The sequence below is a fragment of the Nyctereutes procyonoides genome, unplaced genomic scaffold, assembly GCF_905146905.1.
Source record: "Nyctereutes procyonoides isolate TBG_1078 unplaced genomic scaffold, NYPRO_anot_genome, whole genome shotgun sequence".
NCBI lineage: Eukaryota > Metazoa > Chordata > Mammalia > Carnivora > Canidae > Nyctereutes > Nyctereutes procyonoides.
The window spans coordinates 9219152-9363330 of NW_026575121.1; the positions used below are offsets into that span (position 1 = coordinate 9219152).

The 144179-nt window shown below is 39.7% G+C and overlaps 3 protein-coding genes and 1 pseudogene across 6 annotated transcripts; 3 read left to right on the forward strand and 1 right to left on the reverse strand.

Moving 5' to 3' along the window:
* Nucleotides 1–5054: 5054 nt before the first annotated feature.
* Nucleotides 5055–61581, forward strand: MTRF1 (mitochondrial translation release factor 1). 4 transcript variants are annotated; one of them, XM_055335713.1, is made up of 10 exons: nucleotides 5055–5133; nucleotides 7164–7592; nucleotides 12632–12723; nucleotides 14156–14237; nucleotides 14439–14546; nucleotides 25041–25213; nucleotides 32123–32240; nucleotides 47560–47696; nucleotides 50073–50171; nucleotides 54792–55123. In XM_055335713.1, the coding sequence occupies exons 2-10, from the start codon at nucleotides 7172–7174 to the stop codon at nucleotides 54903–54905; spliced, it is 1344 nt and encodes a 447-aa protein (XP_055191688.1). In that variant the 5' UTR covers nucleotides 5055–5133; nucleotides 7164–7171; the 3' UTR covers nucleotides 54906–55123. The 4 variants fall into 4 exon arrangements, 3 of the variants coding, with proteins under 3 accessions (XP_055191688.1, XP_055191687.1, XP_055191689.1); XM_055335712.1 differs by lacking the exon at nucleotides 5055–5133 and adding an exon at nucleotides 5140–5325; XR_008665753.1 differs by lacking the exon at nucleotides 5055–5133 and adding an exon at nucleotides 61509–61581 and having other exon boundaries at nucleotides 54792–54991.
* LOC129516375 (40S ribosomal protein S20-like) lies at nucleotides 61530–61982 on the reverse strand. The gene has a single exon (XM_055335721.1). It carries the CDS (start codon nucleotides 61888–61890, stop codon nucleotides 61531–61533), a length of 360 nt encoding a protein of 119 aa, XP_055191696.1. The 5' UTR covers nucleotides 61891–61982; the 3' UTR covers nucleotide 61530.
* Nucleotides 61983–62200: 218 nt separating this feature from the next.
* On the forward strand, nucleotides 62201–63631 carry LOC129516376 (mortality factor 4-like protein 1; annotated as a pseudogene).
* Nucleotides 63632–71063: 7432 nt separating this feature from the next.
* On the forward strand, nucleotides 71064–76861 carry KBTBD7 (kelch repeat and BTB domain containing 7). Its single transcript, XM_055335709.1, has one exon. It carries the CDS (start codon nucleotides 71362–71364, stop codon nucleotides 73399–73401), a length of 2040 nt encoding a protein of 679 aa, XP_055191684.1. The 5' UTR covers nucleotides 71064–71361; the 3' UTR covers nucleotides 73402–76861.
* The last annotated feature ends 67318 nt before the right edge of the window (nucleotides 76862–144179 follow it).

Sequence of the window (144179 nt, forward strand, 5' to 3'; positions counted from 1 at the left end):
CGGTGCATGAGCCTGCTTCTCCCTCTGCCTGTGTCTCTGCCTCTCTCTCTCTCTCTCTCTCTATCATAAATAAATAAAAATTAAAAAAAAGAAATTATATTTAATTATATTATATTTTCAAAGATTTATTTATTTATTCATGTGTGTGTGAGAGAGAGAGAGAGAGGCAGAGACCTAGGCAAAGGGAGAAGCAGGCTCCATGCAGAGAGCCCGATGTGGGACTTGATCCTGGAACCTGGGATGAGGTCCTGAGCCAATGGCAGACACTCAGCTGCTGAGCCACCCAGGCATCCTGGGAGGTGATTATATTTCTTAAAGTCTTTATCTTCTGGAGCTACATACTAAAATATTTACAGATGAAAAGATACGATGTTTTGTAATGCTTCAAAGTAATCCAGTGAGGATGGGAGTAGGAAGGAGGAGGAGGGCAGGTGAAACCCTGCATCGATAACTTGAGAATTTGTGACTGGTGCATGGAGGCTCTATTATACAGTTCTATTTTCGAACACGTTTGAAAACTGTTGTAATAAAAAGGGAAGGAATGGAAAGATATATATCTACATATATACACACTGTAGTTTTCCTGCATGTAGACTACTTTGGATCTAAGTTGGAAAAGTCAATAGTTATAAAGGTATTTGAATATCACTGTTGGGAGAAAAAGACAGGAAAATAAAACTTTCTGAAACAAGTAATTGAAAGTATACAACTCAAAACCGAAGCAAATGATTTAAGAAAAATGTCTAGCCTAAAATTTAGGATGACACATAGAAGGAATGAAATCACCAAGGCATTTTAGGAGAACTTGTCAAAGCTGACTACAACCCAGGCTCATACCAGTTTAGGGTGGAATAAAGGGAGTTTCCAAGATCATTAGGTCTTTGACCTGCTTTTGCTTTTTTTTCCTTTTCTTTTCTTTTTTTTTTTTTTAGTTAAAGGAAAAGAGTAGGTTGCCTTCTCTTAAACATAGGACTCTGAAAATAATGAGCGATCTAGTTTCCAATAATGCCAGCAGGTGGCGCATTTTTGGCTGCCCCCCCAGCCCCCCCAAACCCCAGCTAAGAAAAATTTGAGAACCAGTGTGAATATATGAAAATCAGAAATGCTGCCTTTTCATCCTTCACATTATGCTGCTTTCCGGGAAAACATTTTACAAGAATACAAGTAGAATAATCTTTGTTTTGCTATTTCTTTTCCACCTTTGCCGGGGCTTGAATTTTGTATTAAATAAAGAATTCTTGCTTTCACTTTTTCTTTAATAAAATATTACTGATTAAAACCCCAAGTGGCTGCCAATCTTCACATTGTGGAATGCCTGAAGATGTGGTCTAGACCCTAAACTCCAGTGAGCCAGAAAGCCAACGTGCGTTTCACAGCGTGGGATGACCCATGGTGTCTTTTGGCTTGTGTCCCGGGATTGTATGTTAATTTCAGCGCCTCTGAAAATTTCCCAGAGGCAACCAAAGGTTTCAACTTAGCCTGGAATGATCTCAACACCCACCCTGGTCCAGCTCCCTAAAGAATATCCAGTGCTGAGGAAGCTGGAATGTCTGCTTCTCTCAGGGAAAGCCCTAAGTGGATGCTTTTTGATGTGAATCCCTGCAGCAGGACACAACTCAACCTTCTGTTAGACACAAGGGTGTCCTCAGAATCTTTAAAACAATTTGGAGGTCTCTGAGAAGAAGCTAAGTGAAAATTCCCATTCTCCACCCCTTTGGAATTTGGGCTAAGTTTGCTGTAAATGAGTCTGAAAAACAGCTGTAGGGGATCCCTGGGTGGCTCAGCGATTTAGCGCCTGCCTTTGGCCCAGGGCATGATCCTGGAGTCTCGGGATCGAGTCCTGTGTCGGGCTCCCTGCATGGAGCCTGCTTCTCCCTCTGCCTGTGTCTCTGCCTTTCTCTCTCTCTCTACGTCTATCATGAATAAATAAATAAAATCTTAAAAAAAAAAAGAAAGAAAAACAGCTGCAAGTATTTTGTTGTTTGCTCCAAGGCAGAGGAAAGGGACATAGGTCATTTAGTTTCTAAAGGAATACCTAATTGTCAATGCCCATTACACATACATTCATAATAGAGACTTTTATGAGATCCACTTTATTGTGAGAAATATCTCAGACATAGTAGTTCTTGTTGCTAATTTAATCGAATGCTATTGTTTTCACTGAATCAACCTTTTCATCACTACTTCTAGGAAAATATTTCCTGTAATATATTAAACCCTTGGGAAGTAGAAGTTAACTTCTTAAGATGATTCAATAATAATTGAATCAATTAAAGAATGTCCTTCTCGGGGCCCCTGGGTGGCTCGGTCATTTGAACATCTGACTAGATCTCAGTTCAGGTTATGATTGCAGGGTCAAGAGATTGAGCCCTGTGTTGGAGGCTCAGCGTGGAGTCTGCTTGTCCTTCTCCCTCTGTACCTCCCCCCACTCATGTGCTTTCTCTCTCTCAAATAAATAAACAAGATCTTTTCTAAAATGTCCTTTTTTCCCCCTTTTACACCTGTCTTGTTTACAATAATACTCCACACAAAATTTTAGGAAATCCAGAATACTACAAAGAAGAAAATAAGGATTACCTATAATTCCACTGGACTTTTAAATATATATATATATATATATATATATATATATATATATATATATATATATATATATAAAATCTCACATATGTTGGTTTATTTTCTTTTAAAGTAGGCTCCCCGCCCAGCACGGAGCCCAACTTGAGGCTTTAATTCACGACCCTGAGATCAAAACCTAAGCTGGGAATAAGAGTCAAATCCTTAGCCAACTGAGCCACCCTGGTGCCCCATGCATCATATGTTTTTAAATGGAACTCAGTTTTCTGAATTGGTTGGGTTTTTTTTGGTACCCTCACCACTTCCCTTTTTATTTTGTTTGTTTGATAAGGGTTTTTTTTTTAACACTGTCTTTCATTTAATGATATATTGTGGACATCATTGCATATTAATAAATATAGATATACCACATTATACTCCTTTTTAAAAATCATGGAGGAGAAAGCAGTATTCATAGTACCAGCATAAATGTCTTTAGGGATTTTTTAAATTGAGAAATAAAATACATAAAGTGTATGTATTTCACGTATATCAAAGTTTCCTGTATATCCCAATAAATTTTTACACATGAAAGTGTGTTTGCTTGGGCTGCCATAACAAAATACTATAGACTGAGTGGCTTAAACAACAGAAATTTATTTCTCATGCTTTAGGAGGTGGGAACGTCCAAGATCAAGGTGGTGGAAGGATAGATTTCATCCTGAGGTCTCTTTGTCTTGGATAAAAAAAGAAGAGAGAGCGCATACTCACAGGCTCTCTTATAAGGGCACAAATGTTACTAGACCAGGCTTTCACCTTTTTGACTCATTTAACCTTAAAGGCCCTGTCTCCAGTACAGTCACACTAGGGGTTAGCTTCAACATATTAAAATGGGGTGTGTGTGTGTGGTATGTGTGTGTGCACACAATTCAGTCCATAGCAGTAGGTTATTTTTTAAGGAGAATAAACCTTTATATACTATATTACTTAAGTTATATATCTGCATACACAAATCAAAATAAAGAAACAATTTCATTGGATAATTTAGGAGAATGATTAATGTGGATCCTTTATTTTTTATTTTTTTTAATGTGGATCCTTTAGAATTTGTTCCCTACTGGAACATAAACTTCATGTGGGCAAAGATTTGTGTCTTTTCTACTCGTTGCCAAATTCTCATGTCCAGAACACAGTGAGTAGCATATAACTGGTGCTCATTATTGAACGGACGATGGAATATTTTATTTTTTCGCCTTGATTGAATCTAAGTTCTATTACTTACCAGTTCTTTTACTTTGGACAAGTTACTGAAGCTCTCTGTGCCTTAGTTTTCTTTTCTGCAAAATGGGTATTTTAGGACTGTTGTAGTAAGGATTAAATTAATTAATAGGTCTAAATTACTAATATAAGATTTAATATATACTAGGTAGAAGTAGATACCTTGCAGTATGTAATGTTAGATATTTATATTTAGGGTTAATTGTCCTTTTTATATGTGGTCACGACCTAAGAAAATATCCTGTGAAGTCGATTATATGGGATGTTTGCCTTGGCTTTTAAGGAGGAAATATTGAGACACAGTGGTTATGTGACTTGTACTATTCAAGGTAAGGCAATATGTTTGTATTTTCCTGGAATTGTTTATTAGTTGGATTTTCATAATTCTTTAATTGGTAGTTCACAAACTATGAACCTAGTTTGAGCCCCTAAATTCTACATGTACATGCAACATCTTTAAAGTCATTAGTTAGTGGATATATATAGTCTCCTATCTTTTGGATCCTGTTATGATTTTTAAAAATGCACATTTATATCCTGTTTTAATCATTAGGTATTTTCTCAAGTAGTGGAAGTTGCAAGAAGAACTATTAACATGCAGAATTGCACAGGGGGGAAAAAAGGAAAGAAAAAGAAATAAGAACAAAACCGAAAAAAAAAACATGCAGAATCCCTATCTGGGGATGATGAAAAGTATCCTCAAAAAAAAAATCAACCACTGCTTTAAGAAAAATAAAAACTAACAAACAGAAACCACTGCTTTAGTGGCTCCATTATATAATTTTCATATATAAGGAAATTCTTGTAATTTCATATTAATATATTAATATATTGTAAACCTTGATTCCCCAAATCAGAATTGTGGAGCATCTCTTCACTGCGTTTGCCTGTCTCTAAGAGACCAGATTTTTGGCTGGGGTCTTGGAAGCCAGCCTGGGCATAAACTACAACTCCCAGCATTCCTGGGTTGGAGCTGCCGGAAGTTGTAGTTCACCCTACATCCCTCCACCGCCCGCCCGACCTGCCCCATCGCCACCCGCGCCCGGCTCCGGATGAGTGCCGCCTGTGGTCATCTCCTGCGATTTTCTTTCTCGCTTTGTTAATTTTCTCTCGTTTCTCCCCGTTAGCCGTTACGCACGCGCCACGACTGCTCCGGAGAAGCCGAGAGCAAAGCGTGACCCCGGAAGGAGTGAACCCGGAAGTGAAACTGACCCAGCGTCTGTCGGGCTGCGATGTAGCCGGTCACAGAAGGTTCCCGCTTCAGAAAGGAAAGCTAGCGTCCTTTCTTCTTTTTCTTAGGTACTCACGATTTTTATTTTCTCTTCTTCGACCTTAAAAAGTATTTTTTCCACCCCCATTTTTTTCCCCCCGCATGTTGCCTCGATGGGATCACTGTGTATACCGAGTTACAAAGTAGGGCTGACACGTGCTGCTCTGGCGCAGGCGCAGTGTCCCTTGTGACCTGCAGGCCCTGGGAGTTGTGCCACTGAGGTGGGTGATGGAGGAGACTTGCGGTTCCCAGGTGGAGGGGACCCAAGCGAGTAGACGTCTTGGTTTGTGGGGGGGGTTTTGGTTTTGGTTTTTGGTTTTTGGTTTTTGGTTTTGGTTTTGGTTTTTTTGGTATTTGTTTTTCTCCTAACATTGAGGTTCATGACCTTAAGAGTCACTCTACTACTGTTCCCTGGGCTGGAAATTTTAGCTAGAAGCGTACTAACAGGAATTTGTCATCCTTTTGTCCATGTTTTCAAATGGACTCACTTCTGATGTGCTTGAGACTGGACGTAAAGACACACACGGGAACTTGTGCAGAGGGTCTGTACCATATGTGCCTGCCGGGCATTGGTGCGTTCTTCCACAGTCCTTTTTCCCAATGCGCTTCAGTGTGTTAAAGTTCAGTAGTAGAATGCTGCAAAATCCTAATGTTTTGGGGGACCGTTCCGAATATTTAATTTTATAGAAGATTGTGATTTTTTTCAAGCTAGCTGACTTCTAATGCTCAAATGAGTTACTATATGCATGCCCCTCCTAGCATGATAGGAATGCTGGAGGCCATAAAACTTTGACCCTTATTTCAACGTTGAACCTCAGAATTTTGGGGGCGAAGTGTTTTTCCTAAAATATGTTTTCCCTTGGTAAAACCATTCTGTGCTTTGGTTAGCTTATGATTATATCTATGAGAAGGGAGAAGAACAGGAAATTAGTGAACACGGCCAATTCCACCTAACTTGTAATTTTTTTTTAAAGATTTTGTTCACACACACACACACACACACACACACAGACCTAGGCAGAGGGAGAAGCAGACTCTCAGCGGGGAGCCTGATACAGGACTCAATCCCAGGGTCATGACCTGAGCCAAAGGCAGAGCTCAACCACTGAACCACCCAGGTGCCCCTAACTTGTAATTTTTTAAAAATGTTTTTTGCTTCTTGTGACAGTAATATGTGCTATGTGTATAGAAAAATCAAAAAACACTGAAAGGTAGAAAAAATGGAAAGCAAGCAAAAGGTATCCACAATCTCACAACTAGAGGTCATCTTAGTAACATTTTGGTATGTTTCTTTTTTAGGTTGTTGCTTTTTTCCCAGAATACTCGTTTTACCTTTTTTATATGGATTACCATATGTCATAGAAAATTTTGAAAACCTCATTGATATTATATTGTTTTGCATTCTGCTTTTTTTCACTTAATGCAAATATTGCCACTGTCCCCTTTTACCAGACCTACTTATTTAATCTGTTAACTATTTGAAGTTTTCTTCCTTTAGGATCTGATCTAAAAGGGAAGCCCTGAGCTCTGAACAGGCAAACTGCATTCTAGTATTAGTTCTGCATCTGTCTGGCTGAGTGAATAATCATGATTAAGTTTCTCGACTCACTTGGGCATCTGGATACCTCAAATTAAAGAAATAGACAAGAAAACAGTTAATATTTCCTTCAAACTTTAGAAATCTATGAATATGTGAACCACCTAAAACTTGCCTGATTGATATCTTTCAAGTATTTGTTCACATATTCAAGTCTAGACCCTGGATACTTTCTAGAATATAGCTGATTTAACCCAGTCTGTTGATAAATTTATTAATTATGCTCCTACTCATTTGCTGTAGTTAATTATAAACATCGAATGAATAAAAAAAGGTGCTGTCTTCATTTATTTTAATGTTATATTCAGAGATTTGAAGAATTATTTTCTTTTTATGGATTACTGAATTTCAGGACTTTGAAGCTGGTTGTGCCCACAAACTGGACAAGATTTCTTGAGGCTACTTCCAGATTTTGTATTTGTAGATTCGATTTTTTTTCAAATTGTGTTTATTATATTTCAGATGCTGAGATGAATCGTCACCTGTGTGCTTGGCTTTTTAGATGTTCATCTCTTAATGGTCACCACCAGCGCCACATCCACCCCCAATTTCATCAATTTACACAGATACATCTTGATACAAGGCTGTGGGTTTTTAGACAAAACGGGAATCCCATTCTCCATCATCGGTTAAATAAGAATTGTCCTAGGAGATACTGTGGACACCAGGACACCAGGGTGCTGTGGAAGCATAAAGCACTACAGAAATATATGGAGGACCTGAATAAGGAGTACCATACACTTGATCAGCGTTTGCAGCATATGTCTGTGAATGAAGGCGACCGAAAGTCTTTGAATCGAAGGCATGCCGAGTTAGCACCACTTGCAGCCATTTACCAAGAAATTCAGGAAGCCGAGCAAGCAATTGAAGAATTAGATTCAATGTGTAAAAGTAGGTGAAAAATATGTGCGTGTAAAGGATGCGATTGATTTTATAGGTTAAAGCTTTATTGAATGCAGTCTTTTAAAAATCCTAGAGTGAATACACTCTATACTCGGAGAAGACAGGATTCTATCCTGGGTGTTTGATGTATTTTGGCTACTAAAAATTAATTACTAAGAGACCAGGCTCCTTGTGGTGCTTCAAGAAGTTTTTAGAATCTAGGAGCCTAAATATTGACCTTTACAGAAAACTTTAATTTATTGAGTGGGATTTTACTGAGCATATAGCGGAGACACAAGAATACAGTCCCTACCCATCAAAGGGCTTATATGGTCAGGTATTATTTCATCATCCCAGAAAGAACCCTGCACCTGGTAGCCACTTGCCCCAATTCCCCCTTCCCTACCAACCCAAGGCAACTGCTAATCAATCTACTTTCTAGATTTACTTATTTCAGGCATTGTATATAAATTCCATTCCATTGTGTGGATCTACTGCATTTTATTTTATCCATTCATCAGTTAATGGATATTGAGTTGTTTCCACTTTTTGGTCATTATGAACAGTGGTACTACAATTGCCTATTATAACTCTACACATTTAACCTTTGGAGGACTTGCCAGACTGTTTTTCCATAGTGGCTACACCATTTCTACTTTGCCCTTTTTATTCTAGCTATCCTGGTGGATGTGAAATGGTATCTCGATTGTGGCTTTGATTTGCATTTCCTTGATTAATGATTTGAGCATCTTGTCATATGCCTGTTGGCCATTTGTATCTTATCTCTGGATAAAGATGAGACCCTTTGCCCATTTTTAAATTAAGTTGTTTGTCTTATTAATGAGTAGTGAGAGTTCTTTATATTCTAGCCCTGAGTTCCTTATGAGATAAGTGATGTGCAAAAATTTTCTCCTATTCTATTTGTAGGTTATGTTTTGAAGCCCCATAATTTTTAAAATTTTGATGATGTCTAATTTATCTTTTTTGCTCTTGTTGCTTGTGTTTTTGGTATTTTATCTAGGAATCTATTGTGTAACCTAGGGTCACAAAGGGTACATCTATGTTTTCTGAGAGAGTTAAATTTTTTAACCTTATGTTGACTTCTTTGATCTATTGGGATTAATTTTATATAGGATGTGAGAGATGTTTACTTTTAGTTTTGGTATTTCTTTTTTAAGATTTTATTGATTTATTCATGAGAGAACGAGAAGCAGAGACACAGGCAGAGGGAGAAGCTGGCTCACAGCAGGGAGCCTGATACAGGACTTGATCCCTGGACCCTGAGCCCAAGGCAGATGCTCAACTGCTGAGCCACCCAAGTGTCCCTAGTTTTGATATTTCTTAATACTGCTATTGCCTTAACATTTTTTCCCATATGAAAAATTTCCAAAATGTACAGAAGTTGAGAGAACTGCACAATGGACTAACCTGAGATTCAACATTTATCCAGCTAGTGCTCAAAGCTTCTGTTTCTAAAATTTCTTTTATGCTCCATCCTGTTCCATTAAATGTTAGCAACGTTAAGCAACGTCAAGGCCAGCCACAGTTATACCTGTAAAAGTCCTGTATTTCCAGAGGCGTATTTTTCTACCTTCTGTTGGTGCTTCTGTGAGTTTCTCACCCATGTTTACTGAGGATTTTTTTGTTTTTATTCTTTTGTATGACACCACTCAAATTGGTAATTAATTAGTTTTGGGAAGGTTCTTTGCATATAATAGGAGCATCCTAAATGCTTTTTAAACTAAATGACATAATCTTTTTCAGCCTTGGTTGTATCACATATAATTGAGATTGAATTGGATTGTTTCTGAAGTCTCTTCTAGGTCCAAAATTCTGCTGTTCTGTAATAACCGTGATAAAATCAACATTTACTGTGCTAATATGTGCCAGGCACTTAGCTCAGTATTTTACAAATAGTATCTCGTTTGAATATTCACAGTGATCTTACAAGGTGGGAATTATCATTAATGAAGAAACTTTGAGCTTAAAATGCCAAAGGTCACTCAGCCAATCAGGTGAGGAGCAAGGATTTGAACCCAATCAGTGAGATTCCACAGCCCCTGTTGTTATCCACTGCACCATGAGTCGAATTCCAGTAGAGTCTGCCTCTGTAGTATACCTTTCATGAGTCCCCTTCTATTCTGCTAATTTATATCTTTATTATATCTCCTCCTGGATAGTTACAATACATTCCTAACTTGTACTGTCACTTCAGGCTTTCCCAGTCCAAGTGCAACCTTACTCATATTACTCCCCTGCTCAAAATTTTCAGTAGCTCCCATTGCCAATAAATACAGATTCTTGATTTGGTATTTAAGAGCCTCTGCAGAGGGGCACCTGGGTGGCTCAGTTGGTTAAACGTCTGCCTTTAGCTCAGATAATGATCCTGGGGTCGTGGGATCTAGCCCCACGTTGGGCTCCCTGCTTGGCCGAAGCCTGCTTCTCCCTCTCCCTCTGCCCCTCCTCTATCCCCCACTTGTGCTCTCTCTGTGATAAATGAAATCTTTTTAAAAAGCCTCGCAGAGTGACACCAGCCTCTCTGCATAGCGTGTTAGTTCCCTTTGCATATGCAACCTTCCAAGAAAAATAGATAACTTGCTGTTCCCTGAATATACCCATGTCATCCCATAGCTATCTGTGCAGACATTGTTACCCACCAATTTTACCTTGCTAAAATTCATTTCACTTACAAAGTTTGGCTTGGTGGGGGATCCCTGGGTAGCTCAGCAGTTTAAGCGCCTGCCTTGGGCTCAGGGCATGATCCTGGAGTCCTGGGATTGAGTCCCACATCAGGCTCCCTGCATGGAGCCTGCTTCTCCCTCTGCCTGTGTCTCTGCTTCTCTCTGCGTCTCTCATGAATACATAAATAAATTCTTAAAAAAAAAACAAAACAAAGTTTGGCTTGGATGTCATACTTTGGCTTCAATTCCCTCTGTAAAACAAAAATGTTACCTTTCTCTGCTTTGAATTTTGATCTTTTATGTAATCGTCTAAACTTCTGTCCCTTCCCTCATTACCTGTTCCTCAACGACAGAGCCTATCTTACTCATTTTTATATTTCCTGCAGCATAGGATATAATAGACTCCCAAATCTTTGGGATATAATGAAATTGAAGTAGATTTCACAATCAGTAAATAGTAAGAGGCCACAAAAATAATTTTATGTGACTGCAGATTAGCTTTTTCTGACACCTTTGACCCAACAGGTACCTATATGGAGTCATGTCAGCCTAGTTTCCTTTTGTGGCAGAACTGCATGATGCAGGGCCACCAGTGATATTACAGTTCTGCCACAGATGATCCATAATTAGAATTTAGTTCAGATGGTGTCTGTCCAGGAAACCTTCCTCCAGTGCTGAAGTCTGGCATAGACCCCCCTCCTTTATGCCTCCATAGCATTGCCCTATCATATATTATAATTGTGTGTACATGTCTCTTTCCCACCAGACTGAGCCAGTTGGGGCCTGGAACCATGTTTTATTCATCCTTGTGTCCCCAACAACTAGCAGAGTATCTGGCACATAGTAAGTGTTAAATGTTGAAAGCTGGAATGATGGGACGCCTGGGTGGCTCAGCGTTTGAGCGTCTGCCTTTGGCTCAGGGCGCGATCCTGGAATGCTGGGATTGAGTCCCACATAGGGCTCCCTGCATGGAGCCTGCTTCTCTCTCTTCCTGGGTCTCTGCCTCTCTCTCTGTGTGTCTCTTGTGAGTATATAAATAAAATCTGAAAGAAAGGAAAGAAAGAAAGAAAGAAAGAAAGAAAGAAAGAAAGAAAGAAAGAAAGAAAGAAAGAGGAAAAAGAAAGAGGAAAAAGAAAGAAAAGAAAGAGAAAGGAAGGAAAGAAAGAAAGAAAAGAAAAGAAAAGAAAAGAAAAGAAAAGAAAAAGAAAAGAGAAAAGAAAAGAAAAGCAACCAAGCTTGAGTGAGGCATGGAATCATACCAGATTCAGATTTTAATGACTTCCATGACTAGGGAAGAAGTTTCAAGAGCCTTCTGTTTTATTTATTTTATTTTTTTTGAGCCTTCTGTTTTATAATTATGATTTTTCATTTCTGTTTTCTTCTTTACTATTAACCAAACATTTCTACATAACATTGCAAGTATCACCATTAACAAATAGAGTCTACGTATCTAGAGCAATGGAGTCAAAGGTTCCAAGATCTGTCTCTCTCATTGTTAGCTTTTCAAATTGGAGTTCCATGATTTAACTTTCTGTTTTTGAAATGATGTGAAAAGGACCACTGTTTTCATAAAGGAAAGGCTACAAAGATGTTTTGTTTGACCTATGGGGTGTTTTTAAAAAGTGTTTACTAGGAAAAAATAAAAAAAATAGAAATAAATAAAAAGTGTTTACTAGGTATAAATATTCAAGAGATTTAAAAATTTTAGGAGGTCTTATTTCTGACTTTGAAAAAAATGGAGGTGCCAGCCATGCTGGATTATGCAGAACATGCTGAGTAATGACTGCTACCTTTTAAGACAAGAAGTGGTCACTCCAGTTTACTCCAAAACTTGCCTTATTTGGGTTTATATTTAATTAACCAGTCCTTTTTCAAACTTGTTTTATTAATCATTGGTTTCTAATCAGCTCTAGACATTCAAATCATAAACTCTTTGGGGCAATGATCATACTTCTTTGCACACTGAGTTCTTTAGACATACTTTACAAGTTCTTATTAATTGATATTCTCTATTAGAACTGTTCTTTTGTATAATCCCTCCTTCACAACTGAAAGAAAACTTAGTAGGTAGAGATTATGTACCTATTTAAGAGTTTCTCTGTATTTATTTTTTTATTTTTAATTTTTTTTAATTTTTATTTATGATAGTCACACACACACAGAGAGAGAGAGAGAGAGAGAGAGAGAGAGGCAGAGACACAGGCAGAGGGAGAAGCAGGCTCCATGCACCGGGAGCCCGATGTGGGATTCGATCCCGGGTCTCCAGGATCGCACCCTGGGCCAAAGGCAGGCGCCAAACCGCTGCGCCACCCAGGGATCCCAGTTTCTCTGTATTTAAAAACGTTCATCAGTTTTGCTGCTTTGTAGGTCTAAGTAAACAAGATGAAAAGCAGTTACAAGATCTCGCATTGGAAGAGAGGCAAACCATTGCTGAAAAAATCAATGTGTTGTACAGTGAGGTACGTTTTAGGAGGTAAACTACTTGATTGTGTTAATATAGAAGAATATTGTTTTGCTAGGCTATACTTTGGTGTTCAAAGTACTTTACAAACACCAGTTTATTAAGTCTTCTTTTATGATAAATGATTACGCTGGGATTAGTTGGTAATTTGCTACAGATCGAGACTGAAGCTATTGGGATGCCAGAGACTAAAACATTGCCTTCCCCTCACCACCCCCGCCCTACCTCCATGAGCAACTCTATTTCAAAGCTATTAACTTGCCAGGCAAGGAGACAGATGCTGGTAAGGAAATTTAGTTCATCAAGAGGAAGAATCCGTGGTTTTTAAGGCTTAGAAAAGGAGAGTAGTTCGTAGTGACTGTGTTCATTACGGATTGAAAATTTGCTTTCTGGATAGAATAGAATGAATCCAAGGCATAGACACAGTTGGTTCACACAAGTCTTTAGCTCCTTGTAGTTCAATGGATGATTTGTCTGAAAGAATGAAAAACTCGGAGCTGTATAGCATCTCCCCTTCCGTCCTATTGGCCATCCTCCTGCCTTCATTCTCCCTACTCGGGGAGTCCATAGAGGGCCTCGTTGAAGGGAATGAAGTAGAGGTATCAGTTATTGTTATCTCTAACCAGCAAGTCAAAGGCAGAAGTAGGGTGTCATTCTTGGTCAGATATTCTCTCCCACAGATGGTCGTTTCTAGCAGAAATGGAGTATTTAAAAGGGCAGTAGGGAGAGTCATGACACGTAGGAACTTTTAGTCTGACTTGAAAGACTTTTTAGTAATAAATCAAAAATAAAATTGCTTCCCTTTTCTCCTTTAGAGGGAAGCTAGTCACTTTCCTTATTAGGAATCCTTTGTTTTCTTGTCACAGTTCAGAAACTATTTGGGCCTTATCCTGGGAGTCCTCAATATACTCTTTAAGCAGAACAGCTCTACTGAGAACACAGGGCATGACCTGGGGGCCACTGTCCTCTGTGGCAGGAGAGAATACACAATCATATGTAAAGAGTCCTCATTTTCTCCAAATGAAGACTTTCAAAGCTTTACTTCATTCATTAGATGAAAGAAGCTACTGTTCAGAACTAATAAGAGGCAAAATCTGAAAAAAAAAAAAAAATTGAATGGAGCACTCTAGACTTTGATCTAAACTTGGGCATTTTAGAAATTAAGATAATCTGATAGCATTGTGGAAAGTACCCTGACAAGTAACTCCATTGTTACCATGAATTGATCACTTATTTTGGGTCTAATGCAGTCTACTTATTATAGCATTTAATGACTAGACCTCATTGGGATGCTAGATGATTTTGTTAATTACTGATTTTTTTTTTTTAATGTTTGCAGGTCTTTTATCTAAAATCAAAAAAAAAACTCAAGCAATAGTATACAATGGAAAATATACACAGAAATGCTGATATTTTTTTTCCTTTTTCAGCTCTTCCAGAGTCTAGTGCCAAAGGAGAAATATGACAAAAATGATGTTATTATAGAGGTGACATCTGGAAGAACTACTGGAGGTCAGTTAAATAATTTTATTGTAAATGACCCAAAAAGTACACACTTAAGTTTTGCCTTGGTTTGACACACTATAACTTCAAAAGTCCATTAAATGTTTTTCACTATGGAAACAGTTACTCCTTATTTCCCAAGGGGCCTATACGTAAGAATGGCTCTCTTAAAAAATCTCTGCTAACTGAATATTTTTTGTATTTTTTTAGGTGATATCTGCCAGCAGTTTACCCGGGAAATATTTGATATGTATCAGAATTATTCAAGCTATAAAAACTGGAAATTTGAACTTCTGAATTATACACCAGCTGATTATGGTAGGTGTATTTGATGATTTTGTCCATAAATGATACTGAAAATTATTTTACCTCTGATCTTGATTAGAGAACCCTGTTGTCCCATTTGTAAAAAACGTTTTATCTGTACCTACTAAATGCTGTGATACAGGCCCATCAATCTCAGCAGCTTTTCCATGGTAGAGGTCTTACCTGGGAGAACAGAGTGGGAGATAGTGAAGGAAGGAATGTCTGAATTAGAGAAAATTTCCCTGGGGAGGCTATATGTATTAAGGTTTTTATTCTAAAGAATTTTATCATTTATGTGATGCAATCTGAAAGTATTATCAATTAGACTGAGTGGCTAAGATATATTAGATTTTTTTTTTAACTTCTTAAATTTTTTTTTAGAGAAAGGAAGTGGGGTGGGGAGGGGCAGAGGGAAAGGGAGAGAAAATCTCTAGCAGACTCCACGCTCAACACAGAGCCCAATGCAGGGCTCAGTCTCACGACCCTGAGATCACGATCTGAGCTGAAATCAAGTAGTGGACATTTAATTGACTGAGCCACCCAGGTACCCCTAACTTCTTAAATTTTTATAATCTCAACAGCTAAGTGCTCATAACAGAATAATCTTTCCAAGGACCTGGTCTGCCAGTGTTTTTGCCTTAATGCCTCTCCTCATCACTCTGCCAAATCCATTGAAATTATTCTTTGTAAAGGATTTTAAGTGTCTGAACTTTCTAAAAGCTCTCTTTTGAATATATTTCATCTATCTTATATTCTTATTATTGTAATGTTGAAGTTAAAAATATCTTCCCCCAGGGCTCCCAAGTGGTTCAGTCTGTTAAGCAACCGACTCTTGATTTCGGCTCAGGTCATGATCCCAGGGTCTTGAGATCAAACTCTGCCTCAGGCTCTGTACTCAGTAGGGAGTCTGCTTCTCTTCCTTTCCGTCTGGCCTTCCCCCTGGACACTCTTGTGCTTAAGCTCTCTCTCTCTCTTTCTCTTTCTAAAATAAATAAATAGGGATACCTGGGTGGCTCAGCAGTTGAGTATCTGCCTTCAGCCCAGGTCGTGATCCTGGAGTCCCAGGATCCAGTCCCACATCGGGCTCCCTTCATGGAGCCTGCTTCTCCTTCTTCTTGTGTCTCTGCCTCTCCCTCTCTCTCTGTGTGTCTCTCATGAATAAGTAAATAAAATCTTATTAAAAATAAATAAATAAATAAATAAATCTTTAAAAAAATCTCCCTATTTCATATTATCTAATAAAAATTTTTCTCACATTTTTATTCTCTTGACTTCTTTATTTCATTGCCCTTATTAGCATTTTTTCTACTTTTCCTTTTAGCATCATGTTTGAGTTCTCTGACTTTGCATCTATTGTCCTTTTTTTTTTGATGTGTTCAATTTTTATGGAAATGCAGAAAAAGCTAATCATTTGTCTTTATTTTTAAGACACCACTCTAGTTGGGATGATAAAAACGTACACAATATAAATAGCAGCAAACAGTACAAGTCCTTAAACTTTTTTTTTAAATATTTATTTATTTGGGAGAGGGGGAGAGAACAGGCAGGGTGAGGGACAGAGGGAGAGGGAGAGGGAGAATCCCAAGCAGACTCCCTGCTGAGTGTGGAGCCTGACACAGGGCTTGATCCCAGGACCCTGAGATCATGACCTGGGCTGAAATCAATAGTCGGATGCTCTACTGACTGAGCCACTCAGGTGCCCCTAGTCATTAAACTTTTAAATACTCAATTATGTTAAATCATAACATCTGATAGGAATTCTCCCCCCCACCCCCCATTCTTTCAAGCCATATGAAAGTTCTTATTGTCTTGGCTATGTATTGATACCCAATCATAACATGATAAAAGTGGGGAAGGAGGATTAAAGTAAGTTAAATAATAGAGGAAAATAAAAACCAGTAGCTAGAAATAAGTAAGTTATGCTTGGTACAGATTTTAAATATAGCCAGTGGTCAGGAAAGGTGAATTGAGAGCAGAGGGAACAACCAGAGCAAGCATGTGGTGGTGGGAAAGTATATGTATGTGTGTGCATGTGTGTAGAACAGTGAGGAAACCAGTTTACCCGGAGCATATTTGTAATGGGGAGATAGTAAAAGGTGAAAGATTGGGTGCCTGAGTGGCTCAGTCATCTTAGCGTCTGCCTTCAGTTCAGGTCATGATCCCAGGGTCCTGGGATGGAGTCCCCCCATCTGGCTCCCTACTCAGTGTGGAGGCTGCTTCTCCTTCTCCCTCTGCTGCACTCCCCTGCTCATGCTGTCTCTCTCAAATAAATAAATAAAATCTTTGGAAAGACTGATACAATCTGGAGAGAAGCTAGAGTATGTGATGGGAAGACATAGGAAATGAGTGCGAGGGGGTAGAATCTGAACAGCCTTGAAAGCTGAACAGACCTTGATTGTTGGGGCTAGAGAGCTGTTGAAGATTCTATCAGTAAGCATATGATTTGGAGGCACCTAGGTAGTGTAGTTGGTTAAGCATCCAACTCTTTATTTTAGCTCAGGTCATGATCTCAAGGTTGTAAAATTGAGACCTACATTAGGCTTGCACTCAGTGCAGTCTGCTTAAGACTCTCTCCCTCTAGCCCCCTCCCCCTGCTCTCACTCTCAAATGAATAAATAAGTAAATAAATAAATAGATGTGGATTTTTTTTTTTTTAATTTTTATTTGTTTATGATAGTCACAGAGAGAGAGAGAGAGGCAGAGACACAGGCAGAGGGAGAAGCAGGCTCCATGCACCGGGAGCCTGACGTGGGATTCGATCCCGGGTCTCCAGGATCGTGCCCTGGGCCAAAGGCAGGCGCCAAACCGCTGCGCTACCCAGGGATCCCTAAATGTGGATTTTAAGGGAAAAGAGGGGAACTGAAAAACTGGGAAAAACTAGAGAGGGAGACAAACCATGAAAGACTCCTAACTCGGAAACAAACAAAGGGTTGGCGGAAGGGGAGGTGGGTGGTAGGATGGGGTAACTGGGTGACGGTGATGAGCCCTGAGGAGGGTACTTGTTGGGGTGAAGACTGGGTATTACACTATATGTTGGCAAATTGAATTTAAGGTTTTAAAATGAAAAAAAATTAAAAATAAAAATAAGCACGTGGTTTGATAAATATATATCTTAAGGAAATTATTTATACAGCAGTGTGCAGGAAGGATCAAGAGGCTAGATTTAAGGCAAACTGTACAAGGTTATTAGGGCAACTCAGGTGTAACTAAGGCTTAGACCTGGCAGTAGACATGTGACAGACCTTCAAAGGAAGAACAGACAATAGAGGGGCTAGTGCTTGCCACTGTGTCCCTGCGTGCAGTATAGATGATTTGATCTTCCCAGCCATCTGAGATGGGTAATATGAATTGCATTTTAAAGATCAAGAGCGAGGCTCAGACCAGTAAGTAACCAATCCAAGATCACACGGTAAGTAATGGCAAACTTAAGTTTGCCAAATCCAGAGCCGCACTACATCCCGGTAATCTATTCTGACACAAACGAGATGAGCCACAGAGATTCTAATCTTCTGAGTCATAAAAACCGCAATATTCATTCAAGTTTGAAACCTGAACCTATTTGGGAAAAATAATGATAAGTTGGTTTTGAATTATTATTAAGTCCGTGGTCATTGTGAACACCCATCTAGAAATATCCAGTAAATGCTGAAGTTGTATAGGCAGAGCTTTGGTGAGAGCACAGAATCAAGGAGAGAGATTCGATAGCTGTTGGCACAGAGGTAATGTTTGACGCTGAGAGAATATGTAAGGAAGAGTCTTTGGAGAGGGAACATCCAGGGCACCAAACCTTTGGGAATGGCCACATTTAGACAGATTGACTAGTTGGCAAAAGAAATAGAGGGATCAGATAAGCAGAAATAGGATCAGGACAGTGTAATGTTATGGAAGCTAGAGATGAGAGCGTTTCAAGGAGAATATAATCAAGAACGGCAGCATTTTGGGGCATCTGGCTAGCTCAGTTGGTGGAGAACGTGACTCTTGATCTCAGGGTTATAGGTTCGAGCCCCACGTTGGGTATAGAGATTACTTAAAAAATAAAAATAAAATCTTTAGAAACAGCGGCATAATAAAAGAGAATAGTGACAGATGTCAGCAGTGATTTCTCAGATATATATTTTGAATCCAGTTTTCAAGAATGAAAGATGAACTCAGTAATTAACAGGAAGAGAGATTCTGTTCCAGGGATATAGAGCAACTTAAACAATCCCTAGACCATGGTTAGGAAACCTTTTAGATTCACACAGCACTAAAAGCTAAGATTGAAAAGAAACATCCTTTCATGCAAATATTCATGCACCAAGTGACTTAAAGCCTTGTGGTTTTGTGATTGTAGGTACAGATATGGACAGTACTCAACCATTCCACGAATAGTCCAGCTAGGTGATTACGATAGTTTTTGTGGAAGTGGTGGAGGGTGATAGCTCTGGATAAGTAGTGTGGGTCTGACACTGTGTTACTCTGTGTTATTCTGTATATTTGATAAATCGAAACATCTTCCAAGTTAAAAGAATTCTATGAAATACTATAATTATGTTTTGTTATTCTCTGCTTGCCAGTTAAATTCGGGGAAAGGTCACTTAGAGTAATGTGATGGTTAATTTTATGTGTCCAGAAGACATACTTTTTACCACAACTGTGAGGAATAAATGTGTAAGGGGGAGCCCTGGCATCCTCGACGAGCTCTGTAATTGCTCTTCTTTGTAGGCCAGACTTTACAGTAGGAAGTCTGGGAACTGAATTGGAAAACCTAAATGCAATGGGAATAATTGGATTTCAGGGTGGAAGGGGTCAAGTGGTAATACTCACCAGCCAAAGGTGAGGTGCATGTGGGTGCTGTAATGACACCAGAGTCAAAGCAGCAATCAGAGTAGTATGACTTGTGCAGGCCTATGGCATTGGCTAGTTACTCGTGGTATCCCTGGAAGTAAAATAGAGAGAAAGCCTAGAAGAAACTTACTTGATCTGCATGAGCAGAAAAGTTCTAGATCAAGCGAACAGAAATGTAACTTTAATCATAAAAATGAGTCATGGCCCCTCAATCAGCCCTCAGACTTGGGCCAGTTTATAGGCCCAAACCCCTTGAATAAAGGGGAGGTTGGGTCCCCTTGAGGAAGGACCTCAGTATATTGCCAGATATTTATACTGTTAAGCCCTCTCCCAAAAAGGATCTGTGACCTTTTCCCAGGGTAACTGTGCCTTGGAGAAATGGAAATAACCAGATTTTACAGGGACTACTGGACACTGGCTCTGAACTGATACTAATTCCCAGAGACCCAAAACATCTCTGTGACCATCAGTTAGAAAAGGGGCTTGTGGAGGTCAGGTGGTCCAGAGAGTTTTAGCTCAGGTCCCTCTCATAGTGGGCCCAGTGGTGTTTTCCCTAGTTCTGTATACATAATTGGAACAGATGTACTCAGCAGCTGCAAAGTCCCCATGTTATTTTCCTGATCTGTGAAGTGAGGATTGTTATGGTGGGAAAGGCCAAGCAGAAGCTCCTAGAACTGCCTCTACCTAGGAAAATAGTAAACCTGGAGAGATGGCAGAGATAAATGCCACCATCTAGGACTTGAAGGATGCAAGATTAGTGATTCCTACCACATCTCCATTGTTTATTTAGCCTTTAAAAAGGTAGATGGATCTCAGTGAATGACAGTGGGTTATTATTAGCTTAACCAACCAGGGATTCTAATTATAGCTGCTGTACAGATGTGGTTTCATTGCTTGAGCAAATTCACACCCCCTGGTAACTGGTAGGCAGTTGTTGATCTCACAAATGCTTTTTTTTCTCTCCATACCTGTCAATAAACAATTTCATTTTTCGTATCATCTGATCCCTAAATGCTGGTCTGCTTCTTTATCTGGTATTCAAGAGATTAACAGTAATCTGTTCTACTGCTGGAGGAAGACCAGCTGTGTTGGACTTATTAAGAGATAGAAAGTCAATCTCTGATAAGTTACTTTCCTAAGGCATTTTTTAGAGTAATGTAAAACTATCCCAATTTTTGTCCATCATGTTGACTTTATTATTATTTTTTTTTATAGATTGATTTATTTGAGAGAGAGAGAACGAGTACATGTGAGTGGGAGGAAGGGCAGAAGGAGGTGGGGGAGACTCCCCCATGAGCTCAGAGCCTGACACGGGGCTCAGTCTCATGACCCATGAGATCATGACCTGAGCCAAAACCAAGAGTCAGACACTCAACCTACTGAGCCACCCAGGTGCCCCCACCATGCTGACTTTAGGAACATGGTGGGTTAGATCTGACATCATAGCACTGAGTCTTCATTAGAAGCATATGAGGAATATGGCAAGCAACGTGGCGGCATAAATAACTTGAGGAAAGGAAGTTTGAGTTAAGGATTTTATAAGCAGCAAAACTGACTTATGAGTATAAGGGTACAAACTTATCAATATGCAAGAATTCACTTTTTCCCATGATCCCTTTCTGAGGAATCTACTAGAAAACAAACCTTTAGACAGCTAAAATATGAAGTATCACCATAAGGAGTAGAGGTGAGCATGAAGTATGTGGCTACCTGTGGAACTAGGTCTATTTGAAGGCTAAAAAGGAAAGAATACAGTATGTACAAACTCTAAGATCTGATCGTATAGATAGAGTACACCATTTGAAAAATGGAGGAAGAATGTATGCAAAAGGAAGAGCATATGCAAAAAAAGTCTTAATTTTTTCATAATCATGTTGTGGCAGACCTAGTATTATTATTCTGAGACTCTTTAGGTGCACTGTGGGATAAAATAGATGAGTAGTTATGAGATACTCCAATAGTAATGTCTTCTCTGTCATTGAGAACCAAGATTCTTGGTATGGAAGATAAGAGTGACAGAGAAGAGGCTGTCATCTTGAATTTACACTGGAAATATCAATTGTCAAGAACTGCAAATGGTCTGAGATTTTACCCTGCTTTCAGGCTAACAGGTTAGCATGCCATAGTTTCATGGGTCAGATATGGAAGACAGTTTATTACTCATAGCACCAGTAACCAGAATGTCAGCATTTTTGTGTTGGTTTCATGAGCCCCAGGTTCTACAAGGCAACTTGAAGGCCAGATGATACCTGCCTATGCAGTAGGTTTTATTGGAACTCTGAGCTTAGGGATCTCAAATCTTTTTTTTTTTTTTTTTTTTTTAGGAAAAAAATTTTTTAAAAAAATTTATTTTAGGAGAGCATGCACAAGCAGGGAAGGGGCAGAGGGAGAGAAAGAGAGAGAATCCCAAGCAGACTCCGCACTGAGCATGGAGCCCATTGCGGGGCCCGATCTCACAACCCTGAGATCATGACCTGAACTGAAACCAAGAGTTGAACACTTAACCGGCTGAGTCACCCAGGTGCCCCTTGAATCTTTTTAAAGTAAGCATGTTTACCCATTGCTCTAGAAGGAGATGCTCTCTTTATCTTCTAAGGCCGTAAGCAAACAATTCCTTTGCCATGGAGGAAGATGTACTTCCAAAGCTGTTCAATATACAAACTCTCTTTAAAATATATTCTGGAACAAGAAGGCAGACAGAGCCTTATTTGGAAGATGTGCAGAAATGCAAGAAACTGATAGAGTTTTCTCCCAACATCAGTATGAACTCATGAGGTATTTCCTATCTGTCCTCTTCAAAGGCCTGGAAACAATGACCCATCAAGTAGTGATGAGCATCCCTAGTGCCCAAATATTAAAAATTTTGAAGTATTGGGGTGCCTGGATGGCTCAGTCAGTTAAGCATTCCACGTTTGATTCAACTCAGATCATGATCAAGCCCTGCGAAGGGTTCCACATTGAGTGTGGAACCTGCTTAAGATTCTCTCTCTTCCTCGCTCTCTGCCCCTCCCTCTACTCCTCTCCCTCTTTCTCTCCAAAAAAAAAAAAATATATATATATATATATATATATATATATATATATATATGTATATATATATATATAAAATTATTTTTCTCGGAAAGGAATCAAGGCTTCTTGGAGAGCTCACTGATTCCAGGTCTGGGGCAAGAAAAGTTCAGGATAATCCTGGAACATTTCATTATACCATAACAAGTATGTAAAAAAGAACTCAAAAATTAACTTGAAGAGGCTCCTGCTGGCCAAAGATGGACAAGTTGAGCTTCAATAATAATAAATGCAATAGATTTATTTATTTATTTATTTTAAAATATTTTATTTATTTATTCATGAGAGACACAGAGAGAGAGAGGCAGAGACACAGGCAGAGGGAGAAGCAGGCTTCATGCAGGGAGCCCGACGTGGGACTCGATCCCGGGACTCCAGGATCATGCCCTGGGTCAAAGGCAGGCGCCAAACCACTGAGCCACCCAGGGATCCCTAATTGCAATAGATTTAAATGTGTTCAACGTTTTCAAATCCTTGAATTAATAATGATATTTTAAAAATAATTAGTCATCTTCAGATGATTAAAATAACCCTAATTTATTATATTACAAAATACATACATTGGTAGAATTGTAAAGGAACAGAATCATACATTTATCCTGCCTTTCCTATATAACTCTGGCACAGGGTAATCACCTAGTAGACAAGAGGAAATGTGTCTTTATAAGTGTATTTTAGCTAATAATAAGTGACAAAGAAATTACAGAGTTAGACTATCACTATTTTATAACCCCCATGATACATTAAACATCAAAGGCTGCCAAAACCATAAAAAGAAAAAAAACAGGGCAGCCTGGGTGGCTCAGTGGTTTAGCACTGCCTTCAGCCCAGGGCGTGATCCTGGAGACTTGGGATCAAGTCCCACATTGGGCTCCCTGCATGGAGCCTGCTTCTCCCTCTGCCTGTGTCTCTGCCTCTCTCTCTCTCTCTCTGTCTCTCTCTGTCTCTCTCTCTGTCTGTGTGCTCATGAATAAATAAAAAAAATAAAAAAGAAAGAAAGAAAGAAGAAAGAAAACAGTCATTATGTGCCTCCTATAGTCTTGCCAAGGAGCTCAAGCTGGTGTCTGATCTGGTCTCTGGATCCATCTGCCAGATTGTAGCTGGTACAGAGGACAGAAAAAGTTGAATTAATTGTACCAAGAGTTTGCAGTCTGCAAATTCATACTGTGGGAAATTTTACAAGTCCACAGTCCAGGTTTCTCACAAGAGAATTTGTAGGCAACAACAACCAAAAATGGATGGTGAATGTATAGATTAAGGGACACCTGTGTGGCTCAGCAGTTAAGCGTCTGCCTTCGGCCTAGGGCATGATCCCGGGATCGAGTCCCACATCAGGCTCCCTGCATGAAGCCTGCTTCTCCCTCTGCCTGTGTCTCTACCTCTCTCTGTGTCTGTCATAATAAATAAATAGAATCTTTTAAAAAATGTATAGATTAAGAGATTTAAGAGACATTAAACTTTACGGGGCACCTGGTTGATTCAGTTGGAAGTGCATGTGACTCTTGGTTTTGGGGTCATGAGTTCAAGCCCCTCATGGGGTATAGAAATTACTAAAAAATAAATAAACTTTAAAAAAAGGACGTCAAACTTTTTTAAATGGATGAGACTAAACTAGCACGTTTAGGTAATAAAATTATAGTAAAGGAGTAAAAGGATCATAGTTACTAATGAGAAGGGATTGTAACTGCGAAGGGGCACATGGAGAACTTTTGAGTGGCAGAGTTCTTGATCTTGTGGTCATTAAACCACTTAAATCACCATTCATGTGATTTTTTTTTGATGTCCATGTAATATTTTATAATTAAAAGGTTTTTTAAAAAACATACTTGATAAGAAGACACTAACCTAGGGATGCCAGGTGGCTCAGCGGTTGAGCGTCTGCCTTTGGCTTAGGGTGTGATCCTGGGGTCCCAGGATCAAATCCCACATCCAGCTCCCTCCATGAAGCCTGCTTCTCCCTCTGTCTGTGTCTCTGCCTCTCTCTCTGTGTGTGTCTCTCATGAATAAATAAATAAAATCTTTAAAGATAATAATGATAAAGGATCAGATAGCAAATATTAAAAAAGAGAGAGAGAGAGAGACCAGTCTAGGTATTAAGATTTTTTTGTGCTCATCTTCACATTCTACAGATAAGCAAGAACTAAATTTCCATAGATTCTTGAAAACTTGGGAGGACCTATAGAATTACCCATCACTATTAAATTGTCATGTTATTGAGCATTCTGTTATATGTACCTTATAGCCTAAGTTTATGGAGGGTAGTTCAATGCAGAAAATGGCCTACTATATTTTTTTTGGAAGTATTTTTATAAAAGTAAAATTTGTTGATTACAGAAGATTTAGAAACGAAAAAAGTATAAAAAGTAAAATAAAATAACGCTATTGTATTCCCTGGAGATAAGCATAAATAATGTTTGGTTTAATGTTTTAAACCAAAAATATTTCCTTTATATCTAAATACATTGACATTGGAAAAATACAGTTTTGTACCTACTTTATGTTCTCATCTTTGTCTCTCTATTTGCACTCAGGCCTGAGATTAAAGGAATTTAAGATCCAGATCCCTTTCAAAGTAGAATTTATTAACATTTTTGGACTCTATGTTTCTAGGTGGGCTGCATCATGCAGCTGCCCGAATTTCTGGTGACAATGTCTATAAGCATCTGAAGTATGAAGGTGGAGTTCACCGAGTCCAGCGAATCCCTGAGGTGGGCCTGTCAGCACGGATGCAGCGCATTCACACAGGAACCATGTCGGTTATTGTCCTCCCGCAACCAGATGAGGTAACCTCACCCAGAGGCATTAAAAACTTACTCTGACTTAATGGGTTTTGTGCTGAGAAAGCTTAGCTTCTACCAAACTGTGATTTTCGGGGTTACATATTAAACTTTGCAGTCTCTATTGGGAAATCCTTAACTCTTCCCCAGATGAAGTTGTCCTTCTTATGCCTAAGATGTTTTGTTTTATTTAAATAGAAGACAATTTTCTTCAAAAAACAGAATTCGCGAAGGTTTTTAAATGTTGCTTAAGTTTCATTTTAAGAAAAATATGATTTCCACAGATAATATGTTGAGATCAGTGATATGGGGTCTATATCTTATTAGTTGAATACAGCTGTATTGCCTATATTTTTTTCCCCTGACTTTTAAAAATTTTATTTTAAACATACAGAAAATTGAAAGAATACCACAATAAAAACTTTCATAACCTTTACCTATGGTCAACACCTGTTTACATTTTGCCACATTTACAGAATTCCTATATGTATGTGTGTATAGACATTTTTTAAACTATATTATTTATATAATATAGCAGACACTGTGAGACCTTATCCCTCAAATCTTCAACTTAACATCTCCTCTAAGAATAGAACATTCTTCTACCTAAAACAGTACTATTATCTGTCCATTGATTGATGAACGGATAAAGAGGCTGTGTATATACATGTGGAATATTATTGAGCCATCAGAAAGAGTGGAATCTTGCCATTTGCAATGACATGGATGGAGCTGGAGAGTATTAAGCTAAGCAAAATAAGTCAGAGAAAGACCTTGTGATCTCACTCATAAATGGAATTTAAGAAACAAAACAGATAAACATGGGGAGAAAAAAGAAAGAGGCAAACCATAAAAGAAACTCTTAATTGTAGAGAACAAACAGGTTGCTGGAGGGGACATGGTGGGGGTGGTGCTAAATGGGTGATGAGCATTAAGGAAGGCACTTGTTGGGATGAGCACTGGGTGTTGTATATAGGTGATGTAGATTAAATTCTACTACTGAAACTAGTATTGCACTATGTTAACTGGAAATTGAAACTTAAAACATAAATAAGTAAAATGGATATAATACCTCCAACTCCATAATTTTTCTTTTTCTTTTTCTTTTTTTTTTTTTTAGAAGGAGGGAAGGGCAGAGGGAGAGATGGAGAGAGAATCTTAAGCAGGGCCCCACACCCAACACAGAACCCAATGCAGGGCTTGATCTCACGATGCTGAGAGAGATCATGACCTGAGCAGAAATCAACAGTTAGATACTTAACCTACTGAGCCACCCAGGTGCCCCAACCCCATAATTCTTCTATAGGGATTAAATGAGAAACTAAGGGTTATGTACCCTTAGATTGGAGACCAATAGATTGGAGACCTTTGTATAATATCAATAATAATGAAAAATTACTTGAAAAAATACTGTGTGAAAATCAACCATAATTCTGTAAATTGTCTAGGAAAACCTCCTGTGGTCTGTCAACTCACAGAATACTTCTCCACTCTGTGTCAAGTTTTTTCTCCCACCAAGCAATTTCTTCAATTCTCTCTGGACACCAAGTGGGTGTTTTATAATTCAACTCATTTCTGACACTATCTACTAGGGAATAGCATCAGACCTCACAGGCTAAGAGCTTGGTCCCACAAGATTTCCTCCCTTCCCACTTTAGAGGCCAATTGAAGTCCAGGTTGTCACCTGTGCTTCTGACCAAGTGGCCATGAACTGAGAGGTTTCTACCATCCCCTCCTTGAGCTCTGTAATTTACTAAATTGGCTCATAAAACTCAGTTACTACAAAAAATGGTTTATTACAAAAGATACAATTCAGGAATAGCCAGATGGAAGAGATAAATCAAGCAAAATACACAGGAGGTACAGAGCTTCCATACCCTCTCTCGGTGCACCATCTTCCCAGCACCTCCACATGTTCATCAGCCTGAAAGATCTTTGAACCCTGCAGTCTTGGGATTTTCATGAAGGCTTCCATACATAGGCATGATTGAGGAAATCATTGAGCATTCAGGATTAATTTGACATCCAGCCCTTTATCCTTCCCTGGAAGTTGGCGTGGGGAGGGGGATGGAGCTACAACTTTCAATTCTCTCATCCTATGGTTGGTTCCCCTGGCAATCAGCCCCCCTTGTGTAGTTATCTAGGGACTTTCCAAAAATCACTTCTTATTAACATAAACTCAAAAAGGGGTTTGTTATGAATAACAAAATACCTTTATCTCTCTTATCATAGGAAATTCCAAGGGTTTTAGGAGTTCCGTGTAGTGCTTTTGTTTTTTAAATCGGGATCCCATCAAGTTTCACACATTTTTATTCATTGTTATTTATCTTTAAGTCTAGAACAGTCGGGATCCCTGGGTGGCACAGTGGTTTGGCGCCTGCCTTTGGCCCAGGGCGCGATCCTGGAGACTCAGGATCGAATCCCGCATCGGGCTCCCGGTGCATGGAGCCTGCTTCTCCCTCTGCCTGTGTCTCTGCCTCTCTCTCTCTCTCTGTGACTATCATAAATAAATAAATTTGGGGAAAAAAAAAAGTCTAGAACAGTCTCCCAACTTCTTTTTTTCTTTTTAAGATTTTATTTATCTATTTATTTGAGAGAGAGAGCACAGGTGTGCCTGTGGGGAGGAGCAGAGGAAGAGGGATAGCCATACTCGGCATGAGCATGAAGCCCCATGCAGGGCTTGATCCCATGACCCTGAGGTCATGACCTGAGCTGAAATCCAGTGTTGGGCGCTCAGCTGACTAAGCCACCCAGGCACCCTGCAGCCTTTTTAAAAATATATATATATATTTATTTATTTTTAAAGATTGTATTTATTCGTGAGAGACACAGAGGGAGAGGCAGAGACCCAGGCAGAGGGAGCAGCAGGCTCCTCAAGGGGAGCCCGATGTGGGACTCAATCCCAGGACTCTGAGCCAAAGGCAGACATTCATCCCACTGAGCCACCCGGGTGTCCCCCGCCCCCTCCCCCTTTTTTTTTTAATGACACTAGTATTTTGAAGAATCTGGAGCCTTTGTCTTGTAGAGTGTCCCACATTCTGAATTTATTCCCTCTTGGTACTCTTTAACTTGTTCCTTTATCCTATTGCATTCAGGTCATACATTCTGAGCAAGAATACCTTATAGGTGTAACTATATTCCTGTTGCATCTTATCAGAAGGCATATAATATCATCAGATTGACTTCTGGTGAAGATTAGTTTCCATGTGGTGACCACAAAACTATCTCCATTGTAGAAGTGTATTTTTCTCTTGACGGTTATTGAGTAATGTCTAGGTACACATAGCCTATTTCTAACAACTTTTCATCATGATCTTAACATCCATTAGTGATCATTTTTGCCTGAATCAGTTATTTTGTTGGGCATGGAAGATGGCGATTTTTCTGTCATTTCTTCTACATTTATTAACTGGCATTTTTTCTGTCTGGAACTTTCCTCCCTATTACCTTCTCACCTCCTTCCTTCTTGCTTGCTTTTTCTTTTATTTTATCTCATCATAAACTCAATATTGTTCATCTATTGACCTCATAGATACATTTTTTTAAATTATGTGAGTTACAATCACTTGTTTTTGATGTTTAAATTTTTCCCTGATTTGGCCAGTAGTAGCCTTTATAGGGTAGTCCCTTTTGAAATGACCCCATCAGTTTATGAGCATATCCTTGCTTTCTGGTATAATTAGATATCCTAACCCACCTTTTGCCTTTCTGCCTCAGACTTGAAGTCAGATCACATTTCTTTGAGTGAGAAATGTACCCAGAAATCAAGATCTAAGTTCTAGGTGTGCTCATTATTACTAAAGTGTGCTTATATTTAGATTCTTCAGTGGACAGAGCTAGGAGATACATATGATTTTAAATCACTGTTGAAATTATTGTTACTATCAACTCAAATTTAACATTACAGGGAGGGCAGCCCAGGTGGCTCAGCGGTTTAGCACCACCTTCAGCCCAGGGTGTGATCCTGGAGATCCAGGATCGCATCCCACGTCGGGCTCCTTGCATGGAGCCTGCTTCTCCCTCTGCCTGTGTCTGTGCCTCTGTCTCTGTGTCTCTCATGAATAAATAAATAAAATCTTTAAAAAAAAAAATTACAGGGAGTTTTTCTACCCTCCCTATCTTGTATTTTTTATTTATATCTCTGCCCACTTAGAGTAGAAATTTTATTTCTTAATCACATTAATATATTTACTTTTTTTCCTTATTATATAGCATATACAGAATTGTTTTTAAATTACTTAGTAGGGACACCTGGGTGGCTCATAGGTTGAGCATCTGCCTTTGGCCCAGGTTGTGATCCTGGAATCGAGTCCCACATCAGGCTCCCCATAGGGAGCCTACTTCTCCCTCTGCCGATGTCTCTGCCTCTCTGTGTCTCTCATGAATAAATAAATAAATAAATAAATAAATAAATAAATAAATAAATAAATAAATAAATAAAATATTTAAAAAAATAAATTAATAAAATAATAAAATTAAATAAAATAATAAACTTCTGAGTAATGTTTAAGATTTCTGTCCTTAGAATATGGTTCACCAAGAAAGGCATAGTCAGAGCACAATGTTCAAAGACCATCTGAAATAGTGTTTTTCTATGTGGTTATGATAGCATTAGAGTAAATATTTTGATTCATATGTACCTTTTCCTATTGAATATTAGGATTTGATTTTTCTTTCCTATTTTACCTAATTTCATTTTTGGTGTATTAAGCATTTACGTTGTTGGGAAATCAAAACCATAGAGTTGTCTTGCTTCCTTCTTTATACTTCCACCATTCTCACTCATCCCCTTATTTTCTTTATATTCTTGAAAATTAAACTCATATAGTAGAGTTTCATTTTCATAAAAGAGCAAAGTCTTATTCTCTTGACATTTAAAGTTCTCTGTATATTATTAAGATACTGGTTCTTTGTTCAGGATTTCCCAATAGTCATTAGGTAATTTCTGTAACATTTGGGGGAGAATATGACATAGAATATGCATATATTTGCTATATAACTATTTCATATACTGTAACTGCAAAAAATGGGAAATTATTCTTCATCCCTTTAGTGTTTATTGAAATTTTGAGGTAGCCAACACTGGCATATTTTAACAAAAGCTGCATAATCTTTTTCTTCACAGTATAGTAGTCATTTAGAGGAAACAAAAGAATAACCACGTTGTATATTAGATTCAAAAACTGTTATTACTGTGCTTTATAAAGAGTCACACTTGCTGTCATTCATACAAGTGAATGGTAAATGTGAAATAAGATATTAATTCTCCCCTGAAAAACAGTGTATTTTGTAACTATTTTTTTGTGTGTGGGTAACAAATTACCACAAGCATAGGGTTTTAAAACAATAAGAATTTATTCTCTCACAGTTCTAGAGGCCAGGAGTACACTCAAGGAATTGCCAGAGCTGTGCTCCCCCCAAAGCTTCGGGGAGAGAATATTCCCCTATCTCTCCTAGTTTCCAGGTGTTCTTTGGCTTGAAGCTGTATGACTCTGAATGCATGTGTTCCTCTCCTCTTCTTTCTCCTCCAGCTGTCTGAGGACACTTCTCATTGGATTTAGTGCCTCACTGAGTAATCCAGGATGATCTCATCTTTTTTTCTTTTTTTTAAGATTGTATTTACTTATTTATGTAACAGAAAGAGAGTGAGCACAAGCAGGGGGAATAGCAAGCAAAGGTATAGGGAGAAGCAGGCTTCCCACCAAGCAGGGAGCTCAATCCCAGGACCCCGGATCTTGACCCAAGGTGAAGGTAGACGCTTAACTGACTGAGCCACCCAGGCACCCCCAGGATGATCTCACCTTAACTCAATTACAGCTGCAAAAGCTCTTTTTCCAAATGAAATTCTAGTGGTTAGAACATGAAAAGATCTTTTTCCAAATGAGGTTCTAGTGGTTAGAACATGAACATCTCTTTTTGGACGCCTCCATTCGGTCCGTAGATCAGTACGTGCATGTGCGCGCACGCACACACACACACACACACACACACACACACAGTAGATTCTCATTGTTCATGGTGCTTATGTTCTGTAAAGTCTCAGAAAACACTGATTTAGCAAATATTGAACCATCATTTCCCTCAGAGGATATATATGTGTGCATGTATATACATATATTTATATACCTATATATATGTTCCTATATCTATGTATATTACATAAATTATAATCTTAAAAATAATGCATCCAAATAAATAAATAATAAAATTTAAAAACTGCAAAATGTAGTCCATCCTGGTAGATTCTATTTTTCTTTATTTTACAAAAAGACAATGAAGTTCAGAAGTGTTGGGTGACTTACCTGAGGCCACTTCACTAACAGATGCCAGAATTGGGGTTCACACCCCATCCAACTAACATGAGAGCCAGAGTTTCTTGTACTATACTGCTCTACCCCTTCCTGTTTTCATTTTTGTTCACACTGAAAAACGAAAGCAAAGCATCACCTTGTTCAACATCAGCTTGGAAATGCGCACATATAGAGCAACTTGGATTTTGTGCTGCCCTGTGCATGTTTGCTAGTGACTGTGAAAATGCTGCAATGATCGATTTGGGGGATCAAATAAAGTAGGTGAATTTACAGATACAGAATCGGGGAATAAGGAGGATCAACTTTATGTATACACACAAACACACATACAGAGAGATATTTCCTGTGCTGTGACTTTGTGGGATGATGGATAATGAAACTTGTAAGATGACATAACTCAGTGATCTCACAGCATCATAAGTCAATGTCAAAAAAATAGAACCCATTGGAATAGGGAGTTTGTTGTTCTTTCATTGGTATAAGCTATTTCTTAGTCTAATGGCTATGACTTAGAACAAGACAGCACGGGTTATTTGAAAAATCTTGAAATAAATTTAGTATTAAAGTATTGTTGAATTTACTTACTCCATACCTTTCGTTCTAGGTAGATGTGAAGGTGGACCCCAAGTATTTGCGAATAGATACATTTCGGGCCAAAGGAGCAGGAGGACAGCATGTTAATACAACTGATAGTGCTGTCAGACTTGTCCATATCCCTACAGGTAATCAGGTCCCTTTGCTTTTGTACTTTTGACCCGTTTTTACATCATACAAAACTGTTCAACATCGAGAAGAAAACAGTTTTGTATCAGTGTCTCGTTTTTTACAAAGATCTTTTAAAGATGACTCTGGAGTCGTGGGTCTGAGGTCCCCAATATGGTCATATTCCACTTCTGTTTGGAAAAGGCACCTCTCTCAAAGGATACAGTGAGAGGACCTATTCAGAGAAGCCGCCAAAGTATACTGGACAGCAGAGGTGTCCCAGCCTAAAAACAAAACTTGAAAGCAGTACTGGACATGCCACTGCAATGGATCTTTTGTCATCTTATAGACTGACCACTAGCTCCACTGGTCTGTGTTGTATTATTGCTGTTATTTTGAATATTGGTAATTTTGGTGTACTATGAGGTAGTTTTGTAGTCTTTACTGTGATTTTAAAATATTTCTGTCATTTTTTAGATTTTAAACTATATTGTAAGCTTTTACAATTTCTTTCCTTTTTAAAATTAATTTTTGTTATATATTAAATGAGTTTTTTGTTTTTTTTTTAATATTTTATTTATTCATTCATGAGAGACACGGAGAGAGAGGCAGAGACATAAGAAGAGGGAGAAGCAGGCTCCCTGTGGGGAGCCCGATGCAGGACTCAATCCCAGGATCCCGGGATCACAACCTGAGCCAAAGGCATATGCTTAACCACTGAGCCGCCCAGATGCCCCTGTATTAAACGGTTTTAAACACCAGTGGTAAAGTCCTGTACCAAAACCCAGCAGCTTCTTGGACCTCTTTTTACTCCCCTTCCCTCCTTCCTTGACCCTAATTACCTGCAGGCAACCAAATTAAACTCTTGCTATTTTTTTCTGGTAATTACCTCGTGTTTCTAAATGATACGCAAATTGTACTCTGCTGATAACTTAGCTATAAGATCATATATCTATCTATCTATCTATATATATATATATACTGACTTATTAGTCTAGCAGATGAAGCTTATGGCTCTCATAATATCCTCTTTTCCTAAAATATTTATGTATATTTTGGCAAAGCTAATCTTTATCACTTTCATGTAAAGAGTAAGTGAATAGTGTTCACTGCTGAGCCAAGTAGCTTACAGGTATCCTCCTGCTTTTCAGAAATTCACATTAAGCCACTTCACTTTTATGAAAAACCTACGTTATACAAGTTTTCACCAACCAAAAGAAATCTAAAACAGATTTTCATTTAAAAAAAAAAAAGGTAAAAAGCAAAATAGTGTTCAGCATTTATTTTGCAGCTAAGTGTTATAGAGGCTTCGAGCACTCTGTGCAGTGAGAGTAGCCCCATGAAGCTCCTTCCCCGGGAACTACACTCAGCATCTCAGCATTAAGCTACCACAGCTTTGAACTCTGTGAGCATCTGGGCTTTATCTCAGTTTATTTTCTCAATTTATTTTGTATATCCATTAGAAAGATGTGTTTTAATAACAGAGTTTTTTGGGGGGTCTGGGAATGCTCAAAAAATTTTCCGTGTAACTTAGTGATAATTGCTCTTCACTTTACAACATTTTGGCCTATGAAAGATCTCATAGGAATGTTCTGCTTTCTGATAGCGGGGGAGAGACTATACTGTGATTTCATTTCTTAGGGTTAATAATTACTTCATTATTTTTTTTTAATTTTGTTTTTGTTTTTGTTTTTTGTTTTTTTTTTTAATTTATGATAGTCACACAGAATGAGAGAGAGAGAGGCAGAGACACAGGCAGAGGGAGAAGCACGCTCCATCCACTGGGAGCCTGACGTGGGATTCGATCCTGGGTCTCCAGGATCGCGCCCTGGGCCAAAGGCGGGCGCTAAACCGCTGCGCCACCCAGGGATCCCCTACTTCATTATTTTTATATTTGCTTACTTCTCTTTGATTCAGTCTTCCTTGTTCTTCCAGAAGTTCTGTAGAATAGAATTAACTAGATTTTCTATTGGGCTAATGCATTGTGGCAGGATCTCTGATAGAGCCCTCTGTTATCGTGCTCTAGTCTGGAGCAGTTGCTCTCCAGGGCTGCAATGCAGAGGTTGTTCTGGACACTGACAGGGAATTCCTTTCCACCCTATTCTGTGCTGGAGCCTCTTATATCTTAGGTCCCATCTCATCTCTCTTAGTTTACTCCTTCATTTTAGTGAAGTCCTTCAAGTGATTTCCTGAGAAAAGATGCATGAGATGAACATATTCTGAAAATAGCTTTATTCTGATCTCCTGATTCACTGGGGATGAATACTTGGTTGGAAACCATGTCCTCTTAGAACATTTTACACTTTGTCATCCGTTATTTCTAATATTTTTAATTAAAATTTAATTTTCAGAATTTAAATTTTGAATTCACAATCCCGAGCTTAGATCAAGAGTCAGAGGCTTAACCCATTCGTTCTGTTTGTTGCCTTCAATATGGAGACTCCTGCCCTTTAGTTCTGAAATCTTTTCTTCAGTTATTTCTTATTCACTGTTTTCTTTGTTCTTCCTGGAATTTCTGTTAGTCAGATGTTAGACCTCTTGGATTTACTGTTTGTCTTCTTTTATTTTCTCTCAAATTGTCCATCACTTTGGTTTTAGGTTTTTTTCCCCCCAACGCTTTTACTAAATTTTAAAAATTTGTTCTTTTTAAAAATATTCACAAATTCTTTATTTTCAGATTTGTCCCATTTTTATAACATCCTTTTGTTATTATTGATGCATTGTTCTTTTTTTTATTCAAATATATGAATTTTAGTTTCCCTGAAGTTTTCTCCTCCTTCATACAATGTCTCTGTTTCCTTTCAGTTTATTTTTTCCGTTTCACTCTTAATTTCTGGTCAGAAAGGTCAAGGAATTCTTTTTTTTTTTTTTTTTTTAAGGTCAAGGAATTCTTTACCGTCTTTATATATACACAATAACAGTGAGGTTCTAAAAACTCTTAAGTGCTTGGGTGCCACTTACCCACTAGTAAGTTTCACTTTAGGGCAGTTAGATGATTAATTCACTTTTTTATTAGGAACTCCCAAATGTCAAGGTTTGTAGATCTTTTCTAATTCACTTTTTTATTAGGAACTTCCTTTTTTTTTTAACAATTAGTTTTTAATTTTTTTTATTTTATTTATTTATGATAGTCACACACAGAGAGAGAGAGAGAGAGAGGCAGAGACACAGGCAGAGGGAGAAGCAGGCTCCATGCACTGGGAGCCCGACGTGGGATTCAATCCTGGGTCTCCAGGATCGCGCCCTAGGCCAAAGGCAGGCGCTAAACTGCTGCGCCACCCAGGGATCCCTTATTAGGAACTTCCAAATGTCAAAGATTGTAGATCTTTTCACTTGAGTAGTTTGTTTTCTCCTGAATAGGATCCTCTGAGATTACATTTAAGAGTAAGTTCAAGGTCTCACCATTTAGTAAGCAAACTTCCTTAATCCTCTTGTTTTCTTTCCCATGTCTCATATTTAATTTCCTTTGTGCCAAGTGTCAAGTCAAACTTCCCTTGTTTAATTCTCTAAAGACTATACCTTCTGCCTCCTACAGACAGAAGGAAGGGACTTAGAGATCTACTTCAGGACTTTCTGATTTTAGTCCTCAACTTCTAAGTACCTGGTGCCTCAGTTCCTGAGCCTTTCTGCTACTCAGCAGGGCGAAAAGGCTTGTTTCTGGTCAGCTATCCAACTACAAGGAGTAACGTTTCACCTTCCTCCCCACTGCTAAGTCATTTACCCTTCTTCCATAGCCTTTCTGCCTTTATATATTGTGTTTGGGGCTCTGTGCATCACCTGTTTTTATTTTGTATTTACATTTCTTTTTCTTGTTTTAGTGTCATTTTTAAAAGAAAGAGGAGGCCATCTTGAAATCAGATGTCACCTTTAAATTTTAAATTCATTGTCAGGCAATTATTATTGCTTGTACTGTTTGTAATAGCAAAAGTTAATGTAGCCTAAATATCCAGCAACAGGATAATTTTATAATGTCTCTCAAGATTTCTTTAATTTTTACTCCCTAAGAAACTAAAAACTGGGGCATCTGGGTGGCTCAGTGGTTGAGCTTCTGCCATCAGCCCAGGGTGTGATCCTGGGGTCCTGGGATCAAGTCCCCACATCAGGCTCCCTGCTAGGAGCCTGCTTCTCCCTCTGCCTATGTCTCTGCCTCTCTGTGTGTGTGTCTCATGAATAAATAAATAAAACCTTTAAAAAAATAAATTTAAAAAAATCTTAAAAAGAAACTGTAAACAGTGAGAATATATACACAAAAGAACAGAAAACATTTATAACCATTCCCAGTAACCACTGTTGGCATATATCTTTTTTTTTAATTTATTTTTTATTGGTGTTCAGTTTGTGTTGGCATATATCTTTGCTGTATATCTTTTCAAATTTGCTCTTCTATGCATATAGAAATGTATCTTTTTTCGCCAAAAATGAGGTGATACTTTTTGTAGTTTACCATAATTTACCTAAGAAGGGATCCCTGGGTGGCGCAGAGGTTTGGCGCCTGCCTTTGGCTCAGGGCGCGATCCTGGAGACCCGGGATCAAATCCCACGTCGGGCTCCCGGTGCATGGAGCCTGCTTCTCCCTCTGCCTCTCTCTCTCTCTCTCTCTCTCTCTCTCTCTGTCACTATCATAAATAAAAAAGATTAAAAAAAAATAATTTACCTAAGAAATCCACAAATTTGGGATCCCTGGGTGGCGCAGCGGTTTAGTGCCTGCCTTTGGCCCAGGGCGCGATCCTGGAGACCCGGGATCGAATCCCACGTCAGGCTCCTGGTGCATGGAGCCTGCTTCTCCCTCTGCCTGTGTCTCTGCCTCTCTCTCTCATTCTGTGTGACTATCATAAATAAATAAATTTAAAAAAAAAATTAAAATAAAAAAAAAAAGAAATCCACAAATTTTTGGATACTTAGTGTGTTGTGTTTCAACCCTGTATTGTGGGATATTGTTCTATATTATAAACTGTCCAGAATAGTAATAATGAGCTTAAGCTGAATTAAAAATTAAAATGAGAAAAAGTCAGGTAAAAGTGATAAAAATTATGACAAAAATGAACCAAAATATTTTAAAAACATATCCTTGTGCAGCCATAAATTGCTGACTTCACAAAAAGTGACCAATATTTTTATTGCCAAACTCACCTTGGGCTAAATTATTTTTTAGCCACTTAAGATCGATTCTTTGATCTAAAAGAGGCCCTAAGGCTTACCCTCAAACCTTCCCTTAGGCCATGTATTACAAGGCCTACTAGGGTTTATGAATCCATGTTATGAGCAGGTGATTTCTTAAGTCAACTGTGTACTTTGAGGTTTACTGTGTACTTTGAGGTTTACTGTCTATTGCAAAGAAAACTGAGCCTTCTAATCTGTCCATGCCACAACCCTTAGAATGGGAACTATGTCCCTGTTAGACTTGAAAGTGAAAGCAGGTCATTTTTCCATTTCCCTCTTGCACATGGACTCTGAAGACTCACGTTTTTTTCTAACCTAATGCTTCTATAGAACTCCATTTTTCAGCCATTGGAAGAGTGGTACCATGGGGTTACGGTTAAATGTTCAGGGAAAAGTTACCTCTTTTAGTGAAATTTATCAAATTGAGATGAAGACAAATTAGTATTTTCTGCTTTAAAGCAGGCTTTTTAGGGATGCCTGGGTGGCTCAGCATTTGAGCGTCTGCCTTTGGCTCACGGCGAAGATCCCAGGATCCGGGATTGGATCCTCCCTCTACCTGTGTCTCTGCCTCTCTCTCTGTGTCTCTCATGAATAGGTAAAAAAATATTTTAAAAAAATAAATAAATAAACAAATAAAGCAGGCTTTTTAGTTTCTTACTAATTAATGAAAGTGGACCTCTGTAATTCTTACAATGTATTCCTTCATCATCATAGATTATAGATAATCCCTAATTCTTCCAAATCAGATTTAATTTTTGTATCATTTTGTACTTTTAAGATTACAGGATTTTTATTTAATCTTTGATTATGTATAATTTATTTCATCTAATCTAAGAACCCATCAATTGAAAGAGAAATCACTATTTTGTTGCTATGAAGAAATATAAAAAATAGTACCAATTAAGTTATCATATGCCAATAAGGATAAGATGCATCTCAAGTTCAGAGATGTTAATTTTCTTTAATGGGCTATTTAGAATGATACATGGTATATTTGTTCTCATTTATAATTGAAAATCTTTTAAGTAATAATGTAGTTATTTAGCAAATGTATATTAAATACCCTCTTGGTACTATTCCTGCCTAGAATTTTGGAACCTCCTGTAGAGTACAGAAACAACACTGAGAGAAGTTTTTGATTTTTCGAAGTCCTTTTAGTTTTTCACAACTCCAGCATCTTATTTCAATAGCTCTTCTAATATTCAGTCTATCTCCCCCCTGCCCAAATTCTCTATTCTTAAGGGAATACTTATGATTAAATATTCCTCAGCAGAAAGTATATTAAAACATATAATGAAGTGATTCCCTTGGGAATTACTGAGCTGATAAGTAAGTCTTAAGCTAAAAATTCTGACCTCAGGCACTGGATAGGAATAGTACCAATGTATAAGCAAAACTTACTGCCGGTCAGCTGAGAAGAAGAGAAATTTGAAGGAAAGCTTATGAATGTCTAGCCTTCTCGAAATGAATATTTTCATATCTTTTGGGTGGTGCAAAAAGAATACCAGATTCAAGACAGCTCCAGGCAAATGCTTGAAGATGAAAGCAAGTTGGTGCCCCAGCCTAAACACATGACTGCAGTAAAGCAGATAAGAGAAAACTAATAGAGGTGAAACCTAGGTATTCCTACTAAAAATATTAGCAAATATAGATTGTAGCTTACTTAGAGTGAAAACATAATTTGGGGAGTAGAATTTTGTTTTGTTTTGTTTTTGGAGAGTAGAATTTTGTAGGAATTTTTAAAAATTTCCACCAAAATAGTTGCCATTATATCAGTTCAGCTGGCCTAAGCTAATATGGTTTTTGGCTTTTGTGGTTCAGAAAGAAAAGTACTTTTCACCTCTAATGTACCTGAGAGCAGGATGAGAAACAAACCTTCAGGGTGATAGCTGTAAAGTTAAGAATAGCACAACCTGAAATTTGAAGGGTCACTATTTCAAGTCCAGATTTGGGCTAAAAGCCACACAAACCCAGAAGTTGGCTAATGAAAATATGTATGATTAGATGTGGGATTAGCTGAATATAGAGCCAGGACAACTGAGAAACATTCATTCTAAAGTCTCCCTTGTAAAGAGTTTTAAATGATTTATTTTCATTGCTTTCTATACAAAATCGACCCTTGAACAACATGGAAATTAGGGGTGCCAACCCCCCACCTCTTGGCAGTCAAAAATACACACACAACTTTGACTATCTTAAAATTTAATTACTAATAGCCTACTGTTGACCAAAAGCCATGCCAATATCATAGTGATTAACACATATTTTGAGTTGTATACTGTATTCTTATAATAAATTAAGCTAGAAGAAAGGTTATTAAGAAAATCAAAAGGAAGAGAAAATATATTTATAATACTATACTATAAAAAGACTATGTAAGTGAACTTGTGCAGTTCAAACGAGTGTTGTTCAAGGGTCAACTGTTTATTCATTTTTATTTTTCTCTTTTCGTTGTATTTATTTTTAATTGCCATGTAATTAACTTAGTGTTATATTAGTTTCAAATATATAATATAGTGTATATATATATGTAACATATATATATAGTAATTTAACAATTTTATACATTATTCAGTGCTCATCACAGTAAGTGTACTCTTAATCCCCATCACCTACAACCCCTCTGGTAACCACCATTTTGCTCTAAATATTTAAGAGTCTGGTTTTTTGCCTCCATTTTTCTTTGTTTTGTTTCTTAAATTCCATATATGAATGAAATCATATGGTATTTGCCTTTCTCTGACTGACTTATTTTGCTTAGCATCATACACTGTAGCTCTATCCACATCATTGCAAGTGGCAAGATTTCATTCTTTTTGATGGCTGAGTAATAATATTCCATTGTATATATTTGCCACATCTTCATTATCCATTCATCAGTCAGTGGACATTTGGCCTCTTCCAAGTTTGACTATTGTTGATAATGGTGCTATAAACATTGGCTTGCATGTACCCCTTCCAGTCTGTATTTTTGTATCCTTTGGGTAGATACCTAGTAGTGCAATTGCTGGATCAAAGGGTACTTCTATTTTTAACTCTTTGAGGAACTTCCATACTGTTTCCCACTGTGGCTGCACCAGTTTGCGTGCCCAACAACAATGTAAGAGGGTTCCCCTTTCTCCGCATCCTTTCCAACACCTGTTGTTTCTTGTGTTGTTAATTTTAGCCATCCTGATAAGTGTGAGGTGGTATCTCATCATGGTTTTGATTTGTATTTCCCAGATGATGAGTGATGTTAAGCATCTTTTCATGTGTCTGTTAGCCATCTGAATGTCTTCTTTGCAAATACGTCTATTCCTATCTTCTGCCCATTTTTTAACTGGATAATTTGTTTTTCAGGGGGTTGAGTTTGGTAAGTTCTTTATAGATTTTGGGTACTAACCTTTTATCAGATAATGTCATTTGCAAATATCCTCTCTCATTCTGTAGGCTGCCTTTTAGTTTTGTTGATTGTTTCCTTTGCTGTGCAGAAGCTTTTTTTTTATCTTGATGATGTCCCATGATTTCATTTATGCTTTTGTTTTCCTTGCCTCCAGAGACATGTCTAGTGAGAAGTTGCAGCAGCCGAGATCAGAGAGATTGCTGCCTGTGTTCTCCTCTAGGACTTTGATGGGTTTCTGTCTTACATTTAAGTCTTTCATCCATTTTGAATTTATCTTTGTGTACTGGCACAAAAGGAGACACATAGATCAACGGAACAGAATAGGGGTTGCATTAAATATGTAGATGGCTTTGGGTAGTATAGACATTTTAACAATGTTCTTCCAATTCAGGAGCATGGAATGTTTTTCCATTTCTTTGCGTCCTCTTCAATTTCTTTCATAAATGTTCCATAGTTTCCAGAGTATAGCTCTTTTACATCTTGGTTAGGTTTATTCCTAGGTATCCCTATGGATTTTGGTGCAATTGTAAATGGGATCAATTCCATGACTTCTTTTTTTTTAATTTACTTTTTATTGGTGTTCAATTTGTCAGCACATAGAATAACACCCAGAGCTCATCCCGTCAAGTGCCCACCTCAGTGCCCGTCACCCAGTCACCCCCCCCCCCCGCCCACCTCCCCTTCCACCACCCCTAGTTCATTTCCCAGAGTTAGGAGTCTTTCATGTTCTGTCTCCCTTTCTGATATTTCCCACCTATTTTTCTCCTTTCCCCTTTATTCCCTTTCACTATTTTTTATATTCCCCAAATGAATGAGACCATATAATGTTTGTCCTTCTCCGATTGACTTATTTCACTCAGCATAATACCCTCCAGTTCCATCCATGTCGAAGCAAATGGTGGGTATTTGTCATTTCTAATGGCTGAGTAGTATTCCATTGTATACATAAACCACATCTTTATCCATTCATCTTTTGATAATTCCTTGATTTCTTTTTCTGCTACTTCGTTATTGGTGTATACAAATGCAACGAATTTCTGCATATTGATTTTATATCCTGTGACTTTGCTGAATTCCTATATCAGTTCTAGCAATCTTTTGGTGGAGTCCTTTGGGTTTTCTATATAGAGTATAACATCTGCAAATAGTGAGAATTTGATTTCTTCCTTGCCAATTTGGATGCTATTTATTTCTTTCTGTTGTCTGATTGCTAGGATTTATAGTACTATGTTAAACAACAGTGGTGAGAATGGACATCCCTGTCTTGTTCCAGACCTCTCAGTTTTTCCCTGTTGGGGATAATACTAGGTATGGGTCTTTCCTTCTTGGCTTTTATGATGTTGAGGTATGTTTCATCTATGCCTACTTTGTTGAGGGTTTTTTTTATCAAGAATGGATTCTGTATTTTGGCAAATGTTTCTTTTCTGCATCTATTAAGAGAATCATATGGTTCTTATCCTTTCTTTTATTAATGTGGTATATCATGTTAATTGATTTGCAGATGTTGAACCACCTCTGCAGCCCAAGAATAAATCCCCCTTGATTGTGGTGAATAATCCTCTTAATATACTGTTGGATCCAATTTGCTAGTATCTGGTTGAGAATTTTTGCATCATGTTCATCAGGGATATTGGCCTGTAAGTGTCCTTATCAGATGGGGTCTTTGGTTTTGGAATCAAGGTAATGTTGGCCTCATAGAATGAATTTGGAAGTTTTCCTTCTATTTCTGTTTTCAGTTTTTTTGGGGAGAGGGTTAAGATTTTTTTTTATTTATGAGAGACACACACAGGCAGAGAGAGGCAGAGACAGGCAGAGGAAGAAGCAGGCTCCCTGAGGGGAGCCCAATGTGGGACTCGATCCCAGGACCCTAGGATCATGCCCTGAACCGAAGGCAGAAGCTCAACCACTGAGCCACGCAGGTGTCTTCCATTTCTGTTTTTTGGAAGTTTCAGAAGAATGAGTATTAATTCTTCTTTAAATGTTTGGTAGAATTTCCCTGGCCCTGGACTTGGACTTTTGTTTGTTGGGAGACTTTAATTACTGATTTGATTTAGTTACTGGTTATAGGTCTGTTCAAATTTTCTATTCTTGTTTCAGTTTTAGTAGTTTGTACATTTCTAGGAATTTGTCTACTTCTTCCAGATTGCCCAGTTCATTGGCATATAATTGCTCATAATATTGTGTTGTAATTGTTTTCATTTCTGTGGTATTGCTTATGATCTCTTCTCTTTTATCCAAGATTTTGTTTATTTGGGTGCTTTCTCTTTTCTTTTTGATAAGTCTAGCTAAGGGTTTATCAATTTTATTGATTTTTTCAAAGAACCAGCTCTTAATTTTGTTGATCTGTTCTACTGTTTTTTGTTTGTTTGTTTTTATATCATTTATTTCTGTTCTAATATTTATTTCCCTTCTGCTGGCTTTAGGCTTTATTTTCTGTTCCTTTTCTAACTCCTTTATGTGTAAGGTTACGTTGTTTACTTGAGACTTTTCTTGCTTCTTGAAGTAGGCCTGTATTGCAATATACTTCCCTTTGAGGACTGCCTTTGCTGAATTTCAGTGTTTTTTGACTGTCATACTTTCATTTTCATTTGCTTCCATGTATTTTTAAAGATTTTTTCTTACATTCTTGGTTAACCCATTGACTCTTTAGTAGGATGTTTCTTTCACCTACATGCATTTGTGGTCTTTCTAAATTTTTTCTTGTGGTTGACTTCAAGATTCATAGCATTGTGGTCGGAAACTATGTATGGTATGACCTCAGTCTCTTTGTATTTGTTGAGGACTGATTTGTGACCCACTATGTGATCTGTCCTGCAGAATGTTCTGTGTGCACTCGTAAAGAATGTGTATTCTGCTTTAGGATGGAATGTTCTGAATATAACTGTTAAGTCCATCTGGCCCAGTGTGTCATTCAAAGCCCTTGTTTCCTTGTTGATTTTCTACTTAGATGATCTGTCCACTGCTGTGAGTGGGGTATTAAAGTCCCCTACAATTGTTGTATTATTATCGGTTAGTTTGTGTTTGCTGTTTATTGATTTATATATTTGGGTGCTCCCAAGTTGGGGACATAAATATTTATAATTGTTAAATATTCCTGATGGATAGACTACTTATTTATGATAGAGTATCCTTCTTCATCTCTTGGTACAGTCTTTGGTTTAGCTCTAATTTGTCAGATATAAGTATGGCTTTCTTTTGATGTCCATTAGCGTGCCACATATTTCTCCATCCCTTCACTTTTAATTTGTAGATGTCTTTGGGTCTAAAATGAGTCTCTTATAGGCAGCATATAGATGGGTCCTCCTTTTTATCCATTCTAACACCCTATGTCTTTTAATTGGAGCATTTAGTCCATTTACATTCAGAGTAATTCTTGATGAATATGAATTTAGTGTCCATTGTGTTACCTGTAAAGTTGGTGTTTCTGATGGTGTTCTCTCTTCCTTCCTAGTTTTTGTTACTTTTGGTCTTTTTTTTCCCTGCTCAAAGAGTCCTCTTTAGTATTTTTGCAGGGTTAGTTTAGTGGTCACAAACTCCTTTAGTTTTTGCTTGTCTTGGAACTCTTTATCTCTCCTTCTATTCTGAATGACAGCCTTGCTGGATAAAATATTCTCGGCTGCATATTTTTCCCATTCAGCAATTAAATATATCCTGCTAGTCCTGTCTGGCCTGTCATGTTTCTGTGGACAGATCTGTTGGGAATCTGAGATGTCTTCCTTTGTAGGTTAAGGATATTTTTCCCTTGCTTTCAGAATTCGCTCCTTATTTGTGTATTTTGTGAATTTGACTAAGATATGTCTTAGTGATGACTAGCTTTTGTTGAATTTAATGGGAGTTCTCTGTGCTTCTTGGATTTTGATGTCTGTTTCCTTCCCCATATTAGGGACGTTTTTAGCTATAATTTGCTCAACTAAACCTTCTGCCCCCTTTTCTTCTTCTGGGACTCCTATGATACAAGTGTTATAATGCTTTAAAGAGTCACTGAGTTCCCTAACTCTAACTCTACATTCATGATCTAATACCTTTCTTTCCCTCTTTTCAGCTTCATTATTTTCCATAATTTTATCTTCTGTATCTATATCCTTGGTTTCATCCATCTTCATTATCATTGCATCCAGTCGGTTTTGCATCTTGGTTACGGCATTTTTTATTTTAGCTTGACCAGGTTTTTAATTCTTTTATCTCTGCAGTAAGGGATTCTCTGGTGTCTTCTATGCTTTTCTCAGCTCAGTATTCCTTATAAATTGTTTTAAATTTGTGGTTCAGGCATCTTATATCTGTATTGATTAAATCCCTGGCCGTTACGTCTTCCTATTCTTTCTTTTGGGATGAATTCCTCCCATCTTGTCATTTTGTCTAGATCACTGTTTTTTGTTTGTTTGTCTTTGCGTGTGATTGTTAGGAAAGCCTGTTATATTCCTGCCTCTGACAGTAATGGCTATATTAAGAAGAGGTCCAAAAAAAAAAAGAAAAAGAAAAAGGGACCTATGCTGTCTTGGGCCTGGTCCTTCAAGTGTTTCAGAGTGTGCACTCTGCTGTTTTGTTTTAGCTGCTCCTTCCCTCAGGTGAATCCTCTGCAGTTTTTCCTTGCCTGCAGTGAGGGGTGTTTAGGCCTTTCCTGGTGTGTGGCAAGGTTTTAACTAGGTGTGTTTTGGTCTGTTGTTGTTTTGTTTTTTTGTTTTGTTGTTGTTTTTTAATAAGCTAGATCCAGGGCCACCTGGGTGGCTCAGTCACCTAAGCATCTGCCTTTGGCTCAAGTCATGATCCCAGGGTCCTGGGATTGAGCGCTGCTTGGGGCTCCCTGCTCAGTCAGGGAGCCTGTGTCTCCCTCTCCCTCTGCCTTTCCCTCTGCTTGTGTGCATGCGATATCTCTCTCTGCACCTGTCAAATAAGTAAATAAAATGTTAAAAAAGAAAAAAGAAGAAGATAGATACTATTTCCCCTAGAGCTGAATGAAGGTTTGCAGCACTATGTGATCAGTAGCCTTAGTGCCCTTGAGGAGATTGTGCTAGTGTTCTGGGGTGGGGCCTGCTGTACTGAGTCTCAGGTGGACTTGCCCTGCTGGGGACAAACCTGCAGGATGCAGCAGGGCAGGGCTTGGTGTAGGCGTCCACTAGGGGGAACTGTGTTGCTCACCGGAGTCAGGCCGAGCTGACTGGCAGGGGAGAAAATTGCATCGCCCAGCTCTCTCCTGGAGCTCTCCTGGAGCAGGGGGTTCCCACCAGCCCCCTTCTGGAGGTCCTCAGTCACCTCACAACCCCATCACCCCTCTTGTGTCTCCAGCTCCCATCAGATCCCTGCCTTTACCCTGTTTATATCAGAGCTGCCTGCCTGCTAGGGGGCACCCTGCTCCTCTGTGTTTGAGCTCAGGCACTGGGCTGCATTTCAGAACTCCACATCTTAGGGACCCACGCTGCTCCTCTGGGGGAAGGTCTCGCCACATTGTGGCTGGTGCCACTTTGTCCCAGAAATGCAGTCAGTCACACAGCCACACAGTGGTTTATGGGAAAGCGCAGCTAAAAGGTTTGTTGCCCTCAGATGGTGTCTGTTCCCATGTAGGGAACAGGGACCACATCAGCGCTGCTAGTTCTGTCCCCTGAGAGGCCGAGCCAGCACTCCCAGGTGCACTCCAAGAAGGGGAGCTGGTCCCCCCGTGGGATCCAGGGGATCCTCAGACCATGCTGCCCACTTCCAGGTCTCCACCCTCCCTTCCCACCAGAGCACCACAAAGCACAACCCCACCAACAGCACAATCTTCTAAATCTTCCGGCTTTGCACTCAGTTGCTCATAAAAACTAGTTGTAGACAGCCCCTCTCCTTTTCCCAGTCACTGGTTTTGGGAAATAGTTTTTTGTGTGCAGTTCCTGGCCTGCTGCTTCTCTCTCTCTCTCTCTCTCTCTCCCTCTCTCCCTCCCTCCCCCCCCTCTCTCCCCCCTCCTCCATGTTTGGGGCTCCCTCCTGTCCACAGCACCCCCCAGCTCTTCTCTCCCCCAGATCAACTCTCCACAGCTCCTACCTAACACAAGGTGGCCCTTTCCCTACCTGTAGATGTGCAGTTTGTGCTCTCAGTCCTCAGATCAATTTCTTGGGTGTTCAGATGATTAGATATTTATCTAGCTGTGTTTGAGGGATGAGGCAAGCTTAGGGTTCGCCTACCCCTCCACTAACCTAATTCCTAAATACATACATTTATAAATACCTATCTGCACACACACACACACACACACACACACACACACCATGTCTTCTTTATCCATTCATCTGTTGATGGACACATGGGTTGTATAAAGTCATTTTTAAAACATCAGCTCTGTGTGAATTTGTGGTTTAACGGGGAAAAGCTGAGTGCCCCTTGACTAAAACAGAGACTGGAGCAGCACTGCATGGGGGTGGCAGTAGTTCACTCTCTGCAGGGCGGGCTGTCGTCTGAATGAGCTGGGATGGAGAGGCAGAGCTGTGGGACTGAAAGGATGTGTAACCATCTGCAGATGCTACTGCCTTCAGTCTTCTCCTCTGAAATATCTTACTCAGATATCAGAATCTAAATAGCCAAGCTACTGCTTTTACCATCATGATGGTAAAAAGATAGATACAGCTTCTAAAGTATGCTAAGTCTAAAATTGTTGTAATCCCTTGTGATCTTTTCCTGATTAACCTTTCCCCCTTTAAAATGTTCCTGAGGTCTGTCCTTTTTTTTTTTTTTTTCAGTTTTATTGAGGTATAATTGACATCTCTGTTCTGTCTTAATTTGGCTTCTGTAGGCTTACAGTTTACCTCTGATCCTTGTTATTTTTCAGGGCTTGTAGTAGAATGCCAACAAGAACGATCACAGATTAAAAATAAAGAAATAGCTTTGCGAGTGTTGAGAGCTAGACTCTACCAGCAGATTATTGAGAAAGACAAGTGTCAGCAACAAAGTACTAGAAAACTGCAGGTAAGATTTATATAGTATAAATAAATAAGTATAAAGGACTGTGGGGTGCCTGGCTGTTTCAGTCCGAAGAGCATGTGACTCTTGATCTTGGGGTCATGAGTTCGGGTCCCATGTTGACTGTAGAGATTATGTAAAATTAAAAAAGTAATAATAATACATCTGCAAAAAAGTCATTATTTTGTGTAGAAAGTGTAGTCTTTGTTCTGGATCAAATGAGAATATCTTATAGCATAGGGAAACATGCTTATTTGTTAAAAAGCAATAATTTCATTGTTTATGGGCTGACAGATTATGGCTCAATTGGAGTGCCGGTTTGCACATAAATACATCAGGTATGCATAAACTCAGAATTTATTTCCCAGTTGTTTCCCTCCAGTGTTTGTATCATGACTGTCTTGAGGGGAGGTTAGGTTAAAAGATAAAATAACTCTCTGGAAATTAGGAGATTTGCAGGTTTGTTTTTTTTAAAAGATTTTATTTATTTACTCATGAGAGACGCAGGCAGAGGGAGAAGCAGGCTCCATGCAGGGAGCCCGATGTGGGACTCGATCCTGGGTCTCCAGGATCACACCCTGGACTGAAGGCGGCGCCAAACCACTGAGCCACCCGGGCTCCCCAGATTTGCAGATTTTTAATTGAAAAACCTATGCTGTTGTTAAAACTCTGGGATCAAAAGTAAATGGCACTGCAGAAAAACTGGTAATGGTGATTGCTGATTAGATGTGGGGACAAAGGGTAGAAGAGAGATTTCCACTGTAGATATCTTGTACTTTCTGAATTTTGTACTATATTAATATATAATATTATTTATTCAAATATATAGATAAATGCTAAGCAAAATGAATAAATGTCATTGTTTTTAAGTAAACAAATCATAGAATTTTAAATTCTAAAAAATGTAAAGTTGGTCTTAGAGATTGGAAGAGAAAGTGGAATAACTGCTTTTGTGTTGTTTGCGGATGAGTGTGCTACACTAAATTTGGAAAACTTGGTGGCCTTTTAGGATAATGAATTATATCAACTTAAACATTAATTATCCTTTTGGCCTAGATGTCCTGATCATCTCACACTTTTTCCCTTCTAGCTTTCTTTACCCACATTCTAACTTCCGAATATTGAAAGTGACAGGATTAACGGAATACTAATCCTCTGTGGTAATCTTAGATTGTGGTACAGCATCAGTATACACGTATGCAGATAGGAATGCTCATTCACAAACCATCGCTTCTTGGCACATGAATGATAGCAGAAACACTAAGAACTCAGTGACATTTGAACTGATAAAAGATATTGGGACTTACTTGCTATTTGGCATTGCAGTACCAGATGTTTCACATAGTAATTTTTAAAATAAGTAATTCATATTTGGCCTAGTGCAAATCATTGTGTGTGTGTGTGTGTGTGTGTGTGTGTGTGTGTGTGTGTGTGTGTCTTTTCAGAAATTCTTGTTTCGGGCCCCAGAAGAGACCTCCATGCCTCCCCAATTAGCTTGTCCATCCATGTGAAACCCTTTAGTAGCTATTTCTAATGCTTAGAGAAGTTCTTGCTTCAACTAATACATCCAGTAGCTTTTATAAGGAAGGCATTATGTCAGGTTTTCAACCTTGGCTCCATTTATCACCTCCAAACCTTTGTCCATGCTTCAGGCCCCACCCCCCAAGAGTCTGATATAACTGATTTGGGTGGAAGCCTGGGCATTAATTTGATGCTTTGGGTTAGTAGTTCCCATACCTACCTGGTTGCAGAAAGGATGGCCCGGGAATGTTCTAAAAAGCCATAATCCCTGATTTGGTATATCCAAGGTTAGACTTTAAAATCTTTAATTTTTTTTTAAAGATTTTATTTACTTGAGAGAGAAAGAGAGAATGAATGAACAGGGGTAGGGAGAAGCAGAATCCCCATTGAGCAGAGAGCCCAGTACAGGACTCCATCCCAGGACCCTGGGATCATGACCTGAGCCGAAGGCAGATGCTTACCTGACCAGGCACCCCTGCAACTTTTCTTCTTAACCCCTCAAGCAAATGATATGAGACTAAATTAAGTATAGCTGACCATCAGAAGAAGTTTTAAAAGTTAAAGGTTTTAAGGGACACCTGGGTTGGCTCAGTTATTTAAGTGTCTGCCTTTGGCTTCAGGTCATGATCCCAGGGTCCCGGAATCGAGCCCCACGTCGGGCTCCCTGCTCTGCAGGGTGTCTGCTTCTCCATCTCACCTGTCCCCCCTAGCCGATGTTTGCATGCACTCTCTCTAATAAATAAAATCCTTTAAAAAAACCTGAAACTGTTATAATAGAAAGGCCATTTACAAGCACATATTCTATTGTAATAAAGGTAACTACAAAGTTAAAATACGAATTGCCTTTTTGTTATGGCGCAGGTAGGAACAAGAGCCCAGTCAGAGAGAATTCGGACATATAATTTCACCCAGGATAGAGTCACTGACCACAGGATAGCATATGAAGTTCGTGGTATTAAGGTAATATAACTGAATACGCTTTATGTACCTTTGCTTTTCAGGAAAGTATACTCTAATTTTAGGGGGTTATGTCTAAAGTATTAGACAGAACAGGTAATTTAAAATCATTAAACTGGCTTAAGACAGTACCCTCAAATTTGCAAACATTCATATTAGGTTGTGGGTAAGAAATGGGGTCTTAGTGGCAATTTGAAACTGTTCTCTTTGACTTCCAAATTCTTTGCTTTGCAATCACAGTGTATTAAGGTATATTCAATATACATGTATACAGTATATCAATTTTCTATTGCTCTATAACAAATTACCATAAACTTCTTGGCTTAAAATAATATTTATCTTACGATTTCTCCAGGTTAGAAGTCTGAGTACAGCAGAGCTGAGTTCTCTTGCTCTCGGGTCCTAAAGACCACCCACAGCTGTTCGTTAAGTAGCCCCACCATACGCCCTTTCCCACTTTGAATCTCTTGCAGGAATGGCTTAGGCCTTTTTAAGGGCTCACCTATTTAGGTCAGGCCCACCCCAATAATACTCCTTTTGAATGACTCAGCATCAACTGATTAATCACCTAATCACTGGAATGAAATCCCATCATAACACAGCTTCTGCCTCCATGTAAGGGAGAGAATTCTGCAAGGTGTGTACACCAGGGGGCATCTTCGAGGTCTGCCTACCACAATGGATTGTTCTTTAGATTCAGGAGTTATAATTATGCTGTTGGGGAAAGACCCTGCCAACATGGTTTGAACATTAACTTAACTAAATCCCATTTGGCCAGACAACTGCCGTTAATACATTCATAATGAAGCATAGGAAAATTCGCCTTTTGCTTCCCCTGAGGGGAAAAATGAACCGGTTCTCATAAAGAACTGTGTACAAAAGGCAAGATTTTGATTTCTTTTTCCTTGATGCCATCTGATATGTAGGGCTTCTTTCACTTGACTTTGTCCCATTCTGTACTCAAAATTAAAGTCCTAATTTTACAAAGGAAATGTCTGTGTTTTTCAAATGTTTAGAAATTTCTGTGTACCTTATGCCACTTCTCCTGTCTTCTCAGCAATTTAAGACTGTCTCAAATAGGAACATAATAGACTTGTCAAAAAGGAGAAAATATTTGCTAACTTCCCTTTCCTCAGGAAACACACATAATAACCAAACAGATTTGGCCATATTGTTCTGATTACACCATATTCTTTCTGCTGTTTTTCTGGTAGTGGCGACGGTGTTCCCTGAGACGGCTGCATTCTTACAGCCGGTAATATTTTTTAGAATAGCCCTTGGGTCTCCAGTTAGTATTCAGTCTTGAAACAGACGCAGGTTAAGTGGCTCTTACAGTTATAAAATGTCTGGCTTTTGGCTAACATGTTATAATAACTAAACTAGCATGCCAGACTCAGAAATAATAAGGGAAATTATATTTCTGTGCTCTCGTAATGATTAACCAGCCTACTGGGAAGGAAAAATACCATCCCATATTAGTGAAAGGAGAACGTTTGGAAATGTCATGGAAAAAATGTAGTACAACATTTAATCTGTATGCAGGACAGGAAAGAGACGAGTAGGATTGAATAACTTAGGGACAGAATAGCTGTAGATAAGGCAGGAAAAGCAATAAGGGCCTTAACCCCGGGGGTGGGCAACAACCATAGAAGAGAATGGAAGAAGTGGAGAGGAAAGAAAGTGGCTGTCTGTTTGGGGGACTCAGCTCAGCTCAGCCCTGATCCTGTATCTTAGAGCCTGAATTTCTCCCTACTCCATTTATATAGTTCTTGATGAAGCTGCTCTGCTCTGACAGCATCATGATCCTGACCCAAGACAATAATTGGTTTGTTTGGGGAGGAAATCCGAACAAGCCCCCGCCAATGAGTTCCTTCCTTGCGTTTTTAAGCTGGAGACAAAGAGGGCCATTCTGTCGGCTAAAACTGACATGTGTAAAATTTACAAGAGGTTAGAAGCCACATTTCCAAACCATGAGGTGAAAGCAATGTTCAGTAAGAGATGAAGCTGATATTGAAAGGAGCAAAAATAGAACCGGATGGAAAGAATCTTGACGAGAGTAATCCCCGTCTCCATCTATTCCTGTGGCCAGCTTCATTCCCATGGTGGTGGCAGTAGCCTTTCCATTCCTACCCTTGGGTTCAATGAGATCACCTTGTATTCTTAGTATGAGTTATCTTGTAGGTGATTTTATTTCTATTTATACTCATCTAGATCATAGGCACAGACTACCTGTAATATATCATTTTTATGCTGTTTCTCAAAGTCCTTGTGCAAATTCCTTAACATCAGCCTGTCTCCTGCCCTGCATTGGAAATTTCACCTCACCCTCTCCTGGCTCTGTGCTTTGTTTCCATGCCTTTCTTCAGCCTCATTTCTTTTGACTGAAATGCTCTGCTTGTCTCAATTTGGAGAAATACTGTTCTCTTTTTATGACCTAACGCAAACTTTTTTCTTCCTAAATTCTTTCCTGTTGCCACCTTCTTCTTAAAATTAAAGTTACAACCCTCACTTGCTTCTTTTTTAATTTCTTGCCCTGATTGTGGTCCCTAGCTCTGTCCCTAGATGATGAGCTTCCGAAGATTAGGAACCACAAGTCCTTCATCTTTGGTCTTTGTACTCTGGCTAATCCAATCAAACTGTAGTTAATCCAATCAAATTCTGGTTAATCCAATAAACTCTAAATGTGATGAGATTATCAGTTAAGAGTGATAATCTTTTTAACATAATTTCCAAATGATGAAATCACCTTGGCAATACCATGATAATTTGAGCTCCGGGCATGCTGGTTTTATAATAAGCAATTTCTATCTTAATGCTCCAAAATGGTATAAATTTTAATTTTAAAACTTCATCATGGGGCTTTTGCTTTACTTTTAAAGTTAATTTTTTTTTATTATAAATTAATTTTTATTGGTGTTCAATTTACCAACATACAGAATAACACCCAGTGCTCATCCCGTCAAGTGTCCCCCTCCGTGCCCGTCACCCATTCACCCCCACCCCCCGCCCTACTTTTAAAGTTAATTGAGGTTTTAATATATGCTGGTGTTTTGTAGAATACAAAGATAGTAAGGCATCTTTTCCCCTACAATTTAACTTGAGAAGTGAATGTATACACTTAACCTAAAATTCAACTGTAAGACCATTCAAGAAGTACCAAATATAAAATTAGTTAACGCCAGGGAGCCTGGGTGGTATAGTCGGTTGAGGGCCTGGCTCTTGGTTTCAGCTTGGGTCGTGATCCAAGCTCGGTACTTGTATCGAGCCCCAATTTGGGCTCCATGCTGAGTGCAAAGTCTGCTTGAGACTCTTTCTCCCTCTTGCTCTGCCCCTCCTCCCTGCACGCGCGCGCTCTCTTCTCTCTCTCTCTCTCTCTCTGAAATAAAATCTTTCAAAAAAAAATTTAGTTCACTCCTACATCAAAACTTCAAATGTTCTGTGTTCCAGATGCTGACATAGAAATATTTCCATTAAGCCAATGTCTAGATTTTGAACATTTCTAAAATACAAGACTACTAATTCACTGTTCCCAACAACTCTGTTACACAGAATTTCTATAACACAGGAAAGGTACATAAAGTTATTATTTTAGTGATGAACTGTAGGGAAGATTACAGAAAAGTCTAACAACGCTTTTCACCCAATAGACTTATTTGAGGTAAACATAAGCAGAGTATTTTTCTGAACTTTTTATTTAGAAATGTTCAAGTATATACATTTAAAGACTGGTTCAATATACACCCTATACCTAGATGCAACAGTTGTTAATATTTGCCTTCTCTTCCTTCTGCCTCCTATGTTGCTGGTGAGCTATTTGAAAGCAAGTTGCAAACCTCAAGACTCTTGTCCCCTAAATGTTTTGGCATAAATATTTTCTTCATCACACAGGGCTTCTAGATTTTAAAACTGCCGTATTTCCAATTTGAGAAAAAACAAAACTAATAAAAGCCACTTATGGATTAAATGAAATTTAAATTTGAGGGTTGGCATGAGAAGTGTGAGCTGAAATGGTCTGGGGAGGGCCAGAGGGTTTGGGGAGCAGAGGTTAGCAAGGAGCAGATGTGCGTGTTAATGTGGCAGCAAGGTGCCTGGGGCGTTGATTGAGGCATTTCAGTCTTTTTTGCCCTTGGGAAATAATGTGTTATGAATGAAAAGGGTAGGATTTTCAGGACAAGACTAGGAAAGCCTTATCTTTTCTGGGAAACAGAAAGAGAAGGGATTCAGTAAACATCCTCCCAAAGGTAGTTTGAGATCCTAGAACCCTGTTGTCAGGAAAGTCAAGCAAAGGAGAGAAGTGGTCAATTTCAAGTTGATTCAGATCTCCTTTGTTTTGTTGTCTCCAGAGTTGCTGGAAAGAGTCAACTCCCAAAAGACTGATTTTTAAACAAAATGCTAATGTAAACAATGAACGAAAGAATAGAATTCCTTCCATTTACTCGTTTGGATGCACTTTTTATAAGAAGCCAGTATAACTGCAAGTGTTCATTATATTATAGAACCACTTTAGTAACCAATTATTGCTATTAATGACTGTAAAGAAACAAAGTAAATACACATTTAATTCTTTGCTTTGTTTCTCCTTTATTTCTAGTAATCAGGTTTTTATAATCCCTCTTTTCCCAGGAATTTCTTTGTGGGGAGAAGTGTTTGGATCAGCTAATTCAGAGACTGCTTCATTCAGCGGATGAAGAAGCCATTACTGAATTTTTGGATGAAAACCTAAAATTGGGAAAATAAATGCAGATTTATTATTTATTATTATACAAATGAAATGGACCTATATCAAGAAACAGCTGTTCATAAAGTATAGCTAAAATTGCACAGTACGTACAAATATATTTTTTAATGAATTAAGTCACATTTCTTAACCTAAGAGCTTGTAAAGTACAGCCCAACTCTTCAAGCAGAAAACAAGTGTGTATTGTTGAAAAGAGAAATAAAGTATTGAGAATTGATTATATGATACAGGTTTATAGACTTTGTAAACCCCTATTTCAAGAAAAAGTATTGTTAATCATGGTAAAATTAGGCTTTAAACTGCTACTTTTTTTTTTTTTTTTTTTAGATTTTATTTATTTATTCATGAGAGACAGAGAGGGAGGCAGAGGGTGAGGCAGGCTCCCTGAGGAGCAAGGAGCCTGATGCAGAGCTCGATTCCAGGACCCGGGGATCACGACCTGAGCAAAAGGGAGATGCTCAACTGTCTGAGCCACTCAGGTGCCCCTAAACTGCTACTTTTAAATAAAAAAAATACATAAAAGTTGTGAGAAATTGGAGTCAGTAACATTGACATCTCCAGGTTACGGACTGTTGAGCTCTATGAGAATGAAACAAATTCTATAAACTACAAGCCAATATTTAAAATAAACTGTCTGCTTGGCTTTTATTTCTTATTTTTCTTTGGCTTAATTTATGAGCATCAACAGATGTAGTATAAAGTGACTAATTCTCTATGCCTGGTTTTGTGCAGTGATGCACATAGAACCCAGTCCTTACCTTACAAAGCTTCTAGCTGAGTGACAGAGCCAAAAGGGAAACCGCCAACTCTAATACAAAGTGACAGGATATATTTGGTAGTTGTTCTCAGGAAGTTTCTTGAGTAAAAAAGAGAGGGGTTATTATTGTAGATATTCCTGAGAGAGAAATTATATACCAAGGAAAGACTGGGTAGAGTTTTAAGACCAATGGAATTAGGAGGTAAACATAAAGTGAATTTTTCCCCCTCAGTTTTTTATTTTGAAAGTTTTCAAGCACATGGAAAAAGTTTTTTAAATAATTTTTAAGAAATAGTGCAACGAACTACTAGGTATTTCAGATACAGAAATACAGATACAAAGGGGTACATGCATCCAATGTTTATAGCAACATTGTCAACAATAGCCAAACTATGGAAAGAGTTCAAAGAATGGATAAAGGAGATGTAGTAATATATACGATGGAATATTACTCAGCAACCAAAAAGAATGAAATCTTGCCATTCGCAACAATGTGGATGAAGCTAGAGAGTATTATGCTAAGTGAAGTCAGTCAGAGAAAGACAGATACCGTATGAGCTCACCCATATGTGGAATTTAAGAAAGAAAATAGAAGAACATATGTGAAGGGGAAAAAGAAAAAAAGGAGAGAGGGAAACAAGCCATAAGAGATTCTTAATCATAGAGAACAAACTGAGGGTAGATGGAGAGATATGGGTAGGCGATGGGCTATATGTGGGATGGGGATTAAAGAGGGCACTTGTGATGAGCACTGGGTGTTCTATTGAATCACTGAATTCCACTCCTGAAACTACTATGTTAACTAACTAGAATTTAAATAAAAATTTGAAAAGAAAAAAAGGAAATAGAGACAAACCAAAGCAAGCAACAAACAATATATACCCTAGAGTTCTATTACCATTTTGCTACAGTTGTTATTTGCCCACTCTGCACACATACACATACATAGGATGGTTATTCGACCATTTAAAAGTTAGTTGCAGACCTTGTAACACCACACCAAAATATCTCAGCATATCCTGAGAATAAGGACATTTGCCTACAAAATCGTAACTCCATTATTACACTGAATTGTACAATAATGATTATACAATACGATCTACTATCTATCGCATATTAAAATTTCTTCAGTCTTTTTAGTTGTTTTGTTAGTTTTGTGCAATCCAGGATCCAACCAAGATTCACACATTGTATTTGGTTGTATGTCTTTGGTGTTCGAATTACTCCCCCAACCTTTTTTTCCACACAACGTGGACCTTTTGAAGAGTCCCAATAAGGGGATCCCTGGGTGGCTCAGCAGTTTGGTGCCTGCCTTTGTCCCAGGGCGTGATCCTGGAGACCCGGGATCGAGTCCCACATCAGGCTCCCTGCATGGAGCCTGCTTCTCCCTCTGTCTGTGTCTCTGCCTCTCTCTCTCTCTCTCTCTCTCTCTGTCTCCCGTGAACAAATAAAATCTTAAAAAAAAAAAAATGAAGAGTCCCACAAGGTTATTTTATAGAATGACCTACATCCAGGTTTGTCTGGCTGCTTCCTCAAGGTATTGGTAACTTTTATGCACCCCCTCAATGTACTATAAAGTAATATTAAATCTAAAAATCGGGCAGCCCTGGTGGCTCAGTGGTTTAGCACCACCTTCGGCCCAGGGCGTGATCTTGGAGACCTGGGATCGAGTCCCACGTCGGGCTCCCTGCATGGAACCTACTTCTCCCTCTGCCTGTGTCTCTGCCTGTGTCTCTGCCTCTTTCTCTCTCTCTCTCTGTCTCTCATGAATAAATAAATAAAATCTTAAAAAAAAAATTCAATTCAGTTAACACATTTGGCAAGATTACTTCCTAGGTAATGTGAAATTTGTAGTTTATCATGTCAGAAGTGCCACTATTAGTGATGCTAAGTTTGGAAATTCAAACAGCTCCATTATGTTAGATGTTCTTTGTAATAATCAGTATGTAATCTGTGGGGTAATACTTTGGCATTATATGAGCATTTGATTCCTCGTGCTGGCAGCTTCTCAGATGACCCCAGTAATCTAGTTCTTGGCATTCATGCGCCTATGTAATTTGGTCCCTTTGAACAGGAACTGAATTTGTTGACTATCTTCTAATACATAGAATGTGATAGAAGGGGTAGGATTGTCACTTCCAATATTAGGTTATAAAAAGACTTGCTGTCTGGCTCTGGCTCTCCGGCTCTGCCTCTCTTTCTGGCTCCTCACACTGTTGCTGGGTAGACTGTGGAGACCTCAAGGCCTCAAGGCCTCCACCCAGCATGGTCCCCGAGATGTCACCAGAGGCTCCTGGTCTCATCACAAGAAAGAATTCAAGGCCAGACCATTCACAACGGTTGAGCAGTGCAAGTAGGAAAGTTTATTAAAGTGAGTACACCTCAAAATGTGAGAGCAGGTGAGTTCAAAGGAAGCTAGTGGAGTATTTATTACTTGGGGAGGGGACCTTGTGGGGAGCAGGTGTTCGTGCCTTTTCTCCTTACTTGGTCAAGGTTCTGGGCTTTGTCTTGGGCCTGTCTGGTTTGATCCAGCTTCTTGTAGCTTTGTTTTTGGAGTACTGCCCAGGTTTCTAATCCCACCCTCCCCACCCCCCCACCCCCACCCCCATAGCTGGCCTTATCTCCCACTTTGCTGGCCTGCAGGCATCCTGTTAAAACCTAACTAACTTCCTACCCTAACAACACTGGTGGAAGCAAGGTGATGTGAGCAGCTCTGTGGAATGCCCACATTGTGTGACAGAACTAAGGCCCTTGTTCCAGCAGCCCTCAAGCAGCCAACTAGCACGTGTGTGAACTGGGAAGCAGATCATCAGCCCTAGTGGTGTTTTGAAATGACAGTGGTCCTAGTCAGCCGTTTAACTATCATTTCACAAAAGCCCTTGAGCCAGAGGCATACCGCTAAGCTACTCTAGGATACCTAACTCTTAGAAATTGAGTAAATTGGGCAGCGGTTTAGCGCCTGCCTTTGGCCCAGGGCGCGATCCTGGAGACCCGGGATCGAATCCCACGTCGGGCTCCCGGTGCATGGAGCCTGCTTCTCCCTCTGCCTCTCTCTCTCTCTCTCTCTCTCTGTGACTATCATAAATAAATAAAAATTAACAAAAAAGAAATTGAGTAAATTAATGTTTTATGTGGGGTTTTTGTGTTTTGTTTTTTAAGATTTTACTTATGTATTTGACAGAGCACTGGCAGGCAGAGGGAAAGGGAGGAAGCCGGGGAGCCTGACTCAGGGCTGGATCCCCAGGACTCTGAGTTCATGACCTGAGCTGAAGGAAGCCATTCAACCGGCTGAGCCACCCAGGCGCCCCAGAAATTAATGTTTTTAGCTGCTAATTTGAGGGTAATTTGTTACACCAAAGTACGTCATGAATACACCCAGTGGCCTTTCATCTCATTGATTTAACATTAGTGATTCTTGCTTTGCCTGAATCAGTTACAAAATGGTGATGTTCTTGTTCTTCCTACATTAATAGCTGGCATTCTTTAAAGAAACCTTTCCTTTGTTTTTCCTCTCACTTTCACTGAGGTGAAAGATAATTTAATCCTATTTGGATCAATAGCATTATTATTTCCCCAGGGGTAAACATTGCCCTCTAAAATAATTGATGTCTCTGGAGAATCTGATTTAATTTGAAATAACATTCAATTAAATAGGGAGTTTCAGGATAAACGTTAGAAACTGATTTTTATTGTCAAGTATTTTATATAATAGAAGCCTTTATCCTGGGGCATCTGGCTGGCTCTGTCAGCAGATCATGCAACTCTTGATCTAGGGACCCTGAGTTTGAGCCCTACATTGGGTGTAGACATTACTTAAAAAAATAAATATACTTAAAAAAATGGACTTGGCTTCTGGTCTCATCACAAGAAAGAATTCAAGGACAGACCATTCACAATGGTTGAGCAGTGCAAGTAGGAAAGTTTATTAAAGTGAGTACACTTCTGGGATCCCTGGGTGGCACAGCGGTTTGGCGCCTGCCTTTGGCCCAGGGCGCGATCCTGGAGACCCGGGATCGAATCCCACATCGGGCTCCCGGTGCATGGAGCCTGCTTCTCCCTCTGCCTGTGTCTCTGCCTCTCTCTCTCTCTGTGTGACTATCATAAATAAAATAAAAATTTAAAAAAAAAAATAAAGTGAGTACACTTCAAGATGTGAGAGCAGGTGAGTTCAAAGGAAGCTGGTGGTTAAGAAACATTTATCTAAGGATATGTAAATTAAAAGTGTCTGAATCAAGGCAAAATGAAGATCGTTTAATTTGCTATACAATGTCAAGTGTGAGATCACATGTCATTTTTAAAAAAATTTTTAGAAAAAAATCACTAAATACATAAACCCCAAAACATGGTATCTGCAAAAAATTTATCTATTTAAGGAACTGAAAAATTGTAAAAGGAAAAAGGGCATTGATTTGTTCTATTCATTCAATGGTCAGTATTAACATTCTGTACATTCCAAGGAAGGCAGACTCTTAAGAGGGAATGAGGACAAAAAGAAAAGGGCTTCTGCAACCAAAGGGAGGCTCCACCTTCCGGAAAAGAAGTCCAGACCTTCCTCCCACCACCAAGGTCTTTGCCCTTCCCTCATTCTCCAGCTCTGGCTTTTCCTTGAAGCACATGTGTTATTTGGAGGGGAAAAAAATAAAAACAAAAGTTGGAACTATGAACCTATAAAAATCTTGGGTGGTGGGATCCCTGGGTGGCGCAGCGGTTTGGCGCCTGCCTTTGGCCCAGGGCGCGATCCTGGGGACCCGGGATCGAATCCCACGTCGGGCTCTCGGTGCATGGAGCCTGCTTCTCCCTCTGCCTGTGTCTCTGCCTCTCTCTCTCTCTCTCTCACTGTGTGCCTATCATAAAAAAAAAAAAATCTTGGGTGGTGTTTTTTCTCAAACCTCTATATATGTACAGATATACATATATATATGGGAAGATCCCATGATGTAGACTTTAATTCAGAAGGTCTGGGGCCTGTTGTTCTGCATTTCCACAATCCATTTCATTGCCACAAGCTTCCAGATGATGGTGGTTATTCTGACTCACAAACAACACTTGGAGCAGCAAAGATCTAGGATATCTGTTATTCAATGAGTACTCTCAGTTGTTACACATGAGTTTCTGTTGAATTTGTAATCCTGCTTCATTCAGATACACCAATTAGTCTCCCAAACTAGGAAGATACACTTGACATCTTTTAACTGTTAGTAGAAAAATGTTAAGAATCAACTTATAGGCCAATGATAAATCAGGGTTCTTGTAAAAAAAAAAAAAAAAAAGCCTAAGCTTATTACTTCAGATGCACAGCACCTTTAGAGTACCAAAGAATAATAAACTTTATTTTTTCCTTTTTTAAAGATTTTGTTTATTCATGAGAGACAGAGAGAGGCAGAGACACAGGCAGAAAGAGAAGCAAGCTCCCTATAGGAAACCTGATGTGGGACTCGATCCCAGGACCCCAGGGCACAACCTGAGCCAAAGGCAGATGCTCAACCACTTAAGCCACCCAGGTGACTCAACAAATTTTATTTAGAAATAAACTTAGATATTTTTAATTGACTTTGAAATTTAGTCAAAGAATCTAACATCAACAAACTGCTACAGTCAAAAAATCTAAAAGAAACCATTTTTTTTTAAAAAAAGATTTTATTTGGCAGAGAGCGAGCACAAATGGGGAGTGGCAGGCTCAACTGCTCCGAGCAATGCTCAAATGACTGAGCCACCCAGGTGCCCAAGAAACTATCTTTAAAAGCATTTGATTTTTGTGTTAGGGGTCAATAGTGATTAGGAGGATGTGGAAGGGGGGGTTGCCTCGGGGATGCTGGTAATGTCTTTTTTTTTTTTTTAACAACAGATAATTTATTAAAAAGGTTGATTTAAGCATCTGCGATGGTGACTTCAACCTCGACTCCAGGCTCAATACTGATGGAGGTAATCTGCGTAACAACCTCAGAAGGACTGTGCAGATCAATGAGTCGCTTGTGGATCCTCATCTGAAAACGATCCCAAGTCTTAGAACCTTCGCCACAAGGAGTCTTTCTCGTAGTGATTTTCAGAGTCTTGGTAGGCATCCGCACTGGTCCTTTCACTTTGAGATTCTTTTCCTTTGCACCTCTGATCAAGTCAGCACACACCTTTTCCAAAGATTTTACCTTGCGGCTGGTTAGAGTAATTCTAGTTCGGTGAATCGCCACCTCTGGTTCTACGAGTGTCTTCCCAGTGTCTTTAAATGCCATGGCTGCGGTGCGGCTTCCTGACCGACTTGTTCCTCAGGGAACAGCGGTGAGTCAGGAGCAGGGGCGGGGCACCCTGAGCTCCGCTCTAGCTGCGACCGCATCTTCCTCAAAGAGCTGGTAATGTCTTACTTCTTAACCTGAGTTGTGTTCACAGGTGTATTCATTTTGTGACAATTCATTGCATTCACCCAGGCACCTGGGTGGCTCAGTCAGTTGGGCATCTCATCTGCCTTTGGCTCACCTTATGATCCTGGGGTCCTGAGATCGAGTCCTGCATCAGGCTCCCTGCTCAGCTCAAATGAATAAACAAAATCCTAAAAAAAAATTTCATTGCATTTATAATTTTTATTTGTTCACTTTTTATTTGTTCAATTTGAAACAAGTTAGCTGTTACTATATAATGTGGAACACAAGTCATGTCCTAGGCTGCTCACTCACTAGGCCCTCGCCAACTGAACAAGAGTAGACCCATCAAAAGCTCTTATAGTAGCCAGTGACTGATGGCAGTGTTATTTTGGATATAGAAATAAAAGAGCGAACAGTTTGAAGACTATTTAAAAATGAGAGTGAAAAATAATACAGTTGGGGCCCAGAATGACAAGCTAGCAGCCCCTGAGTGCACACAGGACCTGAATTAGAGGTCGTGGAGAGAAAGGGGCCATATTTTCATGTGGGAAGGAGGTGGCAGTGGAGACTTCCGTATAAATGGCACTGAAGCCTAAATTCTGGGGGAGGTGAGTGAATGCTGTGCTTTTATGGGCTTTTTTATGAAACAAAGTGTGTAGAGGTTGTCATAAAGAGCAAACAAGTGAAATACTATATACATTACAGTGGTTGGGATGAAGGGCTTCCAGAAAGCAGAGTACTCAGATGCACAATCTACAGAAAAAGAATTTCGAGAAGTCAGACACACACATAGACAAAGATGTCAATCAGGAGCAACGTTCAGAGGGGAAGAGGGGGTTGCCCCAGGAAAGAGGACGTGTGATCTATAAAGGGAATGTTGAAATCACCCAGAAATGAAAATGGTGGCAGTACCAGGGAGATGCCTCAGCCTCAGAAGAAAAAGGCCAGAGTAGATCTGCTGTTGGAAACATTCATGAACAGAGTTGAAGTTAGAGATTTCTGCAGAACTAAAACCATGGATTGCTAATGACTGAGGCATAATTACCAGGCAAAAACAGTTCTATCTTCTTGTCAAGAATATGGATCCCATTGTAAAGGATTATGCATATTGTAAGAAATCTTGAGGAAACCCAAAAAATAAGGACTATGCTATTAAGGAAGTTGTGGCAGGAATTTAGAAAATACTGGAATATAATGTTGAGTGCTCAGCTACACTACAAATTTGAAAGACCCCAGTATGCGAAATCCTCAAAGATTGCCTGGAGTCAACTTTGTCCGGCATATATGGAGTGCCATATCTACTGAGAAATGGAGCAGTGTTGACCTATACACCTCTAGATGAAGAGATTCTTACTCAGTGACTGAATGATCTTCACAATTTCCTGGCAGAGAATTCTGCAACTTTATTTAGTACCAGCAGCTATGGAGTGGCTCCTCCTAAGAGAAGATATCGTTTATAGTAAATTAAATGCAGAGATCTTAAAGGACAGTTGAGTTGGCAATTCCATACACCCGTGTAACCACCAACCCAAGCAAGAGGAGAACATTTGCATCACCCCCTGAAACTTCCCTTGTGTTGCTTTCCAGTTGATCCAGCAATCTGCCAAAACCCCTTCTCCCAACAGTGGCAGCCTCTAATATGATTTTTTTCTTCTAAAATGATTTATATTCACCATAACTTATTTTCACGATTTTGGAACTTCACCCAAATGGTCATAAGCTGTGTACTCATATTATCTCTGGCTTCTTTAGCTCAACATCAAAGTTTTGAAACCTCATATTATGGTATATATCAAAGGTGGTTTCTTTTTTATTTCTGAGTAGTATTCCACTCTGTGAATAATACCACAATTAATCTTTTTCATTCTCCTATTGATGCACATGTGGATTGTTTCCAATTCTGGCTATGACAGATAAAGGTACTATGAACATCTTGCACAAGTCTTTTGTGGACATATATTTTAATTTCCCTTGGGCAAATAAATGCTTAGGAGAAATTACTGAATGTTTAACATCCAAAGAAACTACCAGTTTTCTAAAATGGGTATACCAAATTATTATTCCTATATTAGTATATGAAGGTTCCAAAGGCTCCCTATCATCACTAACATTTAGTGTTTTTGACCTTTTTAAAATTTAGCCATTGTTGTGGGTATGCAGTGTATTCTCATCAACTTAGTTTGCATTCATCTAAGGATGAATGACATTGAACAGCTTTCTCATGTTTTTATTGAATATTTGGTTTAAGTATTACAAATATCTTTTAGGTTTTATTTATTTATTTAATCTCTACAGCCAAAGTGAGACTCAAACTCACAACTCCAAGATTAATAAGAGTCGCATGCTCTTCCTACTGAACCAGCCGGGCGCCCTTATAAATTAAAAAAAATAATTATGTGTGTGTGTGTGTGTGTGTGTGTGTGTGTGTGTGTATTGCAGACTGTGGCTTGTCTTTTTTTCACTGCCTTTTGAAAGGCAAAAGCTTGTAGTTTTAAGTTCATTTTATAGTTTTTTTTTATGATTAGTGTTTTTTGTATCCTAAGATCCAGAAGAAAGAAGCAGAGATAGTCTACGTTTTCTTTTAGAAACGTTATAGTTTTCACTTCTTTGTTTAATATTGAGATCCGTTTAGAATTAATTTTGTGTGTGTGGTGTAAGCTAAGAGTCAAAGTTATTTTTTTCTTTTTTCTTTTTTTACGTTGTGAACTGATTGTTCGACACCATTTGTCAAACAGAGCTTCCTCTCCACAATGAATTGCAGTGATAACTGCAATGCTGGGTTTCTAAAATTTTAAGTTCAGATCCTCAGCTGAACTAGCCACATTTGAAGTACTCAAGAGCTACCTGTGGCTTCTGGCTACCTCCTCCTCAATCAGCACAGACATAAAATGTTCACAGGATCACAAATTTCTGCGGCAGCACTGCTCAAGACATTAGGGCACTGCGTACTAAATACTTTTGGATTGTGTAAAAGGTAAAAGGTAAACTAAACCAACTAACAAAGGGCAGATATAAGGAAGTTAAAAAATCACTGAAGTGATATGCAGTTCCTAAGGTAGTCAAATTCAAAAAGGCAAAGTAGGACGGTGGTTACTAAGGAGTTGGGGGAAGGGGGGAAAGGAGAGTTACTGTGAATGGGTACAAAGCTTCAGTTCTGCAAGATGAAAAGAGCTCTGGAGATAGGTGGTGGTGATGGTTGCAAAACAAGGTGAATGTACTTAATGCCAGAGAATCTAAACAACTCTCTTAAAGAATTGTTTAAAATAGTAACTGTATATGTTGCCAGTATTAAAAAAAAATCATTGTTTTTTTTTTCTCCCAGCTGTTTTAGTGCAATACTGATTGAAAGCAATCGGTATTACTAATGGTCCAATTCTCTCAAGTATATCTGAAGGATACCCAACAAAGGTACAGAGGAGATACTAGAGCTCAGTGCCCTGCTTAATAATGTTTCTCTATCCTGGAGTATTTCCAGTAGAAGCTCTTCAGTGAATAGGAAAGGAGAGCAGAACAATTTGAGTTACTCTCCTGCCCTGAGTTCTCTACCCACCAACCTACTACTAAAGATTTCAAGAAATTATGCTAACGCATGACAAGCCAGTGGCAAGAGCAACATGATTTTTTGAAGTAAAAGTTCCCTTAACACAAAACCCAATCTCTAAGCACTTGATTTTGATGATTTAATGAAGAATGTAGATCAGTACACATAGAGAACACTTTTGTAAAGCATAGATTGAACTATATTAATTCAAAATACTGGGCAAATAAAATCTTTAAAAAAGGGGAGGGGGTCAGGATCCCTGGGTGGCTCGGTTGTTTAGTGCCTGCCTTTGGCCCAGGGCGCCATACTGGAGTCCCAGGATCGAGTCCTGCATTGGGCTCCCTGCATGGAGCCTGCTTCTCCCTCTGCCTGCTTCTCCCTCTCTCTGTGTCTCTCTCTATGTCTATCATGAATAAATAAATAAAATCTTAAAAAAAAAAATACTGGGCAACCCGGGGGCTCAGCAGTTTAGTGCTGCCTTCGGCCCAGGGCTGGATCCTGGAGACCCAGGATCGAGTCCTACATTGGGCTTCCTGCATGGAGCCTGCTTCTCTCTCTGTGTGTTTCTCTCATGAATAAATAAATAAAATCTTAAAAAAAAAAAAAAAAACTGGGGCATGGATGAATACAGAGCTCTGAGGTCTGTTTCTTTAAATCTTTTAATCTACAACTCCCGTTTTAACTCCTTGATAAAGATAACTACATACTTAGTCTGATTCGTGGAGAGGAAGGGAAACGAGCAGTATTAGACCAAAACACTCCTGCTAAAAGGTTACGAAAGGGCTTCTGAGTGGCTCAGCTGGTTAGGCGCCTGCCCCGGGTCCTGGGATACGGCCCTATCAGCAGGGAGCCTGTATCTCCCTCCCCCTCTGCCTGCCACTCCCCTGCTTGTGCATTCTCTAATAAATAAATAAAAATCTTAATTAAAAAAAAAAAAAGCTTAGGAAAGTAATCTTGCTCCTCCTGCGTAAATATTGATTTGGTGAGAGGTCAGCCCAGCTATGCATGTGCCTGAGCCGCGCGTCTGAGGCCTGAGCCTAGTCTGAGGCCTGAGCCGTAGTCTGAGGCCTGAGCCGCACGACTGAGGCCTGAGCCTAGTCTGAGGCCTGAGCCATAGTCTGAGGCCTGAGCCGCACGTCTGAGGCCTGAGCCGTAATCTGAGGCCTGAGCCTAGTCTGAGACCTGAGCCGTAGTCTGAGGCCTGAGCCGTAATCTGAGGCCTGAGTCGCACGTCTGAGGCCTGAGCCGTAGTCTGAGGCCTGAGCCGTAGTCTGAGGCCTGAGCCTAGTCTGAGGCCTGAGCCGCGCGTCTGAGGCCTGAGCCGTAGTCTGAGGCCTGAGTCACACGTCTGAGGCCTGAGCCGCACGTCTGAGGCCTGAGCCTAGTCTGAGGCCTGAGCCGCACGTCTGAGGCCTGAGCTGCACGTCTGAGGCCTGAGCTGCACGTCTGAGGCCTGAGCTGTGGTCTGAGGCCTGAGCCTAGTCTGAGGCCTGAGCCGCACGTCTGAGGCCTGAGCCGTAGTCTGAGGCCTGAGCCGCACGACTGAGGCCTGAGCCGCACGACTGAGGCCTGAGCCTACTCTGAGGCCTGAGCCGTAGTCTGAGGCCTGAGCCTAGTCTGAGGCCTGAGCCGTAGTCTGAGGCCTGAGCCGTAATCTGAGGCCTGAGTCGCACGTCTGAGGCCTGAGCCGTAATCTGAGGCCTGAGTCGCACGTCTGAGGCCTGAGCCGTAGTCTGAGGCCTGAGCCGTAGTCTGAGGCCTGAGCCTAGTCTGAGGCCTGAGCCGCGCGTCTGAGGCCTGAGCCGTAGTCTGAGGCCTGAGTCACACGTCTGAGGCCTGAGCCGCACGTCTGAGGCCTGAGCTGCACGTCTGAGGCCTGAGCCGCACGTCTGAGGCCTGAGCTGCACGTCTGAGGCCTGAGCTGCACGTCTGAGGCCTGAGCTGTGGTCTGAGGCCTGAGCCTAGTCTGAGGCCTGAGCCGCACGTCTGAGGCCTGAGCCTAGTCTGAGGCCTGAGCCGCACGTCTGAGGCCTGAGCCGCACGACTGAGGCCTGAGCCGCACGACTGAGGCCTGAGCCTACTCTGAGGCCTGAGCCGTAGTCTGAGGCCTGAGCCTAGTCTGAGGCCTGAGCCGCACGTCTGAGGCCTGAGCCGTAGTCTGAGGCCTGAGCCTAGTCTGAGGCCTGAGCCTAGTCTGAGGCCTGAGCCGCACGTCTGAGTCCTGAGCCGTAGTCTGAGGCCTGAGCCTAGTCTGAGGCCTGAGCTGCACGTCTGAGGCCTGAGCCGCACGTCTGAGGCCTGAGCCTAGTCTGAGTCCTGAGCCGCACGTCTGAGGCCTGAGCCTAGTCTGAGGCCTGAGCCGCACGTCTGAGGCCTGAGCCGCACGTCTGAGTCCTGAGCCGCACGTCTGAGGCCTGAGCCGCACGTCTGAGTCCTGAGCCTAGTCTGAGGCCTGAGCCGCACGTCTGAGGCCTGAGCCGCACGTCTGAGGCCTGAGCCGTAGTCTGAGGCCTGAGCCGCACGTCTGAGGCCTGAGCCGTAGTCTGAGGCCTGAGCCGTAGTCTGAGGCCTGAGCTGTAGTCTGAGGCCTGAGCCGCACGTCTGAGGCCTGAGCCGTAGTCTGAGGCCTGAGCCTAGTCTGAGGCCTGAGCCGCACGTCTGAGGCCTGAGCCGTAGTCTGAGGCCTGAGCCGTAGTCTGAGGCCTGAGCCTAGTCTGAGGCCTGAGCCTAGTCTGAGGCCTGAGCCGTAGTCTGAGGCCTGAGCCGCGCGTCTGAGGCCTGAGCCTAGTCTGAGGCCTGAGCCGTAGTCTGAGGCCTGAGCCGCACGACTGAGGCCTGAGCCTAGTCTGAGGCCTGAGCCGTAGTCTGAGGCCTGAGCCGCACGTCTGAGTCCTGAGCCGTAGTCTGAGGCCTGAGCCTAGTCTGAGGCCTGAGCTGCACGTCTGAGGCCTGAGCCGCACGTCTGAGGCCTGAGCCTAGTCTGAGTCCTGAGCCGCACGTCTGAGGCCTGAGCCTAGTCTGAGGCCTGAGCCGCACGTCTGAGGCCTGAGCCGCACGTCTGAGTCCTGAGCCGCACGTCTGAGGCCTGAGCCGCACGTCTGAGTCCTGAGCCTAGTCTGAGGCCTGAGCCGCACGTCTGAGGCCTGAGCCGCACGTCTGAGGCCTGAGCCGTAGTCTGAGGCCTGAGCCGCACGTCTGAGGCCTGAGCCGTAGTCTGAGGCCTGAGCCGTAGTCTGAGGCCTGAGCTGTAGTCTGAGGCCTGAGCCGCACGTCTGAGGCCTGAGCCGTAGTCTGAGGCCTGAGCCTAGTCTGAGGCCTGAGCCGCACGTCTGAGGCCTGAGCCGTAGTCTGAGGCCTGAGCCGTAGTCTGAGGCCTGAGCCTAGTCTGAGGCCTGAGCCTAGTCTGAGGCCTGAGCCGTAGTCTGAGGCCTGAGCCGCACGTCTGAGGCCTGAGCCGTAGTCTGAGGCCTGAGCCGTAGTCTGAGGCCTGAGCCGCACGTCTGAGGCCTGAGCCGTAGTCTGAGGCCTGAGCCGCACGTCTGAGGCCTGAGCCTAGTCTGAGGCCTGAGCCGCACGTCTGAGGCCTGAGCCGTAGTCTGAGGCCTGAGCCGCACGTCTGAGGCCTGAGCCTAGTCTGAGGCCTGAGCCGCACGTCTGAGGCCTGAGCTGTAGTCTGAGGCCTGAGCCGCACGTCTGAGGCCTGAGCCGTAGTCTGAGGCCTGAGCCGTAGTCTGAGGCCTGAGCCGCACGTCTGAGGCCTGAGCCGTAGTCTGAGGCCTGAGCCGTAGTCTGAGGCCTGAGCCGTAGTCTGAGGCCTGAGCCGCACGTCTGAGGCCTGAGCCGTAGTCTGAGGCCTGAGCCGTAGTCTGAGGCCTGAGCCGCACGTCTGAGGCCTGAGCCTAGTCTGAGGCCTGAGCCGCACGTCTGAGGCCTGAGCCGTAGTCTGAGGCCTGAGCCGTAGTCTGAGGCCTGAGCCGCACGTCTGAGGCCTGAGCCTAGTCTGAGGCCTGAGCCGCACGTCTGAGGCCTGAGCCGTAGTCTGAGGCCTGAGTCGCACGTCTGAGGCCTGAGCCGTAGTCTGAGGCCTGAGCCGTAGTCTGAGGCCTGAGCCGTAGTCTGAGGCCTGAGCCGCACGTCTGAGGCCTGAGCCGTAGTCTGAGGCCTGAGCCGTAGTCTGAGGCCTGAGCCGTAGTCTGAGGCCTGAGCCTAGTCTGAGGCCTGAGCCGTAGTCTGAGGCCTGAGCCTAGTCTGAGGCCTGAGCCTAGTCTGAGGCCTGAGCCGTAGTCTGAGGCCTGAGCCGTAGTCTGAGGCCTGAGCTGTAGTCTGAGGCCTGAGCCGCACGTCTGAGGCCTGAGCCTAGTCTGAGGCCTGAGCCGCACGTCTGAGGCCTGAGCCGTAATCTGAGGCCTGAGTCGCACGTCTGAGGCCTGAGCCGCACGTCTGAGGCCTGAGCCGTAGTCTGAGGCCTGAGCCGTAGTCTGAGGCCTGAGCCGTAGTCTGAGGCCTGAGCCTAGTCTGAGGCCTGAGCCGTAGTCTGAGGCCTGAGCCTAGTCTGAGGCCTGAGCCTAGTCTGAGGCCTGAGCCGTAGTCTGAGGCCTGAGCCGTAGTCTGAGGCCTGAGCCTAGTCTGAGGCCTGAGCCTAGTCTGAGGCCTGAGCCGTAGTCTGAGGCCACCTCTCAACGCTGTTCGCCAGGACCTCATCCTTGTCCACGACACCATAACGAACCTGTGGATCTCATTTAGTTTTGAAAAGATGGTGGTAGCCTTCAGAGGAACCCTTCAAAAGAAGCAACAGTAAAATTAAGATTCCTCACACAAATCGCTCACGGCTTCGCACGCGGGCACTTTTTAAAAAACGCACTGGGAGACGCCACCAGTGACTGAATCTGTATATTCCAGGCAGTTGCAAGCATGTGATTAATCAGCCTGTGTATTCGCTGAAGCATCCTGGGACCTGCGCAAACCCACCTCGCTCCCACTCTCACATAATCCTATGAAAACTCGTATCCCCCGCTTTACAAAGAGGGAAAAGTTCTCAGAGAGAAGACCAATACCAAAACGGAGATTTTGGTTTTTTTTTTTTTTTTTTTTTTAATTTTTTTTTTATTTACTTATGATAGTCACAGAGAGAGAGAGAGAGGCAGAGACGCAGGCAGAGGGAGAAGCGGGCTCCATGCACCGGGAGCCCGACGTGGGACTCGATCCCGGGTCTCCAGGATCGCGCCCCGGGCCAAAGGCAAGCGCCAAACCGCTGCGCCACCCAGGGATCCCCGTTTTTTTTTTTTTTTTAAATAAAAAAGAACATCAAAGCCAAAGCTGTAAAACCAACAAACCCAGACTAGCGCTTTTTCGAACTCTGTCAGCCAAAAGTCCGCCCGCCCGGAGAAACCTCGCGATATTCCGCGAACTACCACTCCCAACATGCACAGCGGCTCCGGCCCGCCCGCCGATCCCCTGGAGTCTGGAGGGGCCCCGGCATGCCTCGGGGCGCGAAAGGCAGCCTGGGAGCCGTAGTTCCGCTGGACGCCTACCGGTATTGCCAGCGCGGCAGTGGCGGCTCTCTCGGTTCCGTCCAGCCGGGTTCTGTAAGGCGAGCTGAGGCGGAGAAAAGGGCGCGGAACTGGAAGCGGGTGAGTCAGGCGCTGGCTACGCGATAAAGGGAGGCGGCACCGCGGCGCGGGGCCGAGTTGGGTAAGTGCGGCCCCTGCAGTCTCTTCAGGGAGAAGGCGAGGAGAGGGCGAGGAGGAGCCCGCGCCCGGTCCGTGCACCCGTTCTCGCCCTCGTACCCCGCCGCCATCTCCACCATGCAGTCCCGGGAAGAGGCTCCGCGCCCCCGCCGCCTCGCCAGCCCCCGCGGCGGCAGGCGGCCCAAGAGGATCTCCAAGCCCTCGGTCTCGGCTTTCTTCACGGGCCCGGAGGAGCTGAAGGACGCGGCTCACTCCGCAGCGCTCCTGGCGCAGCTCAAGTCCTTCTACGACGCGCGGCTGCTGTGCGACGTGACCATCGAGGTGGTGACGCCCGGCAGCGGGCCCGGCACCGGCCGCCTCTTCCCCTGCAACCGGAACGTGCTGGCGGCCGCGTGTCCCTACTTCAAGAGCATGTTCACGGGCGGCATGTACGAGAGCCACCAGGCGAACGTGACCATGCACGACGTGGACGCCGAGTCCTTCGAGGTGCTGGTCGACTACTGCTACACGGGCCGCGTGTCGCTGAGCGAGGCCAACGTGCAGCGCCTGTACGCGGCCTCCGACATGCTGCAGCTCGAGTACGTGCGGGAGGCCTGCGCCTCCTTCCTGGCCCGCCGCCTCGACCTGGCCAACTGCACCGCCATCCTCAAGTTCGCCGACGCCTTCGACCATCACAAGCTGCGATCCCAGGCCCAGTCCTTCATAGCCCACAATTTCAAGCAGCTCAGCCGGATGGGCTCAGTAAGGGAGGAGAGCCTGGCGGATCTGAGCTTGGCCCAGCTGCTGTCCATCCTGCGCCTGGATAGTCTAGACATCGAGAGCGAGCGGACCGTGTGTCACGTGGCCGTGCAGTGGCTGGAGGCGGCTCCCAAGGAGCGCGGTCCCAGCGCTGCGGAAGTGTTCAAGTGTGTCCGCTGGACACACTTCAGAGAGGAGGATCAGGATTACCTGGAGGGGCTGCTGACCAAGCCCATTGTGAAAAAGTACTGCCTGGACCTTATCGAGGGGGCCCTGCAGATGCGCTATGGTGACAAGCTGTGCAAGGCTCTGGCGCCCAAGCCAGACAGCAGCAGCAGCTGTGTTGTGCCCACAGCAGAAAACCCACCCCAGAGGCTGGGTATGTGTGCCAAGGAGATGGTGATCTTCTTTGGACATCCCCGAGATCCCTTTCTGTGCTACGACCCATACTCAGGGGACATCTACACCATGCCATCCCCTTTAACCAGCTTGGCTCACACCAAGACTGTCACTTCCTCAGCTGTCTGCGTCTCTCCAGACCACGACATCTACCTGGCCGCGCAGCCCAGGAAGGACCTCTGGGTGTACAAGCCAGCCCAGAATAGTTGGCAGCAGCTGGCCGACCGCCTGCTGTGCCGGGAGGGCATGGATGTGGCCTATCTCAATGGCTACATCTACATTTTGGGTGGGCGAGACCCCATTACCGGTGTTAAACTGAAGGAAGTGGAGTGCTACAGTGTCCAGAGAAACCAGTGGGCACTGGTGGCTCCTGTGCCCCATTCCTTCTATTCGTTTGAACTAATAGTGGTTCAGAACTATCTTTATGCTGTGAACAGTAAGCGCATGCTCTACTATGACCCGGGCCACAATACGTGGCTGAACTGTGCTTCTCTTAAACGTAGTGACTTTCAGGAAGCCTGTGTCTTCAATGATGAGATCTACTGTATCTGCGACATCCCGGTCATGAAGGTCTACAACCCAGCCAGGGGAGAATGGAGGCGGATTAGTAATATCCCCTTGGACTCAGAGACCCACAACTACCAGATTGTCAATCATGGCCAAAAGTTGCTCCTCATTACTTCTACCACCCCTCAGTGGAAAAAAAACCGGGTGACTGTTTATGAATACGATACTAGGGAAGACCAGTGGATTAATATAGGTACCATGTTAGGTCTTTTGCAGTTTGACTCTGGCTTTATTTGCCTCTGTGCTCGTGTTTATCCTTCCTGCCTCGAACCTGGACAGAGTTTTATCACTGAGGAAGATGATGCACGGAGTGAGTCTAGTACTGAATGGGACTTAGATGGATTCAGTGAGCTGGACTCGGAGTCAGGAAGTTCAAGTTCTTTTTCCGATGATGAAGTCTGGGTGCAGGTGGCACCTCAGGGAAATGCACAGGATCATCAGGGTTCTTTGTAAATATTTTGAAGCACTAAGATGTTTCTACTTCTATGGAATGTATCTTTAAAAGATATCCTTTCCTTTTCCTGAAAAAAAAAAAATGTTGATTAGGACTGCAGATTTGGTTTAGAAAGGGTAACATTTCAATTACTAATATAATGTTACAAAGTTAAACAGTCCATGAAATCAACCTATATGATAATTTACTGTGCTAAAAGTCAAGATTAAAATATGCAAAAACAAACTATGTAACTGATTAGAATGCTTGGTGGTTTTTTCGTTATTTTTTGCACCAGTGGATTGTTTTGGTTAGTTTACACTGTTTATATTTTGATTATCTACATTAGTCTTCTGTTAACGTTTTAATTCAACTTAGTGCCACAAGGAATTTAACTTTTTAATTTTTATAGTAGAAAATTGGACTAGAAATTGTTGGTAAGGTTTTGAAGGTTGTATTTTCTTTTAGAATAATGAAAGTAGTAGATTTCCCAAATTTTGAACTAGCCAGTTTCTAGTATTATAAGTTACTATCGTTTCTATCGTTTGTTAAATTTGGTGTGGTTTTCTCCCCTTCTGCAAAGAAAAAAAAAATTGGTTATATATATATAAATATATATATCCATCCAAATAGGGATTTCATTTTGATAATGTGCAGAATGGTCTTAAGAGCTCACAGAAAGTAAAAAAAAAAAAAAAAAAAAAAAAATCAAGACTCCACTGCTTTAAAAGAAATTTCACTTTCAATTTTGGAATATAACATGTATTTCTTGAGTGTGGCCATTTTTCTGTCTTAAAAAACATTCATTCTAGTAGTGTCACCAATTATTTAAACACCGTTCTAAACCAAAAGAAAAAAGGTAACTTGCTTTGCAAGATCATATTTTTCATCTATACCTGATACACGCTTCATTGAATCAAAAGGAACGATCCTTTTTTTCACTGGACATGTGATTGAGTAATGTAAATGTTTATCCATTGGTCATGACTAGTCTTAAACAGTGTATATGCTTTCCTAAAATATTTTTGGCTCTATAGTTTCGGTTTTCATCTTAGAGGATTCTTCAGCAGGAAGTGATATATTCTTTACTGCTTTTGTGAGGTAATACTGGTTTTGAAAATATGTTTAAGCTAAAAAGAGTATTTTATTGAGGTCAGTCACTGTGTCCATCAACTATAAAATTAAATGCCAGCAGAGACCTTTAAAACTTCAGGCTGTGTATGGAACTGTTTTGTGTAGCGTTGAAATGTTTTGTTGAGTTTTGTAAGTCACTGTATATGATTATCATCCCGAAGGTATTTTTGTATTAAAAGTTGACATCTAAAGAACATAACTGGATGATGCCATTTGGGGCCAATAGGGAAAGTTTATTTCCTGTAAAATATTTCCCTAGCAATGGTATACATGGTTATTTTATTAGGGTATTTGTATCTGTTCTGTATTTCTCTGTGAACCATGCTCCGGCCTTTGTGGGTTTTTGTTTTTGTTTTTGTTTGTCTTTTTGTTTGTTTTTGTGTCACTATAAAGTAAGGGAAAGTCCAGAACTAGAGACTGAGTTACACAAAACTGATACCGTTAAATACTGAGAAACAGAGATGCTTACCTTTTTAAGGGTCTGTTAATACATATGATTGTCACAAAACACATCCATGATAAATGGTGTACATATATACATATATAGATAGATACTTACAGGTTATAAATTTTTCTATACTGACTTAGAATCCTCATTTTGCATCTTTGTTCAAAACGTTAATTCCTCTTACATACGTCTATTCTCTAGTGACCGAACACTAACACTAACATTTCTTATACCACGTCAGAGTACTGAGGACTGTGCCCCAGGATCGGGAACTGAATCTTGAATTTAAAAAAGAGAAAATAAATAAATAAACAAGCAAACAAACAAACAATGAAAAAAACAAGTACACAGATGCTGTCATAGCCATTTGATTGGGCATCTGAAGACTCCATTAGACATTCCCGTTTAACATTATTTCTAGTGAAATAAGATTCTTACTCTAGCCATGTGTTCTTAAGAATGTGTTCCCTCAAAACAGCAAACATGCTTTAGTAGCCATAAGACTAACTTTTGTTCCATTCGGTATCAGGGATGTTATAAGCACTGGTCTCAACTTAGAAAGCTGTTTCTTGATAGTGTTATATTTTTGGCCACCTTTTCTTCACCAATAACTTCTTGTTGATAAGTTTTTTGTATTGTAAGGTTGAAATAGGATAGTGCTGACCTCAACCAGATTATCCATCTGCAGAATTAAGGTATGCAACTGATTGACAAAAGACAGATTCTGCAGTTTGTCATTTTCATCCTTTAAGTATAAGCTAATTAACAGTAATGTGGTTTACAAAGAAGTTTCTTGAGGAAGAATTTGGTTTCATGACATATTTGTGAATTAGGGAATAGATGTTAACTATTATTTTATAGAGAAGTGATTTGTATATGGTTAGTTACAAATAAAAATGGCACTAGAACCCAGGCCTTCTGACCTCTTAATTTAGCATTTCTGCTAAATGCATAAAACCCTTGCTTGTGCAGTGAGTGACAAAACTGGCAGTGTTGAAATCCCTTCTTGACAGGAAAGCAGCTTTGTCTCAGTTTTACAATTAGTTGACACACCTTTTAGCAAATGCTCAATATAATATTGTTTGTAGGACTATTTTTTTTAAGATTTATTTTTTTTAATTTTTTTTTAAGATTTTATTTATTTATTCATAGAGACACAGAGAGAGAGAGAGAGGCACAGGGAGAAGCAGGCTCCATGCAGGGAGCCCGATGTGGGACTCGATCCTGAAACTCCAGGATCACGCCCTGGGCCAAAGGCAGGTGCTAAACCGCTGAGCCAACCAGGAATCACCTGTAGAATTATTCTTTGTAAGATCTAGAAAGATCTTAACTGGGTTTGTTTTGTTGTTGTTTTTTGGGTTTTGTTTTTTGTGTCTTTATGCCTGTAATCTGAAAAGCTCAGAGAACCCAAATTATTTTAAATACTTATGCAATTCAAATGATAAGTGTCATTGGCATTTTCAGAAGGATAAAAGACTAATTTAGCAAGCAACTTACTTAATTTGGGTTTAGGATTAAATTTAAATTATGCTTCCCTTCTGTAGTTGCAATGTTTTTTTCTGTTTTGTACCTGGCTCTCTTTGAGAATCTGATGAAAGCTTTTGACTCATTCCCCAGAAAAATGTATATGTTCATGTTTTCATAATTTCAAGGGTGTTGTGACACTTCTGAAGTTCTTCCACACACCCAGGATAAGAGCATTTGTGACAGTCCCAAGAACACTTCTACAAAAAGGAATTCACATTTTTTCGCAAGGCATATTGCTCAAATGTTTGTAAGGGGAAGAGCATTATTATGTCATTCCTAAAATAGAGCTAAAGACATAATATATATTTACCATCTGAAAGGGATGTGAATATTAATGGGTACCTCAGAGACAAAGTTGACATTTCTGCAGTTCAAGTTTCTCCGTGATGATTAACACAAGAAGTAACTAAATGTGATTTGAAGAAATTAATAAAAAAGTTTAATCAAATGGGCTAATCTGTTTGAAAGCTTTGAAACTTGAGGAGTTATGCGTATATGTTATGCATATGATGACTGTCTAGGAAGACTATAATGAGAATTCAAAGCAAAATATAGGTTCCAGATGTTTCAAACTGCCAACATTGCAGTTGTTTATTAGACATATATACACCTAAGTAGCAAGAGTTTTTTATCTTATAATGACCAGGTTAACAGGTGGTTGGAAAAGGGCATTTAACCAATAAGGAACCTATTTAAAATATAATCAATTTGCTACTCACTGCTCATTAAACTAGGAACCAGTGCTTTGCCTGCCATCATTTTTGTCAATTTGTGCTGAGATAAGGAAAATATATGAAATATGACAAATGAGTCATAAACTAAAATTATTTAATTGAATTTGTCTTGATGTTCGTAAGTTGGAAATATAAGAAGTTTGCAGCTCTATATCAGTCCACTAAACTTTAAAAGAAAGTTGGTCTTTGAAATCCCAAAGTGTGGTAACCAGAATGTAGACGTCTCTAGTCTGCTTACATTTGAATTGTTGGAATCATTTTATGATTCCATTTGCATGCTTCTTAGGTGTTTTACTTTGCCTCTTTCCTCTCCTCAGATCTTGTCCACATCTTAACTTCAACACCTTTTATCATTATAACTAACTTTAAGAGAATATTCAGGGGATCCCTGGGTGGCTCAGCGGTTTAGCGCCTGCCTTTGGCCCAGGGCCCGATCCTGGAGACCTGGGATCAAGTCCCACATCGGGCTCCCTGCATGGAGCCTGCTTCTCCCTCTGCCTGTGTTTCTACCTCTCTCCCTCCCTCCCTCTCTCTCTCTCTCTCTCTCTCTGTCTATCATAAGTAAATAAATCTTTAAAAAAATAAGAGAATATTCATTATAGCAAATATGACAAAGCGGGAAAGTATCAGGCAAAATTATTCCTAGAAAATGAGACTAGCGATCCTAAGAGACTTGATAAGCCATTTTTAGAATCTTCAAGATGGTTAAATATGTACAAACCAGTTATGGTTTTTTTGGTTTGGGGTTTTGTTTTGTTTTTGTTTTTTTTTTGTAATGAGAAGATAGTGTTCACAGAAGCTGCCAAGTCTTACAGTACCAGATAGGCAATAGGTTTCACGCCCTTTCCTTATCTCGGCCATTCTGTCACTGATGTCTATTCCATCAGCTGCCAATTCCTTGTTTCTTTAACCTATGGACTAACCATGGTCTAAGATACAGGGAGTGTAAAGAACAGACATTGTTGTATACCATTTCCTCTGTTTTAACATATTTTCTCAGTAACCGTTCCTACTCCGGACAGTCACCTCTTCAATGGAATCAACCATTTACAGTCACCTCCAAAGCAATTTTAGCTGCTTGATACCACCATATCTTGGGAATATAGAAGGGAGGCAGGGGAGAGACCCTAATTCTAGGGTAACCAGCAAATAGCAATGACTCTCACTTCAAGACACAGTCTGGTCAGAGTCTCCATGTCCTTATGGCTTTCTTTGTATAGAGAATATATCATAAGGTGATGTTTTCCTCTCAGTTTGTACATTAATTATGATCTGTGTGTGGTTCTATGTATGTGGAGACCCTACAGTTTCAATAAGATAGAAGATTCTCATATAAGTCCAATCTGTTATGTTGTCCCTCATCTAGAAAGTCACCTGAGAGCAGGCTGTTTTCCCATTCTGCTATCCCTAGAGTTTTGTCCTGGTCCGATGGCCCAGACTGTTTCACGCTCATGTCCATATGCCAGCTATAAGGAAGAGGGGAAGGGAAGGACACACCCCTTCCCTGTTAGGGAAATTGTGTACATCACTTCCAGTCACATGACACTGGCCAGGTCTTCACCACGTAGCCACACCTAACGTCGAGAGTGCCTGGGAGAGGTAGTCTTTACTCTGGGTCTACATGTATTGAGTTACACTTTACATATTCCTTCCTATAGAATGCTGAGGAAAGATACTATATAAATAGCAATCTCTACTATACCATTGGGTCAGGCTAGATTTTATGACATGGCAGCCAAAATGGTTACCAGGATGTTCAAGACCTGCATCCTACCAGACAGGAAACCCCAGTGAAAAAAGGCAATATATTCTGATGTCTCTGGCAGATAATTCCTGGAGGACCTGGGACTCTAGATAGCCTCTTGTAATAGACAATAACTTGTAAACAGATGAAGTTGGGGGATGGGAATGTTAAGGAAGACCAATAAGGAAATAACCTCAATAAAGGGTTACAATTCCTTCAAAGACAATAAGAGTTCCAATGATGGGAATGTACAGGTTACAGCATGTATTTTGTTTTGACTCGATCCTAGACTATGAGGGGAAGTTTGGAATGGGAACAAGCTGGCCATGTTGGTTAGCATCAGACCTTGGAAACTTTGTATGCTGTGCCAAGGAGTTGACTGTTTTTGTGTACAGGGTGAATTCACTGAGAATTTTTAGGCAGGGACTCAACACAATTGAATTTGTCCTCTTGAGACTTATCTTCGGAATTGACAGCACAAGACTGTAGGGATGAGAACGGTTATAAAGGAATGCTGTTGTAGTCCAAGGAGATGATGCGGTCCTCAGTAGGGGCAGTCGTTGTGGGCTTGACGAGGAAGGAGCAGGCATGAGAGTTGAAGAGATTGAGCTGGATATGATAATTGTATGGGGATGAGGAAGATGTAGGGTATGTGAGAAAGGAAGGACTATAGGCTATTTCCCAAGAATCTTGCTTGGGTGGGGTATTGTGTTAGTGTATAAGCCAAACTTCTGTGCCAAGGGGGCCCTAAGATAAAAGATGGAAGCTTGTTTCTGTACCTGCATTGAGTCCAGAAGTGAGCAATCACATGCTCACAGGGTAGTTCTACCCAGTAAGATTCTTCATGAGCTCAGGCTCCTGTAATCATTCTCCCCCCAGCAACTAGTGAGTCATCCTCATCCTCATAGGCAAAGCACACTCACCAGAATTACATCTGTGTTGCAGCCTGCAGGCAAGGGCAAAAGGAGGAAATACAAAAAATTCATTTTTTAATGGACTTTTACACAATTTTGCCATTTTTCCACTGGGGAGAATTTAATTATATCACCATATCCAGCTGCAAGGTGGCCTTGGAAATGTCACTAGACAGGTAGTTCTGTGCCCAGCTACAGCTCGGTATTCTATTGCTAAATAGACTAATAAACTAATATATCTTAATATAGACATGTCCAGGCTTCCTGTATTCGAATGCAGACAATTCACAACACCATGGAAGCTATATTGCCATGGCGATCATTTCAAATCTCTCTACTCCCCCTTCCACAATAAATTCACACCTAAAAGTTAAATTCCACGTAATTCTAAATAATGATTTTTCCACAAACAAACGTGCCCGAGATGCCTTTAACACACACACACACTCACATGCTTCTCACATCTTTGTCATTCAGTTCCATCTCAGCCCAAGTATTCCTAGAAATTGCAGAAATTAAGCCATCAGGGAGTCAGGGTTCTCTCCCTGAATGCCTCAGCTCTTTCCTACTCCCCTCTTCTCTGGGAACCTACTGCTTAGACTCACTCATCCCAAACCCAAAAAGCTCTCACTATTACTAAAAGAAAAAAAGAGAATGAAGAGGGGCGATAAGCTTACTCTGTCACAGTCAACACGTTTGAGAATCTAGGTGACAGATCAGGTTTGGAGACACTAGTGGATGCATATGGTGTCCCATGTCACACCAACTTCTGATTTCATCTCCAGCTATAGCACACACTCCCAGACCATGATAACAGGCCATTTTACTTAGCTTTCCTCGCTTGGGGCTTTCTCTGAAAGATCATTCTCTTGTGCAATGCTCTCGCAACAGCACAGAAGTTCAAGGGGAAGTTAATGGCCCCGAGGCAGTCCTTAAGCAACGGGAGGATGGGAATTGGTAGATGCTTCACAATCCCAACTTTAAGAAAAAGACAGCTCTGAAATGCATTCTAGATGGATCCTCAGAGGGTCCCTTGCTGGATTGAACCCCAGTCTCCCACCACAGTAGTCAATCCAGTAACACATCTTCCCCATGTCACTTTCAGAGTACGGCCAACCGGGTCACATCACAGAACTGATTTGGCCCTTAGAGGGTCATTAGTAGTATTTTGCAAAGAAGTTTCCACCTGCAGATTTACTTGGGGGCAGAAGCCTAGAAAGAATGAATTAGAATGGGTGAGATGAAGCTTTAATTAGCCACACCCGGATGCGGGTTTAGCTAGCCACTAAAGGGCACAGGCAAGTTCAAGCCTCACAGCTCACCCTGTAACAAGACAACAAAAAAATCCATATTTTTGTAAAAAATTTGCTGCCAAAAATATTCAGCCCTAATGTTAATTAAGCCATTAGAACCAACTTCCAGTTTACAGGAGAGACCTGCCAAAAGGACGAAGTAATACCACTATGAAGAAGCAATCAGGGCACCTGGGTGGCTCAGTCCGTTAAGCATCTGCCTTTGGCTCAGGTCATGATCTCAAGGTTCTGGGATCGAGTCCTGCATCAGGCTCTCTGCTCAGAGGGGAGTCAGCTTCTCCCTCTCCCTATGCCCCTCCCTGTGCTTGTGTTCTCTCTCTCTTCTCTCTCTCAAATAAAATCTTTTAAAAAAGAAGAAGAAGCAATCAGCCAAATCCAGCATGTGGGATATCCAGCAGGACAATTAACAAAATGTCCACAGCAATCTATCTTCCCTCACAAGGTCAGACGTGAGGAAGTGGAAGAGCAGACATGGGCTACTCTTTGGAAGAGAAGAGACAGTACTTTGTGAGGGAGAGAATACCTCAGGTTGTGTTTTTGGTTGCTTTGAGTCTTAAACCCTTTACTAGGCTCAGACAAAAATCCATTGAGAGAAAAAGGAGGAGCCTGGGCTGAGAAGCTCAGGGAAGGGAAGGAGATGGACCAAAGCCCAAGGGTCAGGATCATACTGGAACAGGAGACTCCACCCTTCTTCTTCCAAACCTAGAGGAAGAAAGGGAGGCTCCTACAGAGAGAGATGAATTTCTTAATTCTTTCTTTGAATTAGTATGCTGGGTTTTCCACTGCAAGAATGGAAGCAGCTTGGAGGAGAGGGCAGGAGCTCTCTTACCGGGTCACTGGTAAGCTTCATGAGAGCTGGAGATAAGGTCTACTTCATCTTTATATTTCTTGTAACACCAACCAAAGTGCTTTGGAGTTGAAAAAAAAAAAAAAACAACATTTAAGACTAGAGGTGTTACTGTAAAATAGGACAGCATATATGCTAGATCTTAACAATATAAGATGTATTACTAGGAGTACCTGGGTGGCTTAGTTGGTTAAGAGTTTGCCTTTGGCTCAGGTCATGATCCGAGGACCCTGGGATCGAGCCCCCATGTTGGACTCGCTGCTCGGTGGAGAGTCTGCTTCCCCTCTGCCTCTGCCCCTGCTTGTGCTTGCTCTCTCTCTCTCTCTCTCTTGCTCACTCTTTCTCTCAAATGAATGAATAAAATCTTAAATAAGATATATTACTAAACTTCTATTTTAGGGATGCCTGGGTGGCTCAGTGATTGAGCATCTATCTTCGGCTCAGGGTGTGATCCTGGAGACCTGGGATCCAGTCCAGCATTAGGCTCCCTGCAGAGAGCCTACTTCTCCCTCTGCCTATGTCTCTGTCTCTGTGTGTGTGTGTCACATGAATGAATAAAATATTTTTTAAAAACTTCTATTTTAAGAATAATCCTTCAATAACTCGAATTTCTGTATATTGTTCTTAATCACTAACTAGGGGGATTCTTGATTTTTTTGGTCAGAATCATGGAATACTAGAGCCTGCTTTTTTTTTTTTACCATTTTCTGAAAACTTTTGCTATTTTTAAAATATCTGTAATTTTTATTTATTTTAAAGATTTTATTTATTTATGAGAGACAGAGAGAGAGAGAGGCAGAGACATAGGCAGAGGGAGAAGCAGGATCCCTGTGGGGAGCCTGATGTGGGACTCTATCCTGGGACCTGGGGATCATGCTCAACCACTGAGCAACCCAGGTGTCCCTTAAATTTTACTTAAATTCAACTTGTCAACATATAATATAATCCCCAGTGCCCATCACAGCACGTGCCCTCCTTGATGCCTCACCCACTTACCCTATCCGCTCACCTACCTCCCCTTCTACAACTCTTTGTTTCACAGTTAGGAGTCTCTCATGGTTTATCTTCCTCTCTAATTTTTCCCATTCAGTTTCCCTCCTTTCCCTTATGGTCCCTTTCACTATTTCTTATGTTCCACCTATGAATGAAACCATATGATGATAATTGTCTTTCTCCAATTGACTTATTTCACTCAGTATAATACCCTTCAGTTCCATCCATGTCAAAGCAAATGATGAGTCTTCGTCCTTTCTGATGGCTGAGTAATATTCCATCGTATATACAGACCACATCTTCTTTATCCATTCATCTGTCAAAGGACATCGTGGCTCCTTCCACAGTTTGGCTATTGTGGACACTGCTGTTACGAACACTGTAGAGCCCACATTTCTTATTTAGACCTAAAGAACTTTAAATAATATACCATGGATCATACTGCTAGTTATTAGTAATACTGGAATTAGAACTGTGTTTCCTATATTTTAATCAGGACACTTTGTGCACAGGACACCAGTGCACCTCTTGTGTCCCAAAAATCATTTATGGTGAAAACTACATCATTTTTTCAGTGTGTACACCACCTCAAATATAAGATTGGGAAAGTAAAGTCTCAATTGTTCCACATGAGCTGTATTTCATCCTCCCACCTAGTCCTTAGGCACCATAGAGCACTGAATCTATAATTTCTGCACCCCAATCCTAAGAACTCTGAATAAAGAGATGTCCAGACTTAAAGCAAAATTGAGCACAATCTCAGCACAACTGAGGAAGAAAATTAAAATTTGGTCTTAGGGGATGCCTGGGTGGCTGAGCGGTTAAGCATTTGCCTTTGGCTCAGGGTGTGATCCCAGAGTCCCAGGATTGAGTCCCACATCGAGCTCCCTGCAGGGAGCCTGCTTCTCCCTCTGCCTCTCTCTCTCTCTCTCTCTCTCTATGAATAAATAAATAAAATATTTTTTAAAAATTTGGTTTTAGTTCAGAATAAAACCCAAGGAAAAATGGAATGATCCATTTTTCCAGTGATCAAATGGAATGATATATATTAAAACACACAGTATTATTTTTAGTGTTATATTATGTTTTTATTTTTAATATTGCATTTGGTATTTATACTATTCATATTTGTGGTATTATATTTTGACCATTTTGGTTCTGATACACTTCAGTAATCTCAGAGCATTGAGCTAACTTAATAAATTTCAAACTTTTCTTATATTTAAATTCATGGTTATGATATTAAATATGTCAAGGTAATAATAAAGTATACTTTATCAAACAGTATCTCTGTGTACCCACTGAATACCACTTGAATACATGAGTGAGGAGCAATAAAAAACAGTCTTTTTTTTTAAACTTTTTTTTTTAATTTATGATAGTCACAGAGAGAGAGAGAGAGAGAGGCAGAGACACAGGCAGAGGGAGAAGCAGGCTCCATGCATTTTTTTATTTTTTTTTTTTTTAACTTATATTTTAAAAAATAAATAAATGAAAAGCTGGAACTCATTATCATTAAATGCAGTGAGGAAGGCATGTCAAGAGCCAAAAGAGACCAAAAACTAGGCATCTTACACCAAACAGTCAAGTTTTGAATGCAAAAAAAGTTCCTGAAGGAAATTAAAAGTGCTACTCCTGTGAACACACAAATGATAAGAAAGTGAAACAGCCTTATTGCTGAGATGGAGAAAGTCTGAGTGGTTTGGATAAGGATCACACCAGCCACAACATTCCCTTAAGCCAAAGCCTAATCCAGAGTAAGGACCCTAACTCCCTGTAATTCTAGGTAGGCTGAGAGAATGAGGAAGCTGCAGAAAAGTTGGAAGCTAGCAGAAGTTGGTTCATGAGGTTTAAGGAAAGAAGCCATATCCATAACATGAAAGTCCAAGATAAAGCAGCAAGTGCTGATGTAGAAGTTGCAGCAAGTTTTCCAGATCCGGCTAACTTAATAATGAAGGTGGCTACACTAAACAATAGATTTTTCAGTGTAGATTAAAAAGCCTTCAATTGGAAGAAGATGCCATCTAGGACATTCATAAATGCTATGCTTTTATAACCAGTCTTTTCCCTTCTCACTTCCCTAACTTCCTCACTTGCCAAACCTAGTCTGTAATCCATATCTGTATTTTTTTTTAATTTAAAGAATGTTATAGGGATCCCTGGGTGGCTCAGCAGTTTAGTGCCTGCCTTTGGCCCAGGGCGCGATCCTGGGGTCTCGGGATGGAGTCCCGCGTTGGGCCCCCGGCATGGAGCCCACTTCTCCCTCCTCCTGTGTCTCTGCCTCTCTGTGTGTGTGTGTCTATAATCAATCAATCAATCAATCAATCTTAAAAAAAAAGAATGTTATATAAATGGCATCATATGGTATGTAACCTTTGAGATTTTAAAAAAGATTTTATTTATTTATTCATGAGAGAGAGAGAGAGAGAGAGAGAGAGAGGCAGGGACACAGGCAGAGGGAGAAGCAGGCTCCATGCAGGGAGCCGGACGTGGGACTCGATCCCAGGTCTCCAGGATGAGGCCCTGGCATGAAGGTGGCGCTAAACCGCTGAGCCACCCGGGCTGCCCACCTTTGAGATTTTTTTCATTCAGTATATTTCTCTTGAGATTTATCCAAGTTTTCTGTGCATTAGTGATTCACTTCTAGACGTAGACATTCCAAATGGTATAGTAACAATCCTCCTCAAAATCACCCCCTCCATAAAAGCAATTAGAACACTAGCAAAAACTCTTAAAATAAATTTATTAGAACTATGGAAAATAGCTAAAGGCCCACTACATTCTGAGAAGTGTTCATTCAAGAAAAATAAGTGAATCTTGATAAAAGCAGTAAGCCTTGTGACATTTTAACATGCCCTAATCTCATCCTTCTCCCCTTAGCTTTATGGGAGCCTTAAAATTCAACAGCTTCACAACTACAGTGCCTATAAAAAAAATAGCAGTTTAGCAGCCACTGGAGGAGACATAATGGATTTGGAGATCCCTAAAAGCCCTATCCCCAGAGATTGCTTCTCCTGTGGCTCACCTAAAAGCTCCATTATCAGGACTTGTCTTTATTTGACCTATTTCAGAGTACACCTGTGAAAAAAGCTTGACATACAAGGCTTTTGAGAAAGGAAGAAAGGAAGGAAGGAAGGAAGGAAGGAAGGAAGGAAGGAAGGAAGGAAGGAAGGAAGGAAGGAAGGAGAAAAAGAAAGAAAGGAAGGAAGGAAGGAAGGAAGGAAGGAAGGAAGGAAGAAGAAGAAAGAAAGAAAGAAAGAAAGAAAGAAAGAAAGAAAGAAAGAAAGAAAGAAAGAAAGAAAGAAGAAAGAAGGAAGGAAGGAAGAGATCAGTGACACGACAAAAGAAAAAAATAGATAAATTGGCTTTAAAGTTAAACTTTTGTGCTTCATATGATATCATCAATAAAATGCAAAGACAATGGAAAGGGAGAAAATATTGGCAAATTATATATATGATAAGAGACTTGTGTCTACTATATGTAAAGAACTCATAGAATTTAATAATAAAAATACAAACAATCCAGTTAAAAATGGAGAAAGGACTTGTATAGACATTTCTCAAGAGAAGCTATATAAGTGACCAAAAAGCATGTGATGGTCAACGTCAATAGTCATTAAAAGAAATGCAAATCAAAACCACTTCACACCCAAATGGATTGCTAGTGGCTGGCTCAGTGGAGCATGTGACTTGATCTCAGATTGTAGGTTTGAGCCCCACTTTCGGTGTGAAGATTACTTAAAAATAAGATCTTAAAAAAAGAACAAAATGAAATAAACAGCAACAACAAAAAACTGGAAAATAACAAGAGCTGGGAAGGATATGGAAAAAATTAAATCCTCATAAGCTGCTGTTCGGAATCTAATATGGTGCAGTTGCTGGGATACCTGGGTGGCTCAGTCAGTTTAGCATCCAACTCCTGATTCTGGCCGAAGTCATGATCTCAGGATCTTGAGATCAAGCCCCACATCAGGCTCATCATGGAGTCTGCCTTGAGATTCTCTCCTTCTCCCTCTCCCTCTACCTGCTCATGCTCTCTCTCACTCTCTTTCAAAAATAAATAAAATCTTTTTTAAAAAATTAAAATAGTGCAGTTGCTTTGGAAAACCATTTGGAGTTCCTCAAAAAATTAAACACAGTTACCATATGATCAAACAAAATTACTTTCAGGTATATACCCAAGAGAATTGAAAAAATATCCAGAAAAAAACTGGTACACAAATATTCATAGAAGCATTACTCAAAACTGACAAAAAGTAGGAAAAAATGCTCATTAAGTGATAAGTGGATGAAAATAATGCCAGAATCAACACCATGGAATATTATTTGGCCATAAGTAGGAATAGAGTTCTGATCCATGTTATGACGTGGATGAACCTTGAAAACATTACGTTAAGCAAAAGAAGCCAAGCACGGAGGACACATAATGTATGCTTTAAATGAAATATCCAGAATAGACAAAACTATGGAGACATAAAGGAGATTGGTGGTTACTGAGGACTTGGGGGCTGGGCATATGGAGGTCAGGAGGAAAGGAATATTCACTGCTAATAGATATGGAGTTTTGGGGGGACAATGAAAATATTTTGAAATGCATGGTGATTATTGTACAATATCTAAATAGTTTAGATATCTAGTTGTTTTTGTTTTAAGTAGGCCCCATGGCCAGCATAGAGCCCAACGTGGGGATTGAACTCATGACCCTGAGATTAAGACCTGAGCTTAACCAACTAAGCCACCCAGGGACTTCTAGATATCTAGTTTGTATACCATGGATGAATTTTTTTTTTTAAATTTTTATTTATTTATGATAGTCACACAGAATGAGAGAGAGAGGCAGAGACATAGGCAGAGGGAGAAGCAGGCTCCATGCACAGGGAGCCTGACGTGGGATTCGATCCTGGGTCTCCAGGATCGCGCCCTGGGCGAAAGGCAGGCGCCAAACCGCTGCGCCACCCAGGGATCCCTACCATGGATGAATTAGTGAAAATAGTAAAAATGAGTAAATTGTAAACTTTATTTTTTTTTAATTTTTTTTATTTATTTATGATAGTCACAGAGAGAGAGAGAGAGAGAGAGAGAGAGAGGCAGAGACATAGGCAGAGGGAGAAGCAGGTTCCATGCACCGGGAGCCTGACGTGGGATTCGATCCCGGGTCTCCAGGATCACGCCCTGAGCCAAAGGCAAGCGCCAAACCGCTGCGCCACCCAGGGATCCCAAATTGTAAACTTTAAAGGGATGAGTTTCATAGAGACTTCTGAGGAGGATGGTAGAATGGAGGGTCCTAGAACTCACCTCATCATGAATACACCTAGAAAACACCCCCATCAGTATAAAAATAAACCAGAAAATTACCCCCAAACTGTCAGACTGGCAGAGCAGTCTCTCCACAGTAGAGAAAAGACCACACTGAAGAGAGTAGGAAAGGAAGAGATGTGGCCAGGAGCCACAGTCCCTGAGGGGGAGGGATGCCACTGGGTGAAATGAGGGGGAAGGAGCAGACCCCTACTAGGCAGCCCGGGCATGGGGGGCCCATACTAGAAAGACAAATCCCATGCCATTCCTTTTCCTGTTCACTCGTAGTCTAAATACACAGACACCTATGGGAGCCAGCACAGCATCAACTTTCTTCACCGAGCTTTGTAATGGTATGTCCTGCCACTACCCATGTTCTCCTACAGACCCTCACCCTCCATCCTAGTCTTGGCAAGAGGGTGGCTTCAAGGCCACACCCTCAAAATTTCAGCACTGACCGTGCTAATTATATGCCTTGACCCTATGTTCTCCTGCAGACCTGCCCCCTGCAACATGTCCTTGGCAGGAGTTAATCCAAAGCAATGCCACAAGTTTGGCACAGCCCCTTTAGGGGCCATCACCATTACAAAGTGACTCCTACCTCAGGGAAAGGGGAGAAGATAACTACATATACCAGTCTAACTGAGGCCCCACTAGTGGGCTGGGGGCAGATATCTGGTCTGACTGCAGGCCACACACACCAACAAAAGCTTCTCAGAGCACAACACAGGGAGAGTACTCTGCAGTTCAATGCTACTGCAGCTTTGGCAAACATCTTGTCTGACTCAACACAAGGCCAAGGCAACACCAGACTGGCCCACTAACAACACAAGGATGAAATCTTGCCCACAAAAGGCAAATAAAACCATTACAAATGACTAGCCTGAAGGCTGCTCAACCACAACAGTATTATGCATGCAACACACATAGGAGAAATTCCCTGAAGCACCAGGTTCTGGTGAACAGAGGACATTGTACTCAGGTCACTACTGGATCTCTTTTTCATAAAGTCACTACTTGCAAGAGGAGGAGACATAGCTGACATTCCTAACACATAGAAACAGATACAAAGAATTTGACGAAGAGTATGTCCCAAATTAATGAACAGGACAAAATCACAAGAGAGTTAAATGAAACAGATAAATAATATGCCCAGTAGAGAAATATTTTTCCTGATAGAGAATTTAAGTAATGGTCATAAATGTACTTACTGGACTTGAGAAAAGAGTGGAAGACCTCAGTGAGATCCTCCACAAAGACATAGAAAACATAATAAAGAACCAGAGATGAAGAACTCAATAACTAAAGTTTAAAATACATTATGGAAAGCAATCAAACTGAACAGAAGAAAGAAAGAAGTAATAATAAAAGATGAAAATAGATTGAGAGAACTCAGTGACACCATCAAGCATAATAAGATTCACATTATAGGGATCCCAGAAGAAGAAACTAGAGAAGAGGGGGCAGAAAATGTATTTGAAGAAATAATAGCTGAAAACTTGCTGTATCTGGAGAAGGAAAAAAACTTCCAGATCCAGAAGCCATAACACCCAACAAAAATCAACCCAGAGTAGGGGCACCTGGTAGCTTAGTGGCTGAGTGTCTGCCTTTGGCTCAGGGCAAAAAGAGTCCTGGGATTGAGTCCCACATCAGGCTCCTCACAGTGAGCCTGCTTCTCCCTCTGCCTGTGTCTCTGCCTCTCTCTGTGTGTGTCTCTCACGAATAAATAAATAAAATCTTTTTTTAAAAAAAGACACATAGGGCAGCCCCGGTGGCGCAGCGGTTTAGTGCCACCTGCAGCCCGGCGTGTGATCCTGGAGACCCGGGATTGAGTCCCATGTCAGGCTCCCTGCATGGAGCCTGCTTCTCTCTCTGCCTGTGTCTCGGCCTCTCTTTCGCTCTCTCTGAATAAATAAATAAATAAATCTTTTTAAAAAAAGGCACATAATAATTAAAATGGCAAAAAGTAGTGATAGAGAATTTTAAAACTAGCAAGAAAAAAGAAAACAGTTACATACAAGGGAAATCCCATAAAGCTTACAGCTGATTTATCAGTAGAAACATTGCATGCCAGAAAAAATGTAGCATGATATGTTCAAAGTGCTAAGAGAAAACAAACAAAAAACCTGCAACCAAGAATACTCTTATCTAGCAAGGCTATCATTCAGAATAGAGGAGAACTAAAGAGTTTCCCAGACAAACAAAAGTTAATGGAATTCATGACTGCTAAACCAGCCTATAAACATTGTTAAAGGAGGCTCTTTGAGTGGACAAGAAAGATCACAAGCAAGGGTAAGAAAAATAGAAAGCACAAAGCTGTAAAAATAAGTATATCTATAAAAATCAGTCAAAGTTTCACAAAATAAAGATGTAAAGTATGATACCAAGTTCCTAAAATGTGGAGGTTAAGGAATAAAAAGTTAGTGCTTTTATTATAATGGGCTCAAACTTAAGCTACCATCAACTTAACATAGACTGCTATGTTCATAAGATGCTGTATATAAACCTAATGGTAATCAAAAGTCAAAAACCTAGAATAGATTGGCAAAATATAAAGAGAAGGGAATCCAAGTATATGACTAAAGAAAGCCTGCAAACCGTGATAGAAGAAAAAGATCTACAAAACAAATAACAAAATGCCAATAAATACATACCTATCAATAATTACTTTGAATGTAAATGGTCTAAATACTCCAATCAAAAAGACAGAGTGATGGAAGGGATGAAAAATGAAGACCTACATGCTGCCTACAAGAGATTCACTTCAGCCTGGGTGGCTCAGTTAAGCGTCCAACTCTTTTTTTTTTTTTTAAAGAATTTATTTTTTTTTAATTTTTTATTTTATTTATGATAGTCACAGAGAGAAAGAGAGGCAGAGACACAGGCAGAGGGAGAAGCAGGCTTCATGCACCGGAAGCCTGATGTGGGATTCGATCCCGGGTCTCCAGGATCGCGCCCTGGGCCAAAGGCAGGCGCCAAACCGCTGCGCCACCCAGGGATCCCAAGCGTCCAACTCTTGATTTCAGCTCAGGTCATGATCTCAGGGTCATGGGATTGAGCCCCATATCAGGCTCCATGCTCATCAGAGAGTCTCCTTGTCCCTCTTCCTCTGTTCCTCCCTGCTCACGTTCTCACTCACTCTCTCTCTCTCTCATAAATAAATAAATAAATAATCAGTAAGTAAGTAAATAAATAAATAAAATCTTTTTAAAAAGTGAACAGATGGAAATGCATTTATCATGCAAATGGAAGTGAAAAGAAAGCCAGGATAGTAATACATATATCAACAAAACAGATAGTAAGACAAAGCCTGTAACAAGACAAAGAAAAATACTATGTAATTATAAAGGGAACAATCCAACAAGAAGATGTAACAATTGTAAATATTTATGCACCCAAAATGAGAACACCCAAATACTTAAAACAGCTAAAAACAAACATAAAATAGCTTAGAGTAATACCATATTAGTAGGAGACTTTAACACCCCACTTACATCAATGGATAGATAATCCAGACAGAAAATGAAAAACAGTGACTTTGAATGACACATTGGACCACATGGATCTAACAGAGATATTCAGAACATTCCATCCTAAAACAGCAGATCACACATTTTTTTTCAAGTGCACATGGAATATTCTCCAGACCTGATCACATAATAGACCACAAAACAAGTCTCAACAAATGAAAAAAATTGAAGTCATACTATGCATTTTTTCCAATGACACTATGAAACTAGAAATCAAACACGGGAAAAACTCTTGAAGGAACACAAATATATAGAGGTTAAATAACATGCTCCTAAAAGATGAATGAGTCAACAAAAAAATCATAAACAAAATTAAAAATACATAAAAGCAAATGAAAAGGAAAACACAATGGCCCAGAATCTTTGGGATACAGCAAAAGCTGTCCTAAGAAAGAAGTTTATAGCAATACAGGCCAGTCAAGAAGCAAGAAAAATCTAACTGAACAAACCAACCTTACACCTACATGAGCTAGAAAAGGAAGAACAAATAAAACCCAAAATCAGTAGAAGGAAGGAAATAATAAAGATTAGAGAAATGAAATAGAAACTAAAAAAAATAATAAAACAGATCAATGAAACCAGAAGCTGGTTCTCCGGAAAGATTAACAAAATTGATAAATATTTAGCCAGACTCATTAAAAAAAGAGAAGGTGGGAGCACCTGGGTGGCTCAGTAGGTTAAGTACTGACTCTTCATTTTGGCTCAGGTCATGATCTCAGAGTCGTGAGGTTGAGCTTTATGTCAGGCTCTGCATTGGGCATAGAGATTTATTCTTTCCCTCTGTACCCCCCACCCCTGGATTATGCTCTCTCTCTCTCTAAAAAAAAAAATTAAAATTAAATAAATAAAAATTAATTTTTTAATTAGAAGACTCAAAATCAGAAATGAATGAGGAGAAATGACAATGGACACTAAAGAAATATATAGGATTATAAGAGGTATTTATAATAAACTACATGCCAACAAATTGGACAACCTAGATGAAATGGATAAATTCCTAGAAACATGTAACCTCTCAAAATTGTATCAGGAAAAAAATAGAAAATCTGAAAAGACTGATTTCCAGCAATTAAATTGAATCAGTAATCAAAAAATTCCCAATAAACAAAAGTCTAGGGCCAGATGCCTTCACAGGTGAATTCTACCAAACATTAAAGAAGAGTTAATATCTATTCCCAAACTATTCCCAAAATAGAAGGGGAAAGAAAGTTTCCAAATTGATTCTTTGAGGCCAGCATTACCCTCATACCAAAACCAGATAAAGATGTTAGAAAAAGAGAAACAGAGAGACAGAAAGAAAACTATAGGTACCACAGGCCAATATCTCTGATGAACATGAACACAGATGTGAAAATCTTCATCAATATATTAGCAAAATGGGGCACCTGGGTAGCTCTGTCCCACTGAGTATCTGCCTTTGGTTTGGGTCATGATCCCAGGGTGCTGGGATCAGACCCTGCATCAGGCTCCACATTTAGTGCAGAACTTCCTTCTCCCTCTGCTCCTCCCTACTGCTCTTACTTTCTCTTGCTCTCTCTCAAATAAATAAATAAAATCTTTAAAAAGGAGAGAAAAAATGAGTGGGAAATATCAGAAAGGGAGACAGAACATGAAAGACTCCTAACTTTGGGAAACGAACTAGGGGTGGTGGAAGGGGAGGTGGGCGGGGGGTGGGGGTGACTGGGTGGTGGGCACTGAGGTGGGCACTTGACGGGATGAGCACTGGGTGTTATTCTATATGTTGGCAAAATGAACACCAATAAAAAATAAATTTAAAATAAATAAATAAATAAATAAATAAACATTAACAAAATGAATCCAACAGGTCATTTAAAAAAATCATTCACCACAATCATGTGGGATTTATTTCCCAGATTCACCTGTCGTTCAGTATTCACAAATCAGTCAACGTGATGTATCTCATCAAAAAGAGAAATAAAAGCCATATGATCATTTCAATAGATATAGAATACTATCTGACAAAGAACAACATCCATTCATGATAAAAACCCTCAACAAAGTAGGTTTAGAGGGAACATACTGCAACCTAATAAAGACCATGTATGACAAACCCGCAGAAAACATCATAGTCAATGGTGAAAATCTGAGAGTTTTTCCCCTATGATTAGGACTATGACAAACTTTTCCCCTATGATTAGGAATATGACAAGCTTTTCCCCTATGATTAGGAATATGACTATTGGGCAGCCCCAGTGGCCCAGCGGTTTAGCGCTACCTTCAGCCCAGGGTATGGTCCTGGAGTCCCAGGATTGAGTCCTGCCTTGGGCTCCCTGCATGGAGCCTGCTTCTCCCTTTGCCTGTGTCTCTGCCTCTCTTTCTCTCTGTGTCTCTCATGAATAAATAAATAAAATCTTTAAAAAGAAAAAGGAATATGACTACTCTCACCACTTTTATTCAACATAGTACTGGAAGTCCTAGACATAAGTAATCAGACAGCAAATTGGTAAGGAAAAATAAAACTTTCACTATTTGCAGATGAGAAGATACTATATAGAGAAAAACCCTAAAAACTACACCAAAACACCTCTAGACCGATAAATTAATTCAATAAGGCCTCAGGATACAAAATCAATATACAAATCCATTGCATTTGTATACACTAATAATGAAGTAGCAGAAAGAGAAATTAAGAGAACAACCTTATTTACAATTGTACCAAAAATAGTAAGATACATAAGGAATAAACTTAGCCACAGAGTGAAAATCTTGTGCTCTGAAAACTATAAAACACTGATGAAAGAAATTGAAGATGACACTAACAAATGGAAAGATATTCCATGTGCATGGATAAGGAGAAAAAATATCATTAAAATGTCCATTCTAGGGGCACCTGGGTGGCTCAATTGGTTGAGCTTCTGCCCTCAGCTTGGGTCATGATCCCAGAGTCCTGAGATCAAGCCCCACATCAGACTCCCTGCTCAGCAGGGAGCCTGCTTCTCCTTCTTCCTCTGCCATTACCCCTGCATGTGCTCTCTGGCTCTACCTATCTCTCATAAATTAATTAAATAACTAATGAATTAATTAAAATCTTTTAAAGGGGATCCCTGGGTGGCTCAGCGGTTTAGCGCCTGCCTTTGGCCCAGGGCACGGTCCTGGAGTCCCGGGATCAAGTCCCGCGTGGGGCTCCTGGCGTGGAGCCTGCTTCTCCCTCCTTCTGTGTCTCTGCCTCTCTTTCTCTATGTCTAAATAAATAAATAAATCTTTAAAAAAATAAAATCTTTTAAAAAATAAATAAAAACTTTAAAAAAATATAATGTCCATTTTACACAAATCAATCTACATATTTAATCCAATTGCTATCAAAATACCAAGAGCATTTTTTCACAGAACTAGAACAAATAATCTTAAGATTCGTTTCCAACCACAAAAGACCCTGACTAGTCAAAGCAATCTGAAAGAAGAACGAAAATGAAAGTATCACAATCCCATATTTAAGATATACTACAAAGCTGAAGTAATCAAAACAGTATGTACTGGCATACAAATAGACATAGATCAATGGAACAGAATAGAGAACTCAGAAATAAATCTACACATTTATGGTCAATTAATATTTCACTGAAGAGGCAAGAATATTGCAACTGGAAAAAGTCTCTTCAATGAATGGGGTGGAAAAACTGGACAGCTACATGCAAAAGAATGAAACTGAACCATTTTCTTACACTATACACAAAATAAACTCAAAATAGATTAAAGACCTAAATGTGAGACCTGAAACCACAAAAATCTTAGAAAAGAGCACAGGCAGTAATTTCTCTGAGAGTTAAGACAGTGGAGTAGAAGGAGAACACTAGGCTTGCCTTGTCCCTCAAACACCACTAGATAAATATCAAATCATTCTGAACACCCAAGAAATCGATCTGAACTGAGAAAACAAACTGCACAACTAGAGGGAGAAAAGAGGCCACATTGTGGAAGGCAGGAGGTGCAGAGACACAATTTGGGGAAGAAAAGAATCACAGGTGCTGCGGCGGAGAGGGAATCCTGGTCTCAGAGAGATGAGAGAGTGGTGCAGTGTGCCAGGGACTGCACAAGAAAAACACTTCCCCAAAACCGCTGATGGGGAAAACGAGAAGGGCTGATTATCGCCAAGTTTTACAAGCAGTGAAGTCAAAGACTGAAATTTTAAAAGTTCATGTCATCGCCTTGTCATAGCAGTCCTTCTGTGGAGAAGAAGGGGAGAGGCTCAGGCGTGGACAGTGTAGTCTGAGGATCCCCTCAGTCACACTGGGAAAGACAGTTCCCCTTCTTGGAGTGCATTTGGGAGAGGTCCTCTCAAGGGACAAAAGAGGCAGTAGGTGTCATTGCACTGCCTCATTCATTAGCATATGAGCAGAGACACTTGCTGAGGGCCACTAACTTGGATGCCAGCTTTTGGCTGCACTTTACCATAAACTCCAAGCCCCTGTGAGTTCATGCAACTGCCCTCTGGGACAAATCACCACCCACCACAGTGCAGGGGGACCCCCCTCCGGAGGATCAGCACAGGTCTGGGCCAAGCAGGGTGCCTAAAGTTTGGAGTTTTGAAACTCAGCCTGTGTGCCTAAAATTTGGAGTTTTGAAACTCAGCCTGTGCGCCTGAGGTAAAACACAGAAGCACTGCGCCTCCAAGTGGGCAGACAGCTCAGACCCAGACAGGGCGAAGGCAGAGATCCGAGGGATGCATGGGAGATTGTTCATTCTTCTGAGGGCTTCCTATACAGTGGAAGGCACAAACTCCCCTCTCCAGGATGAGATCTCCAGGATGAGAGATGTGGCTGATGCCATTTTCCCCCTGCTCAGCAGCACAGAGGGACTTTAGTGAACAGCACAGGACTCTCAGTGGAGGCTCAAGCCGCTTACACCAAGTTCTGCCCCCTATGCTCTGCAGGTGCTTTTTTTTTTTTTTTTTTTCCTACAGCAAGTGTGTCTGAGAGCCAGAGCAGCAGTGGGCCCCTCCCCAAAATGACAAGCTTAAACTCCTCCCACATGCACCAAGTCTACTAATTAAAGACTGCTGTAAAGCTTCAGCTCTAGTGGAAATAGATCTAGCCTCTTTTGGGGATCCCTGGGTGGCTCAGCGGTTTAGCACCTGCCTTGGGCCCAGGGCATGATCCTGGAGTCCTGGAGTCCTGGAGTCCTGGGGATCGAGTCCCACATCGGGCTCCCTGCCTGGAGCCTGCTTCTCCCTCTGCCTGTGTCTCTGCCTCTCTCTCTCTCTCTCTCTCTCTCTCTCTCTCTCTCTGTCTCTCATGAATAAATAAATAAAATCTTAAAAAAAAAAAAGATCTAGCCTCTTTTAACAAGCAGACCAAAATACCTAGTTAAAATTCACCATGCACTGAACAAGGTGAAACATTCCCCACTGCAGGCCAGGAGAAGCTGTGCAGAGGACTGACCTGAGGAGGAGAGCAGCTAAAACACGACAGAGTATAAACAGCATATACAAAAAACATTTCCTGAAGTGCCAGGTCCTGGACAATATATGACCTCTTCTTAATATACCCATTACTCTCAGGAACAGGAAACATAACAGGCTTTCCTTATGCACAGAAGACAGGGACCTAAACAAAATGCCAAGATGGAGGAATTTATCCCAAAAGAAAGAACAAGAAAAGGTCATGGCCAGGGATCTATTCAAAACAGATATGAGTAATATGCCTGAATCAAAATTTAAAACAACTATCATATATATACAAGCTGGGCTTGAGAAAGGCATAGAAGACACCAGGTAGTCACTTACTGCAGAGATAAAAGACCTAAAACCTAGTCAGGCTGAAATATAAAATGCTATAATCAAGATGTGAAACCAACTGATGTAATGACCATAAGGATGGAAGAAGGAATGGAATGAATAAGCGATAGACAAGATAAAATTGTGGGGGGAAATGAAGCTGAAAGGAAGAGGAAAAGAAAAATATTGGGTCACGAAGGTAGACTTAAGGGACTCAGTGACTTCGTAAAGTACAATAACATTCATATCATAGGTGTCCCCAAAGAAGAAGAGACAGAAAAGGGAAGAAAAGTTTTATTTGAGTGAATTATACTGAAAACTTCCCTAATCTGGAGAAAGAAACAGACACCCAAATCCAGGAGGCATGAAAAACTGCCATTAAATTCAACAAAAGCAGGCCAACACCAAGACATATCACAATAAAATTTCCAAAATACAGAGATAAGGAAAAGATACTGGAAGCAGCAAAGGAAAATAAATCTCTAATTTACAAGGGAGAACAAATAAGGTTAGCAGTAGACCTCTGCACAGAAACTTGGCAGTCCAGAAGAAAGTGGTATGATATATTCAATGTACTGAATAGGAAGATTTTCCAGCCAAAAATAGTTTATCCAGCAAAGTTGTCATTCAAAACAGAAGGAGAGACAAAGAGTTTCCCAGACAAACAAAAACTAAAGGAGTTCACGATCACTAAACCAGCCCTGCAAGAAATATTCAAGGGGAGTCTTTGAGTGGGAAAGAAAGATGAAAAGTCGCAAAGACTAGAAAGGAACAGAAACAATCTACAGGCACAGCAATTTTACAAGTAACACAATGGCACTAAATTCATATTTATCCATAATCACTCTGAATGTAAATGGACTAAATGCTCCAATCAAAAGACATAGGGTATAGGGATAGATTAAAAACAACAACAACAACAACAACAACAAGACCCATCTATATGCTGTCTACAAGAGGCTCATCTTAGACCTAAGAACACCTGTATATTGAAAGTGAGGGGATGGAGAACCACTTATCATGCTATTGGACATCAAAAGAAAGCCAGAGTGCAAACTAAAGTTTGAACCAAAGACTGTAATGAGATAAAGAAGGACACTATATCAATAAAGGGGCCTATCCAACAAAATATCTAACAATTATAAATATTTATGCCCCCAACTTGGGACCACCCAAATATATAAATCAATAAATATCAAACATAAAGAAACTCCTTGATAATAACACAATTATAGTAGGGCACTTTAGCACTCCACTCACAGCAGTGGACATATCATCTAAGTAGAAGATCAACAAGGAAACAAGGGCTTTGAATGACATGCTGGACCAGATGGGCTTAACAGATATATTCAGAACATTCCATCCTAAAGCAGCAGAATACACATTCTTTACGAGTGCACATGTAACATTCTCCAGAATAGGTGGCATACAGGGTCACAAATCAGCCCTCAACAAGTACAAAGAGACTGAGATCATACCATGCATAGTTTCAACCACAATGCTATGAAACTTGAAGTCAACCACAAGAAAAAACTTGGAGACCACAAATACATGTAGGTGAAAGAACATCTTACTAAGGAATGAGTGGGTTAGCCAGGAAATTAAGGAAGAAATAAAAGAATACATGGAAGCAAACAAAAATGAAAACATGACATTCCAAACCATCTAGATGCAGCAAAGGCAGGGAATTGATCCCAATTACAATTGCACCAAAAACCGTAAGATATCTAGGATTAAACCTAACCAAAGAGGTAAAATATGTGTATTCTGAAAACTATAGAACACTCATGAAAGAAACTGAGGAAGACACAAAGAAATGGAAAAACATTCCGTGCTTACGGTTTGGAAGAACAAATATTATTAAAATGTATATATTACCCAAAGCAATCTACACATTCAATGCAATCTCTATCAAAATGACACCAGCATTTTTTTTAATTTTTATTTATTTATTTATGATAGTCATACAGAGAGAGAGAGAGAGGCAAAGACATAGGCAGAGGGAGAAGCAGGCTCCATGCACCGGGAGCCCGACGTGGCATTCGATCCTGGGTCTCCAGGATCGCGCCCTGGGCCAAAGGCAGGGGCCAAACCGCTGCGCCACCCAGGGATCCCCCAACACCATCATTTTTTAAAACAGAGCTGTAATAAACAATTCTAAAATGTGTATGGAACCAGAAAAGACTCCAAATAGCCAAAGTAATGAAAAAAGAAAACTAAAGCTGGAGACTGCACAATTTCAGATTTCAGGCTATATTACAAAGTCGTGATCATCAAGACAGTATGGTCTTGCCACAAAAATAGACACATAGATCAATGAACAGAATAGAGAATCCAGAAATTGACCCTCAATTGTATAGTCAACTTATCTTCGACAAAGCAGGAAAGACTATCCAATGGCAAAAAGTGTCTTTAATAAATGGTGTTGGTAATATTGGACAGCCACGTGAAGAAGAATGAAACTGGACCACTTTCTTACACCATACACAAAAAATAAATTAAAAATGAATGAATGACCTAAATGTGAGACAGGAACCCATCAAAATCCTAGAGGAGAACACAGGCAGCAACCTCTTTGACCTCAGCCACAGCAACTTCTTACTAGACGCCTCTTCAGAGGCAAGGGAAACAAAAGCAAAACTGAAATATTGGGACTTCATCAAGATAAAAAGCTTCTGCACAGTGAAGGAAACAATCAACAAAACTAAAAGGCAACCTAGAGATATTTGCAAATGACATATCGGATAAAGGGCTAGTATCCAACTCGCTAGGTGCTTTCAAATGTCCTTTCACCTAACATTTTACTCAGTGATGACCTGCTCTCCCTCAATTTATCTGCTATATCTTATCTGCATTTAACAGTCTTCCTTCTGAAAAAAAAAAAGGAGCGGGCTAGTATCCAAAAATCTATAAAGAACTTATCAAACAACACCCCCCAAAACAACCTCCAGTCAAGAAATGGGGAGAGGACATGAACAGACATTCCTCCAAAGAAGACATACAAATGGCTAACAGACACATGAAAAATGCTCAACATTACTCAGCATCAGGGAAATACAAATCAAAACCACAATGAGATACCACCTCACACCTGTCAGAATGGCCAAAGTTAACAACTCAGGAAACAACAGACATTGGTGAGGATGTGGAGAAAGAGAAACCTTCTTATACTGTTAGTGGGAATGCAAACTGGTGCAGTCACCCGCAAAACAGTATGGAGGTTCTTCAGAAAGTTAAAATAGAATTATCCTATGACCCAGCAATTGCACTACTAGGTATTTACCCAAAGGATACAAAAATAGTGATTCATGGGGGCAAATGCAGCCAATTGTTTTTAGCAGCAATGTCCGTAATAGCCAAAATATGGAAATAGCCCAGATGTCTTCAACTGATGAATGGATGAAGAAGATGTAGTATGTCTATACAATGGAATACTATGCAGCATCAAAAAGAATGAAATCTTGCCATTTGCAATGACGTGGATGGAACTAGAGTGTATTATCCTAAGCAAAATAAGTCAGAGAAAGAAAAATAGTACATGATTTCACTCATATGTGGAATTCATTTAAATGTGGAATTTAAGAAACAAAACAGATGAACATAGGGGAGAGAAAGGTAAAGTAAGATAAAATCAGAGAGGAAGATAAACCATAAGAGTCTCTTAACTTTAGGGAATGAACTGAGGTTTGCTGGAGGGAAGGTGGGAGGGGGAAGAGAGAAATGTGTGACTGGCGATAGGGAGGATTGTGATGAGCACCAGGTGTTATATGCAAGCAATGAATCACTAAATTCTACCTCTGAAACTAATAATACACTATATGTTAACCTACTTAAATTTAAATAAAATCTAAAAAAAAAGGAAAAAATGAAGTGAATTTCTTATAAACACATACATGATTAGGTCATGGGTTTTTTATCCACTCTGCTTATCCTTCTCTTTAGATTGGTATATTAAGACCATTTGCATTTAAGGTGATTATTGATATGCTAGCATTTTAGCCTCCCATTTTATTATTATTTTTCCTCTTTGTTTTCTCTCATTTTTGTTCCTCTCTTTATCTTTTCTTGCCTTCTTGTGAGTTACCTGAACATTTTTGGGGATTCATCTGTATTTATATGTAGTATTTTTGAGCGCATATATTTATGTTTTTTAGTGGTTGCTTTGGTATTAAAATATACATATGTGACTTATCACAATCTGCTATAATCAACATTTTACCCTTTTGAGCGAAGTGTGAAAACCTTACTTCCACTTAGGTCCCTTTACCTCCCCTACTTTTAATCATCATTATTTTCAATATCAGATGGTAGTATAATTTTTTCAATCATCAAATATGACTTACAAACACTATGGCTTATAAAATATAGCATTGTATAATTAATAACATACTTTTGTATGTATTCATATTTCTGGTCTTTCTGTTGTTCCATCTTACTTCCTAATACTAAAAGACACTTTCTTTTATCATTTCCTTTCTAGTCTTTAAGAATAAATCTGCTAGCAGCAAATTCTTTTATTTTTATTTCATCTGAGAATGTCTTTATTTCCCCTTCATTCCTAAGGGATAGCTTTGCTGTTGATAGTTCTTTTATTTTTATATTTACAAAGTGCTGTGCCACTTCCCTGCATTCTCCATTATTTCAGATGAGAGAGAAATCCACTGATGGATTCATATTGTCCTATAGGCAATCTGTCATTTCTTTCTGGCTTCTTTCAAGAGTTATTGTCTTCAGCTTCAAGAATTTTTTTCTAAAAAAAGATTTATCTATTTTATTTTAGAGAGAGAGAGAGAGAGAGAGAGAGAGAGAGAGTGTGTGTGTGTGTGTGTGTGTGTGTGTGTGTGAATTGGGGGAGAGGCAGAGGTAGAGAATCTTAAGCAGATGCCCTTTTGAGTTTGGAGCCCAAGCTGGGCTCAATCTCATGACCCATGAGATCATGACCTGAGCCAAAATCAAGAGGTGGATGCTCAAATGACTAAACCACCCAGGCACCCTTAGTTTCAAGAATTTTAACTATTGTGTGTCTAGAATGGATTTCTTTAGGTTTATCCCATTGGGGGTTTGGTCAGCTTCTTGAATATGTAAGTTTGTGTATATATATGGGAAATTTTCAGCAATTATTTCTTCAAAAATTTTTTTGGTTCCAGTCTCTTCCTCCCCTCATGGGACTTTCATGATATAAGTATTGGCTATTTTGTTATTGCCTCACAGTTCCCAGAGGCTCTGTTCATTTTTTTTCTCCAGTTATTTTCCTGTTTTGCAGATTGGGTGAATTCTATTGATCTTTCCTGATGGACACTGATTATATCTTCTAGTATAGTATATCCTGATTATATCTTCTAGTTTATTCTAGATTATTCTTCTAGATTATTCTTCTAGATTATATCTTCTAGTATAGTATATCCACTATACTTTTGGGCCCAACCAATAGAATAGTTGTTTTATTTCTGTTATTGTATTTTTCAATTTTATAATCTCCACTTGTTTTTTTTTCTTATAACTTCAATCACTTTTCTAAGATTTGCTATTTTTTTCCCAGTCATTTTAAGAGACTTTATAATGACTTACAGAGCAATTTAATTTCAACTTATGATTCATGTATTTTGACTTGATTATCTTATTCCAGTTGTGATGTTTGGTTCTTGGTATGATTGATACCTGTTTGTCTATAATATTATTAGGCATTGGGATCCCTGGGTGGCGCAGCGGTTTGGCGCCTGCCTTTGGCCCAGGGCGCGATCCTGGAGACCCGGGATCGAATCCCACGTCGGGCTCCCGGTGCATGGAGCCTGCTTCTCCCTCTGCCTGTGTCTCTGCCTCTCTCTCTCTCTCTCTCTCTGTGTGACTATCATAAATAAATAATAAAAAAAATATTATTAGGCATTAATATTCATTGATAATATACTTCATGCTTAAACATTGTATTATACACTACATATATCATTTAATTTAGAAGGTTTTTTTTAAAAGATTTTATTTATTTGATGGGCAGCCCGGGTGCTCAGTGATTTATCGCCGCCTTCGAAACAGGGCGTGATCCTGGAGACCCTGGATCGAGTTCCGCATGGGGCTCCCTGCATGGAGCCTGCTTCTCCCTCTGCTTGTGTCTCTGCCTCTGTGTGTGTGTGTGTGTGTGTGTCTCATGAATAAATAAATAAATAAAATATTTTTAAAAAAAGATTTTATTTATTTGAAAGAGCAGGAGCGGTGTGGGGAAGGGCAGAGGGAGATAGAAGCAGACTCCCCACTGGGCAGGGGCCCCTTGTGGAGCTTGATCCCAGGGTGCTCAGTTGGTTGAGCCACCCAGGTGCCTCCATTATTTCGTTTAATAAGATATGTGAAGATAAATTTTGCCAAAACTTTAACAATTTGGATTGAAAAAAAAAAAAGAAATTCACAGACACTAGTGGAAAGGTGGAGAACTTGGAGGAAATATGAAAAGGTTAGGAATGGAGATGAGGGTCATACTGCCATTTGTTTTTTTCCTAGCATATATTAGATATTTTTTCTTTCTAGTTCTCTGCCATCTCATAAGAGATAAAGAGAAAAACCTCTCAATGCCTCTTTATAGTATGACAAATGTGATTTATAACAGCATCATTATTTCAAAACTGAAAATGCTGTTTGGTCTTCTGGGAAAATAAATATATCAGAATTAACTTGTAGCTTTGGAGGTCAGTGTGTTGCTATAACAACCAGAAAAAATGGTGCAATAATAGCTCTCTCCCTCAAAGATAGGTAATTTACTAAAAGATGAGATCTGTAAATGCAGATGTTTGTTATATAAATGCAAACAAGCACCAAATGCATTCATTTATTTCTTCAATAATGAGCACCTACTCCATGTATGATGCAATGCTAGGAACAAGTGAAAAAAATAGACATGGCTCTGCTTTTGGTGGAGTGCATATTTTGGTGGAAGAGACAAAAATAAAGAATATATATATAGTATATATACTAAATATATATAGTATAGAATATATATAGCATAGAATAAATATATATAGTGTAGAATATATATAGTGTAGAATATATATATATACATACACATATATATATGTAATATTTCCAGCATGTGAGAAAAGCCTTACAGGAAATAAAACAATGGATCCTGATATTGGAGAAAGCAGAGAACTGCTGTTTTCTCTATATTCCTATATAGAATATGGACATATCATAAATAGGGACTTTAAGTGTATATTAGCTTTAGTAAAGTGAAGAAATAGAGAATAGATTCTGACAGTCTATTTATAAAAACTATGTAAGAAACAAAACTGCTAACTGAAGCATTATTATTGTAGCTCAAAATCTCCTCAAATTAGGTGGATTCGACATGAGAATAAGAGTTGTGTATTTCAAAAATAGGTATTTTCTTCATATCAAGCAATCATTCCTTTATTAGTAATAGGCAAAAGCTATCAACAAATCTAAATGTGAACTTAGAACTTAAATGTGTCCTTCAGTGGGTGAACAGTTAAACAAACTGCGGCACATACGTTCTATGAAATACTATTCAGCAACAAGAAGGAAGTGAAGTAGCTTTTAAAAATTATAGCTTTATTGAGAGATAAATTCCAATACCATAAAACTCTTTCTTTCTTTCTTTCTTTCTTTCTTCTTTCTTTCTTTCTTTCTTTCTTTCTTTCTTTCTTTCTTTTTCTTTCTTTCTTTCTTTCTTTCTTTCTTCTTTCTTTCTTTCTTTCTTTCTTTCTTTCTTTCTTTCAATTCTGTATGACCAACACACAGTGTTGTATTAGTTTCAGGTGTACAATATAGTGATTCAATAATGCTTTACATTACTCAGTGTTCATCATATCATGATATATGTACTCTTAATCCCCTTCACCTATTTCACCCATCCTCTATCCACCTCCCTTCTTAGAACCATCTGTTTGTTTTCTATAGGTAAGAGTTTATTTTTTGGTTTGTCTCTTCCCCCACACATGTTCATCTGTTCTGTTTCTTAAATTTTACATATGACTGAAGTCATTTGGTATTCATCTTTCTCTGTCTTATTTCACTTAACACTATACCCTCTAGGCCTATCCAAGTTGTTGCAAATGGCAAGATTTCATTCTTTATGGCTAAGTAATATTCTATTATATATATATATTCCAATATATATTCCAATATATATACACATATATACATACATACATACACACACACACATATATATATGTATATATCCTACCTCTTCTTTACTTCTTTATTTATTTATTTATTGATGGACAATTGAGTTGCTTCTGTAATTTGGCTATTGTAAATAATGCTGCTATAAACGTAGAGATTCATCTATCTTTTCAAATAAAGTTTTCATATTCTTTGGGTAAATATCCAGTAGTGGAACTGCTGGATCATATGGCATATTATTTTTCATTTCCTGAGGAACCTTTATACTATTTTCAAGAGTGGCTGCACCAATTTACATTCTCACTAACAGTGCATGTGGGTTCCTTTTTCTCCACATCCTTGCCAAGACTTGTTATTTCCAGTGTTTTTGATTTTAGCCATTCTGACAGGTGTGAGGTGATATCTTATTTTGGTTTTGATTTGAATTTCCCAATGATGAGTGATGTTGAGTATCTTTTCATGTGTCAGCCATCTTTATGTCTTCTTTGGAGACATGTCTATTCATCTTTATGTCTTCTTTGGAGACATGTCTATTTTTAAAAATGGATTTTATTTATTTATTTGAGAGAGAGAGCAGAGTCACAGAGGGAGCACAAGCTGGGGGGGGCGGGGGGCAGAGCAGAGGGATAGGGAGGATAAGGCTCTCTGCTGAGCAGGGAGCCCATTGCCAGGCTCAATCTCAGCACCCTGGGATCATGACCTGAACTGAAAGCAGATGCTTAACTGATTGAGCCCAATCTTTTGCATTTTAAAGCTGGATTTGTCTTGCTATTGTCATTTATTTCTGCTCTAATCTTTATTATTTCCCTTCTTCTGCTGGCTTTAGGTTTTCTTTGCTGTTCCTTTTCTAGCTTCTTAATGCACAGGGTTAAGTTGTATACTTGAGACTTTCTTGCTTCTTGAGGTAGGCTTGTATTGCTATATACTTCCCTCTTAGAACCACTTTTGCTGCATCTAGAAGGTTTGGAGTGTCATGTTTTCATTTTCATTTGCTTCCATGTATTCTTTTATTTCTTCCTTAATTTCCTGGCTAACCCACTCATTCCTTAGTAAGATGTTCTTTCACCTACATGTATTTGTGGTCTCTCCAAGTTTTTTCTTGTGGTTGACTTCAAGTTTCATAGCATTGTGGTTGAAACTATGCATGGTATGATCTCAGTCTCTTTGTACTTGTTGAGGGCTGATTTGTGACCCTGTATGCCACCTATTCTGGAGAATGTTACATGTGCACTCGTAAAGAATGTGTATTCTGCTGCTTTAGGATGGAATGTTCTGAATATATCTGTTAAGCCCATCTGGTCCAGCATGTCATTCAAAGCCCTTGTTTCCTTGTTGATCTTCTGCTCAGATGATATGTCCACTGCTGTGAGTGGAGTGCTAAAGTGCCCTACTATAATTGTGTTATTATCAAGGAGTTTCTTTATGTTTGATATTTATTGATTTATATATTTGGGTGGTCCCAAGTTGGGGGCATAAATATTTATAATTGTTAGATCTTTTGTTGGGTAGGCCCCTTTATTGATATAGTGTCCTTCTTCATCTCTTATTACAATCTTTGGTTTAAAATCTAGTTTGTTTAGTATTAGTATGGCTACTAGAGCTTTCTTTTGATGTCCATTAGCATGATAAATTGTTCTACAGCATTCTCCTTCACTTGTGAGGGAAAGTGAAGGTTCTTTCTCACCATCAATCTGGAGGTTTCTTTGGGTCTAAAATGAATCTCTTATAAGCATCATATAAACACGTCTTGTTTTTTATCCATTCCTATACCCAGTGTCTTTTGATTGGAGCATTTTGAGTGGAGCATTCCACTTATATTTGGATAGTACATTTACATAGTCAATTTACATTCAGAGTCATTATTGAAAGATATTAATTTAGTGCCATTGTATTACCTATAAAGTCACCGTTCCTATAGATTGTTTCTGTTTCTTTCTAGTATTTGATATTTTTAGTCTTTCTTTCCCACTCAGAATGTCCCCTTGAATATTTCTTGCAGAGCTGATTTAGTGTTCACAAACTCTTGGTTTTGTTTGTCTGAGAAACGCTTTATCTCTCCTGTTCTAAATGACAGACTTCCTGGGTAAAGTATTCTTGGCTGCATATTTTCCCATTTAGTATGTTAAATATTTCCTTCTACTCCTTTCTCGCCTGCCAGGTTTAAATGGACAGGTCTGCTGCCAGCCTTATGTGTCTACCCTTTTGGGTTAAAGGCATTTTGTTCCTAGCTTCTTTCAGAACTCTCTCATTATCTATGTATTTTGCAAGTTTCACTATGATATGTCACAGTAAGAAACTCATTTCAAATTCAAGGACATAGGTTAATATAAAAGCATATAAATACATATACTACATAAATACTAATTTTTAAAAAGGCATAAGTGACTATATTAATATCTGAAATAGTAGATGGTAGTACAAAGAAAATTACTAAGGTAGAATGGAAATGATAAAAGAAAATATTCCATAATAAAAATATCTACGAACTAGGAAGACATAATGATCTTAAATGTGTATAATACACCAAACAACTGAGCTTTAAAATACCATCTTTCCAGTGAAACATAAGCTGACAAAAACTGACAGAATCAACCTCTTTGGAGCTCTGGATCTTAGCAAAATCTTACAACAACCAGGAAAGTACTTAGTGAAGAAAGAGACTGATAAACTTCAGTAAGAAATTATTATGTTCTTGTTTACCCACCTATCATCCCCATTCCTCATCTAACTGGTGACTATGGAAATGACAGCTTGAAATCCAGGTACACCTTGCTGGTGTGATGGGGGCAATATGGACCTTGTTCTGAAAAACTTGTAGTAATGCAGTTTGGTCTGCCTGGTGATCATCATAGAGGCTAACCTTTATTTTACCCCCACTTAACTGGAGCAAATATCCAAGAGACATGACAAAAACATTTAAAGGTAAATGCCACTCAGAGCAACCTGAGCCAAAAGACAGCAGAAGTAGAAAGCTTGGGAAGATACAGAGCTTGAAAAGGAAGAGGCTGTGGAGGAAGATTCTTGAGGGATTAAGGGTTTTGAAGGGCTATTGTATATACCATGGAATACAAAGTTCAACACACATGCCAAGGGACAGCTGTTTAGTCAGAAAAGATTTGAGATGACCATTGGCTTGCACCTCTGGCTGGTTGATTTTGGAGCTCCATACAATAGGAGGTAAAGGCTAAGGCAAGTTAGTGTGGATTGAAGGAGTACACTAGCTTAGATTCAATCTAGAAAGATCAGTTGAGTATTGTTTTTCTTTTCCCTTTGGAATCAGGTATTTAAGGAAATATGTCAGCCTTCCTGGCTGATTGAGACTTCAGAGACCACACATGACACCAAACACAGCCTTTGCAAAGATGGTTTGGAAAAAATCACTAAACAAGAAAGACAACTGCTCACCTCAACAATCAACAACAGAAGACCATGAGGAAAAGGAGATTCTGATTTTGAGAATTACCACATTATAATTTTCAAAATGTTTGGTTTTGAACAAAAAATTACAAGGCACAAAAAGAACAAAACCAGGTCCATTTGCATGAAAAAATCGACATAAACTATCCCTGAGGAAACCAAGACACTGGACAAAGACCTTAAGACAACTATCTTAAGTGTGTTCACAGAAAGAAACTATAGACAAAGATTTAAATGAAACCTGGAACACAGATGTGAATAAAGTGAAAATATCAATAAAGGTATAGAGATTATAAGATAAAAGCAAATAGAAATTCTGGAGCTGACAAGTAAAATAATTCAGATGAAAAAGTCACTATAAGATTTTAACAGCAGATTTGAGAAGGCAGAAAAAAAGAATCAGCAAACTTGAAGAGAGGACTATTGAAATAACATATTCTGAAGAGAAGAAAAAAGAATAAAAATTAACATAACCCAAATGATCTTTGCAACATCATAAAGAATACCAATATTCGGGGGATCTCTGAGTGGCTCATGGGGGATCCCTGGGTGGCTCAGCGGTTTAGCACCTGCCTTCCACCCAGGGCGTGATCCTGGAGTCCTGGGATCGAGTCCCACATCAGGCTCCCTGCATGGAGCCTGCTTCTCCCTCTGCCTATGTCTCTGCCTCTCTCTGTGTGTGTCTCTCATGAATAAATAAATAAAATCTTTTAAAAAAATACCAATATTCTCTGGGAGTCCCAGACAGAGTTGAGAGAGGGAGAGAAAAGGAGACAGAAAAATACTTGAGGAAAAAATGGCCAAAAAATTTCCAACTTTGATTAAAGACCAAATCTACACATCCAAGAAACTTAATGGACTTCACATAGGATTAGCTCAAAGAAATTGACACTGAGATTCACAGTCAAAACTTTGAAAGACAAAGACAAAGAGAATTTTGAAAGTAGCAACAGAGAAGCAACTTGTCACATACAATGGATCCTCAATACAATTAATAGGCAATTTGTTATTAGAAACCATGGAGCCCAGAAGGCAGGAGGATAACATATTTTCAATCTGAAAGGGGAAAATAATTGTCACCTGATAATTCTCTACCTAGAAAAACTTGCTTTCAAAAACGAAAGAGAGGAGCACCTGGGTGAAGCAGTTAAGTGACTGACTCTTGATTTTGCTGGGCTGGGATCTCAGGGTGGTGGGATCAAGCTCCATGTCCAGTTCCACACTCATTGTGGAGTGTTCTTAGCGTTTGTCTCTCCCACTGCCCCATGCTCCCCCACTCTCCCTCTCTCTCTCTTTCAAATAAATCAATAAATCTTTTTAAAAATGTGAGAGAAATTAAGACATTCAGAGATAAACAAAAGCTGAAGGCATTAGTTGCTAGCACACCTACCCTACAAGAGATGCTAAAGGGAATCTTTATGGCTGAACTGAAAGGACACTAGATGGTAACTTGAAGTCATACCAAAAAATAAAGAACTCTGGTAAAGACAGTTACAGAGGTAAATATAAAACCAGTATTATTGTATTCTGTTAATGGTTTGTAACACCTTCTTTCCTCCTATATTATTTAAATCATATGCAAAAACCAATAATTATAAATCTATGCTGATAGACATGCGATATGTAAAGATGCAATTTGGGACTATAACAACACAGAGGACAGAGCAGTATGGGAACAGAGTTTCTGTATGCTTTTGAAACCAAATTGGTATCAATTCAAACTTGATTGTTATAAATTTAGCACAGTAATTGTAATTACCAGAAGGGGTGTATGAGTGACTCAGTCAGTTGAACATCTGCCTCAGCTCAGGTTTGACCCCGGGGTCCTGAGATCCAAAGGCATAGGACTTCCTGCTCAGTGGGGAGCAACCTTTTCCTCTGCCTGCCACTCCCCCTGCTTGTGTTCTCTCTCTCTCTCTTTCTGTGTCAAATAAAAAAATAAAATCTTTTAAAAAATGTAATCACTAGGATAAATAGATGGAAAATAACTACAAAATAAACAAAAAAGAAATTGAGGAAGAAATAAAAATTTTATATTAAAAAACAAACACAAAAGAAGGCTGTATTTAAGGCTCACAAAGTGAACAATAAAAAAAGCTCATAGAAAATAGCAAAATAGCAGAAGGAAATGCTTCCTTATTAGTACTTTAAATGTAAAGAGACTGAACTCACCATTAGAAGACAGATTGACAGAATAGATTTAAAAATTAATAATTAAATTATATAATGTCTACAAGAAACTCATTTTGGATACAAAGACAAATACATTAAAAGTGAAAGAGTGGGAAAAAGTATTCCATGCAAATAGTAACCAAAGTCGAGCAGGAGTGGCAATACTAATAGAAAACAAAATATATTTTAAGTAAAAAATTAATACAGGAGGGGTACCTGGGTGGCTCAACAGTTGAGCGCCTGCCTTTGGCTCAGGTCGTGATCCTAGGGTTCTGGGATCGAGTCCCACATTGGACTCCCTGCATGGAGCCTCCTTCTCCCTCTGCCTATGTCTCTGCCTCTTTCTCTGTGTCTCTCATGAATAAATAAATTAAATCATTTTTTTAAATTAATACAGGAGAAAAAGAAGAATATTATATATTGCAGAAGGGGTTAACTCATTAGGAAGATACAATTTAAAAAATATGCACCAGTAGCAGAGCCTCATAATTTATGAAGCAAACATTAAAAGGGAGATTTAAAGGGAGAAACAGTCAATTCTACAAAATCACTTGAGACTTCAATAATTCAGTTTTAATAATGGATAAAGCATCTAGATAAAAGGTCTAGAAATAAATAAAGGTCTTGGAGCACCTGGGTTGCTCAATTGGTTAAGCATCAGATCCTTGATTTTTGGCGCAAGTCATGATCTCATGGTCGTGGGATCAAGCCCCAGGCTGGGCTCCATGCTCAGCAGGGGGTCTGCTTGAAAATCTCTCTCCTTCTCTCTCTCTTAAGATAAAGAAATCTTTAATAAATAAGTAGAGGTCTCAAACAACACTAAAAATCAATTAAACCTAACATACATATGAAACACTGCACTCACCATAGCAGAATATACATTGTTATCAAATATACATGGAACATTCTCCAGGATAGATATTTTAGGACACAAGTTATACAAAGCATTTTGTCTGAACACCATGGAATGAAGCTAGGCATCAAATACAGAAGTAAAACTGGAAAATTCACAAATGTGTGGAAATTAAACAACACTTTTTAAAATAATCAATGGGCCAGAGAAGAAATTGACAAGGTTAATATGAAGATACTTGCACATGAGTTAAAACTAAAACACATGGGATATGCAAAAGCAGTGCTCAGAGTGACATTTATAGTTATAATTGCCTACATTAAAAAATAAGAAAGATCACAAATCAGAAAACTAACTCTACAATTTAGGGAATTGGAAAGTAAACAGAAAATATTAAGTAATGAAGAAACAAAAAAAGATTAGAGTGAAGATACATGAAATAGAGAGCAGAAAAAACAATAGAGAATATTTAAAAAAAAACAAAAGTTGGTTCTTGAAAACGTCAGGAAAATTGACAACCTTTTAGGTAGACTGACTAAGAAAAAAGGGAAATGACACAAATAACTAAAATTAGAAATAAAAAATGAGAACATCACTACAGGTTTACAGAATTGAAAAGGATTATAAAAGAATAATATGAACAATCACACACCAAGATATTAGATAATCTAGATGAAATGGACAAATGACCAAACTGACCCAAGAAGAAATAGAAAGCTTGAACAGATCTACAACAACTAATGGGATTGAATCTGTAATTTTCAAAAATCATCCAAAAAGAAAAATGTAAAACCAGATGGCTTCACTGGCAAATTCTATCAAACATTTAAGAATTGACACCAATCCTTCTCAAATTCTTTCAAATAATAGAAGAGATGGAAATACTTTCCAATTCATTCCATGAGGCAGGCATTACTCAAATATTGTAGCCAAAGACACCACAAGAAGAGAAAACTAAAGACCATTTCTCTTATGAGTATAGATGGGAAAAGCCTCAGAAAACATACTAATAAATCAAATCAAACAGCATGTTAAAAGGATTATACACCATGACCAACTGGGATTTATCTCAGGAATGCAAGGGTGATTCGTTGTAGGAAAGTCAGTGTAATGCATCACATTATTAGAACAAAGGGGAGAAAAAACCCGCACTATCATTTTAATAGAAACAGGAAAAAAAAAAAAACACAAAAAAAACCAGAGTGAGTGAGCAATGTTAGGACACAGATATGGCCTTGACAAGCAAGAGGGCTCTCTGACTGAGCTGGCACCTTGATCTTGGACTTCCAAGCTTCTAGAACTGTGAGAAATAAATGTCTGCTGTTTAAATCACCCAGTCTATGGTATTTTGCTATAGCAGTCAAGCAAACTAATACAGCTATAATCACAGTCATTGGTGAAAAACCAAAAGCTTTCCCCCTAAAAATCAGGAACAAGGCAAAGATGCCCTCCTTTACCACTAAAATTCAACATTGTACTGGGAGTTGTAGTTAGTGCTGTTAGGCAGGAGGAAAGACATCCAAATTAGAAAGAATAAATAAACTAACTTTTTGCGTGTTAAATGATTGAATATTGAAAAATCCCAAAGAGGAGCACCTGGGCGACTCAGTGGTTGAGCATCTGCCTTTGGCTCAGGGCGTGATCCCAGGGTCCTGGGATGGAATCCAGGAATAGGCTCCTCGCAGGGAGCCTGCTTCTCCCTCTGCCTATGTCTCTGCCTCTTTCTGTGTGTCTCTCATGAATAAATAAATAAAATCTTAAAAAAAAAAAAGAAAGAATCTCCAAGAACTATGGGACAACTACAAAAGGCGTAATGTACACGTAATGGATTTAATCCTTTGTTATGCTTTGTAATCCTTTTCCAGTTAATCGTGTATGGATCCAACTTCATTCTTTTATGTGTGGTTATCCATTTTCCAACACCAATTACTGAAGAGATATGGATTCGGCCCTTATCAAAGATTAGTTGGCCATATATGCAGGGGTTCATGTCTGGGCTCTCGATTCCGTTCCATTAACTTATCTGTCTTTATGCCAGCACCATAGCATTGTGATACACAACTGACCCTTGAATAACATAGGTCTGAGATGCACAGGTCCACTTACACCCAGAATTTTTAAAATAAATACAATATTGTAAATACATTTTCTTATCCTTGTGATTTTTTTAAATAACATTTTCCTTTCTCTAGCTTACTTTATTGTAAGGATACAGTAAATATTATATGTAACATACAAAATGTGTGTTAAGTGCCTGTTTATGTTATGGGTATGGCTTCCAGTCAACAGTAGGCTATTAGTCATTAAGTTTTGGGGGAGGCAAAAGTTATACTTGGATTTTAACTGCACCAGGCGACGGCACCCCTAACCTCTGTGTTGTTCAAGGGCCAACTGTAGTTCAAAATCAGGAAATGTGATGCCTGCGATTGTTTTCTTCTTTTTCAAGATCGCTCTATTTGGGATCTTTTGTGGTTCCATGCAAATTTTATGATTGTTTTTTCTATTTCTGTGAAAAATGTCATTGGAATTTTGATAGATTGCTTTGAATGTATAGATTGCTTTGGGTAGTATAGACATTTTAACAATATTAATGCTTCTTATCCGAATGTAGAATATTTTTCCATTTATTTGTGCCTACTCGAATTTTTTTGATCATGTCTTATACCTTTCCATGTACAGATCTTTTACCTTCCTGTTTAAATCTCTTCCTAAGTATTTTATTGTTTTTGATGCTATTTTGAATGAGACTGTTTCCTTAATTGCATTTTTAAATAGCTTGTTGTTAGTATATAGACATAAAATTGTGACTTTTATTTTTTTTAACTTTTTAAAAAAGATTTTATTTATTTGAGAGCGGGAGAGAGAGAGAGAGAGAGAGAGAGAGAGAGCGTGAGTAGGGAGAGGGAGGAAGGGGAGTAGCAGACTCTCTGCTAAGCAAGGAGCCCAATGCAGGGCCTGACCCCAAACCCTGGGATCATGACCTGAGCCGAAGCAGACACTTAACCAACTGAGCCACCCAGGCACCTCACAACTGTGTTTTTTTACAACTGATTTTTGTATGTTGATTTTGAATCTTGAAACTTAATCGAATTTGGTGGTTAGTTCTAACAGTTTTAGGTAGAGTCTTTAGGGTTTTCTATATGTAGGATCATGTCATCTGGAAACACAAGCAATTTTACATCTTCCCTTCTGATGTGGATGCCTTTTACTAAGCCAATGTGGATGGCTAATTGCTCTGGCTAGAACTTCCAGTATTATGTTGAACAGAAGTGATAAGTGTAGGCACTCTCTTTTGTTCCTGATCTCACATAAAAAGCATTCAGCTTTTCAGCTGTGGGCTCATCATATATGGCTTTTATTATGTTCAGGAACATTCCTTCTATACTAAATCTGTTGAAAAAAAATTTTATCATGAAAGGATATTGGATTCTATTAAAAATTTTTTAATATTTAGATGATCATATAATTTTAATCCTTCATTTTATTAATGTATCACATCATTTTTATTGATAATTCCCAGTTAATTATAATGTATCATCTATTTAATGTGCTTTGAATACAGTGTGCTAGTATTTTTTTAAGTATAGTTGACACAATGTTACATTTGTCTTAGGCATACAACATAGTGCTTTCACAACTCAGTATGTTATGCTGTAGTGTGCCATCATTTTGTTGAGGGTTTTTGAACCTACTACGTTCATCAGAGATATTGGTCTGTAATTTTCCTTTCTTATAGTATCCTTATCTGGCTTTGGTATGAGAGGAAAGATGACCTCATAAAATGAGTTTGGGAATATTCTCTCCTCTTCAATGCTTGAAAGAGTTTACGAAAAATTGGCATCAATTCTTTGAATGTTTTGTAGAATTTACCGATGAAGCCATCTGGATGTGGGTTTTCTTCGTTGGAAGGTTTTTGATTACCACTTCAGTCTCCTTAACTGTTATTATTCTGTTCGGATTTTATTTTTCTTCCTGATTCAGTCATAAGCTCTATGTCATAGGTTCAGTCACAGGTCTTATGTTCTAGGAATGTGTCCATTTCTTCTAGGTTATCTAATTTGCTGACTTGTAACTGTTCACAGTAGTTTCTGATGATCCTTAGTTTTTCTGTATTATTAGCTGCATTATCTCCTTTTTCATTTCTGATTTTATTTACCTGAGTCTTCTCTCTTTTTTATCCTAGTAGTCTAGCTAAAGAGTCATCAATTGTTTCTTTTTTCTTTTTCTTTTTTTAAGGATTTTATTGAGAGAGAGCAAAAGAGAGAAAGAGCACAAGTGGGGTGAGGGGCAGAGAGAGAGAAGCAGACTCCCCATTGAGCAGGGAGCCTAATGTAGATCTCCACCCCAGGACTCAATTCCAGAGCCTAAGGCAGATGTTTAACCGAGCTATCAGACGCCTAGCATTCTGTTTCTTTTAAAAGCCCAGCTCTTAATTCTGTTAATCCTTTCTATTGTTTTTCTCAACTTCATTTCATTTATTTCTGCTCTGATCACTGTTGTTTCCTTACTTGGCTGTCTTGGGGTTAGTTTGGTTTTTACTTAGTTCCTGAGATGTAAATTTAGGTTGTTTATGTGAGATCTTTTTTCTTAATGTAGGCATTTATTTATATAAATTTCCCTGTGAGAATTTCTTGTCCTGTATCCCATAAATTTTGGTGTTGTGTTTTCATTTTTTGTGGGTCTCAAACTATTTTTGGATTCCTCTTTTGATTTGATTCTTTGACCTATTAGCTGTTCAGAAGTGTATTGTTTATATTTGTGAGTTCTCAAATTATCGTTCTATTACTGATTTCTTGTTTTATATTCTTGGGGTCACTAACATCCTACCTATCCTGGAGATATGAAAAGAATGTTCCTTCTGCTGCTACTGGATAGGATGTTTGTACATGTCTGTTACATCTATTTGGTTAATGGTATTGTTCAACTTTGCTGATTCCTTATTTATTTTCTGTCTGGATGATGTATCCATTGTTGACCGTGGAGTATTTTATGACCCATACAGTTACATTATTCTATGCTTTTATTTCTTTGTTTCCTTTAACTGCTCTACAACTTCTAGTATTGTGCTGAATAAAAGCCTCTCAGAGTGGGCATTCTTGTGTTGTTCCTGACCTTAGAGGTAAAGCTTTTGATCTTTCACTGTTGAGTCTGGTGTTAGCTGTGAGTTTGTCATATGTGACATTTATTATGTTGAGATACATTTCTTCTACACCCAATTTGTTAAACATTTTTATCATGAAAGGATGTTATATTTTGTCAAATGCATTTTCTGCATCTGTTGATATGATCATACAATTTGCATCCTTCAATCTATTAAGGTAGTGTATCACATTTACTGATTTGCAAATGTTGAACCATCCCTTGCATTTAGGGATAAATTCCAGTTACTCATGGTGTATGATTCTTTTAATGTGCTGTTGAATTCAGTTTGCTAATATTTTGTTGAGCATCTTTGCATCTTTATTCATTGGGAATATTGGTCTGCAGTTCTCTTTTGTTGTCGTGTTCTTATCTGGCTTTGATATTAGGATAATACTGGTCTCATAAATGAGTTTGGAAGTATTCCTTTTTCTTCAATTTTGTGGAACTTTGAGAAGGAATAGAATTAATTGTTCTTTAAATGTTTGATAGAATTCACCGGTAAAGCCATTTAGTCCTGAGCTTTCTGTATTGGAATGTTTTTGATTACGGACTTGATCTCATTACTTAGTATTGGTCTGTTAAGATTTTGTACTGCTTCCTGATTCAGTCTTGGTGGGTTGTGTTTTTAGGAATTTATCCAATTCTTCTAGATGATTCCATTGTTGACATATAATTGTTCATAGTGGTCTCTTAATAATCCTATGAATTTTTTCCTATGTCTTTCTTAATATCAGTGGTAATGTCTCCTCTTTCCATTTTATTTGTGAGTATTCTGCTTTTTTCTTAATTAAACTAGCTAAAGTTTTGTTATGCTCATTTATCATTTTGAATTATATAAGTTTGAAAAAGCAACTCTTAGTTTCATTGATTTTTTTCTATTGTTTTTCCGATCTCTATTTCATTTGTTTCCACTAATACCATTGTTATTTCCTTCCTTCTTCTAATTTTAGGTTTAGTTTGTTCCTCTTTTTCTAGTTCCTAGAGTCGTGAAGTTAGGTAGTATTTGAGATCTTGCTATTTTCTTAAAATATGCATTTAATGCTGTAAATATCCATGTTAGAACTGTTCTTACAATGTCCCACATGCTGTGTTGTGTTTCTAGGTTCATTTCTTTTGAGAAATGTTTTTATTTATTTATTTATTTATTTTCTTTGACCCATTCATTGTTCAGGAGTGTGTTACCAAGTTTCCACTTGCTTGAAAATATCCAGCTTTCCTTTTGTTGCTGATTTCTAGTTTCATACCATTGTTGTCAAAAAAAAAAAAAAGATATTTGCTGTGATTTCAATCTTCTTAAATTTGCTAATATTATTTTGTGGCCTATTGATGTGATTTGTCCTGGAGAATGTTCCATGTGTACTTGAGAAGAATGTGTCTTCTGCTTCCTGGATGGAATGTTCTATAAACGTGTTGGATCCATTTGGTCTAAAGTGGTTCAAGTCCAACATTCTCTTGTTGATTTTCTGTCTGAATTATCTGTCGATTGCTGAAAGCATAGTATTGTAGTCCTCTACTATTATTGTATTTAGGTTTTCCCCTAGATCTTATAGTATTTAATACATTTAGATGTTCCTATTCTTGGTGTGCATATTTACAATTATTACATGTTCTTGATGAGTAGGCTCCTATATCATTATATAAATATCTCCATTGTCTCTTGTTACCATTTTTGGCTTAAAGTCTATTTTCTCTAAAGTAAGTATAATGATCCCTGATCAGTGTTTTGGGTTCCACTTTTTTCCCGCATCTCTTCATTATGAGCTTATGGATGTTCTTAAATCTGAATTGAGTCTTTGGAGGTGGCAGATAGATGGCTCTTGTTTTTTTTTTTTTTCTTCTTCATTAATCCACCCAATCATTCTATGCCCTTTTTTGCTGTGCAGCTTTTTATCTTGATTAAGTCTCAATAATTCATTTTTTGCTTTTGTTTCCCTTGCCTTCATAGATGTATCTTGCAAGAAGTTGCTGTCGCCAAGTTCAAAAAGGGTGTTGCCTGTGTTCTCCTCTAGGATTTTGATGGATTCTTGTCTCACGTTTAGATCTGTCATCCATTTTGAGTTTATTTTTGTGTAAGGTGTAAGAGAATGGTCTAGTTTCATTCTTCTGCATGTGGCTGTCCAATTTTCCCAGCACCATTTATTGAAGAGACTGTCTTTTCCAGTGGATAGTCTTTCCTGCTTTGTCTAATATTAGTTGACCATAGAGTTGAGGGTCCACTTCTGGATTTTCTATTATGTTCCATTGATCTATGTGTCTGTTTTTGTGCCAGTACCACACTGTCTTGATGAGAACAGCTTTGTAGTACAACCTGAAATCTGGCATTGTGATGCCCCCAGCTCTGGTTCATTCTATGTCTTTTGATTAGTGAACAGTCCATTTAATATTTAATTATTGGTATGTAGGGACTTATTAATACCATCTTTTTAGTTGCTTTCATTCTTTTTTATGACTAAATACTCTTCCATTGTATATACAGATACCACCTCTTTTTTTATCCATTCATCTATTGATGGACACATGAGTTGCTCCCATATCTTGGCTACTATAAATATTGCTACAATAAACATAGGGATTAAATTAGTGCTTTTGTTTTCTTTGGGTAAATACCCAGTACTGGCATTACTGGATCATTTGGTATTTCTATTTTTAACTTTTGATTACCCCACCCCCCCGCCCCGTACTGTTTTCCACAGTTGCTGCACCACTTTGTATTCACACCAACAATGCATGAGGGATCCTTTTTCTCTACATCCTTACCAACACTTGTTTCTTGTGTTTTTTATCTTAGCCATTCTGACAGGTATGAGGTAATATCTCATTATTGTTTTGATTTGCATTTTCTTGATATTAATGATATTGAACATCCTTTCATATGTCTGATCATCTGTTTGTCTTCTCTGGGAAAATATCTATTCAGGTCCTCTGCCCATTTTTTAAACAGGATTGGGTTTTTTGGTGTTGTATTGTGTACGTTCTTTATGTATTTTGGATATTAACCCCTTATCACATATAGGGGTTATGTTTTTTAAAAAAGATTTTATTTATTTATTTAGAGGGAAAAAGGGAGCATGAGCAGGAGGGGGAGCAGAGGAAGAAGCAGGGAGTGAAGCAGAGAGTCCACTGTGGGGCTTGATCCCAGGACCCCCTAGACCATGACCATTCTGGTGCCCCAGATATATCATTTGCAATTATATTCTCCCTTTCAGTAGGTTGGGTTTTTTTGTTTGTTTGTTTGTTTTGTTTTGTTTTATTGATGGTTTCCTTTGCTGTGAAAAAGCTTTGCTTTTTCTTTTTGATGTAGTCCCAATAGTTTAATTTTCCTTTATGTTTCCTTTGGCAGTGGAGACACATTTAGAAAAATGTTTCTACAGGTAATGTCAGAGAAATTATTGCCTATGGATTCTTCTAGGAATTTTGATTTCAGGTCTCACATTTAGGTCTTCAATCTATTTTGAGGTTTTTTGGTTTTGGTTTTGGGTTGTTGTTGTTGTTTTTTTTTTTTTTTTTTTTTTTTGGTATGGTGTAAGAATGGAATATGGTGTGGTGTCCAGTTTCATCTTTTTTTGTATGTACTTGTTCAGTTTTCTCAACATTTGTTGAAGAAACTATATTTTTCCCATTGTATATTCTTGCTTCCTTTGCCATAGATTAATTGGTCATAAAAGTATGGGTTTATTTCTGGACTCTCTACTCAGTTTTCTATTGATCTATGTGTCTATTTTTGTGTCAGTTCCATACTGTTTTGATTACTACAGCTTTTTAGTATACCTTTAAATATGGGATTGTGGTACCTTATGTTTTGTTCTTCTTTTTTCATATTGCTGTGGCTATTCAGGGTGTTTTGTTGTTCCATACAAATTTTAAGATTATTTTTTCTAGGTCTGTGAAAAATGCTGTTGGTATTTTAATAGGAGTTGCATTAAATCTGTAGATTGCTTTGGGTATTATGGATATTTTAACAATATTGGGTCTCACAATCCATGAGCATTAGAATATCTTACTATTTGTGTCATCTTCAATTTCTTTCATCGATATTTTATAGTTTTTGGAGTACAGGTCTTTCACCTCCTTGATTAAATTTATTCCTATGTATTTTATTATTTTTGGTGCAATTGTAAATGGGATTGTTCTCTCAATTTCTCTTTCTGATACTTTATTTTTAGTGTATAGAAATGCAACACATTTCTGCATATTAATTTTGTATCCTCAAACTTTACTGAATTTATTTACTAGTTCTAAGTAGTGTTTTTGTGGAGTCTTTAGGGATTTCTATAAATAGTATCATGTCATCTGCAAATAGTGGCAGTTTTATTTCTTCCTCATAAATTTGGATGCCTTTTATTTCCTTTTATTGTCTGATTGCTGTGGCTAGGACTTCCAGTACTATGTTGAATAAAAGTAGTGAGAGCGACCATCCTTGTTATATTCCTGACCTTAGAAGAGAAACTCTCAGTATTTTTTACCATTGAGCATAATTTTAGCTGTGGGTGTACTTGTAAGTCTTTTATTATGTTGAGATATGTTCCCTCTAAATCTACTTTGTTGAGTTTTCATCATGAATAGATGTTATACTTTGTCAAATGCTTTCTGCAACTCTGTTACTATTGAAATGATCACATGATTTTTATTCTTTCTCTTAGGGTGATGTATCATGTCAATTCATTTATGAATATTGAACCATCTTGCATCACTCGAATAAATCCCATTTTTAAAAAAGATTCATCTATTTATTTGAAAGAGATAGAATGCACAAGTGAAAGGAGGGGTAGAGGGAGAGGAAAGGAGAGAACTTCAAATAGACGCCCCACTGAGTACAGAGCCTGATCCAGGGTTCAATCCTAGACCCCCAGATCATGACCTAAGCCAAAATCAAGAGTTGGATGCTTAACCAACTAAGCCACCCAAGTGCCCCCCTTTTTTTGTAGTATCTTTATCACAGAATAAATGCTTGCCTCACAGAATGAATTTGGAATCTTTCCTTTTTCTTCTATTTTTAGGATAGCTTGAGAAGAATAGGAATCGGTACTCAGTCTTCTTTAAATGTTTGGTAGAATTCACCTGCAAAGCCATCCGGTCCTGGACTTTTGTTGGTTAGGAGTTTTTTGATTACTTATTCAATTTAATTGCTAGTAATCAGTTCATTCAAATTTTCTATTTCTTTCTGATTCAGTTTTGGTAGGTTATATATTTCCAGGAATTTACCCATTTCTTCTAGGTTGTCCAATTTGTTGACAAATAATTTTCCTAATATCCTCTTATAATCCTCTATATTTCTGTAGTTTTGGCTGTTATTTATACTCCTTCATTTCTTTTGTTTTTAAGATTTATTTATTTATTTTAGAGAGAGAGCATGAGCAGGAGGGACAGAGGGAGAGAGAATCTGAAGCAGACTCCATTATAAGCATGGAGCTTCATGTGACCCTAAGATCACAACCTGAGCTGAAACCAAGAGTCAGATACTTAACAGACTGTGCCACTCAGGTGACTCTTCCTCCTTCTTTCTGATTTTGGATTCTCTCTCTCTCTCTCCTCTTCCTCTTCACCCCCTATCCTTTTTGATGATCTAGCTAAAGATTTATCAATTTTGTTGATCTTTCAAAGAACGAGCTTCCATTTCATTGATCTATTCTATTGTCTTTTTAGTTTCATTTCATTTCATTATTTCATTTATTTCCACTCTAATCTTCATTATTTCCTTCTTTCTACAGGCTTTGGGATTTGTTTCTTCCCTTTTTCCAGTTCCTTTAGGTGTAAGATTAGGTTTATTTATTTTTCTTGCATCTTGAGGTTAATCTGTATTGCTATAATCTTCCCTTTTAGAACAGCTTTTGCTGTATCCCAAAGATTTTGGACCATTTTGTTTTTATTTTCATTTGTCTCCTTGTATGTTTTTAAATTTGTTTGATTTCATGGTTGTCTTATTCATTGTTTAGTATCATGGTATTTAACCTGCCTATATTTGTATTCCTTCCAGATTTTTTCTTATGATTGATTTTAAGTTTCATACCATTGTGGTTGGAAAAATGCATGATATGATTTCAATCTTTTTACATTTGTTGAGAATTGTTTTGTGGCATAAACTGTGATCTATTCTGGAGAATGTTCCATGTGCTGTTGAAAAGAATGGGTATTCTACTGTTTTTGGATGGAGTGTTTGAATATATCTGTTAGAACTATCTGGTTCAATGTGTCATTCAAAGCCACTACTTCCTTGTTGATTTTCTGTTTGGATGATCTATTCATTGATGTAAGGGGGATATTAAAGTCCCCCACTATTATTGTTTTGCTATCAGTTACTAACTTTATGTTTGTTATTAGCTGCTTTACATATTCGGGTGCTCCCATTTTGGGTGGTAAATATTTACAGTTGTTATATCTTTTGGTTGATTGTTCCTTTTATTATTAGGCAGTGTCCCTCCTTTGTCACTTGTTACAGTCTTTGTTTAAAAGTCTATTTTTTCTTTTTCCTGCTTCCATTACTTTAAAAATTTAAAATTTAAATTCAATTTAATTAACATATACCATATTATGAGTTTCAGGAATAGAACTTAGTGATTCATCAGCTGCACATAACACCCAGTGCTCATTACATCAAGTGGCTTCCTTAATGCCCATCACCCAGTTACCCCATCCCCCTACCCACCTTCCCTCCAGCAACCTGCAGTTTGTTTCCTATAGTTAAGAGTTACCCCAGCTTTCTTTTCAGTTTCATTTGCATGATAAATATTTTTCCATCCTTTTACTTTCTATCTGGATGTCTTTAGGTCTGAAGTCAGTTTTTTGAAGGCAGTATATGGATGGGTCTTGCTTTTTTTTTTTTTTTAAGATTGTAATTACTTGAGAGAGAGAGAGGCAGAGAGTGCACAAGACAGAGCAAGCACAAACAGGGGTGGGGGGCATTAGGAAGGGCAGAGGGAGAGGGAGAAGCAGGCTCCCCACCAATCCTGAAGCCCTTGATCCCAGGACCCTGGGATCATGACTGGAGCCAAAGGCAGATGCTTACTAACTGAGCCACCCAGGCACCCTGGATCTTTCTTTTTTATCCATTCAGTCACCCTATATCTTTTGATTGAAGCATTTAGTCCAATAATTTGCATTCAAAGTAATTATTGATAACTATGCACTTACTGGCATTTCGTTACTTGTTTTATAGGGTTTTATTTTTTTGTAGTTCTTCTCTGTTCCTTTCTTCTTTTGCTCTCTCCCATTGTTGTTTGATGCCTTTCTTTAGTGATATGCTTAGATTCCTTTTCTTTTATTTTTTGCATATATATCACAGGTTTTTCACTTGTTACCATTAAGCTTATATATAACATCTTACATATATAGGAGTCTATATTAAGTTAATGGTTACTTAAGTTTGAACCCATTCTAAAAGCACTAAATTGCTACTCCTCCCCCTATATTTTATATATATAATATCATACTTTATATTGGTGTGTGTGTGTGAATATCTTGACAGATTTTTTTTTTAACATGGGCTCCATGCCTAGTGTGGAACCCAATGTGGGGTTCGAACTCATGACCCTGAGATCAAGACCTGAGCTGAAATCAAGAGTCAGATGCTGAATCAGCCAGGCACCCCTACCTTGACAGATTTTTATAGATGTAATTGATTTTACTGCTTGTGTGCATGTTAACCTCCATTTTATAAGAGATTATAAGTTTTATAAGTGATTAGCCCACTACTTTTATTATGTTTGTATTTACCTGTGAATTTTCCTTTTCTAGTTTCCTTACTCTTGATTATGGCCCTTTCTTTCCACTTAAGGAATCTCCTTTAACATTTCTTTTGAGGCTCCTTCGGTGGTGATGAATTCTTTTAACCTTTGTCTGGGAAACTGCTCATCTCTCCTCTATTCTTTTTTTTTTTTTTTTTTTTTTTTACTTTTTATTTATTTATGATAGTCACAGAGATAGAGAGAGGCAAGGCAGAGACACAGGCAGAGGGAGAAGCAGGCTCCATGCACCGGGAGCCCGACGTGGGATTCGATCCCGGGTCTCCAGGATCGCGCCCTGGGCCAAAGGCAGGCGCTAAACCGCTGCGCCACCCAGGGTTCCCTCTCTCCTCTATTCTTAATGATAGCTTTGATGGGTATTCTTTTTTTTCCTAAAGATTTTATTTATTTATGCATGAGAGACAGAGAGAGAGAGAAAGACAGGGGTGGGGGGGCAGAGACACAGGCAGAGGGAGAAGCAGGGTCCATGCAGGGAGCCCGACGTGGGACTCGATCCCGGGCCTTCAGGATCCCACCCCGGGCTGAAGGTGGCGCTAAACTGGCTGAGCGCCAGTATTCTTGGTTATAGGTTTTTTTTCCTTTAGCACTTTGAATGTATCATGCCACTCTCTGGCCTGCAAAGGTTATGCTGTAAAATCAGCTGATAGCTTTATGTGATTTCCCTTGTAGATAACTATTTTCCTCTTTCTTTTAAAATTCTGTTTCTATGACTTACTTTTTTGCTATTTTAATTATCATGAGTCTTGCTGTGGATCTCTTTGGGTTGATTTTATTGGGAGCTCTCTGTGCCTCCCCTAGCTGGATGTCTGTTTCCTTCCTCAGATTCGGGAAATTTTCAGATATTACTTTGTCAAACAAATTGTATGCCTCTTTACTCTCTCTTCTGCTGGGATCCTTATCATGTGAATGTTATTCCACTTGATGGTATTGCTGAGTTCTCTTAATCTGTTTTCATTTTTATTACTCTTTTTTCTTTTTGCTCTTCAGGTTTTTTTTCTATTACTCTGTTTTCCAGCTTGCTGATTTGGTTCTTTTTTTTTTTTTAAGATTATATTTATTTATTCATGAGAGACCCAGAGAAAGAGAGGGGCAGAGACACAGGCAGAGGGAGAAGCAGGCTCCATGCTGGGAGCCCCACATGGGACTCGATCCCAGGTCTCCAGGATCAGGCCCTGGGCTGAAGGCGGTGCTAAACTGCTGAGCCACCTGGGCTGCCCCTGATTTGGTTCTCTTCTTTCTGTTATCTATTATTGATTCCCTCCAGTGTATTTTTAATTTCAGCTATTGTGTTCTTCATGTTTGATTCTTTTTTATATTTTCTCTGTTGAAGGTCTCACTGAGGTCCTCCAATCTTTTCTCAAATCCAGTGAGTATCTTTATGACCATTACTTTAAATTATCTATTACACATATTGTTTATCTCTGCTTCATTTAGCTCTTTTGCTATGATTTTGTCCTGTTCTTTCATTTAGGGCTATGATTTAGTCCTGTTCTGTCTCATTTTATTTAACTCTCTGTGTTTATTTCCATGTATTAGGAAATCAGCTACATCTCCTGCTCTTGAAAGTAGTGGCCTTGTGAAGAAGAGGCCCTCTAGAGCCCTACAGTACAATGTTCCCTGCTCAGCAGAGCCAGGCACTTCAGGGGTATCTCCTATGTATTTTTTGTGTGTCCTACTGTTGCGACTGAGACAGGTTTGCCTTCAGTACAGTTGGCTGCAGTGGCCCACTTTGCTTACTGTGAGCAAAGTTTGCCCCCTGTGCTGCTAAGCGGCCAGTCTGGGGCTAACTTGTTTTTGTAGTTGGGTCAGACCAGATGCTTGCCCTCAGCCCATGTGCCAGGGCTATAGTTCTACTGAACTACATGACACTCTCCCTGTGTGGTCCCCTGAGAGGCATTCATCCACGAGTGGAGGCTGCAGTCAAACCAAATGTCTGCCCCCAATCACATCTGTTGGGGTTGCAATGAACTCAAACTATAAGGCTCTCTCCTTGTGCTGCCTCCTGTGAGGGTTCTGGTGGTAGACAGTGCTGGCAGTAAGATTAGATGTCTGCCTCAGCCCACTGCTGGAGCTGCAGCTGAACTGGTGTGTGGGGCTATCTACCCCTCTTCCTAGGGCAAGAGTCACTTTGGAGCAGTGCTAATTCGGTGTCAGGACTGCTTGCAGAATGAGACACATCAGGAGTACTTGGGAGGAACTCCTGCTAAGTGGGCAGATCTACAGGAGAACATGGGAGTGGAGTATGTGTTGTTAGAAAGCTAGGTGGAATGTTCAAGCTGATTCCTGCAGGTGTCTGGCTCTCTAGGCTAGGCGGTGGGAGTGGGGAAGAAATGACACCCATCAACTGTTTCATTCTTGGTGAAGTCTCCTAAAGGTCTCTGAATGTCCTGCACATGTTCTGAGATTAGTAAATTAATTTCCTTCCTGTATACCCCAGACCCTTTTCAAACTGCTGTTTCTATGTTGTATCTCGGGAGGGTGGTTTCTTATGTTGTCTCCTTAAGGACAGGAACTCAGTTTCTTATCACCTTCTGGCTCTCCCAGAACAGAGCCTGTTCATTTTTAAAGTACCCGGAGTTAAGCCTCACTGGTTGTACACACTCTTGACACTAAGCCCTCCCGGTTTTCAAATCAAATGTTCTTGGAACTCATCTTCCCAATGTAGATCTCCTGTTACTGGGGTGCCTGATGTAAGGTCTATTTCTCTCCCTTCTCTATGCTTGCGGTGTCTCTCCTATGTGTGGTTAGTCTCACAGGAGGGTTTGGTTCATCCCTACTTCCACCCCTCTTACTCTTTTTGATGTGGCCTTTTCTTTACAGTTAACTGTAAAGAGTCTGTTCTGCAGGTTTCGGATTGTTGTTTGGGTTAGTTGCACTGATGTGACTAATTATCTAGACATATCTGTGGGACACGATGAGCTTAGGAGCCTCCTAAGCTGTCTTCCCAAGCTCCTCCTATCTTCCATTTTTGACAATTTTATCATAGTATGTCTTGGATAGTTTGTTTTGCATTGAGATAATAGGGTGATCTGTTATCATCATGTACTTGGATGTCTAATTCTCTCCCTAGAATTGGAAAGTTCTCAGCTATTATTTCTTTAAATCAACTTTCTGTCCTGTAACCAGGGCCCAAGGGTGCAAGAACACCTGGCTCTGGGGGTTCCCACAGACTAGGTTCACTACCGACAAATTCAAAGGCAGAAAGACGAGTGGTGGTAAAATAAGAAAGGAATTTATTTTGCTGAGAAAACAGCAGACTAGCATCTCAAAGGCTGTTTCCGACGTGCTGGAAATACCTTCAGGTTTATATAAGGAAAATATGAGGTAAAGTTTGATGGGGACGTGCAGCTGGGCAGTAAAGGTCAGGTTGATCATTGTCTTGGGGTCAATCACGTGGGGTCTTTATTCCTTGAGGGGGTAGTTGTGGTTCTTGTCACGGGATGCTTTGGCTGCCAGGTCTTTTGCCTGAGTTAAAAGATAAGCTGGAAAGAACTTAATTAAAAAGTACAGACTGAGATCAACTGGAGGCAATTGAAGTCCTCTTTCCCACCTTTTGTCCCACTAGTCTCCTCCTGGAACTTTTTTTTTTTTTTTTCCCTCCTGGAACTCTTGATTATCCTATTTCTATGTTTGATGGAGTCTTATATACCACATAGGCTTTCTCCATTTCTTTTGTTGTTTATTCTTTGTTTTCCATTGATGAGATTGTTTCAAAGTTCTTTTCTCTACATCATTTATTCCCTCTTCCATTTGGTCTACTCTGCGATAGATACTCTCTATTGCTTTTTTCATTTTATTCGCTAATTTTTTTTCAGCTCCAAAATGTCTGTTTGGTTCTTCTTTATTTTTATTTTTATTTTTTAAAATATTTTATTCATTTATTCATGAGAGACACAGAGAGAGAGAGAGAGGCAGAGACACAGGCAGAGGGAGAAGCAGGCTCCATGCAAGGAGCCCGATGTGGGACTCGATCCCGGGACTCCAAGATCACGCCCCAGGCCAAAGGCAGGCGCCAAATCACTGAGCCACCCAGAGATCCCCCTGGTTCTTTTGTTAAGTATTTTTACCTTTGTTAAATATATCATTCTTTTCATGTATTATTTGACTCATTTTATTGAATTCTGTTTCTGTGTTTTCTTATAGCTCATTGAAGTTTCCTCAAAAGAGCTATTTTGAATTCTTTATCAGTTAAATCACAAAATTCTGTGTCTTGGAGTTTGGTTATTGGAGTCCTGTTTGTTTGATTTTGATGATATGTTTGTTTGATTCTTTATATTCCTTGTAGTTTGGCACTGCTGTTTTCATAGTTGAAGTAGCAGAAGAATTCTCAAGTCTTTATGACTTGCCTTCAGGTGGGATAGGCTATTTGCTGGTCGCTGGTCCTGTCATATCTGGGTTTTTCTCAGACCTTTTATGGATACAACTGCTCCACACTTCTTGCTTCCTCTTATGACATATTTCTTACACTTTATGTCTTCTCTGGTTCTTAAGACTTACCAAGATAGTTTCTAGAAACCTTTTTTTTTTTTTTAAGATTTTATCTATTTATTTATGAGAGACAGACAGAGAGGCAGAGACAGGCAGAGGGAGAAGCAGACTCCATGCAGGGAACCCAATGTGGGACTCGATCCCAGAACTCCACAATTATGCCCTAAGCCGAAGGCAGACCCTCAACTGCTAAGCCACCCAGTGTCCCTCTTTTATTTTCTAGAGGGCAGAGATCCAGCTCAAGATTGTGCTTTTTTTCTTGCACACAGACTCTAGCCTATTTTTCTGAGAGCACTTAGTCTATTGGAGACTGCTGGATGTTCTCACCATCCCGCTCAGAAGCACCATATGGAGCCAGCTGCAAATTTGGGGCAAGTGTAGGTTTAGCACACAGGGCATTGGTGGTGACTGTCATCCCAGTAGGGGATCTCACGGTGAAGTTCTTCCAGAATCTTGAGGGTGGAATTCCTGCTGAAATCCTGAGTGCAGTAGGCAAGAACTGTGTTCCTTTAATGCCCTTAAATATTCTTATCTGCATCTTTTCCAGTCTCCCTCCCCGGAGTCATGGAGGTCCTGCCTCAGTTGTCTGGGTGCTGCTGGAGAGAAACAGGTTTCTCCAGCAGTATACCTCACAGCAAGAGAAGTCTGGCATTTATTCACTGCTCTCTCTTTTCCCATGGAGTGGTCGCTGCCAATTAGTCCCACCCCATGCAGTGTTACCCTGGAGGACTGGTGGTACTGGAAAAGTTCTCAGATGTGTTCGAACTCATAAAATTTATTTATTCATTTCATTCATTCATTCATCCTACATACGTACTCCAACAGTGTGTTCAAATTTCCCCTTGGGAAGGCTGGACTTCTACAAAGTCTGTGTTATCTGCGGGTTTCTGCCCAAGTCAGCACTCTCTGGGTTTTTCCCAACTGCACCCTGGAGGCACTGAGACAGGTTTTACTGTTTCTGTAGCCCATTTTGAGGGCTATCTGGATATTACTGCATGCACAAGTGGGCAAGAGTACTACCAAGATCCCTTGGCATATGGTGCTGGATCCCAGAGTGCCTCCCACAGAGGCGTTTTTGGGTATGGATGGATGTCTCTTCAGTTGTTTAAAAGGGAAACAAAAAGATGGATGTCTTACACTGGTATGATGCTAGCTTCACTCCTCATATAATCAGTTTGTCATTATTCACAAAATAACTTGCTGACCAATTGGATGGAATTCCTTGAATCAATAGATCATGTTGGGAAGAAGAGTGCTACTCTTATTTTAAAAGAGTATTTACAAATTATGAAGAATCTGAGCCACTCAATAATAACAAGCAACTCCAACACACAGATCACAAAGTTCTCTGAGAGTTGAATGAGTTCTGTAACATATAAACCATATTTAAAGTGTTGGCTTATCTCTACTTCTGTGCTTAGCTTCTAATTCTTGTTTTTTGACTTTACTGAATGAGCATCAACAGATGGTCTAATAAGAGTAGTCTACTATGTAGGTTTATAGAAATGGCTGTGATAAATAAAACACAGTCCTTTCCTTCAGGATCTTCTAACTCAGTTCTTATAAAAATAACTGCACAACAATGTGTCATGATGTATGTAATTGTTCTGAGGAATAATTTTGAGCAAATAAGAGAAACTATTATTTTAGACATTCCCCAGAGAGGAAATATATGCCAGAAAAGACTAGCTGAAACTGTTTTAAGCCCAGTAGAATTATTTGGATGAGAGATATTTTCACCACATTTTTATTTTGAAAAATTTGAAGCATACAGAAAAGTTTAAAGAATACTTCAATGAACATCACATATGCCACACATAGATTTAATGACTATTAAATATTTTTTCACAGTTGCTTTTCTTCTTTCCTTCCTTCTCGTGTGTGTGTGTGTGTGTGTGTGTGTGCGCGCGTGTGCGTGCACAGTTGACCTTTGAATGACACAGGTTGAACTGCACAGGTTCACTTATGCCTGGATTTTTAACAGTGCAGTACTTTGTAAATGTATTTTCCTTATGATTTTCTTAACACTTCCTTTTCTGTAGCTTACTTTATTGTAATAATACAGTATATAATACTTATAAAAAGTATGTGTTAATTAGCTGTCCATTTTATTGATAAGGCTTCTGATTAGTGTAAGCTATTAGCACCTATGTTTTGGGGGGATGGGAATCAAAGTTATATGTGGATTTTCTTTTTTTTTTATATATGTGGATTTTCAACTGTATGGACAGTCAGGACCCCTAAGCCCTGATTGTTCAAAGGAAATATATATATATATATTCATTCCAGAATCTAATTAGGACTCATGCATTGCATTTGGTTACATGCTTTTATTTTCTAGATTAATTCCTCTTTCTATATGACATTGACTTTTTTTTTTTTTAACAATCTAGCAATATGGTTTATAGAATGGCCTATATTCTGGATTTGTCGGACTGCTTCTTTAGGTGTTGGTAATTGTGATGTTTAATTTTATATGTCAACTTGAGTGGATCACAAGGTGCCTGGATATTTGGCTAAACATTATTTCTGGGTATGTCTGTGACTGTGTTTCCAGAGGAGATTAGCATTTGAATTGGTAGACTGAGTAAAGCAGATTGCCTTTCCAATGTGGGTCAGAATTATCCAATCCATTGAGGGCCTGAATAGAATAAAAAGTCACAGGAAGAGAGAGTTCACTCTGTTCTAACTGAACTGGGACATTGGTCTTCTGTCCCCTTTATGAGACTCATACCAACAGTGCTCTTGGTCGATCTCATACCTTCAGACTCCATCTAGAACTATACCATCAGCTTTCCTGGGTTTCAGCTTTGTAGAGAGCAGATCCTGAGATTATTAGCCCCCATATTTGCATGAGCTAGTTCCTCATTAATAAATCTCTTCATATATATATGCATATATATGAATATATATGCATATATATATGAAAAAAATATATCCTATTGTTTTCTCTGGCATACCCCTAAATAATCCAGTAAATTTCATCTATCCTCTTGATGAATTATAAATTAAATTAGGGTTAATTATTAATGATTCAGGTTAAAAGCATTTTACAAGATTTTCATAGATGATGTTATGAAGTTCATTTTATATCACATCTATAAGAACATAATCCAGGAAGTCTCACTGTTAGTGCTGCTAAGGTTAATCACTAAGATAACTGTCATGTCTCTTTATTGTAATGGTTCATTTTCTTTTTTTTCTTTTTAAGATTTTGTTTATATATTTGAGAGAGAGAGAGAGAGAGAGAGAGAGCGCATAAGCAGGAGGAGTGGCAGGCAGACAGAGAGGGAGAAGTAGGCTCCCTGCTGCACAGGGAGCCCAAAGCAGAGCTCCTGGGATCATGACCTGAGCCAAAGGCAAATGTTTAACCAACTGAGCCACCTAGGAGCCCCTAATGGTTCATTTCTTCCATCAATAATTAGTATGCAATCTGTGGCATCATATAAACATTCGGTTCCTTGATGTGATACAGCTTCTGAGATTACCCCAATGATCTCGGCTAATGTTGTGTACTTGTGTGAACTCCTCCTCTTGAGTGTGGACTGAATTTATATCTTCTCTGCTAGCAAGATATGACAGTAGTGATGGGGGTGTCTCTTCCGAGATTGGGTTATGAAAAAAACCTGAAGTATCTTCCACCTCTCTCCTTATCTCTCTGTCTCATCACTCATGCTGGGGTAGTGTGGCATGGGGAGAACCTGAGGCCCTCATTCCAACAATTCTTAAGGAACTGAAGACTGATAATGAAGCAGATCTTACAGCACAAGTAGAGTTTTGAGATGACTGCAGTCCTGGCCAATAGGTCATGAATAAAGTTGAGCCAGGAAAACTCAGCTAAATCCCTCGTAGATTTTTGATTTGCAGAAACTGCGGGATAATAAATCTTATTTATTTTAAAGATGCTGAATTTGAGTGCAACTTGTTTTCCAACAATAATTACCCCAAAATTTTTCTCATGATTTTAGCATCTGTTAACAATCATTGCCTAATTCAACTCTTATGTTGAAATCGTAAATGGTGACTTTCTAACTCAGTCTATGTTTATTAGTTGATATTCTTCTTTAAAGAAAGCATTCATTTATTTTTTTTCTCATTTTTTTCTCAATTGAAAGATAATTAAATTTTATTTGAATCAATGCCCATACTTTCACTTTGAAAACAAGACAGCTGAAAAGGAAGTCCTGGGTTTTAGTCCCTCTTACAAAAAGACTAACAAGCAACTAGTCACAGAAAACAACATCAATGTCAAAATCCTAGGGCACCTGGGTGGCTCAGTGGTTAAACATCCCCCTTTGGCCCAGGTCGTGATCCTGGGGTCCTGGGATCAAGTCCCAGATCAGGCTCCCCATGGAGAGCCTCCTTCTCCCTCTCCCTATGTCTCTGCCTCTTTCTCTGTGTCTCTCATGAATAAACAAAATCAGGAAGAAAGGAAAGAAAGAAAGGAAAGAGGAAAAAGAAAGAAAGAAAGCAAGAAAGAAAGAAAGAAAGAAGGAAAGAAGGAAAGAAGGAAAGAAAAGAAAAGAAAAAAAAAAGAAAAGAGAAGAAAAGAAGGAAAATCCTAGAATCCAGGGGTGTGGATGAAGCACCTTTCAATAACAAAAACTGAGAAAAATCATATTAGAAGGCTAAGAGGAGTAGTTTCATTTTGACCAATTTGCCCGTCCCTCAGGCTGACACAGTGCCACACTGACAGGGTTTCCTGGGCCCACGTTTTCTCCAGTAGAGGAAAGAGAGCCTGAGGTTGATATCTAGCTTATCCAGCATCCCATCATGCTTCCTAGAGCCTTACTTCTGTCTCACCTCACACGGAACACTGGGGGAATTGGCAGGGCTACACAAAACAGGGTCAACTAGAAACAAAGAAGGGAAGAACTCATAGCAACCAGTGCAACGATCATGCTGTAGCACTGCATTCCTACTGGTGGTAGCACCCAATCAGAAAGCTCAGCTCGTGGCTGCATTCACTCATGGATCTGAGCCAGTTGCTCCAGCTGGCCAGGGAACACAGTTGGCAGTTCTGCCCAGTTTTGGTCCCAAGCCAACAGTTCAGCCCAGCCATGGAGCCCATTCTACCGCTCCAACTGAACAGAAAGCCAAGCCAGCAACCTCACCCAATTACAGAGCATGGCCTTCAGCCCCACACAACCAGGAGCCTACCCAGAAAACCTAACTGTGCAAAGAGCCTGGACAGCAACCCTCTCCATCTGCAGAGATTAGTCTTCAGCCCCACCTGCATGCAGAGTTCATTCTATGGTCCTGTCTATTTGCTGGGCACAGCCTGCAACCCCACCTTAACAGACAGCCTAGCCAGTGACCTTGCCCAGTTGAGGAGCATAGCCTACAGACTCACCCCCTCAGGGAGCCTAGACAGTTACTTTGCCCGACTGCAGAGCAGAGCCTCTCTCAACATTAGAGTACAAACAACAGCCCTGCACAACTAGAGACGCAAAGCAATGACTGACTTCCTGTCGATGCCTCTAGCTGAGACATCCAGAGCCCCAGGCTGGGCTGACTGTAGAAGATCTTTCATGGTTAAAGTGAACCGTAAACACTGGAAGAGGAGAACTCTCCCTCAAATATGCAGATACCGATGTAAGGATTCAAGAATCATGAGAAATCAGATAAATATGACACCATCAAAGGAAACTAATAAAGCCTCAGTAATCTTAAAAAATGAGATTTACAAACTGAGTGACAAAGAATAAAAAATAAATCTCTTAAAGTTCAGTGAACTAGATGAAAACATATATAGACAATTAAATGAAATTAGGAAAACAATACATGAACAAAATGAGAGTTTCAGCAAAGAAATAAAAAACATTATAAAGCAAATTCTAGAACCAAAGAATACAATGTCTGAACTGAAATATTCAATAAAGAGCTTCATCAGCATACCAACAGTCAGATGGATAAATTATTTAACTTGAAGATAGGTTCTTTGAAATTTTCCAGAGAATCAAAAAGAAAAAAAGTAAGAAAAACAATGAAGAAAAAAAAAAAAACAATGAAGAAAGCAGATGGGACACCATCAAAGGAAGCTTTATATACATTATAAGGATTCTGGAAAGAGAAGAGAGAGAGAGACAAACGACAGAAAATCTATTTAAAAAAAAATAATGGCTGGCAACAAAAGCAATGTGTAAAGGAAAGAAAATGTCCAATGTAGTCACATCTACCCACAGGCCTCTCCTGTCCCCCTCTCTCCCCGTAAAGTTTATGTGGTTGGCCTGGACTCATGTCTGACATTTGATTAGATTTCTAAGAGGCCTAAAGGATATATTTTTACAACAGAGGGTTAGAGGCACTTGAGTAAGGACCCCACTCCCCAAAACTCTGGCAACTGTGGCATGGGGATGGGGGGATGCATTTCTGGGAAACACAACCAGCCTAGATAACAGGAACTCACAGAGACACAGAAGTTGTGACAAGTTTAGTAGTCTCTAAGTGGGTTATATCCCTTCCCCCATCACATCAGAATCTTAAACAGAAAGAGGGATCAAAGGAAAGCCAATCTCTCACACACTTTCCAGGCAGAGTAGAGGTGGGAGTCAAACCAGGGTGAGAGGAGGAGGGTGGAGATCCCTGATTGAGGTTTGGCTGATTCCTGTTAATAGCTTTCCCCTAGGGACAGGAAGCTCTAGTAAGGGGATCTTTCCTCTCTCCCCTGCATGAGACAAGCTACCTGCCAACCCCCTTTCATGGAATGGCCTTGTCTGGGAATGCCTACCACACCTACCCTCTTCTTTTTTCCTAGTCAAATTCTGTTTACTCCTTGACCTGACTTCCTTCCTTCCCTCCAAATATTTACTTCTGATTTCTATTTCATGGAATTTGGGAGTGAAGTTAGACTACAACAGTGCCACCAACACCAAGTCTTGCAGGGAAAGAATACAAAGAAATTAGCAGAAATATGTTAATAAAAAGTTTTAAAAATAAAACTTTTTCAGGGTGAGAAATGGACATCTGGGTTCATGAGTCCCAAATGTCCTTAAATAGCATGACCCTGAAAAGGTCACCAAGATACATAATTAACTTGTCAAAAGTCTAAGATAGGAGAGGTTTTTGAAAGCAGAAACAGATTTATTATATACAAGAAGCCCCATAAATATTAGCAGATTTCTCAATAAAAATCTTGCAGGCCATGAGAGTGTCCGATGATATATTCAATATTGAAGCAAAATAACTGCTAAACAAGAATACTATACCCAGAAAAACTGTCCTGAGAAATAGAAAACTCCCAAACAAGAAAAAGCTGAGGGACTTTATAACCACCAGACCTGCCTTACAAGAAATGGTAAAGGAAGTTCTTCATAGTGAAATAAAAATGAAATTAACAATGAAAAACATCTAAATATATAAAACTCAACAGTAAGGATAAATAGTCCAAGTCAGAATTTTCTAATGTTGTAAGAGTGGTGGATAAACTACTATCAACTCTAGTTTAAAAGTTTTAAAAATTAATGTATTAAAACTAACTATACACAGTATTTTAAAAATGTATATAACATCAATAACCTAAAATGGGGTGTATGAGTAAAAGTGCAAAGCTTTGTATGCAATTGAAGTTTTTATCAGCTTAAAATAGGATGTTATAACTATAAAATACTTTATGTAAGCTCATAGATAACTACAAAGGAAAAATATGTAGTAGATACACAAAAGATTAAGAAAAAAGTCACCACATCACAAAAGAAAAACAGCAAGAGAGGAAGTAAAGAATAAAGGAAATACGAGTCAGAAAACAATACAACAGCAATACTAGATCTTTACATATAAAAGATTACTTAAACAGGGATGCCTGGGTGGCTCAGCTAGTTAAGAGTTGGACTTTTGATTTCGGCTCAGGTGATGATTTTCGAGTTGTAGGATTGAGCCCCATATCAGGCTCTATGCTGAGTGGGGAGTCTGCTTGTGATCCCCTCTCTCTCTTTCCCTCTCCCCCTCCCCCCAACTGGCCCACAACTGTGCACATTTCTCTCTCTCTAAAATAAATAATCTTTAAAAATTAAACATAAATGCTCCAAACAAATAATATAGAAAGATTGAATCAGTAAAAACAAATTCCAGTGATATGCTACCTACAAGAGACTCACTTTAGCTTTTAAGGGGAAAACTTAGCTTTAGCTTTTAGGGGGAAACTGATGGTATGGAGAAAGATATTCCAAGATAATGGCAGCCAAAAGTGAGCAGGGATAAGTACACTTATATCAGACAAAACAGACTTAATGTAAAAGAAGGTAACAAGAGACAAATAAGGTTATTACACAATGATAAAAGGATCAATTCATCAAGAGGATATAACAATCATAAATATTTATATACCCAATATAGGAGCACCTAAATGTATCAAGCAAATACTAACACAGCTGAAAAGACAAATGCACAGCAATAAAGTAATTATACAGGATTTTAATACTCCACTATCAGCAATGGGTAGATTACCCAGACAGAAAATAAATAAAATATCAAATGTAAACAACACTATACCAAATGGACCTTACAGACAAAAAACGTTCCATCTAATACCAGCAAAATACACATTCTTCTCAAGTGCACATACAACCCTCTCCAGAATAGAATAGTATGACAACTATAAATTAACTCCAGTAACAGGGAGTTAAATAACACACTTCTGAACCACTAACGGGTCAAAGAAGAAATCAAAGGAAAACCCAAAAAATGACAACATACCAAAATTTGTGAGATGCAGCAAAAGCCATTCTAATAGGGAAGTTTAGAGCAATATGTGTCTAAATTTAGAAAAAAGAAAGTCTCAAATAAACAACCTATTTTTAAGTCTCAAATAATTAAAAAAAAAAAGAGTAAACTAAATCTAAAGATAGGAGAAGAAAGATTGTAAAAGAAATAAGTAAAAGAGACTAGAAAAACACCACAGAAGCAGAAGGGATTTATACCTGTGATGAAAGATTGGCTTAGCATAAGCAAATCAATAAATGCAATACAGCACATTAACAAAATGAAGGATTAAAATCACATGATCATCTCAATGCTAAAAACATTTGACAAAATTAAAGATCCTTTCATGATAAAAGCTTTCAGCAAATTCAGCATAGAAGAAAGGCTCCTCAGCATAATAAAAGCTGTATATGACAAGTTCACATCTAACATCACATTTAATGGTGCAAAGTTGGAGGACTTTTTTAAGATTAAGAACAAGATTTCCACACTTATCATTTCTAGCCAACATAATTAACTTAATGATCAGGAAAAAAGAAATCAGAACCACAATGAGATATCTCCTCACACCTGTTAGGATGATAGTATCAAAAGACAAGAGATAGGGGTGCCTGGGTGGCTTAGTCAGTTGAGCATCTGATGCTTGATTTCTGCTCAGGTCACCATCTCATGGGTCATGAGATTGCAACCCAGGCTGGACTCTGTGCCCAGCAGGGAGTCAGCTTGAAGATTCTCTCCCTCTGCCCCTCCCCTGACTCACCTGGGCACCCTCTTTCTCTCTCTCTCTCTCTCTCTAAAATAAATAAATAAATCATGAAAGAAAAGACGAGATAACAAATGTGGGTGATAACAAGAATGTGGAGAAAGAGAAACTTTCAGCACTATTGGTGGGAATTTAAATTGATGTAGCCATCTGTAAAACTATGTGGAGATTCCTCAAGAAATTAAAAATAGAACTACTGTATAATCCAGTAATCCCACTTCTGGGTGTATATATAAAGAAAATGAAATAAGTATCTTGAAGAGATATCCATACTCCCATATTCATTACAGCATTATTCACAAAAGCCACGATATAGCTACAGCCTAAGTAACCACTGCTGAATGAAAAAAGAAAATGTGATACACATATATAATGGAAGATTTTTCAGCCATTAAAAGAAGGAAATCCTACCACTTGCAACAACATGGATGAAACTGGAGGGTATTACACTAAGTGAAATAAGCCAGGCACAGAGAGTCAAATCCTGTATGACCACTTATATGTGGAATGTAAAAAAACTCATAAAAACAGAGAATATATGGAGGTGACTAGGGGTGAGGAAATGGGGAGAGGTTGGTCAAAGGGTTGGAAATTTCAGTTGTAAGATAAATAAGTCCCAGGTGTCTAATGTACAGCATGGTGGCTACAGTTAATAATACTATATTGTATACTTGAACTCTGCTAAGAGTAAATCTTACATGTCCTCATGATGAAAAAAAAATTTTTTAAAGTAACTATGTGAAGTGATGGATGTATTAACTAACTTAATTGTGGTACTCATTACACAAAATATCCTAAACCATCATGTTATATACCTTTAAAAAAATGTTTACAACCTTAATATGTGTAATTTTTATTTGTCAATCACACTCCAGTAAAGCTGAGGGGTTTGAGGAAAGAAGTGTGCTGTTTAACCCTTACTCATACGTACTCGGGTTCTCCAGTTATTTTTCCCTTACTGATCTCTAGTGTAATTCCACGTGGTCCTAGAATATACTTTATGTGATTTCTAGTCTTTGACACGTGCTAAGTTGTGTTTTACGGCCTGGAATGTGGTCTATCTTGGTAAATGTTCCCCGTGAATTTAAGAGGAATGTATATTCTGCTGTTGCAAATGAAGCATTCCTCAAATGTCAGATGTCAATTTTTTTTTAAGATTTTATTTATTTATTCATGACAGACACACAGAGAGAGGCAGAGACACAGGCAGAGGGAGAAGCAGGCTCCAGGCAGGGAACCCGACGTGGGACTCGATCCTGGGGTCTCCAGGATCACACCCCGGGCTGAAGGCGGTGCTAAACCGCTAGGCCACCGGGGCTGCCCCAGATGTCAATTTAGATCAAGCCGATCGATGGTGCTGTTCAGTTCAACTAAAGTAGCCCTCCCTTATCCATGGTGGATAAATTCCAAGATCTCTAGTGGATGTCTGCCTGAACAAGCAGATACTACCAAAGCCTATATATACTGTTTTTTTTTTCCTATACACACACACCTATGACAAAGTTGAATATGTAAGTTAGGCACAGTAAGAGATGAATCACACCCATAATAAACTAGAATAATTATAACAATATACTGTAGCGATAGCTACATGAATGTGCTCTTTCTCTCAAAACATCTTTTTTTAAATATTTTATTTATTTATTCATGAGACACACACACACACACACACAGGCAGAGGCAGAGACCCAGGGGGAGGGAGAAGCAGGCTCCATGCAGGGAGCCCGACGTGGGACTCGATCCCGGGTCTCCAGGATCAGGCCCTGGGGGGAAGGCAGCTGAGCCACCTGGGCTGCCTTCTCTCAGAACATCTTACTGTACTGTGCTCATCCTGCCTCTCGAAATGGGAGATGACAAAACGTGTATGTGATGAGACAAGGTGAGATGAAGAACATAGGCATCGTGTTGTCACGTTAGGCTACTACCGACCTTCTGAGGTTAAGTCCGCAGGAGGCTCATCAGCTTCCAGACCACAGTTGGACGCAGGTAACTGAAACCAGGGAAAACAAAACCGTGCGTAAGGGAGTACTACTATATATCCTCGCTGATTTTCTGCCTGCTGCACCTGTCAATTACTAATAGGTGTTGAAGTGAATTTTATGTAATTTTATATACTCGTCTCTCTTGGCATAGCAATTCAACTTTTTGTTTTGAGTAGGCCCCACACCCAACGTGGGGCTTGAACTCACCACCCTGAGATCAAGAGTCGCGTGCTTTACCCACTGAGCCAGCCAGATGCCCCCTTAATTTTACTTCTAATTTTCTTCTCAGTGTTTCAGTCTGCTGTGTGTGCAGTGCCCTGAGGGTAACAGATTGCTAAAAAGTCATCTCTCTCCAACATTTACAGTGCCATGGAAACCAGGACCGCAAGGCCTCCTGGCCTCCAAAACCAGACCTAAAGTCAAAGCTGGACGCCAGAAACATGTACGACCTCCTCTCTGCAGTGCTGGCACCCTGGAGCGGGACAGGGGGAGTGTGCAAAGGCAGTGGCTGCTCTCTGTAGTCTCAGGAAAGGGTCACAGTCAACTCCTAGATACACATTTGATTAGAAGCCTGGCCCTCAGGCCACGGCTATGACAAGGCCTCTTTCACGGAAAGACAGAGCCCCTGAGTCTGCCGCCTGTTGCTGGGGGGCCTAGCTGTTTGCACACTCCTTCTCGGTTGGTTACAGACCCTGGGACCCGCAAGCTTAAACCCTGCTGGCCCCTAGAGCCAGGCGATGTAGGGTGTTCCCGGGCTGCAGCTGCGAAACTCAGGGCACCAGACACGCGACGAAGGCCCTTTCTGGAAGATACCAGTTGAGCTGGAGGGAGGCAGAGGGAGAGCACAGAGACTGCAGCCACTGGCCCCTGTCCCCTGGGGGGTACTCCCCTACCCCCCAGTGTGTCAGGCCAGAAGCCCGCTTGGGGAGCAAGGTCAGGTCACAGCTCCCAGAGTCAACAGGCCTCCTTCTCAGGAAGCCTGGGCATGTGCGCGGTGCCCTGGGAGGGCCAACGACCGTCTGACTGTCACAGTCCTTTGGGACCCAGGGAAGCAAGTCTCTCCGGCCTCCACAGCCAAGGGATCAAGGGGCACCCTGACCAAAACAAGAAAAAGGAAAAAAAAAAAAAAAAAAAAAGAATCGCATCCGCTGGCTTTAGCAAGGCAGAGTGAGAACACTGAAGACGGTGCTACTAACCTTGAAAATAACTGCCAGTAATGTTAACAGCAAAAGTTAGCTTGCTTTCCTTTTTTTTTTCCCCCTCCCCAGAATAGCAGAGAACTGCAAGGTGGCCCGAGCCGCAGCCGCCAGAGCTCGAGGCAAATCTGGAGACTGTACGGTGGGGAAGCTCTTTTATAGCGGAAAGAGTGGGGCGGGGCTCCTACAAACAAAGAGCCCCATTGGCCTAAACTGAGACCTGGAAGTATCGAGGCTTTTCATTGGCTAAATTGTGCCGGCCTCTCATTGCCCAGATTGTTGAAGGCCCCCTCCCCATCCATCCCCCCTCCTCCCCATCCATCCCCCCTCCATCCCCACCTTCCCTCATCGATCTCCCCCCCTCCTCCCCCCATCCATCCCCACCTTCCCTCATCCATCCCCACCTTCCCTCATCGATCTCCCCCCTCCTTCCCCCATCCATCCCCACCCTCTTTCCCCCATCCATCCCCCCTCCTCCCCATCCATCCCCCCTCCTCCCCATCCATCCCCCCTCCTCCCATCCATCTCCCCCTCCTTCCCCCATCCATCCTTCCCATCTCCCCTCCCAAAAAACCTTCCTTCCTCCTGCTGTGGGGGGTGGGGTGGGAGAAATAAAGTAGTGGGATTGACCCGGGGCAGTAGGGCTGAGCGCTCTTCCGCTGGCCTCCTGACTCTGTTCCAAACAAGTCTTCCTTTTATTAATTTTCACAGTGTCCACCTAGTGGAGCCTAAAGATGGCACCTGCTGGAAAGGGGGGAAGTAGGGGGCAGGGGCCTGCTGGCTCTAGCAGGGCGGAGGGAGAGCATCTCCATCCCTGGAGAATATCCCATCCGGCCCCTGCCCCTCTGACCAGGGCTTTTAAAATTAGCAACCGAGTCCCTTTCGGGTAAAGCCCAGGTGCTTCCCAAAGGGCTGCTCCTGCGCTGGGCCCTGGGAAGGGTGAGTCTGCACGTGCGCCCTTTAAGAACCATTCCTCGGTTCCTCCAGCCCTTGGGGCTTGTGGATGGGAGCCCGGATGGTTTGGGGCTTACCTCCCAGTTGGTAGTGTTAAGAAGTGGGGTGCCCAGCGTGGGGTATGAGCCCTTCACTCCCCACGGGGAAGCTCTGGGTGCGTGGTCTCCCACTAGGGGTGAGGTTTGCGGCAACATTGTTCTCAGCCTTCCGTACCCAGTTCCTTGTGGTTCCGCTCTCATCTGCCCCGTGGGGAGGGGTCAGTCCATCAGTTCTCGATTCCCACCCCCCCACCCAGGAAATCATTCCATATATAGCTCTAAATTCAGTCTTTCCGGGAGGGAGAAGGTGAGTTCAGAATCTCCCAATATCATCATCTTGAAATTGTAACCTCTTATCGCTTCTTTTGGGTTTTTTTTTCCTTAGGATTTCCATTTCTCTTTTGACATTGCCCAGTTCGGTTTGCATGCTGCATGTTTTTTTTTTTTTTTTTTTTTTTTTTTTTAAAGGGCACAAGGAAAAGGAGTTTATATAGATTTACCATCCACAGTTTTGTATACAACTTTAAATATGTGCAGTTTTACAGCATGTTAATTAACCTCAATGAAGCTTTACTTAAAAATCAAATAGAAGTCTTGGGTTCCCCCAATTCTTTTTATTTTTTTTTGCACAAGGAATCCAATGCGCTGCATCACTGAAAATTTCAAGATAATTTCTATTTGGGTCTGCAGATCAAAAAGCTGCAGGGTCCCACCAACAGGATTTTACTCCTTAGAGCACTTAGCATATTATTCATAGTTGTTTTCAAGAATCCCTAGTCTGATCATTCTAACATCCCTGCCACGTCTGGTCTCAGTGCTTGCGCCTTCTCTTCAAATTGTCTTCTTAAATACACTGGCTCCTCTAGACACCTGAAACTAACATTAAGGGCCAACTGTACTTCAATTTAAAGAAAGTAATAATGTAACCTTGTGTGTAAACTGCACTTAAATGCAAAAAAAAATAAAGAAAAAAGACATTCAACATAAAAAAACACACTTGCTTTTTCT

Bases quoted from the DNA above. Each gene is read 5' to 3' on its own strand.
- MTRF1 (XM_055335713.1), top strand. From the start codon at position 7,172: ATGAATCGTCACCTGTGTGCTTGGCTTTTTAGATGTTCATCTCTTAAT. The intron at 12,724-14,155 runs GTACGTTTTAGG...TTCCTTTTTCAG, and splicing joins TCAATGTGTTGTACAGTGAG to CTCTTCCAGAGTCTAGTGCC. The intron at 14,547-25,040 runs GTAGGTGTATTT...CTATGTTTCTAG, and splicing joins TTATACACCAGCTGATTATG to GTGGGCTGCATCATGCAGCT.
- LOC129516375 (XM_055335721.1), bottom strand. From the start codon at position 61,890: ATGGCATTTAAAGACACTGGGAAGACACTCGTAGAACCAGAGGTGGCG.
- KBTBD7 (XM_055335709.1), top strand. From the start codon at position 71,362: ATGCAGTCCCGGGAAGAGGCTCCGCGCCCCCGCCGCCTCGCCAGCCCC.